This window comes from Lethenteron reissneri, chromosome 69 (genome assembly GCF_015708825.2).
Source record: "Lethenteron reissneri isolate LAM-NWPU_2019-01 chromosome 69, ASM1570882v1, whole genome shotgun sequence".
In the NCBI taxonomy this organism is placed as follows: Eukaryota; Metazoa; Chordata; class Hyperoartia; order Petromyzontiformes; family Petromyzontidae; genus Lethenteron; species Lethenteron reissneri.
The window spans coordinates 2,191,347-2,335,525 of record NC_083847.1 but is presented as its reverse complement, the minus strand read 5'-3'; the positions used below and the strand labels follow the sequence as shown (position 1 = coordinate 2,335,525).

Below are 144,179 nucleotides of genomic sequence, written 5' to 3'. Positions count from 1 at the left end.
TTCCCAGGAATCACGGTATTAGGAGACTCTCATCCAGCAGTTAATTGACAAAGGCCTCTCCTTGATTTTTATTTTAGAAAAATGTTAGTGCGATAACAATGTCATTATTTGACGACTTTTTTTTTTTAAAAATGCAGTGAATTCCATATCTGAAATTCTTTTGTTAAAATAATTTTAGATGACGTTTCTGCTACAGAACCATACAAATTGAACTCGTTGCTTGTCAAAAAAACGCTGCTGATGAATCGTATTTGGAGAATCATTGACTTGTTATTGCAGTGAAACTTTGTCCCTGGCCATGGTCCAAGTCGTGATTGACTTTCTTTTGGTTTTTATGACACGTTTCTCCATACAGGGCATAGTTATGAGCTGGTTTACTGGAAATGGGTCTGTTGCTATGTGACCTTGTTGACCTCATTTAGACATTTCCTCCAAATATGTTTTTTTCACAAAATCCTATTTTGATGTCATCACAACACAAATGAAGTTTCAAGGGCAAATTACCGTGTAGCTTTTTTTTACATAGACTCCGTATCAATAGCAGATTTCGTTTGGAAAAATGACAAAAGGGTGGATCACAACTAAATTTGGTCCATAAATCACTTTTTGATTGACCAAAGAGCTCAAACCACAATGGCTCTAAGAGTTGTGTTTCGGATGTGAATTTACATGTGCTTAAATGTTCTTTGAATATGTTAGTAAATAAGTTGAGTAATGATCTAGTACCAATAATTTCAACATGGTGTTCATGAACTGAGAATTAGGTGATTATACTCTTTGGTTCTTTCAGTAAAGTCACGTAGATATAATATTAATAGATCGTGACGTTTTGATCGCAACAAAATCACCCGTCATTAGGTCAAATAGATACAGCATGAGAACTGCTGACATAGGAGAAAAAGCTGGTGCACAAGAGTTTATATAGGATTATGGTGGGCTCAACCCATGGGTAAGTGGGCGGAGCTAGAGACGGAGTTTGTACGTAAATGTTAATGTGAGAGATTAGTATGTCAATGTGAGACGGTCCCAGCCACCGGAGGTGGCGGGGATCCTCCTGTGGCTGGGACGCCTCAACGACATTTAACCTGGTGATGTGCTCAGAGAGTCGTAAATAACAGTTGACATAGGCAGGAAGGATGGAAACATCACAGTTGGTTAAGACTTTACTTGGTTAATAACGTCCTTCCAATGATTGATGATGTTAAATATCTGTGCAGAAAATCAACCCATATGCTGGTAATGTAAATATTGTTGCATCACAACATCATGAGGGCTGGACACGGATGGAAAGGCCTTCATACAGCAGTAGATACTTCATGGCTAATGATGATGACGAAAACAATTTGGCCATGACTAAATTCAGTGGCGAGTGGTATGTGAAAGAGTCCTGGGCCTCCATCGTAACCCATCTGCACTGACGAGCAGGGTGAAGTGTGATCAAACAATTCCCAGGAATCACGGTATTAGGAGACTCTCATCCAGCAGTTAATTGACAAAGGCCTCTCCTTGATTTTTATTTTAGAAAAATGTTAGTGCGATAACAATGTCATTATTTGACGACTTTTTTTTTAAAAAAATGCAGTGAATTCCATATCTGAAATTCTTTTGTTAAAATAATTTTAGATGACGTTTCTGCTACAGAACCATACAAATTGAACTCGTTGCTTGTCAAAAAAACGCTGCTGATGAATCGTATTTGGAGAATCATTGACTTGTTATTGCAGTGAAACTTTGTCCCTGGCCATGGTCGAAGTCGTGATTGACTTTCTTTTGGTTTTTATGACACGTTTCTCCATACAGGGCATAGTTATGAGCTGGTTTACTGGAAATGGGTCTGTTGCTATGTGACCTTGTTGACCTCATTTAGACATTTCCTCCAAATATGTTTTTTTCACAAAATCCTATTTTGATGTCATCACAACACAAATGAAGTTTCAAGGGCAAATTACCGTGTAGCTTTTTTTTACATAGACTCCGTATCAATAGCAGATTTCGTTTGGAAAAATGACAAAAGGGTGGATCACAACTAAATTTGGTCCATAAATCACTTTTTGATTGACCAAAGAGCTCAAACCACAATGGCTCTAAGAGTTGTGTTTCGGATGTGAATTTACATGTGCTTAAATGTTCTTTGAATATGTTAGTAAATAAGTTGAGTAATGATCTAGTACCAATAATTTCAACATGGTGTTCATGAACTGAGAATTAGGTGATTATACTCTTTGGTTCTTTCAGTAAAGTCACGTAGATATAATATTAATAGATCGTGACGTTTTGATCGCAACAAAATCACCCGTCATTAGGTCAAATAGATACAGCATGAGAACTGCTGACATAGGAGAAAAAGCTGGTGCACAAGAGTTTATATAGGATTATGGTGGGCTCAACCCATGGGTAAGTGGGCGGAGCTAGAGACGGAGTTTGTACGTAAATGTTAATGTGAGAGATTAGTATGTCAATGTGAGACGGTCCCAGCCACCGGAGGTGGCGGGGATCCTCCTGTGGCTGGGACGCCTCAACGACATTTAACCTGGTGATGTGCTCAGAGAGTCGTAAATAACAGTTGACATAGGCAGGAAGGATGGAAACATCACAGTTGGTTAAGACTTTACTTGGTTAATAACGTCCTTCCAATGATTGATGATGTTAAATATCTGTGCAGAAAATCAACCCATATACTGGTAATGGAAATATTGTTGCATCACAACATCATGAGGGCTGGACACGGATGGAAAGGCCTTCATACAGCAGTGGATACTTCATGGCTAATGATGATGACGAAAACAATTTGGCCATGACTAAATTCAGTGGCGAGTGGTATGTGAAAGAGTCCTGGGCCTCCATCGTAACCAACCTGCACTGACGAGCAGGGTGAAGTGTGATCAAACAATTCCCAGGAATCACATCATTGGGAGACTCTCGTCCAGTAGTTAATTGACAAAGGCCTCTCCTTGATTATTATTTTCGAAAAATGTTAGTGCAATAATAGTGTCATTATTTGACTTTTTTTGGCAAAAATGCAGTGAATTCCATATGTGATGTTTTTTTGTTAAAATAATTTCGAGGACGTTTCTGCTACAGAACCATACAAATTGAGCTCGTTGCTTGTCAAAAAAAACGCTGCTGATGAAGCGTATTTGGAAAATCATTGACTTGTTATCGCAGTGAAACTTTGTCACTGGCCACGGTCCAAGGTGTGATTGACGTTATTTTGGTTTTTATTATACGTTTCTCCAAAAAGTGCATAGTTATGAGCTGGTTTACTGGAAATGGGTCTGTTGCTATGTGACCTTGTTGACGTGATTTAGACATTTCCTCCAAATATGCTTTTTTCACAAAATCCACGTTTGATGTCATCACAACACAAATGAAGATTACCTCTATAAATAGCAGATTTCGTTTGGAAAAACGATAAAAGGGTGGATCACTCCCAAATTTGGTCCAGAAATAACTTTTGATTGACCAAAGAGCTCAAATCACAATGGCTCTAAGAGTTGTGTTTCGGATGTGATTTTATATGTGGTTGAGGGTTCATTCAATATATTAGTAAATAAGTTGAGTAATAATTTAGTACCAATAATTTCAACATGGTGTTCATGAACTCAGAATAACGTGATTGTTGTCAGCCTTGATGACTGGTTTTTTTCATTGGGGGGGGGGGGGGGGGGGGGGTGATGCAGTGGTATAGCGCTGGCTACTGGCAGAAAAAGCTAACTGCGGTGTATGGCAGTACTCGCGTCAGCAAGACACGATATTTACGAGAGGGGGACATCTCGGAGAAAGTTCACAGAAGGGGCCCATTGGGAAGCCCCGGGAATCTGCTAGTAGGTTCCAGAAAGGGGGAGTGGCCGAGGTGGAGCAAGACCATGCTGGGAGTATTAGAGGGGGCTCTGAGTGGGAGCCCGTGGCTGTTACCGGAAATGGAATCCCCATCATGGCTTTTCAAGATCGTCGTCTTCACCATCTCGTCATCGTCACCATCTCCTCGTCGTCGTATCCATCTTCACCATCCCGGTGTGTTGTTAGTCAGACAGCCTACCAACTGTTCTAACTAAGTAGTAGCGCTGACAATAGATGGTCTTAATTAAAATAGTGTGCACCCACGTTGGGTGTGTATTATTCTGATGGTTCTTGTTAAATAAAAGAAGTGTCATACAAATGTAATGGGTTCTATTGAGACGCACACTTTTCTGTGGAGGCAACACTTTATTTAACACTTGTTACACTCACTATACATAGGGTGGTGACCACCGACCTACTCTTAATACACTCGGGTATATTAACTAGCGTGGCCCCGCAACGTGAACCTTGGCCCCGATCTCTTCGTCTTCACTTCTTCATGAGGCGTCTTCATCCCAGCGCGAACAGCCCTGCTTTCTCAGCGGCGCCCGCTTATATGCCTCTCCAGCGTGGCCGGCCCCACCCCGGCCACGCCCTCCTTCACGAACCCTCGAGAAGGCTCCGGATCCCGACCATGTAACCCCCAGGGTCACCCCTAGACCCTGACCCCCACCTTCATCCAGTCACGTGTCTGGCCGGGGTCACCCAGAGTGCCACAGCCTGACACGACCTCCGTGGCACACGTCAACAGCCTCCGCACTGCCCGACCTGGCAGTGACGTCATGTGTGTTCAGACCCGACATGGTAGTGACGTCATATGTCAGTACACAAGTATTACTGTCTCCGATCTGCGTCACTACAGTTGCATTGAATGAGAGTGCATATTCACTTAAAATTTCGTCCATCAAAGCTAACTGATTCTTCACACGAGATGGTTATCATCAAATTAGTATTTTTCAAATGTTAATTGAAATCACAACACAAGAACGCCTCATGTTATTTAAATAGCAATGATTTGCAAAAAAATATTGTGATTTTGCTTCAAACTTGATCCCTCTTTGGTTTAATTATTCACATTGTCCCAGGAATCACGTGAGCTACCAATTCTTTTATTTCGCCAGGAAATCCTCGCTGGGCCCCGTAAATATGTTTATTTACATCCTGCATTGAAATGAGTTACGAGTTCTGTTAAGTAGCATTTTGTAAAAGTGGGGAATATTTTTACATTCGAAATTTCATCTATCTCGTTCATAGAAGGGAGTTACAGTTTACTTTGCAATTGTGTTAACATTTATACGTTAATTTGTACACAAGACTTATGACGGGATGTTTTAAAAGTATCGCATTGGAACGAAATAGGAAACGCCAATCTGCCTGAAGAGCGTTTTAATGAGTGTTTGAATCCTGCAATTACAGTTCATGTGTACGGAAGCACGGAGTGGTTTATGCTTGGGGATACCTTTATTTTAGTTATTATTATTACACGCTTTTTTATTTAACTCACTCTGTCTTTTGTTGTCGTTTTCGTCGCCATTGTCGTATCTTCAAATCTTGTAACTCAATTTTAACCCACTTCCCAATGTGGTATCGACTGCAAACTTGGTTTACTTATGTCATACTGATGACAATACCATATTCTATCATAAAAAAATAAAAATATATTTTTTGTAACAATCATTTTTATATGTTATGTTTCGGCTTGGATATAATTGTCCACACTCAACTGACGTTGGCTGTAAATCACCACGGCCCCTTACGTTATGGCAATCATCGGGGCCACTTCCTGGAGTTGTGGAGTTCTGCCATTACTCGTACGGTACATTTCATTTAAGCGTGTTTTTAAAAAAGTATTCTTAAATATTACTTATTGTGTTTTAATGGCATGGCGGAGACGCGGGGCCCGCGGAGCGTGTAAAGTGCGTCGTGCGGAGCTTAGCGTGGCTCGCCGAGGGGCGGGGGTTGTGGACGGAGGGGAGGGGCGATGGGGGAAGGGAGCACGGGGAGGGGCAGCTCGGAGTTGGCCGGAGAGGAGGTGCGGGGAGACGCGGGGATTCATGGGATGACAGCTCGCCAGTGCTGGCTACTGTGCTGGGTGGTGCTGTGTTGGGTGTTGTACTGGTTGGTGTTGTACTGGGTATTGTACTGGGTGGTGCTGTGTTGGGTGTTGTACTGGGTGGTGCTGTGTTGAGTGGTGTACTGGGTGGTGCTGTGCTGGGTGGTGCTGTGTTGGGTGTTGTACTGGGTGGTGCTGTGTTGAGTGTTGTACTGGGTGGTGCTGTGTTGGGTGTTGTACTGGGTGGTGCTGTGTTGGGTGTTGTACTGGATGGTGCTGTGTTGGGTGTTGTACTGGGTGGTGCTGTGTTGGGCGTTATACTGGGTGGTGCTGTGTTGGGTGTTGTACTGGGTGGTGCTGTGTTGGGTGTTGTACTGGGTGGTGCTGTGTTGGGTGTTGTACTGGGTGGTGCTGTGTTGGGCGTTATACTGGGTGGTGCTGTGTTGGGTGTTGTACTGGGTGGTGCTGTGTTGGGTGTTGTACTGGGTGGTGCTGTGTTGGGTGTTGTACTGGGTGGTGCTGTGTTGGGCTTTATACTGGGTGGTGCTGTGTTGGGTGTTGTACTGGGTGGTGCTGTGTTGGGTGTTGTACTGGGTGGTGCTGTGTTGAGTGTTGTACTGGGTGGTGCTGTGTTGGGTGTTGTACTAGGTGGTGCTGTGTTGGGTGTTGTACTGGGTGGTGCTGTGTTGGGTGTTGTACTGGGTGATGCTGTGTTGGGTGTTGGACTGGGTGGTGCTGTGTTGAGTGTTGTACTGGGTGGTGCTGTGTTGGGTGTTGTACTGGGTGGTGCTGTGCTGGGTGCTTTGCTGGGTGGTGCTGAGTGCTATCTTATGTGGTACTGGGTGGTGCTGGGTGATGTTCTGCGTGATGTTGGGTAATGTGCTGGGTGGTGCTAGGTGACTTCCTGAAAAGTGCTATTACCTATTGTATCTAACCCCAAAATTATATTCTTAGGTTTTTTCGGTAAAGTCACGTAGATAAAAAATTTATAAAAGTAAAATAAAAATCACGACGTTTCGGAGGTAACATAAGCTTCGGTCTTCACTTGGAACCGTCACAGCCACGACAGCTGTATCAAGTAAATGAGAGATTATAAGAGCTACCACTCCGTATATATAATGGTTGAAGAGGGGAAGGGCCAAGTACGGCACACTTTTTATTAATATGGTAAGGTGAGGTTTAAGACTAAGAATAGACTGCATAACAAAAGACTGAGCCTTTGTTATGGAGAGGTGCGGTTTGTGACTACGCCTAGCCTACATAACAAAAGTGTGAAAAAAGAAAAAACTAAACCTGGTTAAACAAAACTGGCTGTCTATCAATAACCTGTAATAGTCTGTCAAATAAGATGGTCCAAATAAGTGTAGTTAAATCTTTTTTGCATGGTTAATCACATCTTTCCAATGATTACTCAGTTTGTAACCATAATCACGGTTGACATTATGTCTGTGTTTGTATATTTGTATGGCTTCGTGTACAAACCTTTGATGGTAGCCAGGAGGTTTGCAGAGCACCTTGGTCTCGGAAAAGACAATTTCATGAGAGCCCACAGAGTTGTAGCAATGATCGGCAACGGCCGAAGAATCAGTTCTGCCGTGTTTCAGATCTGACTTGCGCTCGCGGACACGATCAGAAACATGACGTTTCGTTTCTCCAATGTAGAAATCACCACAACTGCAACTCAGTTTGTAGACACCAGGATACTGTAAGTCAGGAACGACATCATTCACAGATGGAATCAGATCACGGATTTTATGCACTGTCCTGAATCGGACTTGGATCTTATGTTTGTTTAGAATTTTGGAGATCTTTTTGGTCACGCCTGCTATGTATGGTAACGTGATAGTTTTGGTCGGAGTTTCTTGTGGCTGTTTCTGTATGGTGGGAGAAACAGCTTGGCGGATGGTGCGGTCAGAGTATTCGTTCATCCTGAGGGCCCGATGTACATGTCTTAATTCACCGGCCAGGTGGTGTTGGTCAGAAATGCCATGGGCTCTGTGGTATAGCGTTTTGATGATAGAATTCTTTTGAGATGGGTGGTGGTGGGAATCCGCTTTCAAGTAGGAATCTGTGTGGGTGGCTTTCCTGTAGACAGAATGTCCCAAGGATCCGTCAGGTCTCCTCTCAAACAGAATATCCAAGAATGGTAGTTTACCATCTTTCTCCACTTCCATGGTGAATCTGATGGATGGGTGTCTGGAATTGATGTGGCCCAAGAAGTGGTTCATTGCTGGGAGGCCATGTGGCCAGATGACGAAAGTGTCATCCACATACCTCTTCCACAGGGAAGGACGCAGGGTGGATGTCTGGATGGCGTCTGATTCAAACTTTTCCATGAACATGTTGGCTATAACTGGTGACAAGGGGGAGCCCATAGGGGTACGCTCATTCTGTTTGTAGAAGGTGCCATTCCAGGTAAAATAGGTGTTGGTGAGGCAATGCCTAACCAGCGCAGGTACATCAGAATTCAATCCATGTTGGACTAAGTCCTCAATTATTGTTAGGGTGTCCGGTACTGGGACTTTGGTAAACAAAGATACTACATCAAAACTGACGAGGATGTCATCAGGAGATAGTACCGTGTCCTTAACCATAGAGACTAATTGGGTTGAGTTGAGTACTGCCGAAGAGGTCTTGCCTGTGAAGGGAGGCAGAGTATCTGATAGAAAACGGGCTAGTTTGTAGGTAGGAGAGTTTATCGTCGACACGATGGGTCATAGCGGGGTGCCTTCTTTACGGATCTTGGGAAGACCATAGAGTCTGGGAGGTCTAGCCGCCGATGGTTTTAGAGAGGGACGTTTGTTTGGTTCGATTAGGGAAGTCGAACTCGTGATGATTCTGTTGGTTTTTGTCGTTAGGCTTTTAGTGGGATCGTTTTTAATTTTGGAGTAACTCCCATCATTAAGAAGGTCCAGGATTTTGTTGTTGTATGAATCTTTATCCATGATGACCGTGGCATTGCCCTTGTCTGCCGAGAGGATGACTATATCATCTCTCTTTTTTAGGTCCGCGAGTTCAGAGCGTTCGTTTTTGCTGATGTTACTAGTGGGTTTCTTAGCATTCTTAAGAATAGTAGCTATTTCAGCTCTTGCTACATCCGCATGGATCTGTCCTATGCCTCTGAGGGCTACATCAATCTGAGAAATCACATCCTCTACTGGTATATATTTAGGGGTGACGGCGAAATTTAGTCCTTTGGCCAGTACCGTTTTTTAGATTGTCAGAAATTGGGATGTTACTCTGATTAATCACGGTCTTGTTAATATCCAGCTTTGTGATGTGTGGATCTGGTTTCTTCTTAGATACGAGGTTGAATTAAGAAATCAGGTTAGCTTTGCATTTGGTTGACATTGAGTCAGCAGAAGCAGAAGTCATGTTATCAATGTGGTTCCAATCTGAAGGTGACATTTTTTGTGTTAACATTAAATGTGTTTGTAAGAGTCTTGTCTAAATTATCGAGTTCAGATCGGAGTAACCTTATTCTCTCCGAGATTAGTGATAGGCTAGCTTTAAATAAGATCTGTTTAGTGTTCGGTGAGGACACAGCAGCGGATGTGAGTGTGAAAGCGATGGGTATTACCTTGTTATCTCGGCATCTCTTGAAGAAAGCTAGCGTCTCGAGAAGCTGTGACTTCTTGTCTCGTCTGTTAAAATCTCTAACAGGTGGAATTCCTCCCCGTAGAGAGCATTAATTCCAGATTTAAAGCTTTCGTGACTGCAAGGATTCATATTCTTAGGTTTTTTCGGTAAAGTCACGTAGAGAAAAAAATATAATAAAAGTAAAATAAAAATCACGACATTTCAGAGGCAACACAAGCTTCCGTCTTCAGGTGGAACCGTCACAGCCACGACAGCTGTATCAAGTAAATGAGAGATTACAAGAGCTACCACTCCATATATATAATGGTTGAAGAGGGGAAGGGCCAAGTACGGCACACTTTTTATTAATATGGTAAGGTGAGGTTTAAGACTAAGAATAGACTGCATAACAAAAGACTGAGCCTTTGTTATGGAGAGGTGCGGTTTGTGACTACGCCTAGCCTACATAACAAAAGTGTGAAAAAAGAAAAAACTAAACCTGGTTAAACAAAACTGGCTGTCTATCAATAACCTGTAATAGTTGTCTGTCAAATAAGATGGTCCAAATAAGTGTAGTTAAATCTTTTTTGCATGGTTAATCACATCTTTCCAATGATTACTCAGTTTGTAACCATCATCACGGTTGACATTATGTCTGTGTTTGTATATTTGTATGGCTTCGTGTACAAACCTTTGATGGTAGCCAGGAGGTTTGCAGAGCACCTTGGTCTCGGAAAAGACAATTTCATGAGAGCCCACAGAGTTGTAGCAATGATCGGCAACGGCCGAAGAATCAGTTCTGCCGTGTTTCAGATCTGACTTGCGCTCGCGGACACGATCAGAAACATGACGTTTCGTTTCTCCAATGTAGAAATCACCACAACTGCAACTCAGTTTGTAGACACCAGGATACTGTAAGTCAGGAACGACATCATTCACAGATGGAATCAGATCACGGATTTTATGCACTGTCCTGAATCGGACTTGGATCTTATGTTTGTTTAGAATTTTGGAGATCTTTTTGGTCACGCCTGCTATGTATGGTAACGTGATAGTTTTGGTCGGAGTTTCTTGTGGCTGTTTCTGTATGGTGGGAGAAACAGCTTGGCGGATGGTGCGGTCAGAGTATTCGTTCATCCTGAGGGCCCGATGTACATGTCTTAATTCACCGGCCAGGTGGTGTTGGTCAGAAATGCCATGGGCTCTGTGGTATAGCGTTTTGATGATAGAATTCTTTTGAGATGGGTGGTGGTGGGAATCCGCTTTCAAGTAGGAATCTGTGTGGGTGGCTTTCCTGTAGACAGAATGTCCCAAGGATCCGTCAGGTCTCCTCTCAAACAGAATATCCAAGAATGGTAGTTTACCATCTTTCTCCACTTCCATGGTGAATCTGATGGATGGGTGTCTGGAATTGATGTGGCCCAAGAAGTGGTTCATTGCTGGGAGGCCATGTGGCCAGATGACGAAAGTGTCATCCACATACCTCTTCCACAGGGAAGGACGCAGGGTGGATGTCTGGATGGCGTCTGATTCAAACTTTTCCATGAACATGTTGGCTATAACTGGTGACAAGGGGGAGCCCATAGGGGTACCCTCATTCTGTTTGTAGAAGGTGCCATTCCAGGTAAAATAGGTGTTGGTGAGGCAATGCCTAACCAGCGCAGGTACATCAGAATTCAATCCATGTTGGACTAAGTCCTCAATTATTGTTAGGGTGTCCGGTACTGGGACTTTGGTAAACAAAGATACTACATCAAAACTGACGAGGATGTCATCAGGAGATAGTACCGTGTCCTTAACCATAGAGACTAATTGGGTTGAGTTGAGTACTGCCGAAGAGGTCTTGCCTGTGAAGGGAGGCAGAGTATCTGATAGAAAACGGGCTAGTTTGTAGGTAGGAGAGTTTATCGTCGACACGATGGGTCATAGCGGGGTGCCTTCTTTACGGATCTTGGGAAGACCATAGAGTCTGGGAGGTCTAGCCGCCGATGGTTTTAGAGAGGGACGTTTGTTTGGTTCGATTAGGGAAGTCGAACTCGTGATGATTCTGTTGGTTTTTGTCGTTAGGCTTTTAGTGGGATCGTTTTTAATTTTGGAGTAACTCCCATCATTAAGAAGGTCCAGGATTTTGTTGTTGTATGAATCTTTATCCATGATGACCGTGGCATTGCCCTTGTCTGCCGAGAGGATGACTATATCATCTCTCTTTTTTAGGTCCGCGAGTTCAGAGCGTTCGTTTTTGCTGATGTTACTAGTGGGTTTCTTAGCATTCTTAAGAATAGTAGCTATTTCAGCTCTTGCTACATCCGCATGGATCTGTCCTATGCCTCTGAGGGCTACATCAATCTGAGAAATCACATCCTCTACTGGTATATATTTAGGGGTGACGGCGAAATTTAGTCCTTTGGCCAGTACCGTTTTTTAGATTGTCAGAAATTGGGATGTTACTCTGATTAATCACGGTCTTGTTAATATCCAGCTTTGTGATGTGTGGATCTGGTTTCTTCTTAGATACGAGGTTGAATTAAGAAATCAGGTTAGCTTTGCATTTGGTTGACATTGAGTCAGCAGAAGCAGAAGTCATGTTATCAATGTGGTTCCAATCTGAAGGTGACATTTTTTGTGTTAACATTAAATGTGTTTGTAAGAGAGTCTTGTCTAAATTATCGAGTTCAGATCGGAGTAACCTTATTCTCTCCGAGATTAGTGATAGGCTAGCTTTAAATAAGATCTGTTTAGTGTTCGGTGAGGACACAGCAGCGGATGTGAGTGTGAAAGCGATGGGTATTACCTTGTTATCTCGGCATCTCTTGAGGAAAGCCAGCGTCTCGAGAAGCTGTGACTTCTTGTCTCGTTGTCTGTTAAAAACTCTAACAGATAGGTGGAATTCCTCCCCGTAGAGGGCATTAATTCTAGATTTGAAGCTTTCGTAACTGCAGGGATTCATATTCTTAGGTTTTTTCGTTAAGTCACGTAGAGAAAAAAATATAATAAAAGTAAAATAAAAATCACGACATTTCGGAGGCAACACAAGCTTCCGTCTTCAGGTGGAACCGTCACAGCCACGACAGCTGTATCAAGTAAATGAGAGATTACAAGAGCTACCACTGTATATATAATGGTTGAAGAGGGGAAGGGCCAAGTACGGCACACTTTTTATTAATATGGTAAGGTGAGGTTTAAGACTAAGAATAGACTGCATAACAAAAGACTGAGCCTTTGTTATGGAGAGGTGCGGTTTGTGACTACGCCTAGCCTACATAACAAAAGTGTGAAAAAAGAAAAAACTAAACCTGGTAAAACAAAACTGGCTGTCTATCAATAACCTGTAATAGTTGTCTGTCAAATAAGATGGTCCAAATAAGTGTAGTTAAATCTTTTTTGCATGGTTAATCACATCTTTCCAATGATTACTCAGTTTGTAACCATCATCACGGTTGAAATTATGTCTGTGTTTGTATATTTGTATGGCTTCGTGTACAAACCTTTGATGGTAGCCAGGAGGTTTGCAGAGCACCTTGGTCTCGGAAAAGACAATTTCATGAGAGCCCACAGAGTTGTAGCAATGATCGGCAACGGCCGAAGAATCAGTTCTGCCGTGTTTCAGATCTGACTTGTGTAAAATTATGTCTCTGATGACCAATATTGAATTATGACGAGGATGGTGCTTCTGTTTCTTTAGTTTTGACGACAGTCGTGGTGGTGTTGAAGGTGGTCATACCGTGCCGGCCTTCATAGGTGCTACTCGCTAACATCACTTGCTCCTACAGTCTGTTAAGGCTATACGGGAGATATTTGTATTTGATGGTGATGATGGCGGTGGTGGGTTTTTGTTGGTTAGCGCGCTGTGCTTCGAACCCGGCGACCCGAGTTCGATTCCTGCTCATGGCCAACACCAATGACGATTATCTGAAGCGGTCCTGGGCTTCCCCTAGGTCGACTCATCCTCAAATGAGTACCTGGTGCTGTGTGTAAACATCGCCACTGGGGAGACACAGGTCGTGGTTCTGGCTACCCACACCCTCGTGTGCATTTTCAGCTTTCATAGATGCTCGCTCACCGCACTTACTCGACAAAAGAAGCCGTGCAACACTGCTGCCCTAGAAGAAATGGGACAAATGAGAAAGTACGACCCCGATCAAGAGAACAATTAGCCTTCATCAAAATTCTTTAAGACTTATAAATGTTTTAACTTTTGTCCATAATTCAACAAATATAATTTGGTAACAATATTTGATGCCACTAAAAAGTACAAAATTAAATTATATTTGTAAAAAGAATTAAACACTCTTTTATGAATGTACTAAAAAGTTTAAAATAAATATTTTCTGTTCAAGTACTTAGCATTATATATGTTTGATATACTCTTGTTGTAACTGACTCTAATTAAAAGCGTGGGGCGCTCATATTAACGCCTTTAAAACTTTCGGTAACAATTACAACATATGAGCGAGCAGTTTATTCCCATTGTCAATCCACACATATTTACTAAACAAACTGCCTTAAAAACTTAATCTTGTAATTAGAAAATATGAACAACATATGCGCAGTTACTTTACATTGCCAATTCAGACATTACATATTTACTAATATATACGGCTTACGAACTTAACGTCTCAATTACAACCTATTAACAACATATGACCAGTAAATTTGCATTGTCAATGCAGACATATTCACACAAATGAACGGCTTTAAAACAAAACATTTTCATTACAACATATTAACAAGATATGACCAGTTACTTTCCATTGCCAATGCAGACGTTCACAAAAATTAACGGTCTAAACACATCACGTCTAAATTGCAACATATTTACTACATATGACCAGTTACTTTCCATTGACAATCCTGACATTAGCAAACCAAAACGCCATACAAACTTACAGTTAGAATTACAACATATTAAGTACATATGGACAGTTACTTTACATTGCCAATTCAGACATATTAACACAAATAAAAACGGCATAAAAACTTCACGATTACATTTGAACATATTAACAACATATGAACAGTTACTTTACATTGTCAATGCAGACATTTTCACAACAATAAACGGCTTAAAAATGATTAGTTTCAATTCTAACATATTTATAACATACTAGCGGTGAATACCCGGCGTTGCCCGGGCGAAAAAGGCAGACACACATGTAGTTACACACACAAATCGACTGACACACACACGTAGAGTTACACACACATATCGACTCACACATACATACATAGACTGAACAACAACAACCGCCATTCGCCAGTAAGTGGCGGTGACATCACCACAACGCTTGTACCAGGCTATGTGCACCTTGAGGCCACGTAAAGTGTCGAACGCCCGCTGGCAGGAAGTCACGGGGCAGACCCAGATGGCACAGGTCGACTGACTGAGACGACTGGCTGATGCACCACCTGTGCCCCCTACTGTGGCAACTTGCTTTGTTTTAGGCACCCGGCGCTCCGCTCGTTGTTGTGAGCGTCGCTCCTCCACCCTCCGTTGTTGTTGGAGGGCGAATGCCTCCAACTGCTCAGTAGCGTCCTTCAGGAGGCTCCTCCACAGAGGCCGATCTTGACACGGCTGGTTCCAGTCATCGGCAAGTCGACTCAGCTCCATGTCCTCCTGTACCACATCACTCCATGTCTTGTCTAGCCGTTTAGCCCCCTCGATCCGGCCGAACAAAAGATGTTTAGGCATGCGGTGTCTGGCCATGCGGGCTACATGACTCAGGCAACGCAGCCTTACCTGGCGGAGGAGCTCACCGTATGGACTTTGTCCACATCTTTCAAAGATTTGTGAGCTCCTCACACAATGCAGCCTGGTTAAATCCAGGATGGATCGTAGTCAGGCCATCCTAAATGTTTCTAACCGGCGAAGATGTTCCATTCGGGGGGCGCAAGCGTAGAGAAGGGAGGGAATGACCGTGGCCGAGAAGACCTGAAGCTTCGTGCGGAGTGATAGACCAGGTAGCATCCACACAGTTTTACGCAACCAATGAAAAGATAATGTGGCTCGACTGATTCGGAGTGAGACCTCTGCTGTTAAACCGGAGCCGGTCATTAGCACACTGGCAAGGTATAGGAAACTCTCCACTGTCTCCACAACTGCCCCATCACCAATTGGGAGTTGTGAGGGTGGAGTGTCCGATGGTAGAAAATAGCCAGGCAGGTGCTTAGTTTTGGTGGGGCTGATGGTAAGGCCCCACCTCTTGGTGGCAAGCTCCAGGTTCAGCAGCAGCACCTCTAACTCCTCCTCCGAGTGAGCAGCAATTAGCAGATCATCGGCATACGTAACGTGGTTGAGCAATAGGGAGCCATCTCTTGACCGCACCCGGGCATCGATCAGCCTCCCATTGTATCTGTACCAGATGGAAATTCTAGCGGTACAGCCATTGAAGGCTTCACGAACTACGTGGTCCAAATATATGTAAAATAATGTGGGAGCCAGAGGACATCCCTGTTGCACCCCAAGGTGTACAGGGAATGGCTCTGGCTCATTGGGTGAATGTGTGTGAGGGGGAGCGGTTTGTGCAGCTGTTAGCGTTCTGCGCTACGAACCTGGCGATCCGATTTCCAACTCACGCCCAAAACCAGTGATGAGTATCTGAACCAGTTCTCAGCTTTCCCTAGGTCGACTCAGCCTCAGATGCATACTTGGCGCGATGTGTAAATATCTCCACTCGGGAGACAAAGGCGGATGGGCGTGGTTCTGACCACCTCCTCACCCCCTCGTGTGTCGTGCCGGCTTTATAGGTGCTCGCTAACAGCACTTGCTCCAACAGTCTGTTTAAGGCTATACGTGGGATTTTTGCTTGGCCGAGCTGCTACCTACTCTGCTGCAGAACCCCCCGAACCAATGCCGCCTCCACACTGCACCCCCCCCCCCCGGTACCCCCTCCCCCTCCTCTTCTTCCATGGCAAGCGGCTGCTTGCCATGGCTGGCGGGGCAGACCATCGAGGCCACTGCAAGGCTGTGCTGGAGATTGTGGTGCGCAGGGCAGGCCTGGCAGGCACCGGTGGTAGAGACACTCAGGGCAGGCCTGGCAGGCACCGATGGTAGAGACACTCAGGGCAGGCCTGGCAGGTACTGATGGTAGAGACGCTTGGGGCAGGCCTGGCAGGCACTCATGGGTGAGACGCTTGGGGCAGGCCTGATCTTATTGATGCCCTCAGTGAAAATCTGTGATGAGGTTTTTTTTTGGTGGAGCCTGAGTCTCTATCCTAGTCTTGTCAGGTCTTGCCTGGCTGATCAAAAACACACTTTAGCATCGATTTATCTTGTTTTTTAAAGCATCGGATCTTTGTTGACGTTATCGTGACCACAACTCGTGATAATGGAATTGCGAGGGGTCGTGTCTGGTTGGCCGAGAGTGTGCATTGCTCTCTTTGGCTGAGCGAATGATGGGTTCGGGTATGTATCCTTGGCCAGCGCTGCTACGTGTTCTCACTCGTAAGCTATTTTTTATTTCGTTATATATTTATCCAGGACAAAGAGCACTATAACCAATCAGCGGTCTACGGGGTCGCGCGAAGCGAGATCTGGTCTGTACCGTCCTGCCGCACTGCAGCATAGGCCTCGGCAAGGTAAGGTAATTTACCCTTTTTACCGGGTAAAAGGGTAAAGGTGTCGACATGCCAAGGAGTAAGGTAAAGGGTAGGGTAAAGGTAGCTCGGAAGAATTACCCGGTAGGGTAAAGGAAGCGCTAAGTATTACCCGGTAAATACAGTACCTTGTTTACCGCTAAAAGCTTGTGGCGCAGTCCGTGGCCTCAATTTAATAAGTAATATTAATACAAACTTTATTAAAAACACGCTTTTATGAAATGTACGAGTAATGGCAGAACTCCACGAGTCCAGGAAGTGGCCCCGAAGCTCGCCACAACCTAAGGGACCGTGGCCAATTACAGCCAACGTCAGTTGAGCGTAGACAATTAGACGAAAGCCGAAACATAACATATACAAATGATTGTTACAAAAAATATATTTTTATTTTTTTAATGATAGAATATAGTATTGTCATCAGTATGACATAAGTATACCAAGTTTGCAGTCGATACCACATTAGGAAGTGGGTAAAATTTGAGTTACAAGATTTGAGAATACAACAACGACGATGACAACAACGACAACAACAATGACAACAACAACAGACAGTTAATAGAAAGCGTGTAAAATTGGAATCGAGAGTATTCTATATGAATAAAGCGCTCTACCTAGCATTTACCGTTATCAACCTTGTTCATGTGTAGTTCCCTAGTAATTACCCTGTAATCTGGTAATTTATATGGGGTAAGGGTAAAAGGTAGGCTCGTTGCTTTTTACCTTTTACCTTACCTGCTAAAGGGTAAAAGGTAGGGTAGAGTGATTGTATTGTGGTAAGGTAAAAGGTAGGGTAAAGGTAGGCTCGTTGTTTTTACCTTTTAACTTTTACCTTACCTTGCCGAGGCCTACTGCAGCAGCAGGTTTAACAGCTCAGGCTCGTGAGAAACTTCAGCCATCGTTGGAGGCCTCCTCCAAGAGAGACCCCCAGCTGTAGCCAGGGCCTGATTAAGGTTATTGTAGGCCCTAGGCAGTTCTGTTTTGAAGGCCTTCAGTGATAATTTTCTGCAGTTGGTACTGATGCCCGATGTCACTTCCGCCGCTGTCATTCGCTTGTTTTACGCGGTGGTTCAGCCACTGGTCGTTATTGATATGTTGATGTGACTTTTGCGTTCACGAGGGTTCTGGTCAACAAGTCAATTAAATTACTCGACACTCTGGTAACGAACAAAGGTTTAGCCAAAGATATCCCAGGACTAGCTGCACACTGTCTAAAGAACACCTACTTCTTGTGGCAAGGTGACTTCTATAAACAAAAGGAAGGAGCAGCAAAAGGGCTCTCCTTTGTCTCCTGTGATTTTGAAGGCGGTGAAACGAAGATGGTTAAACTTACGACAATCACCTTTTTTGTTATGAATGTCTAAATATTCCAAAATATTCTTAACACCTTTTTTGTTTCACCTTTTTGAAGTGTTCTCTATTTACATATGAACCCTAAATTGTTTCAATCGTTTCGACACTCACTGAAAAACCTTAGGAAAACCAAGAAGTTGAGAATTGGAGGCACGTGCAAATGTATCTGTCACGCAGGCAGGCAAGGGTGAGTCTACTTTTGGAGAAGGGGGCCAGGGGGTTGCGTGGAGGTTTCTACGAGTTTCAAGGATAATTCGTGAGACTTTACATGTATGTATACTCCTCCTATGTGAGCACGTGCCACACTTCATGTGACACACAAAATGCACCTCGTTGAGGTGGGTGATCTCTGGTTCATCGACTCAACCCGAGTGTGAACAGCGGAGATGACGTCACATCGCCTCTGCTCTGGACCGTGAAGTTGTGACGCCACCCGGAGAAAATAAATGCGAGGGGGTGACTCTGTTCCTAAGAGAAGGGACAAATGATATCAGTTCACACGTTGCTATACTGCCGTCTGCTGGCGAGCGAGGGTATTGCACCTCGATGCCCACGTGAAGGGAGACGAGGAACGTTTCATCATTTGTGTGATTTACCAACTGTCGCTACCTCCACGTTGTATGTATTGTAAAAAAGATCAACAATATAATTAAATAACAATTGAATGGGAAAATTACTACACATTTTAATGTGATTACAAATAAGACGTGTGTGTAAATGCGATAACAAATTATAATTAATGTTTAACATGTATTCATATGATTAAGACGCGATTATGCATGACGGTTATAACAAATTCGTATTAATGCCTCGTTGTCTAGGGGTATGTTTTATTAATCGTGATATCAATGATTCATGTTTGAACATTTACTGATACTCGCTTATCAATTGTGTAGATATGTCATGTCACAGGATTCATATTTTACCAACGGATACAGTTTTCGCAATTGAGATAAACTAATGCATGAGTTAGGAAAGAAGCACTCGGAATCCTTCTTCATCTAAACAACTTCATTACCATTTACTGTGATATCCAAAAACTTGTCATCAGAATAGCAACAGTACCCATGCAAATATACGTACTCAGCGATCCGTACTGAATGATCATAAAAGCATGGTCAAATCTTACGATCACGTGATTAAAAGAGAACAATAGGCACAAACCTTAAAATGGCAACATTCGTACAGATGCTCAAATGCGTATAAAATGGTTAGAAAGCTTTAAGGATCGGATCTCATGATCACGTGATTAAAGAAAACAGCCGGCTGAAGTCTCATGGTAACGCGACAATACACAATTAGTTTGTTATGGTGTCATGCGTGCAAGCTGAGATTCTTCTTGATCCACAATCCTGTACAAAGTTACACATCTATACAAGGTACAGTTAAAAATGGCGAGGCAGTGTTAAGTGAACGTGCCATCTTCTATCTTCCTAAAAATTACCTCCAGTCCAGGGGCGGTTTCTTCATTAGGGCGATTGGGCGACGCACCACCAATGTCAATGAACCACAGAGTCACGCTAGCCGTCACTGTCAGCCTCTGGATATAGTCCAATCAGCGTCATGTCACGTTCTGTGGAGTACCGGCTCTTTTTGGGCGATTTCACTCCGGCTGAGAATCGCCCCGAGTGGCCCCATAGACTTACATTGAAAGATGTTTTTTTCGAACGGCGGCGCTCCAATGCATTCTCTATGGCTTCCGGGAGGGCAAGCCCTAACGTGCTTACGTCATCATACGTGCTAACGTCATCATACGTAAGCACGTTTCATCCAACAATATAATTTTATCGCCACCTAGTGGAATCTTCTTCTTGGTTCTTTCGGTAAAGTCACGTAGAAGGGAAGTAATAAAATAATAAAAATAAAACATAATAAAATTATTCTCACGACGTTTCGGCCACAACGTTCCACTCACTGGCATGGTGCAGTGTGCAGAGTAATGTATGGTGTCGTAATTGTATAGTAAATATATAGCAGTGTGATACACATTAGGGTGGGTAGAATAATACATAGTGTTATATTAAAATGGATAAGGCAGCAACTGCAGCAGCAGCAGCAACTGCAGCAGCAGCAGCAGCAACTGCAGCAGCAGCAGCAACTGCAGCTCCCTTTGATGCTGTTAATCCTGCATAATGCACATGCATATGCAGTACTAATCACATTCCTGCATTTCCCATAAATATGCTAAATTCATCTTGATATGCAAATTCCTTTGTCAAGGCGCCCAGCTTATATATATGCTCCAAGCTCGTGTGCTGTTTCATTCAGACTCTGTCGCCTCGACGGACCTGGTTTTCACCTGAGGACGGCTGCTTGCGTTGTGGCCGAAACGTCGTGAGAATAATTTTATTATGTTTTATTTTTATTATTTTATTACTTCCCTTCTACGTGACTTTACTGAAATAACCAAGAAGATGAATCCCTGCAGTCACGAAAGTTTTAAATCAAAATCTAGTGGAATCTTTAATAAAATAAACTTGAGTGGTTTGTTTTAATAGTGAGTATAGAAACAAACAAGATGTATTGTAAGAGTCACTTCATTTTTCATTAATATTAAAGAAGTGAAGTTGCCTTTACATGCTTAAGCTGTTAATTTATCCATTGCATGGGTGGACCTTATCCTTATCAATCATCCAGACATTTGCCCCCCCTGAGAGATTTTTCAGGAGCCGCCACTGCTCCAGTCCCACAAGGATGTGCAGAACGGCAGGAGTGGTCCACAGCTGGAGCACGCTCGCGGCCATGCTGCTTTCCGCGTGTTCGCAGGGTTGTTTGTGAATCATGCTCGATACATAGCTGGAGTGTGCTCAGGGGCCGTCCATAAATGACGTCACGCGATTTTGGACGATTTTGGACGATTTTGACCCCCACCCCCTCGTCACACGGCGTCACAAAACGTCAGACCCTCCTTCAAATATGACGTCACAAAGCTCTGCCCCCCCCCCCCAAAAAAATAAAACATGCTTCAAATCGCTATCAACTATTGTCATTGTAGTGTATATTTAATGTGGCGCTGCACTCTTATCTTGCAGGAGAAAACATTTATTTAAAAGCCTATTTAATTAAGTAGACCGTGTTGTCTATATTTATTTAAAGTTGCGCATTTTGATGTGACGTAACATTTCTCAAACCCTCTCCCCCCCCATCGTCACACATCGTCACAAATGTCTGACCCCCCCCTCCCCCGTAAGTGCGTGACATCATTTATGGACGGCCCCTCACGGCTTCCGAGTCAGCACGCTGACCGCCGTTAGATGCAACGCTGCACGCTCACACCCTGTCCGCACGCCAGGCTCGATCTGCAGTTGGAGCATGCTGCGGAGACGCTGGCCCAACACGCTGCCTGTCAGCTGCCTTGGGAGTAGCTTGGTGTGCGAGCACCCCTTGTGGCTCTCTCCTGGAGGCCTCACGCTGGGCAGCAGCCTGCACGTGACCACACTCACTCTCCTGGCCTCTGCACAACTCATACAATATCAGTCACTGGCTCGATAGCTTGGACAATATTTTAAGCACACTATATTGATGCATAACTCAAATCTCCACTTAACTTCTCACACGTCTTGGCTTATCACAGTATCATATAGAAAATTCCTTCGCACAATACATACTGTACCTGTCAACCCTTTATCAGTGTCTATCTTATTACAGACAAATTCAGACGTTATTGGTCACCCTGCACCCTTATCAATTTCAACGTTCATCCTACAGAGTCCTATCACAAAGGAGAAACACAAACAAACAGACAACACATCTTTTTGCCCGTATTGAAACGGCTGTACGCCGTATGGACTTGAAAACTCAATTTCCCTGCACAAGAATATGGGGTAAACCGTGATGGGTTGAAAGGTATGACAATAGCATGAGGAATGCTGTTTAAGGTCCGTTGCCACCAGAAACGTATGAACAATTTTCCTCAACCACATAACGCATCACACCTCATAGCTTAGAAGTAATTGACTCTGCAAGAGACTCAAAATACAGGGTGCTTTTAAAACACACGTTAACACTTATATGGGACTATCGTTTTTAATGGAAAAATAGCGTATAATACACTGTAACATGATAACAAATGTATGTTAATAGCTTCAAAAAGTCAAAGAGTCTCCACTTGTTCGCCATCATTGTCAACACGTGCCTGGAATCTTCTCCAGGTGGTCTCCACAGCCCGGAGGCATATTTTATGCAGTATTGTTGAAAATTCTCAGAAGTGTTAAAAAAAAATTGAACCTCCCTGGATGTATAAATAAAAACGTAAAATAAAACTTGTAGCGATGCTTAGAGTCTGCTAATGCAGGACTCAATTCTTAACTACTCAGAGTCTGTTCCTCTGCAAAGCTCATTCTTAGCTAAATTACGAGTGCTCTCTCCGGTGTCTGCCTTTGCAAGAATAATGCATATGATTTTTATATACTGTTGCATAGGAAGTTCTACTTTATTTAATTCATTCCCTTTGTAACATCAAAATCCTAAAGCTCCTCCCATTTTCACGCTCCTCAAACATTCATCCAATCAGTCTTAGTTCACCTTCTCTTCTGGTTCTGCCATGTCATAGACGCCATCCTCACTTCCTTCGAATGTCATCCCAAGACGTGTGTGGACATAGACCCACTTAATAGCCCCTTGGAATGTCTATCGACTCATAAAAGTGGGGTCCTAAATGTGGTGTGTGTAGACCATCTGTGAAGTGTGAAACGGCCTAGATTGTCCCCCCCCCCCTTAAGTCGACTCAGCCTTAAACGAATACCTGCTGCAGCATGCAATGATAGCCACTGGGGAGACAAGGTGGTCGAGCATGGCTTTTGTTATACCCCTTTAATGTTGGTCACGTAGAATTGACAATTGTAACATATATCTAAAAATACTATATTGTTGTCCTGAATGATCCTGAGGTTCAACACTTCAACACGAGCTTCCATAGTTTAATTATCATTAAGTTTCACATTCTTAACCCAGACCGCATCTCATAACAGTAATTGTTAATAAGGACATGTAAAATAGTCATATTAAGACCTTCCGACCCTAGGTTGTATCATCATGTAACAGTACGTCCTATCACCTAGTTAACGTTTAATAGCAAGGTGTTTACGAATATTAATATGCGGTGGTTGTCACTTTGAACGTTTAAACTTTCCAACAGCCAAGACTTGTACAACGTTAATAGCTCGGATGCTGAGTGTTCTTTTTGCATGGGCACAGTTATAAAAGCAGGGGTCCTCCTTTGGCGTTCCTGGTGGTGCCTTTGTTGTCTCAATGAAGGAGTTTCACAGGTCTGTGTCACTGATTATTATCCCAAGTTAACAAGCCTGTTGTTCAACTTCTCATTCGAATGCTGATTAGTTTTGTCCTCTGGTCTTTTTACGCTCAGGACACACTAAATCCACATATATGTCTACGAGTAGCTATTTGCATTAAAATAGGCAATAGCACACTTAATATTTGTTTTGGAAAAGACACATATCCAACAATGTGCATAGCCGCCATCGCCCGGATGGTGGAGCCGAGAAATTTCCTCAGGGGGAGAGAACTGGTCCAAAGCCAAATGTACAGAGGGGGTAACCGAGCCCCTGTGATAACTAGTCGTCGAGTGAGCCGAGCAGGGGGCCACCTTCCTGTGAGCCGGGATGACCGTGAAGGCCATGACATGATGCTCCATGGAGCACGCTGGTACGGGCAGAAAGGGAGGAGCCATTTGCCCCTCTGCGTGAGGGTGGTAACCGTGGCTTGTAAGATGGCGGCATGGTACCACGCACTGCCCTGACGGGTCAAGGGGCAGGCTTTTTTTAAGCTATAATAGCTTGGCTGTAGTGAGGATACGGGCACGCACAACGTGTAGGTAGTTTGTGAGAATGCCACGCTTTATATTAGGATAACTAAAACTATTAAACATACTCTTTCCTCCTGATGACGATCGCTTGTGTTGTGATCGAAACGTCGTAGTTTTTTTGTTTATTTTATATTTATTATTTGTATTAATTTGTACCTATCTACTTTACCGAAAGACCCAAATAATATACTGAAGTTGTTTGTGTGTGTTAATTGCTGGGGCATTGCATGTTGCGCGTGCTGACTGTTTAACTGCTGTATTTAATATTTGGGTACCGTTTGTATACCGACACGCACGCCGCGTGTGTTAACTTTTAATTACAGTATTTAGATATTGATAGTTGCATCAGGGTGGGTGTGTGTGTAAACCGCATTAGACGAGTAGAGAGGCAGGGTCGACTCGTAAACCGAGCCAACTCTGACCGAGGATCGAGTATTTCCTTCCCTCGGTAACATTAACTTAGAGTGCCATTACATTTGCGACTTTACAATAACAATCAACTTTGTGTAAGGTGTATGAGTGTGGTCGATTAGGATGTGGATGTGCCTGCATCAAACTAATAACTGTATAAAGATTTTTATTTTACCAGGCAAGGCCCACTAAGCTATATAGCTCTTTGTTGCAGGTAACATGACCACAAATGATAGCTCAACGAAGTGGCTTATCACTTGCAAATATCTAGCAACCAAATACTGTACTCTAAATCCAGGGACCCGGAGAAACATCCACGTGACCAGAGGGAAAACATGCAAACTCCAAATATACAGCAGGCGTCAGGGTCGGAATCAAACCCAGAACTTCCTGTAAACAATGCGAGGCAGTTAACGTCTCGTATTAATGAGCCTGGTCGAAGCCTATGATACCATCTATCCAGGGCTCTAGATTGTTATTTGTGCTTTCGTAGTCACCGTCTCTGCTGACAGTCACCAAGGGCCTTCATGATGGAGGGCCAGCCCGAGTAAAGCTGCGTGGCTGGGAGTCACAGCCTTTCTCTGTCCACCGTGAGTGTGACTGGAATGTCATCGGGCTCCTACACTATTTAACAACTTTTTCGACTACGTAGTTTGATAAGTTTTCCATGGCTGTACCTGAGAAATTTCCATCTTGAACAAGATACAACGGGAGGCTGAAACATACCCAGGTGTGATCAAGGCATCGCTATTGGTCAACCAGGTTACGTATAATCTTGGGTTCTTTCGGTAAAGTCACGTAGGTATAAAAAATAATAAAATACGACGTTTCGATTGCAACACAAGCAATCGTCCTCAGCAATTCGCCTCCTGTAATTTTTCACCTGAAGACGATTGCTTGTGTTGCAATCGAAACGTCGTGATTGATTATTTTTATTACATGCTTTTTATTAACTCACTCTCTCAATTTTTACCCACTTTCCAATGTGGTATCGACTGCAAACTTGGTATACTTATGTCATACTGATGACAATACTATATTCTTTCATTAAAAATAAATATATTTTTCAACATTATTCTTTATATGTTATGTTTCGGTTTGGGTCTAATTGTCCACGCTCAACTGACGTTGGCTGTAAATCACCACGGTCCCTTACGTTATGGCAAGCTTCGGCGCCACTTCCTGGAGTAGTGCAGTTCTTCTATTCCTAGTATGGTACATTTCATTAAAGCATGTTTAGAAAAATAAATTTTACCTACGTGACTTGGCCGCTCTATCTTACAGTTACATGCTAATTTCTCACATTAACATCACTAGCCCCGGACACTTCTTTATAACCCTTGAGCTACACCCATTTCAAACCTTTTATAACAGTCTGCCTCAGCAGCAGACCATGCTTTCCCACCTGATGACGGATGCTTGTGTTGCGCCCGAAACGTCGTGATTTATTTTATTTTATACCTACGTGACTTTACCGAAAGAACCAAAGAGTATATGGTAAATATCTTTTTACAAATTGCCTTTCTTTATTATATTATAAAAAATGTAATATGCATGTTATAGAAATAGTTTTAATTGGAGAGTGACCGTACGTAGCCCACAGTGGTAATCGGAGGACCTGGAATTTAAGGTCACGACGTTTTCGGGACCGTGTTCTCAAAACTAAACAGATGCCTACTGTGAGACTTGGGAGATTGTTTTAAATATTGAAACCACAGACATTCAGTCGCACTCTGAGATATTAGTGATTCCATTCTGGATTTATTAGGCACACATGGGATTGCAAGGAATACCACTTGATTACAAACATAATAAACACAGGCATAAGAACTGTGTTATTAAAGACAGATTAAAATCACCTCACCCATAGCACAGCCTAAATGTAGATTATAAAAAACCTTCAAGTTCCAGGCAATGACCTGGAAAAGAACATAGTATAACCAAAATGATGGATTCTTAAAAAAGTAATAATTTTAACATTTTAACCACTTTTTTCTGACTACAGTAGCACAAATGTATGACGAATAGTGTTTGTTACTGGCTTTTCCATATACATAGGCTTCGCCCTTTATATTAGCTAATTACATTTTGTTACATATAATCTATTTACTCGTGGCCATTTCTTTCAGACACTGCTGTAGGCGAATTGTCATGCCCTTAACCCATAACGATAACAGTAATATATTGCGATGATTAAGAATATAACTTGTATTTAGAAGTAAACTAATAACAGCAACCGCACCTCAAAACAACATACGCTAACAAAGACAGGTGTGCTAGAACGATAGAATACTACGGGGCCATGAGGAGTGGGCACAGAGACAACTTGGACAGGCAGGGGCGTGAATGAGGGGTTGTGGGGGGTCGGGGGGCTTGGGGGAGGGGTTTTGGTAATCTAAATGATGATGGGTGATGACTATGATTAACATTTTAATAAGATACTGCTTTCACAATGTTAATGCGAATGTTTTTTTCAAGTCTTCCTTAATCTTATTTTCATCTGTATCGATCTCTTTCCATGCATCAGGAATATCTGCTGGTGAAACATTATGTCTTTCAGCAAATTTTCCATTGTATTTGCAGAACACGATCTTCCAGAAAGTCGTGGCCTCTAGGCTGGTGTCTGGCTGAATGCTCCAGGAGGCAAAGTAATAATTGATAGTGCGGTATTCCTTGTAGGGAACCCATTGGCCATCTGTAGCTGAACTGTTATATGCCCCATTGCCAGCAACACTTGTTGTGCAAACTTCAGCTACCAACTTGTCGTTAGTAATGAGACTAACGCCATTAAGGCCTTGAGAATAATGCAGCTCCGCAGAGTGTGTCACATGACCACCACCTCCCTGGTCACAAGGCACCCCACAGAAAGGACACTGCTTCTCACAGCCCGCCAGGCTCTTGTAGAGCTCTATGTGCGGCTGCACAGGGAGACGACTCAACCACGCCTCGCACTCGGCGTCACTGGTGACACTGAACCCTTGCAACATTTCTTCTTCAGCAGAGTCCAACGAACTCTTGAGTTCTTCCGAAAATTGTTTGACACTTTCTTTGTCTCTGAAGGATAAAGACCCAAGTATGTCGATGAAATCTTTATTGATAATAATGTGCTTGAGTAGACACTCGCCCAAGCTGTCTGCGAATTTCAAAAGTGTGGTCGGGGTGGTTATAGTTTTGGTCACAGAGTCCACAGATTTCTTCACTTTTTCAATCAGATTGCTCAAAATGGTGCTTGAGAGATGGTACATCTGAGAGTGTGACCCATTCTTACTCTGGCAGTGCTTTATGACCTGAGCCATTATCCATTCCTTTGTAAAATCTGCATATTTGTCTATGTATCTGTAGTAATTTTCAAAGTCGTCTTCATCCAACAAATGAAAATGTATGGCCAGCTGAAGGTGTTTTCGGCTCGAAAACGTAGGGCCACCGCTATCGCTCTTCACGTTCGTCGCAATATCCATCCCCAATTTGTTGTCGACAGCCTCCAGTAGAGATGGCTTCAAACACGCGTTACAAAAGGTATTTGCATGTTTCATATTTTCATCACCTTGACGATATAGTTCCTTAAAAATACCAAGATATTTTATCTTAACTTTATTAATCTTAGTAGTTGGATTGTTGTTTTCCAAAAAAATGTCGTGTTCTTTTTGCCAAGTTGCTATGGCATTAAAACAAATGAATACAGTGATGTCAGTTTCAAATTCTTTGCTAAATATTTGATTCTGCTGTTGTTCCAGTTCTTTATGGATGTGTTGCAGAAGATCGTTATTATAGGATGAGCAATAATCATTCATTTTAATTTTTTCCTTAATACACCTATTGCTGCTTTCGATAATCATACGTGAAATGTTGGTCAAATCCTTCTCAGTTGCATCGTTATTCTTTGTGAATATGTTGCAAATCTGTTTAAATTTAGATCCGTTTTTAATTAAGTGATCCGGGATTGTTTGAAATATTTTGTTGCGATTTTTTTCAAAATATGCTGCAGGGCTTCCAAAGTTACACATATTATTACTGGCAGCTCTCTCATGTTCTAATTTACTGTCACGCAGTGATGTCACCATATCACTGTAAACGTCATGTTTTGTCAATTTAATTTTTGGGAGGTGTGTAACCACGTTTGACCACATGTCGTTAAACTCTTTGTTTAGACGTATTTCGTCTAATTTCACTTCATCATTTTTGCAGCGTTGAAGGAGTTTATAGACTCCCAATCCACAGGTCTTTTTACTCTGCGTTTCAAGTTCTTCAATGGAGTGTCCAGATTCTCTCCTACAAACCAACTCCAGGAATTTATTCAAGGCTTCCTCGTGTAACTTCACGCAAAGTTGTTTTGCGCTGATGTTAAAGTCTTCTTTGTATTTCTCAACTAAATGCACATTTTGGCTTTTGTTTTCAAAGTGACGTTTTATTTTGCTCTGTAAGGTGGCTTTTCCTTTTGAAACCTCATTACTTAATTCACGTTCCAACTGTTGAAAATGGTTCTGAAGATTATCATATTTAACACTATTTATGTAATTCTTTTTTTCTTGTGTCCAAGAAATAATGTCATTACGAAATTCCCATTCCCAGCCAGTATACTGAATGCACAGTTGGTTGTAAGCATCGGCAACCAAGCTGTTTTTGAAACTAAAAATGAAGTTCTCTTTCTTCACTGCTTCCCAGATGCTTCCTATCCAAGTGCTGAAATCTTTTAGTGTTGAAGCTCTCTGTGTTTTTGGTCTCTTTTTAAGATAGTCTATCAGGTGCTGCTTGAGGTGAAAAACCTGATCGCTGTATGCAGCACTGACTGAAGCCATTGGAGGGGTTCCATGCCAGAGGCCAGGAATGTACCAGTTGTCCTGACTCACGTCGTGCTCCATGACGTCGGTGAATTTACTGTAAGTGGACTCCTTGTGCTCCATTTTTGCAGCTGCCACCGTCATGGCATTTAGTTGATTAATAAGACATTTCTTGTCTCTCATGTTCTTGTCAGAAGCAGCGACATCGCCTGAATTCTGATGCACAAATAGGCACTTTGTTTTTTTCCCAACTTCTTTCATTCGTAAAAAAGCATGGACAACGATTTGCAGAACGTCTTTCATTTCTTCTACATTTTCCATTGCCAGGTTAATGAGCGTGACATCACTCAAACCAATAACCACCGTGGCCAGCTCATTGTCGTGCTCGTGGCTGTCATGAAGTGTTGCCAGCTCAGGGGCTTTCAGCCCTTCTGTGTCAATCACCAGGATGAAGTCACACTCCAGTTCTTGTTTCAGCTCATGGTCAATGCTGATGAGCTGCATGAAAGCGCCGCGTGTGCAGCGGCCACTGCTCACTGTGAACTGCAGCCCAAACATGGTGTTGAGAAGCGTGGACTTGCCTGTGCTCTGCACCCCCAGCACGGTCAAGACGAACACGCGGGGGTCTCGGCCAAGCGTAGCCCTCACTTCCTCAAGCACGTCGGTCACCCAGTCAATGGGAATACAGCCAACGTCACCATCCATCAGCTCCAAGGGAAACCCCTCCAAGAACAACTTGGCAGCAGCAGCTGGGAGTTTCAGTGCAGGTTCTTTGCTATTGGGCGGTGCACATTTATGAACTGCTTTAGTTGCTTCGTAAAACTGCCCAATTTCCCGTATGAAGTGTTCCAGTCCCAATGAACTGGACGACATTAATTCTTCAATTTCTTCCAATTTCTTAGCATTAATTTTTGAATCCACATCTAGATGAATGTATATTTTTTTGTAATCATCTCTTAACTTGGAAAATGTAACTCTGGATAGATTATTTAGTTTTAATTGCATCCATTGAAGAACAAAAAATTGCATTTCTATTGAATCGTTCAATATTAAATCAACAAACATTTTCATCACATTTGAAAAACCCTTTGTTTTCTGTTCTTTGCGAATGTCGGTTTGTTTGTTTTTATTTGCTTTAATATAGTTATCAAATTGCTGATGTCCGATGTTTTTCACACGACTCTGTTCTTTGTTGGTCTCTGCCCAATTGTGCCACAGATCTCCTTGTAAAGGGAGATATCGTTGTTTACTTTCTTTCACGCGAGATTTTTCTATGATATCCATGATGCTGCTGACTTTATCTTTGCTTTCTGTGCATTTACTTTCACATTCATCGATTCTGATGTTTAAACTTCCAGCAAGGTGAACCATGTCTTCTAATGTCTCGTGGTTTTCAGTAGATTGTAAAAATGTTGTAATATCAGAACGTAGTTTTTTAGTAAATGCTGCGTCATTGTGTCGCCCTTTCTCAATAAATGTTGCCTTTATTTTCAGCTGAGACAAAGTGTCGGTGATTACATTTGCATTGCTGCTTCTGTTATTTTTGTTCTGATATGTTATTATAAACAACCGAGCTTTCGAATCGGAAAGAATAGTAATTTCTTCTGCATCTATCTCTCTGTCAATGACAATGAACATGGCATTTGAGATTGCTTTTAAAAACTCAAGCTGAACTAAGTGATTTCGGGCATCACCACGGAGATTTAAAATGCTGAACTCTGTTTCAAAAACATCCATATTTGATTTCCCACAAGGACAGAACATAGCCATTTCAACTAAACCATCAGAACATTTTCGTGGGATATCACCACATTCCATTTCTCGATGAACAAAAAAATCGTGTTTTTCATTGCTAAGAATTGTATTTAGCACTTTTGATTTTGAGACACTGCACTCTCCGAAACGAATGAATGAAATGAAAGGCATTTGTATGCTGACTAATGACTCCTCCATACTGGATGCATTTTTCTTTAGTTTCCAGTTTTTCACAATTTGTCTCATGGCCCACAACATAAACGTGACGTCACCTTTGCCCGAATCGGGCAGTAAGAGAGGCAAGGCAAATTGACACTGGGACATCTTCTGCATAAGCACCTGCTGTAAGAAGCTGTCAGAGCAGAGAAACACTGCGGTTATAATGTCCAGTGGATTTATTAAATCATCATCACTTGTGTCTGCCTCTTCCATTATACACTTGCCATATTCTGTGTTTCTTGCCTTGGGATTTGCCCTCATTATATTCTTTAGGAAATGTTGAGAAATTTCCTCTAGAGATTTGGGATATTCTTCACAGCCAGTTATGCTCAAAACATGGTTTATTGATATTTTTTGGGGGTAAAACTCGTCCAAAGTGAGTTTCTTCATAATAGTCTGAAATATTACTTTTGAAGAGGTAATTTCGTCACCCTTGTCTTTATTACTATGCGGCTCACGTCCTTCCAATATGCGGCCTCCTCTACTCTGTCCACGAACACTGAAAAATAAACACATTACGTTACAATGTTAAATATCACATTCATTTTTGTTTAATAACGAATGTGGTATTCAGATAATTCTACTAAATTGATCACAGTGGTTATGACTAGAGACGTATATCATTTCATATACTGTATGTAGGTATTGTGCTCTCCTTCACAATACCCAACAGACATGAACGTGTGTAGTTTAACTTTAGAGACACACACCATTGTTTTGATTGGTCATTTGAACTTCGAAGTGGAATACGAATAATTAGGTCATCATGTAATTCGGCTTTGTGTATGTCCAAGGGTTGGGTCGATGTGATATAAAAACATATTAAATGTTTAATCATAGACGAGATGCTGAGAGTGTCTTGGTGATAGTGTTAAGCAGAGTTTTGTAATCACTGGCTACAAGTTAACATCTTCTCAGCAACCCATGACCACCACTCAAACCTGCAGGGCTGAACGGCTCTCCAGACCTCGGGGTGAGAATTGAGATATGATGTAGTTAATGGCAGGTCATATTTTATGCAGGCTCATGTTATAGGTTTACATGGTGGTTGGTAGCTCAGCTAGAGACTGAGTAGCAGTTGACGTAGTGTTTGCGGACTCTCTTGGCCTACTGGAGCTGCTCATGGACTTTATGAATACCAAGAGTCCGAATAAACTGTCACAATTTTAAATCGGATTGAGAAAGCGACAGAGGTGCTAGGGCTGACAGTGATACAGTGGGAAATAGATGAGATGGAAGATGTAATAATTAAAGAAAACAGCTACAGTAATGTGTATGCTACATTTAACAGCTTTGTTATAATATAACAGCAGCAATACAACACATTCAGGCAAGGAGGAATTCCTCTTAAGTACAGGAGAGTCGATTTAGCCCATTTGTAATAAGGGGAGATTGAGGGAGCCTCAATACTTATTGGGATCACTGAAAAATATAAGCAGGTGGGGGAAAGGAGTGTTTTTAAGGTGATAATACCGACGATATGGAGAGAGTGGTAGCAGTTGAAGTCAAACAGAAAGTGTAGTATTGGCACCAATGTGTAGAAAAAAAATGAAAATATTTTTGATTATGTAAGACCTTTATAAATCGGCATCAGTTAGGGATAACGTTCAGGAGGATGTTAAAAGAAGAGGGATATAAATGTGCGTGATCATTCTAAAGCAGGCTGTTAAATTGTTTCAAAGTTAATTTAATCAACTGCATGTCATTACCACAGAGAGTTTCTACGTAACCAAAACTACTTATGTTGCACGTATTTTTGTTGTTGAAATATCGTTGAACATCAATTTGAACCTAAGGAACTGCAATCTATCAACACTTACAAATCTTCAGGTTCACAAGACAATTGAAACCTGTCTGGTAGTCCATTATTTACAAATGTGTAGTGACGACAACACAAGTTGTGACTTATTAAGAGCCTTTATTCAGACAGCACTAACGATGCCAAGGCTTGATTATTGAGGCTTGAGCTCCGTCTTCTCTCCAACGTCCCCTCTTCTTTTGTGGTCTCCTTTTATATCTCCCAAGCCCCCTCTCTGGAAGCTTCTATAATCCCACTCCCTTGGGCCAATCTTGACCTTTCTCAACCAACGGTTCTCAACCGTCTTTTGTGTCCCACCTTTTTACCTTTCAAATATTTCCTCCAATCCCTTTCAATCTTGCCTCCCGACCAATCACTCTGGAGGCCTCTCAGCAACCAATGGGAGGACTTGGCCTACTTCCTGATTGTTTGTCTGACCGTACGCTTGTGTCAGGTAAGTGGTCTGTTATCTTGGTCATTAAATCACCCCCCTCCCCTCCTTAAAAAAAACAAGCCCTCCCGACTAACACAATGGAGGGAAATAGACCAGACCAACAGTCCCCGGGAAGCCAAGGTGAACTCTACTCATCAGAACTTTATGACATCCTAACAATGAACTGTTGTGTCTGACTTATGGCAATAAACAATTACATGTAAAGAACAATGTATGGTATGAATGATTTTGCTGCTCTGATTTTGCACGTTCCACAATTATTAACACAATAACATGATTGTGGGGACAATGGATTGCGACCCTCTCCTAGACCGTCATGAACATGTCATATGTTGCAATGTCCCGCAGTGAGATGTCCACTTTGTGAATTGGTCCTGTGGGTGGTACAGGAGCATGCACAGGTGACTCCATTTCTCTGGGCGGCTGCTGTGGCTCATCGGACACCCCGAACCCCGGCTGAACAGGACATGGAGATGAGGTGCTTTGGTGGTGATGAAAGTAAGGTTTGACGGGTGAACAATCCAATGGCGACATCCCAACTGCACACGTACACATTGTGGTCGATTATCCTCGATGATTTCAACCGGACCCTGCCACAGTATGTGCAGTTTGGGAGAGGTACGCAATGGGACCTGCGGGCAATGTAACCAAGCCTTATCGCCTACCGCCCAGGGAAGAGTGTGAACCTGACAACTTGTATTTCGCTCCTTAGCAGCCTGGGCCTTTATCGTGTTTGCCATCACCACTGTACATGCTTTGAAAAGTCGGTCGAGCATGACCTGCAAAGATGCAGTCGGTCAGGCACACCTGTGGGGGTTTAACCCAACTGGCTTTGAATGGGCGGATTTGGCTCTCTGCCATACATGAGAAAAAGGGGAAAATCCTGTGGAGGCATGTGGGGCCAGCCTATATGTGGCTAAAATCCCGGGATATGGACATTCCAATTGGTCTGTGCCTTATCTACAAAGTGGCAAAGCATGGATGTTATTGTTCTGTTCAGCCATTCCATCCGTTTGAGGGTGGTATGGGAAAGTACTATTTTCTTAATGCTCAGTGCTTCGCACACCTCCCGCAGGAGTTTCGATGAAAAATGTCGCCCTTGGTCAGTGAGGAACTGTTCTGGGTAGCCCTTGTCCATCACGTATTCATGGATGAATGCATCCACAATTGATGTGGCCGTCTGATCAGGCAGTGCCTGTGCCGTTGGCCATCTTGTAAAGTATTCAACTCTCACCAAGAGGAATTTACTTCCTCTTGGTGAGCATGGGAGGAGCCCGAGAGTATCAAGGGCGACTAGCTCGTTCACCATGGAGACTGTAATGGACTGCAAGGGAGGCTGCGACCTGTAAGTTGCCAGTTTTCAATGCGCACACTCCGTACAACCCCTGACAAAATCGTACATGTCGGCAGACATACGCGGCAAGCAACATTTGTGCCTTAAGGTTAACAGTGTTTTTTGTCACCCCAGATCTGTAGTTCGTCTGCTGGTGGCCCTGCATGCTGCACTGGGTTTGCATCAGCCAGCACCCGATGCACATGCACATGGTTCCCCTTGAGTTAACGAAGACAGTGCGTCGTTGTTTGCATGTTTTAGGTTCATGCGGTGTACGATATGGTATGAATATTCTTGCAACTTTTTGAGCCAGTGTACTAACTGGCCCGATGGTTGATCTATTTGTAAGGAGCATTGCAAATTCAGCGTAAAGTTTATCCCATACAGGTAGGGTCAATATAGTTGCACAAAGTATATAATTTCAAGCAACTCTCTATGCGTCACACAGTAATGCTACTCAGACGGCGAACGTTCGCGACTACCATAGGCGATCACAACCTTGACCCTACCCTTCACCTGAGAGAGGATAGCCCCCATTCCCAAATCACTGGCGTCCGTGTCAAGGAGAAGTCAGGCTATTCCAGGGGCCGAGCTTCCATCAGCCAAACACAGAATCTTTACAAAGGCATTTTCCTCCTCACCCCAGTTAACGCATGCAAAGGCTTTGCAATTGTAGTAAATTGCGGAATGAATTGGCGGTAATATGAGGTAAACCCAAAAAAACTCTGCACATCACCCATGGATTTGGGAATCGGCAAATTATGCACGCACGTTGTTTACTCTAGGTCCGTAGTAACACCCAAGGCACTCAACACATGACACAAATATCGCACAGAGGTTTGCATGAAATGAAATTTAGATGGTTTTAGTTTTAAGTTGGCTGCTCATACCCTGGACAATGTTGCGCACAATCACTGCAAATGTTCGTCAAACGTGCGACCGAAAATGATGATGTCATCAAGATATATAAGGCACGAATCCCATTGCAATCCCGGAAATAACAATTACATCAGCCTTTGAAATGTGGCTATCGCTGTTTGAAGGCCCAATGGTAGACAATGAAATTGGTAGAGCCCTTGAAGTGTATGAAATGCTGTTTTGGGTTTGGAAGCCTTGTCCAGGGGCAATTGTCAAAATCCGGAGAGCAAGTCAAGTGTGGAAAAATTATTTGACCCTGATGCATCTAATGAGTCATCAATATGTGGGAGTGGATATGCATCCGCCAATGTCATCTTATTTAGGTGGTGAAAATCGAGACAGAATTGTAGGCTGCCATCCGGTTTTTTAACAAGCACAACAGGAGCCCCCCAAGGGCTAGTGGATGAAGAGATGATCTCAGCCGCTAGCATGTCGTCCACCTCTTGTTGTACATGTGCTTTCTCAACCAGGCTGATACGGTATGAATTTAACCGAATAGGGGGTGAATTTCCCATGTCAATGTGATGTGATGTCAAATATGTCAGACTTATGTCATTCTGCCCACTGCTGAATTAATCGGATAATTGCAGGAGTAATGCTCTTAGTTGGTTCCATTGCATTTCTGACAGTTCCATATTCTCATCACAAAGTTTTTCTAACCAATTTTCCTCAGCTGGTGGAACATCATTAGCGACTCCAGCTACCACTGTTACCATGGGGTCCTCTGCTTCAAGAGACACAGGCATTGCATGGGCTATCACAGTCCCCGCTTGAACAGAAATCAGGCGCTCCCCGATATTTAGAATCTGTAGGAACGGTTTTTGGTTCACTTTCAAAACTTTCTGTGCCCTTGTGAATATTAATCTGCGGGTCGTCACGTTTGATGGAGGGATCACAATCAGGGAGTCAGCCCGCGTTGTGACTAATCGTTTTCGGTACCGTGACGGTATCAACATTTGCGTGCCTGTAGGTAAAGTCATGGACTCGCGGATCAGTGCTTGCACCACCGCCCCTGCATCAGCACATTTTTCCGCTGCTCACAGAACCTGAAAGTTCCCGATGGCATTTTTATCCCCCCCCCCCCCCCCCCCCTTGTCAGTGAGTATCCGGAGAGGCAATTTGTTTAAGAAATCAGTTCCCAGCAGGCATGGAGCTGCCAACGTTCTGGAGACCAATATGGGTGCCGACATGGCGAGTTCCCCAATTTCGACCTGCGTCTCGAATTTCCCTATGATCCCCATGTTACCCCCATTTGCAGCTAGATACGTACTGGTGACCAGTGCCAAGCAGCAGCTACTGGGCGGAAACAGTTCAAATATTAGATTTGAGGTAATAGTGGCCGACACCCTCGTATTGATCAAGATAGGTACCTCTATATGTCCGACCAATTGAGCCCACTACCACGGAAGCTACCTGCAGCTGCCGCTACGACCCCTCCGAGCCAGCTTCCTCCGCTAGTTGCTTGACTCGGGCCACCAGTGGAAAAGCGAGTCTCGGCCTTCCCCTGAGGATGTTGTGACCCCATTATCACCGACGCTCCCTGATATAGATGGTACATGCAAAATGGCGATAGAGACAGTGAGTCCCTTGTATATATAAGTCTTTTTCCAAATTAATATTAATAATAATTCTGCCAAATATTTTTCTTCATATAATCAATCGCGGGGTCACTTGGAGCCCAAACAAAATGGAACCACCCCAGCTGCCTTTCAGAACAAAGAGCCGGAGATGAACCATAAAAGATAATAACCCCCCCCCCCCCCCCCCCGGTACAAAGGAGAGAGGAGGAAGTTGCTAATGAGATTTAAGGTCGCATCAACACTCAAAAAGGCCCCCCCACACAATACAGGCAGTAGGCGCCACGAGACATATATAATTACTTTTCTCTCGTTTCCCTTAATACAACGGTTAAAAGTTCAAAAATTAGCGACAAGGATTAAGTTGATATCTTAGTACGCCAACACACTCACCCAGATTAAGAACCAGGCTACCATCTACATTAGCGACCTTGATTTATTAAATACCTTATTTTACTCCCAGTCACCTCACAGATTGTCTCTTGTCATATCTTACTATCTACATGACCCCCTCTTCTTGGTTCTTTCGGTAAAGTCACGTAGAAGGGAAGTAATAAAATAATAAAAATAAAACATAATAAAATAATTCTCACGACGTTTCAGCCACAACGCAAGCAGCCGTCCTCAGGTGAAAACCAGGCCCGTCGAGGCGACAGAGTCTGAATGAAGCAGCACACGAGCTTGGAGCATATATATAAGCTGGGTGCATTGACAAAGGAATTTGCATATCACGAGGAATTTAGCATATTCATGGGAAATGCAGGAATGTGATTAGTACTGCATATGCATGTGCATTATGCAGGATTAACAGCATCAAAGGGAGCTACAGTTGCTGCTGCTGCAGTTGCTGCTGCTGCTGCAGTTGCTGCTGCTGCTGCAGTTGCTGCTGCTGCAGTTGCTGCTGCTGCAGTTGCTGCTGCTGCAGTTGCTGCTGCTGCTGCAGTTGCTGCTACTGCTGCTGTAGTTGCTGTTGCTGCTGCAGTTACTGCTGCTGCTGCAGTTGCTGCCTTATCCATTTTTAATATAACACTATGTATTATTCTACCCACCTTAATGTGTATCACACTGCTATATATTTACTATACAATTACGACACCATACATTACTCTGCACACTGCACCATGCCAGTGAGTGGAACGCGGTCTGAAAGTCACCGCGTTCCACTCACTGGCATGGTGCAGTGTGCAGAGTAATGTATGGTGTCGTAATTGTATAGTAAATATATAGCAGTGTGATACACATTAAGGTGGGTAGAATAATACATAGTGTTATATTAAAAATGGATAAGGCAGCAACTGCAGCAGCAGCAGTAACTGCAGCAGCAACAGCAACTACAGCAGCAGTAGCAGCAACTGCAGCAGCAGCAGCAACTGCAGCAGCAGCAACTGCAGCAGCAGCAGCAACTGCAGCAGCAGCAGCAACTGCAGCAGCAGCAGCAACTGTAGCTCCCTTTGATGCTGTTAATCCTGCATAATGCACATGCATATGCAGTACTAATCACATTCCTGCATTTCCCATGAATATGCTAAATTCCTCGTGATATGCAAATTCCTTTGTCAATGCACCCAGCTTATATATATGCTCCAAGCTCGTGTGCTGCTTCATTCAGACTCTGTCGCCTCGACGGGCCTGGTTTTCACCTGAGGACGGCTGCTTGCGTTGTGGCTGAAACGTCGTGAGAATTATTTTATTATGTTTTATTTTTATTATTTTATTACTTCCCTTCTACGTGACTTTACCGAAAGAACCAAGAAGATGAATCCCTGCAGTCACGAAAGCTTTAAATCGAAAAATATCTACATGACCTTACCAAAACCACGGAATACGAATGCCAGCAGTCAAGAAAGCTTAAGTGAAAACTCAGTTACATCTAACCTTAAAACATCCAAATATAACTCGAGTAAAACAGCACAATCCCTGAATACAGATGGACCACAAAGGTTAATAAACCCTAGGAATACGTGGTAATAACCATGATAACTCCCAAACCAAATACAAATTATGAAGTATTAGACCAAGGGTAGACCAAGAGAATGAAAGGCGAATTAAGTCAATCATACATAACCAAGATAAAATGTATTCCATAAGAGAAATCCTCCCAGCCACCTTTGTCTCCCAGCAACATGTGGTGGCAATAAAACTTCCAAAGGAAATACGAATGTGACACCCTACCCTCCCACGACGGAAAGAGCCAGCCATAAAATCACAACAACACACGCACACCGGACGAGGAGCGCCGATACAAACGTTTTTTTTTGGTTAATAATTTGTTTTTTAATGTTTCTTCTAACAACGGTAAAAGTTCAAAACGGGCGACCAAAGATTAAGTGAACATTATCGATCCTCACACTCACTCCAATTAAGAGCCAGGCTACAATTTACATCAGTGGATTATTATTTATCATTCATTATTTTAATACTAATGTCATGTATTTTTAGCTTTATCTACGCGACCTAACCAAAACTTCAAAGAAGAGTTCTGGCAGTCAGGGATGTTCTCAAGCCAAAACTAATTCTCTAACCTCGGAATATCAGATACTAATAATAACTCGAGAACAAACAGCACAAACCCAGGATACAGGCGGTGGAACGAAGGTTTGTAAACCCTATGAAAATACATGGTAATAACAATGCTAATTCACAAATCTTGAATAAACACAAACCAAATAATAATTATGAAGTATTAGACCAAGGGTCATCCAGAAGAATAAAGGCAAAATAAGTCAATCATACCTAACCAAGATACTCTTAGGTTTGATGGCAAACTACCATTCTTAGATATTCTGTTTGAGAGGAGACCTGACGGATCCTTGGGACATTCTGTCTACAGGAAAGCCACCCACACAGATTCCTACTTGAAACCTGATTCCCACCACCACCCATCTCAAAATAATTATCTCATCAAAACGCTATACCACAGAGCTCATGGCATTTCTGACCAACACCACCTAGCCAGTGAATTAAGACATGTACATCGGGCCTCAAGATGAACGGATACTCTGACCGCACCATCCGTCAAGCTGTTTCTCCCACCAAACAGAAACAGCCACTTGAAACTCCGATCAAAACTATCACGTTGCCATACATAACAGGCGTGACCAAAAAGATCCCCAAAATTCTAAACAAACATAAGATCCAAGTCCGATTCAGTACAGTACATAAAATCCGTGATCTAATTCCATCTGTGAAAGATGTCATTCCTGACTTACAATACCCTGGAGTCTACAAACTGAGTTGCAGCTGTGGTGATTGTTACATTGGAGAAACGAAACGTCATATCTCTGATCGTGTACGCGAGCACAAGTCAGATCTGAAACACGGCAAAATTGAGTCTTCCGCCGTTGCGGATCATTGCTACAACGCTGTGGGCTCTCATGAGATTGTCTTTTCTGAGACCAAGGTACTCTGCAAACCTCCTGGCTACCATCAAAGGTTTGTACACGACGCCATCCAGATATACAAACACAGACATAATTTCAACCGTGATGATGGGTACAAACTGAGTAATCATTGGAAATATGTTATTAACCATGCAAAAAAGATTTAACTACACATATTTGGACCATCTTATTTGACAGGCACTCTTCTTTAGTTACCATACAGTTTACTGATAGACAGCCAGTTTTGTTTTATCATGTTTAGCTTCTTTTTTCACACATTGGTTTCCTGCTTTAAGTTTTCCCACCCAGCAACATAGCAAGGGGCTGTTTCTTCCTGACCTGCTTTTCTGCTTCTACCATCTACATAACAAAGGCTCAGTCCCATTAGCAGTAGCCGCACCTTAACAACTCTGGCACCTCCCAGCTCAACCAGTCTACATAACAAAGGCTCATTCCTAGCAGCAGCCTCAGCCGCACCAACCTTACCATAATAAAAAATCTCCGATCCTGGGGCCTACCCTGGCTCCTCCCCCCTCAACCAGTATATATACAAGGTCGGGTCTCTTGGAATTTCTCTTTACTTGATACAGCAATCGTGCTGTGACGGTTCCACCTGAAGACGGAAGCTTGTGTTGCCTCCGAAACGTCGTGATTTTTTATTTTACTTTTATTAATTTAATTTTCTTTTTTACCTACGTGACTTTACCGAAAAAACCCAAGAGTATGGATCCTTGCAGTCACGGAAGCTTCAAACCTAACCAAGATGTAATGTATTCCATAGGAAAAGAGCCTCCCAACCGCCTTTGTCTTCCCGGGCACGTGATAGCAAGATGTGCACACACAGGCAAAGAATGTCACAACCACCGCGATGGAAGAAGGGGAGCGGGGAAAGAAAGGGAACCCCCCCCCCCCCTTTCCAGCTTAATTATTGCAGGGGCTGAAAGTACGCACGTGGAGGCAATCTGGGAAAGCCGCTTCCATTGATGAACTTATATTACCTCCATAAAATCAGAACACACACACACGGACACACGTGCAGCTGTTCCACAGGCGGGGAGCGAACACAAAGAAGGGTTCCGGTCCTTTGTAAGAAGGCGTGCCAAGAGGAGAGATTTTTTCAGATATAATCAGAGACTCGGCCCATACATTTCAGAAGCGTGCCAGCAGAAGAAGAATCCAGCAGAAGCTTGCCAGCAGAAGAAGAATACAGAGGAAGAAGACTCCAGCAACCAGGATGGCGAGGCTCGCTGAGTAGCGATGTGTTACCCAGCACGAATTCGGCACTGAGTCATCAGTCTATCGCTCGAAAGCCACTCTGCCCTGAGTACCCGCTCCACCGAGCTGCTGCTGTGCGAGTGGAGCTGACGAGTATTCCAGCCATCGTCCTCGAGAAAGGGCGGAAAGCATCAAACATCGACCAAGCCAGCATCACAGAGAACGCAGAGCCGCGCCGCCAGGGCCACCGAGCACAGCTGTCAGCTTGCCAGCGGACGAGCGACACGAGCGACCGAGCATCTTCAAGGACAAGCATCGTGCCGACGCAACTCATCCCGCAACGGAGAGAGCCGGCAGCTAACAAACAGACATGCCACGTGCGAGAGGGAGCTCCGAAGCCGTTCGTATGATACGCCCGCATTCACACGCCAACACTCACTGTCGGCGTCTGCGCGACGCAAAGAATTGACCCAGGGAATCAAAATCACACATACATACCCGGACTAACACAAGAAATTACCAAAGACAATCCAACACACCCACACAAATGGAACCAACCCTAGCCAATCATAAGAAGACTAATTATAAGAGTGCATGAACCATCAGCTGGCGTGAAGACATTGGTGCTCATTGGGTGATAAGAAGTTATATAATTTTTTAAATAAATTTTTTTATTTTTAATCGCATAAAATTACCAATAGATTCATCGATGCAAACTCAACGCTCACAGGGAGAATATTGTGTTAAACCTTTCTTTTGAACACCGAATCTTGCCCACGAATTAATTGAAGCTTAGCCACCGCCGCACACCATTGTCTCAAGACATTTCGTTAATTAAATAATCTTGCCGATCAATCTATTGACGTATACTTTTGCTTTCGGGATGTAATAATTTGCTTTTTATTGCCTTCCGTATGAATATCGTCACATGCATGTTTTAAGGACTTTCCCTATCGCCGTATATGCTCGCGTTACTCGGAGGAATTAATCAATTGTTCCGTTGCCCAGTGAAACAACGCAATCATTGATGGTTAAATGTACTGCTCAATGAGGGAAATTTCCCCGATACTGTAATGTGAGGTTACACCTGGTTGATAAATGGGTTACACCTGGATTATTAATTGGTTACACCTGGATAATAATGATTGATTCTGTCGGCCTCGGCCCACAACCAATGGGGAATCGAGCCAGGGGCGTGGCCCTGATGTAATGCAAAGGTTACACCTGGAGGAGGATGATTGGCTCTGCTGGCTTCAGCCTGCAACCAATGGGGAGTCGAGTTAGGGGCGTGGCCCTGGGGCCGTAGAGTGGGCTTTGGAAGGTTCCAGGGATGTGGCTGAGGACTGGCTGCGGGTAATCACGTGAGCCAGGGATTAAAAGGGGCGGAGACGGACAGCACGTGGTCAGAGCTTGGAGGAACGAAGGTGGAAGCCATGCTGGTGCCGTGGTCCGGAGCCTGCCACGTGGCGGGCCGCGGCAGTCTCTCTCTCCTTCTCCCCCTCACCCTCTCACGCTGTCTTCCAACAGCTTGAAGGAGTCCTAGCGTAGAGGAACAGATATAGTGTGAGCTGTAAAAGAAACTTAAAGAATACTGAATTCCAGACGTTGTCTCAACGGCCTTATTACAATACTGTGGATAATTCCAAGCATGACAGTTCGCATATTAGAGTTATGTTCTTGTTTAGATTTAAAATTGTTTAACACAGAAGAGGCTGAGTGCTTCCTTCCTGAGTTCATGCTTAATAATCTTATAAGAACTGTATCCTGCGTTGAGATTTTAATTGGAGACCTGACATAAACACACTAAAATATAATCAGTAAATGTTTAAGCATGAATAATTGCATTATCCCGATTTGATAACACGACCCTAGACAACGAAGCTAAGACTAATGATCACTGCCCACATTAGCATAATCGCATACATTTGCATATATCAAGACGGTCATCTCCCTAATTAGCATTACTTATGTAAATACATAAATTAGCATAATTTCCAATACTTTCACATTTTTTCAATCTTCATTTAATTGTATTAGTTAACATTTTTCAAAACCTGACATACAACACCCTAGATGCATGATGTGGACTATCTAGCCGGGTGTCTGGAGTGTCACGACTCACCTGTTTTTGCAGCACCACGGACGCTGATGGAGAGGCAGATGCCGCCAATGCTGGTAGTAGAGGGTCGCAGGTAGTGGTGGGTGTAATACTCCGCAGAGTCGCTGTCCCCTCTCTCGGCTCCCATCTCCGCAGACGCTGTGGGATCATCCTGCTGATTCCCGTCCACTGTTGCCACCACCTCTTACGCGGGACCCCCACCACTTTCAACTGCCGCCGCAATAAACAGACCACACCAGCAGTGCCCCTCACCATGCAGCCCAGGCAGGAGGCACAGGCCGTGGTCCCCTCCACTCGGGCCACCACTCAAGTCTGCTGATTAATTTTCTCGTGCCCACATACACCAGGCCACCCACAAGGAGGTCTGGGTCTCCTCTTCCACATTGGGCAGCATCACGGCCATCTCTTGTGCCAGGACCAGCATCTTTTCCATTCCTATGGAGTCCAGCGCTGCTTCATCCAGCCGAGGATAAGCCGCCTGGCGGAGCGCCATCAGAACACTGCAGTAGGTGAGGGGGGACTCGGTTTCTTCTGGCTTGGGCTATTTAAACTTCCTTCACGTTGGATGGCAGATCAAAAACTTCAGTCATCTCGCAGCAGGCTGCTTGCAGCATAACCCTTTGCTCTGCTCGTATGGGCTTAAAGATGGCGAGGGCTTCGTCATTTAGGGTTGTGGGTAGTGATTTCAACACCTCCTCATCGTCCGTCCCATCTAGAGCTTCGTAGGTGGCCTCAAACCACCTGGTGAAAGCTCCCCAGTTGCCTCCCACTGCCACAAACTTCTTGACCGGCCCCAGTCGGCGAGGCCTGTCGGGTGCTCAAGCGTGCTGCCAGGGCTGACTTCGGGGATGGTGCCCCGGCCACTGCTCCAGGCGTCCCTGGCTCCCTGGCCTCTACAATAGTCTGTTGGGTGGCTCAGGCTGCATTTTTTCCAGCCATCACCTCTGCCACTCCCGGTCTCTCCTCACTTCCGGCGAGCTGCAGCGCTAGCTGGAGACCGCATCCATGAGGCAGTCGATCCGCACCTCCAACTGCTCCTATCCTTGGATCCTGAGCAGTCCTCTGTTAAGTAGATGCTCTGGGTACTGCAGCTGCTCCAGCTCAGTCGTCACCAGCGCTGCCACAGCCTCTCTTGTGTCCACGAGGTTGATCGCTGAGTCCTCGTCGCCCAGGACGTTCTGGATAAAGACCTCTTCATCGTCGAATGTTGTCGGTGGGGTTTTCCGTTGGCTTGGGCGCGACATACTTGAGGAACTTCACTTATGACACCAGATGTAGTGATACTGACACGTGTTGTGACTTATTAAGAAGCTTTATTCACACACAGCACTAACGATGCCCAGGCTTGGTTCTTGAGGCTTGCGCTCCATCTTCTCTCCTTGTGCGGTCTCCTTTAATACCTTCCAAGCCCCCGCTCTGGAAGCTTCTATCATCCCACTCCCTTTGGCCAATCCTGACCCTTAACCACCAACAATTCTCAACCGTCCTTCTAATGTACATATTTACTTCCTGCCTGTATTATTTGGTTATTTTGGTAAAGTCATGTAGGTAAACAAAATAATAGATCACGACGTTTTGATCGCAACACAAGCGACCGTCCTTAGGTGAAGGAGAAAACCGGCTGCGAGACACAGCACTATATAGACCTGGGAGGGGGGGCCGCATCGGCAAGAGGGTGGGGCCTGATAACTGTGAGAGAGATGTGCTCTGAGAAGGTCCTGCACAGCGCCGGGAGGGGGGCCGTCGCACCGGGCATGAGGGTGGGGGTCGGAGACCTGCATAAACGTGCGGAAGAGAGAGAGATGTGCCCTGAGAGAGTACTGCACAGACCTGGGAGGGGGGAGGAGCTGTGGGGCCGCCGCACCGGGCAAGAGAGTGGGGGCCAGAGACCCGCATAAACGCGTGGAAGAGAGAGAGGTGGACCGACCGCAACACAGCGTCATTCAGACGCTGTCTTTCCGACAGACCGTGTCTTTCAGACAGACCTGTTCTTCACCTGAGGACGGCTGCTTGCGTTGTGGCCGAAACATCGTGAGAATTGTATTTTATTGTTTTATTTTTATTCTTTTATTATTTCCCTTTTACGTGACTTTAACGAAAGAACCAAGAAGATAGGTCCTGAATTTTGTTGTTGTATGTGGTTTGTCCATGATGACAGTGGCATTGCCCTTGTCGGCTGAGATGATGTCAATATCATCTCTCTTTTTCAATTGAGCGAGCTCAAAACGCTTGTCCTTGCTGATGTTACTAATGAGTTTCTTAGCGTTTTTGAGGATAGCAGCGATTTTAGATCTGGGAGATTATATCGTCCACTGGGATGTGTTTAGGGGTGACTGCGAAATTCAACCCTTTAGCGAGGACAGATTTTAAACTGTCGTAAATTGAGCTGTTACTCTGATTGATAACAATCTTGTCAACATCTAGCTTTTAATGTGTGGATCTGGCTTTTTTTACAGGATTTTGAATTTGGCAATGAGGTTAACTTTGCATTTGGTTGACATTGTAGCGGCTGAAGAAACAGTCATGTTATCTACATGGTCCCAATCAGATGTGGATATTTTGTCTGTTAATGCTAAGTAAGATTGGAAGAGTCTAGTCTAAATGATCAACTTCAAATCGGAGTAGTCTTATTCCCGCTGATAATACGCTTATTGATGAGCGCCTAACAAACTAAAGTGTATGTGATATGGAGGCTGGATTCTTTGGATTTACCTTTGGAAATGTGTAGCTTTTGCAACCGCAGGTGCTTGTTTAATGTGGCTTAGTGCTTCACAATGCTTGTCCGTCTGGGCACTGTCAAATTCTTGACTTGTAGGAACTCTTGATGGGATTCTGAAATATAATTGGACAATAAAACATTCCAAAAACGTGAGGTAAATATGGCTCTTCTTCCCACATGATTCATCTTGTGTTATCTGTATTATATGTCATACACTGAACTGAGGTATGTTGCAAGATAATTGTTTGTTCCAACACTTCACTCTGCAGACTGAGAAAAAAACCTGGCAAATCTTGTATTAAATATTCTGCACAAGAAACCCTGCAGTTTCCTGTTATAGTATTGTAATGAGAGCCTATGTCCGGCTCACGTGGTGATCAGCTCTGCCGGTCCTGCTCTACAGCCAATGGGGGGAGAGCCTGGGAGCATGGCCCTGGCGTGATCGAGGGATGTCAGCTAGGATGATTGGTTCTGCTGCTCTTGGCCTCAGCCAATGGGAAGACAAGTCAGGGGCATGGTCCCGGGAGTTGATGGGGAATCTGGAACATTCGGCGCAGGCTATTGAGGATTGGCTGGAGCGTACCACGTGACCCAGGCATTAAATAAGGGAAGAGCCGAGGGACACTGGGTCAGACGAGGAACGAAGAGAGAGAGGGGCCACGCGCGAGCGGGGTTCCGAGTGCCACGTGGCGGTGCGTCTCTTGCGATCTGTTGCCCACTTCCCGTTGCCTGCCAGCAACGGGGAGTGTTTGTGAACTGAGATAAGTAAATAAAAGAGCCGTCTCCAAGAGTATTATTACAATATCATCCAAAGTTTCCTGAGTCAACCACTGTTAGGATTGTTTTACAGCCCATTTATGGAGCGTGCAAAATGTGTCAACCATTAACATTCAATTAAGTATTGATTTCATGTTTTTAAATGTCAAAAATGTTGCTTATTACAATTTTGGAAACATTGCAGCTGGTTACGACAGTCCGTTTTGCGATAAGGCCACCATGGATAATTTGCAATACACTTAATGAGTTTATAACGTAGGCTTTCGCGACCAGTATTATTCATAGTAAAGGTTTTTGGGTTAGACACGGGTTAGAAATGGTAAAAAGACAGCATTGTAGGAAGGAATTTTATTGGTTCCACTTGCATACTTAGGTTTGAGCCAGGCACAGGGTCTCTTTCCCTTCATAATTGCTTCTGGCTAGGGTATGGCTGGGCCAGGCTGGAGTTGTGGTGGCTGCTGCTATAACCCAACCTACATTCCACTGCAGACTCATGCTGGCTTCTGGTGAAGGGAGCCACATTCAGGGTTTTCCAGGCAAGAGTATATGGTGGGAGAAGTCATTATGCAATGGTGATTTAAATCTTAAATACGTGTGGCAGTAGATGTTATTTAAATTACTCCATTCGTTTTAAATGTGATCATTGTTTGCACGAGTAAAGACATGATGTACATGAAGGGAATATACTTCATTAGCAGGTGACAGCCCATACACTGCAGTGTTTTCTGAGAACTCGCATGTGGTGAGCTATTATGACTAGATTTTAGATTGCCACAACTTTAATTTCCTTCATGAACCATGCTTACCTGGAAGTGGCTTTTTCTCCAATGACATTTAAATAACTTGGCTGAGTATAATTGGAAATGTGTGGCTTGATAGCTGTGTCGGTAGCTGGTGATTTAGCTTCAGATATTCTAATGATGTCCTTGTACCTGTGAATATTAAACAGTCATAACATTTAAATAAACGTTTCATGCTCCATACACAACATTTTCAGTCATTAGGCCTTTCTTGAATAATCATATTCATGAACTTGTCCACAATGTAATGTTGCTGTTACAATGCCATGTTGCTCAAAATGCCACATGTGCCAGCCCTAACCATGGTGGGAAAGGGAGCAGCCGTTGAGGTACAAACCTATATATTAATGATTCTCAAACCATTGCACAATGTTTTAGTGAACCTACTGGACATCTATGAAAAGAGCTACCTAGCCAAACCAATTTTCTCTAGTCTAAAGATTATGATTCTGCTTTTATAACTGTGCCATTTACAAAATATAGTGTGAGCCAAATCATAAATATTATACAAATGCTACATTTAAATTGTCATTGCAATATCGTTGCACATCATCTTATATATACGGGACTAATCTATCAACACTCCAAAATCGTCAGGCTCACAAAATAGAAACCTGGCTGGCTGGTAGTGCATTATCTACAAATGTATACATTAAAATTGCCACATTTAAATCAACAGATAATTTCACTCGAACAATACCCATGTCCTTCAATTCCAAAAGACTTTACCATACAATGGTTCCAAGAGTAAAGAACCAAACAGGGACACACTCATTCAGACAAAAATGGTAAAATGTGGAGCAATCAAACGGACGCAATAATGTGGCACCAATCTCAATTCATTTAACTCTTTAATTAAACACAGGCGCAACATTGGTAGCTGTCACGGCTAGAGTACAATTCGACATTAAATTGTCGGTTGGTCTGTTTAACAATATATGTTTACGTGTGTATTATTCCGTGTGAAATTCATCATATACATGCAAACTAAGCTATAGAATTAAGTTTTTTTAATTCATCAAGTCGTGTTTTCTATGCATTTACAGTTTACATATTTACACATATGTTACATAGCAACGGACTTTTCAGTACATGATAATCACATGTAAAAAAATTACCGTGTTCTATGTAAAAACGCATTTAGACTGGTATGTCGTGCCGAGTGCAACTCTATGATTTCAGAATCCTGTGTTCCTTTCTTTCCTTGGACACAGTGGTACATTGTATCAGAGCAATACCATGGCCACTCCAAGAGGTTGCAGATATAGTTAACGCCTAATTTGATTCACTCTTGGCAATAGTTTCAGCCCGAAGCGGAGGTGCTGTATTTTAAGCACTTAAAACTTGTACACATTGCAATTTCTTTTTGTGCTTTTTAAACTCAAACTATAACAATTCAGATTTTGTTAGATTTGGAGTCTTCGTTGAAATTTGGAAGCAATTAAGCCCAATCTAGTTTATCATTGCTACACGATGCATTCATAAGCAATACAGGCGTATGTCGCTTGAGCATTATTTCTACGAGAATTGACTGGAACGAGACATTTGAATTTAGATCCATTTATTTACAAAATTAATAAATGTTTGCTTATCGAGCAGAGACGGATTTAGGACCGATCGCTAAATATGCATCCCATGGGGGTGCTTGCACCCCCTGTTTCGTGGTGTGGGAGAGGGGGGGGGGGTGCTTCCTGGTGGCACTAATGGGTAGATTATGTAATCGTTAGCACGCTGCGCTACGAACCCGGCTACCTGAGTTCGATTCCGGATTGGGGCCAAAACCAATGATGAACTGCGATGGGGCCTGCCCTCGGTAGACTACTTCAAATTAGTACCAGGTACACAGTGTATAAACATTGCCATGAGGGAGACAAAGGCGGCGGGGCATGGTGTTGACTACCTCCCAGCCCCCTCGTGTACCGTACCGGCCTTCATAGGTGCTAGCTAATTTTGTTTGCCACAACAGTCTAAGGCTATACGGGATATCTTCAACTATGGTTCTTCATGTATGGTATGTATTACATTTTGACGTTAAAATATTTATTGTTTAAAATTATAATTTGCCTTTCAAAGGTAAAAAAAAGTTGTTCATGAGTCGAAAATTTGGCCTGAAAAGTAGCTCCGCTTTTAACATGGTATTTAATGAGAAAACGATGGTTTAACAAGTGTTCGCTTAAAGAGAAAATGTCGCGAAAACTATATCTGGCTCGTTAAGAGAGATGAATGAAATTCCAAAGGCGATGGATCACGATCGTTTCAACCATCCCCATCTAGCTTGGAATTGTAATCACATGGTTTATATAACATCAGTTTTTGTAATTAATGTCGTTATTTCAATCTAATACGCGCAAATAGGCTTGAACTGTGCAACCCTAGAGTTATGATTTCAATCATGTTCGCTATTAATAGCAATGCTTATTCATGAAGAGTACATTACGAATTTAATTGTGTAATGTGATGTTCTTTGGATTTACCTTTGCAAAGGTGTAGTTTTTGCAACTGCAGGTTCTGGCTTAAAATGGCTTTTTGTTTCACACGGCTTGTCCATCTGGGCATCGTCAAATTCTTGACTTGTAGGAACTCTAGATGGGAATCTGAAATATAATTGGAAAATGAATCATTACCAAACGTCATGTAGACATGGCTCCTCTTCCCACATGTTTCATCTTATAGCATAAACTGTCCTATATGTCATGCTGAACTAAGGTATGTGCCACGAAATTTTGTATCATTCCAACACTTTGCAGACTTCTTGATAATGACCTGCCAAATCTTATATTAAACTAGTGGTAAGTACCCGGCGTTGCCCGGGCAAAAAAGGCAGACACATGCATGCACTTACACACACAGACATCGACTTTAGACACGAACATGTAGTTACACAAACACATCGACTCACACACACTTAGAGTTACACACACGTATGGACTCACACACACACATACATAGACTGAACAACAACAACCGCCATTCACCACTAAGTGGCGGTGACATCACCACAACGCTTGTGCCAGGCTATGTGCACCCTGAGGTCACGTGAAGCGTCGAACGGACGCTGGCAGGAGGTCACAGGGCAGACCCAGATGGCACGGATCGACTGACTGAGACGATTGGCTGATGCACCACCTGTGCCCGCTACTATGGCAACTTGCTGTGCTTTAGCCACCGAGCGCTCCGCACATTGTGTGAGCATCGCTCCTCCGCCCTCCGTTGTTATTGGAGGGCGACTGTCTTTAACTGCCCAGTAGCGTCCATCAGGAGCCTTCTCCACAGATGCCGATCTTGACACGGCTGGTACCAGTCATCGGCAAGTCCACTCAGCTCCACGTCCTCCATCTCCTCTCTAGCCCATGCCATACCCGTTTAGCACCCTCGATCCGGCCGAACAAAAGCTGTTTAGGCATGCGGTGGCTGGGCATGCGGGCTACATGACTCGGGCAACGCAACCTTGCCTGTCGGAGGAGCTCACCGATGGGACTTTGTCCACATCTTTCAAGGATTTGTGAGCTCCTCACACAATGCAACCTGGTTAAACCCAGGATGGATCGTAGGCAGGCCATCATAAATGTTTTTGCCCAGCGAAGATGTTCCATTAGGGGGGTTCAAGTTTCGCAAGCGCAGAGAAGGGAAGGAATGACCGTGGCTGAGAAGACCTGAAGCTTTGTGCGGAGCGATAGACCAGGTAGCTTCCACACAGCATTACACAACCAATTAAAAGACAATGTGACTCGACTGATTCGGAGTGAGAAATCTGCTGTTAAACCAGAGCCGGTCATTAGCACACTGCCAAGGTATGGGAAACTCTGCACTATCTCCACAACTGGCCCATCACCAATTGGGTTGTGAGGGTGGAGTGTCCAAAGGTACAAAATACCCAGGCAGGTGCTTAGTTATGGTGGGGCTTATGGTAAGGCCCCACTAATTGGTGGAAAGCTCCAGGTTCAGCAGCGGCACCTCGAAGTCCTCCTCCGAGTGAGCAGCAATTAGCAGATGATCGGCATACATAACGTGGTTGAGCAATAGGGAGCCATCCCTTGACCGCACCCGGGCACCGATCAGCCTCCAATTGTATCAGTATCAGATGGTAATTCCTCAGAACTACGTGGAAAAATATATGTTAAATAATGTGGGAGCCAGTCCATCCCTGTTGCACCCGAAGGTGTAAAGGGAATGGCTCTGACTCACGGCCACGTAGTTTGATGCAGGACCGCTCACCATCATGAAGGTCCTTAAGGATCGTGAGCAGAGGGTCAGGGACTCCGAAAGCAAGACGAACAACCCAGAGGCCAGGCCTACTGATGGTATCATAGGCACTGACCAGGTCAATAAAGCACACACATGGACTAACACGTACACATGGACCAACAGACGCGCAAAGAAATGGACTTGCACTAACTAACATGGAGCCACGCACACAGTGACTAACACACACGCACATCGACTTACACAACACACATATGGACTCGCACACATAGACATCCACTTGAGATACACACACATAGAGTTACACACACATATCGACTTACACACGTATACAGTGAGGGGAAAAAAGTATTTTATCCCCTGCTGATTTTTTTACGTATTCCCCCTGAAAAAGAAATGATCAGTCTATAATTTTAATGGTAGGTTTATTTGAACAGTGAGAGACAGAATAACAACAACACAATCCAGAAAAACGCATGTCAAAAATGTTATAAATTGATTTGCAATTTAATGAGGAAAATAATTATTTGACCCCCTCTCAATCAGAAAGATTTCTGGCTCCCAGGTGTCTTCTATACAGGTAACGAGCTGAAATTAGGAGCACACTCTAAAAGGGAGTGCTCCTAATCTCAGCTTGTTACCTGTATAAAAGACACATGTTCACAGAAACAATCAATCAATCAGATTCCAAACTCTCCACCATGGCCAAGACCAAAGAGCTCTCCAAGGATGTCAGGGACAAAATTGTAGACCGACACAAAGCTGGAATGGGCTACAAGACCATCGCCAAGCAGCTTGGTGAGAAGGTGACAACAGTTGGTGCGAGTATTCGCAAATGAAAGAAACACAAAACAACTGTCAATCTCGATTTAAAGCTTTCGTGACTGCAGGGATTCATCCTCTTGGTTCTATCGGTAAAGTCACGTAGAAGGGAAGTAATAAAATAATGAAAATAAAACATAATAAAATAATTCTCACGACGTTTCGGCCACAACGCAAGTAGCCGTCCTCAGGTGAAACCAGGTCTGTCGAGGCGACAGCGTCTGAATGAAACAGCACACGTGCTTGGAGCATATATATAAGCTGGGTTGGAAGGGGGGGGGGCGAAATTGAGCGCCTTTACAAAAGAATTTGCATATCAAGAGGAATCCAGCATACCCATGGGAAATGCAGGTATGTGATTAGTACTACTTGTGTAATTGTATTATGCAGGATTAGCAGCATCCAAGGGAGGGGATATGGGAAATGCAGATATGTGATTAGTGCTACTTTGCCCGTGCATGATGCAGGATTAGCAGCATCACAGGCAGGGGATAGGGGTAGCATTAATAAAGGGAAGAAGTGTTAATAGTATATAGCTGCAGTAAATAAAACCACCAAGCAAACAACTAAAGTATAAACTACATAGTATCATCATTATACTAGATATACTCTACAATAAGCTGAGTTACTAACAGTAAGTAATACATTATAATTCTACGTCATAAAATATAATATGCTTCCATATAAACTTTATTCTTTTACATCACACGATTCTACACCATACTATATATTGCCATAGACAAACCCAAACATTAAATTATATACGGTATTGCTATAAACCACCCTATACCGTATCCATTGTAATATTACACTATGTATTATTCTACCCACCCTAATGTATATCACACTGCTGTATATTCACTATACAATTACGATACTATATATTACTTTGTACATTGTATTAAGCATATACATTTTTAAACTATTTGTTATTATACACTGTACCGTTGACCGTCGTGTGAAAGAAACTGAGAGGACGCAACAAAATGTCAATGCAGCGGAGCAAATAATCCATTCCCTGCGGAGAATACAATGCCAGTGAGTGGAACGTGGTCTGAAAGTCACAGTAAACTTGAACACAATCAGTTAAGATCCGAAATGGTTTATTACGTCCTTCCATTGATTGCTAAGCCAGAATCCATCTTCTTGGTTGAAATTGTCTCTGTGTTTGTATATGTGAATAGCCTCATGAACGAATCTCTCATGGTAGCCAGATGGTTTGCAGAGAACCTCTGTCTTGGAGAAGTCAATATCATGCGAGCCCCACTGAATTGTAACAGTGATCTGCCACAGCTGAGGTGTTTGTCCTACCGTGTTTCAAGTCTGCTTTATGTTCACGGATGCGGTCCGAGACATGTCGTTTGGTTTCTCCAATGTAACTGCTACCACAGAGGAAACTTAGTTTGTAGACGCCAGGGTACTGTATGTCTGGAACCACATCTTTAACAGACGGGACCAGATCACTGATTTTATGTACTGTGTTGAATCGGACCTGGATCTTGTGTTTTATCAGGATTTTGGAGATCTTTTTTGTGACCCCAGCAATGTAGGGTAAGGTGATGGTCTTGAAAGGCTCCTCAACGGGATCCTTCTTGATGGTTGGAGTGATGGCTTTGCGGATTGTGTAGTCGGAGTAACCATTAGCCTTAAGAGCTTGGCGTACGTGTTTGAGTTCACTGGCAATGTGTTCCTGGTCGGATATGCATTGGGCTCTATGGTATAGAGTCTTGATGAGGGAATTCTTCTGGGATGGATGGTGGTGGGAATCCGGTTTTAGGTAAGAATCCGTATGGGTGGCTTTCCTGTAGACAGAGTAGCTCATTGATCCATCAGGTCTCCTTTTAATTAGGACATCCAAAAAGGGTAGTTTGCCATCTTTTTCGACTTCCATGGTGAATCTGATGGCTGGGTGTATGGAATTGATGTGGTCGAGAAATTGGTCTAGAGCAGGACGGCCATGTGGCCAAATGACAAAAGTGTCATCTACATACCTCTTCCATAGGGTCGGGCGTAGAGTGGCAGTATGGATGGCGTCAGTCTCAAATTTCTCCATGAAAATCTTGGCTACAACCGGAGATAGGGGGGAGCCATTGGGATGCCCTCAGTTTGCTTGTAGAAAGTTCCATTCCAGGTGAAGTATGTATTGGTTAAGCAGTGTCTTACCAGGGGGGGGGGGGTACCCCAGCATTCAGTCCTTGATGAACCAAGTCTTCAATGATTGCGATGGTGTCAGGTACAGGAACTTTGGTGAATAAGGAAACCAAATCAAAACTGACAAGCAGGTCGTCTGGGGACAGGGAAATCCCCTTGATTGTCGATACCAGGTCGGTAGAGTTTAGTACTGCAGAGGTGGTTTTTCCAGTGAAAGGCCGTAGGATTTCAGACAAAAAACGAGCCAGTTTGTATGTGGGGGAGTTGATAGTAGAGACAATGGGACGAAGAGGTGTATCTTCTTTATGTATCTTTGGTAAGCCGTATAATCTTGGTGGCCTGGCTGCAGAAGGTTTCAACGAGAACTGTTTGGTCTGATCAATTAATGCGGTTGAAGCAGAAATTATGTTTTTGGTTTTAGTGACGAGGCTGTTGGTGGGGTCTCTTTTTATTTTTGTATAGCTGCCATCGTTGAGTAGTTCTTGAATTTTGTTGTTGTATTCTATTTTGTCCATGATGACAGTGGCATTGCCTTTGTCGGCTGAGAGGATAGCAATGTCATTGTTATCCTCTCATTGTGGCTTCAACACACCGGTGGGCTAAAGCAGTGAACTATTTGTCTTTGTCAACGTGACACTTTTTTACTGATTGGCCGTGTCGGGTGGTGGAGGGTTACGACACATTTATAAATAAACGCGATCTAAACCCAAAAACGTTGATTATGAATAACATTGGTCGCGAAAGCCTACGTGTTAAACTGATATAATTTAATGTTTGGGTTTGTCTATGGCAATATATAGTATGGTGTAGAATCGTGTGATGTAAGAGAATAAAGTTTAGATGGAAGCATATTATATTTTATGACGTAGAATTATAATGTATTACTTACTGTTAGTAACTCAGCTTATTGTAGAGTATATCTAGTATAATGATGATACTATGTAGTTTATACTTTAGTTGTTTGCTTAGTGGTTTTAGTTACTGCAGCTATATACTATTAACACTTCCCTTTATTAATGCTACCCCTATCCCCTCCCTGTGATGCTGCTAATCCTGCATCATGCACGGGCAAAGTAGCACTAATCACATATCTGCATTTCCCATATCCCCTCCCTTGGATGCTGCTAATCCTGCATAATGCACTTACACAAGTAGTACTCATCACATACCTGCATTTCCCATGGGTATGCTGGATTCCTCTTGATATGCAAATTCTTTTGTAAAGGCGCTCAATTTCGCCCCCCCCTTCCAACCCAGCTTATATATATGCTTCAAGCACGTGTGCTGTTTCATTCAGACGCTGTCGCCTCGACAGACCTGGTTTCACCTGAGTACGGCTACTTGCGTTGTGGCCGAAACGTCGTGAGAATTATTTTATTATGTTTCATTTTTATTATTTTATTACTTCCCTTCTACGTGACTTTACCGAAAGAACCAAGAGGATGAACTGTCAATCTCCCTCAGCCTGGGGCTCCATGCAAGATCTCACCGCGTGGAGTTGCAATGATCATGAGAACGGTGAGAAATCAGCCCAGAACTATATGGGAGGATCTTGTCAATAATCTCAAGGCAGCTGGGACCATAGTCACCAAGAAAACAGTTGGTAACACACTACGCCGTGAAGGACTGAAATCCTGCAGCGCCTGCAAGGTCCCCCTGCTCTAGAAAGCACGTTATACATGCCCGTCTGAAGTTTGCCAATGAACATCTGAATGATTCAGAGGACAACTGGGTGAACGTGTTGTGGTCAGATGAGACCACAATGGAGCTCTTTGGCATCAACTCAACTCGCCATGTTTGGAGGAGGAGGAATGCTGCCTATGACCCCAAGAACACCATCGACACCGTCAAACATGGAGGTGGAAACATTATGCTTTGGGGGTGTTTTTCTGCTAAGGGGACAGGACAACTTCACGGCTAATCCTGCATAATGCACGGGCATAAGTAGTACTAATCACATACCTGCATTTCCCATAAATATGCTAAATTCCTCTTGATATGCAAATTATTTTGTCAAGGCGCCCTTTCCCCCCCTTCCAACCCAGCTTGTATATATGCTCCAAGCACGTGTGCTGTTTCATTCAGACGTTGTCGCCTCGACAGACCTGGTTTTCACCGGACGGCTGCTTGCGTTGTGGCCGAAACGTCGTGAGAATTATTTTATTATGTTTTATTTTAATTATTTTATTACTTCCCTTCTACGTAACTTTACCGAAAGAACCAAGAATATGAATCCCTGCAGTCACGAAAGCTTTAAATCGAAATGTAGGCTACATACTCTTAGGGTTTTGTCGGTAAAGTCACGTAGGTAAAAAAATAAAATTAAAAATTACTCAAAGTAATAATAGAAATAAAATAAAATAATAAATCACGACGTTTCGGAGGCAACACAAGTCTCTGTCATCAGGTGGGACCGTCACAGCTAGATTTGCTGTATCAAGTGAGGCAAAGATTCCAAGAAACAAGTTCTTAAATCTTTACAAACACAGACATAAATTCCACCGTGATGATGGGTACAAACTGAGTAATCATTGGAAAGATGTTATTAACCATGCAAAAAAGATTTAACTACACATTTTTGGACCATCTTATTTGACAGGCACTTTTACTTTACCGAGTGTTAACATCCCCAGCGTTTAACAGTCTTCTCCTTTTTGTATTTGATTGTCAACCAACACTGGGTTAAACAACATGGGCATTTTTGTTCTCTTCGATAATGTGCACCAACAGGTCCAACAGTTCCACATTAGCTCTCTTTTAGCCCCGCCCCCCCTCCCAATACGTTCCATTCATTGGCTACCACATTGAGATAAGCCCCTCCTTCCCTCCTCCCCCCTTAACTTGTATTTAAGAACTTGTATCTTGGAATCTTTGCCTCACTTGATACAGCAAATCTAGCTGTGACGGTCCCACCTGATGATGGAGACTTGTGTTGCCCCCGAAACGTCGTGATTTATTATTTTATTTCTATTATAACTTTTAGCAATTTTTAATTTAATTTTTTACCTATGTGACTTTACCAAAAAAACCTAAGAGTATGAATCCTTGCAGTCACGAAAGCTTCAAATCTAGAAGCAGGCTACAGTCTAGATTATAGACTGCCAGTACCACCGACTTAATGACATAAGCATTGCTACAGTGATTATAAAAAGCTGGCAATACAGGCAGCAGCTGAAAAAGCAGGATACAGTCGACATGAAAGGCTGGCAGTACAGTGAGCTCGACCGAAAACGCATCACTTGGCAGGGTCCGCCCCTCCACCCAATTGGTGTGAGTTGGTATGGTTGGTGGCACGCAATAAATAAATAAATCGAAATCCCACTAAATCGCTAATTTTAAGGTGATGGACGTGAAAAATGAATAGCCTATTCCCGTGGGGCTTAGGGCATGCTGCCTGGCAATTTTTTTTCTTAGTCAACTCCACCGTTCGAGAGCCAAATCCCTTCGCAAGCGCACGCGTGGAGACTTTTTTGTTATATAAGAAGATGTTTTGTACAATAATTTCTGCAGTTTCCTGTTATAATAACATCGAAGGAGCACATACTGTAATGGAGCGTGAAAGGTTTGTTTGTTTTTCTCTGTTCGGATTTATTTTTTTAAGCCTATTTTTTTAGGCATAACGTTTGACATGTTATTATTAATTTAAATATGGATTTTGTTATTTTTATTGTAAAACGGGACTTATTTAAAAATAGAAAACTGGATGTAATGCACCACACAATATAAGGCCACCATTGGTCGATAAACGACAATTAATTTACGACCCATCTTCCAAAATGACTAAACACATCATGAGGCCTCCTTTGCCAGTAGCAAAACATAGTAATAGGTTTTTGACTCTTATTTCTGGCAACAAAACTGCCACCTATTTACAAGGGATCATGTTTGCATTCACCACAATACCTGCGGTCAAAATGCAAACAAAAAACAGCACTTTGATAATGTATGCATTGTCCTCATGATGTAAATGCTTACCCCAAGTCCTCAATTCTCTGATGGTGCGTTGTCTTTGAGTTGTGCGCCTTTTGGCGTTATCTGGTCGAACACCATATGAGACACGGCTCTAAAAAAAGCTGTCTCTGTTGTGAACCAATCAATTTCAAGGACAATGCATACATTATCAGAGTGTTGTTTTTTGTATTTTGATTGCAGGTATTGTGGTCAATGCAAACATGATCCTTTGTAGAAAGGTGTGAGTTTTGTTGCCAGAAAAAAGGGTAAAAACTATTATTACTTACTGTGTAAAATAATAGGTCAGCAGTTTGTTACTTATATAAAGGTAAAATAATCTTAAGCAAAGGAAGGAGGCAAAGTAAAACATTTGCGTAATGTGAGGATATATCCGGGTGGTTGATGGATCACACCTCCTTACGATGATTGGCTCTACCGGTCCTGGCCCATAGCCAATGGGGAGAAGTCTAGGGGCGTGGCCCTGACATAATGGGAAGGTGACATCTGTAAGTAGAGGATTGGATCTGCTGGCTTTAGCCACAGCCAATGGGGGGACGAGTCGGGGGCACGGTCCTGGGATCGTACGATGGAGTCTAGAAGATTCCATGGAGGTTAACCAGGATTGGTGGAAAGGTACCACGTGACCCGGGTATTAAAAGGGGTGGAGACGGACAACACGTGGTCAGATCTGGAACGAACGGAGGGTGAGGCCACGCTGGAGCGGGGTCCAGGCTGCCACGTGGCCGCGCGTGTCTCTCTCTCTCCCTCTCATGCTGTCTGTCAGCAGCGTGAAGGAGTAAGACAGAAGTGTTGTGAACGAAAGACAAATAAAGACCGGATTCCAGAAGTCGCTTCCACGACCTTTATTACACTACTATGGTCAGTAGTTACTACAGTCACTAAATACTACTACACAGTCAGTAGATACTACTGGCTCAGTAGATACTACGGTACAGTCAGTAGATACTACTACAGAGTCAATAGAATACTACTTCCTCTGTTGTATGTTAGGTGTGTAGGTATATATACCTACGAGGGGTAAAGATATTTTTTAGGGGGGGAGGTCCACAATTTTCTGAAACCTTTTACATCAACAATTTACCCCACACTTTCTACAACTTTTTGTACTTGTGCAAGCCTCTTATTTATTCGTTGGTGGAGAAATGTACAAACGGCCCACCGGGCTTTGACAATACCTTAGTATCTGTGTATATCTATGTGTAAGGTTTTTAAGAAATATATTTTTCACCCGGGCAACGCTGGGTACTTCCGCTAGTCTTACCTATAAACGTCACTTTTTGTCCGTCTGTGTGTCTGTCCGTCTGTCTGTCTGCGTACGCTCGCTTGCGGGGGATTTGGCTCTCGGACCGTGGGGTTCGCCGAGATAAAATTTTGCCGGTGGGAATAGGCATTTCCGATATTTCGTTCCTAAACTTTAAAGCGGTCCGATTATCGATTTAGTGCGATTTCTCTTTATTTATTTATTTACGTTTGCCGACCTGCGCGAGAAGAAGCACGCCGTTGTGCATGCGCGAGGGCGGTTTCCCCTGGCAACGGGCGGTTGCCCCTGGCAACGGTCAGCAACGCCGTCGCTGCGGGGTGGACGCCATTTTTAATTCCCGTAAAAAATATGCACGCAATAACACGCGACGCTGAGGTAAATTCATCTAAGTTTCACGTCCTCTTCACTCCCCCCCCCACCCCAATGTGTGCAATTACTATTATAGGGTCGGTAGATAATAAATTTATAGCGATTAGACAGTATTATTGTAGCGCCGGGGGGGGGGGGGGTGTAGCGGCCCAGCACACAGCCTCGGCCGGGTGGGCAATCTAGGTGAGGACGGAGGCTCTGCACGGTACTAGGCCTCGACACCCCACACTTGTCAGGCGAAGACTTTGTGCTATTAACTCGATATACCCAGCGTTGCCCGGAGGAAAAGTACATTAAAAATCTTCTGAAAACTTTAAAACATAGCATACCAATGAAAATACAACTGTATAATAAAAATTTTAAACCCGACCGCGCCAAGAATCGATTCTCTGAATCGCGCAAAGGAATCGAAGGTTGTAGAGTCATTTAGAATCGGCTTATTCCCGTTTAATATAAGTTGGTTATAGAGTCGATATAAACTGCTACGAATGGAAAATATCCGGCGTTGATCGGGGAAAAAATATAATGAAAAACTCCTGAAACTTTAAAACATAACATACCAATGAAAATTAAACTCTGTAATTAAAAATGTAAACCCCCAGCGCGCCAGGAATCGATTCTTTGAATCGCGCAAAGCAATCATCGAAGGTTGTAGATTACTTTAGAAACGCCCTATTCCGGTTTTGAAAACTGCATGCCGCCAAGTTTGCTTAACATTTCCAACAGACATACACATTCACACATTTAGCTTTTACATTTAACATACAAAACGTCAGCATGTACTGCTTTCATCATAGGCAAACATGTACACCCTCACCACTCTCCATGACCACTCACTATCACTCATCACTCACCCTCATCACTCACCCTCACCACTCACCCTCACCACTCACCCTCAATACTCGCCACCACTACTCACCCTCACCACTCTCTCTCACCACTCTCCCTCACCACTCTCCCTCACCACTCTCTCAACACTCACGCTCACCACTCATCCTCACCCTAACCACCACCACTCACCCTCGCCACCACCACTCACCCTCAACACTCACCCTCACCACCACCACTCACCCTCACCCCTCACCCCTCACGCTCACTGCTCACCACTCACCCTCACCACTCACCACTCCTCCCTTTCCCTCACCACTCACGCTCACTACTCACCCTCACCAATCATCCTCACCACTCACCCTCACCACTCACCCCTCTCCCTCACCACTCCCCCTCTCCCTCACCACTCACCCCTCACCACTCACCCTCACCAATTATCCTCACCCTCACCACCACCACTCACCCTCACCACTTACACTCAACACTCACCCTCACCACCACCACTCATCCTCACCACTCACCTACACCACCACCACTCACTCTCACCCCTCACCCTCACCACTCGCCTCTCACCACTAACCCTTACGACTCACACTTACCACTTGCCCTCACCACTCACCACTCACACTCACGCTCACCACTCACCACTCACGACTCACACTTACCACTCACCCTCACCACCACCAATCACCCTCACCACTCACCTACACCACCACCACTCACTCTCACCCCTCACCCTCACCACTCACCTCTCACCACTAACCCTCACGACTCAAACTTACCACTTGCCCTCACCACTCACGCTCACCACTCACCACTCACGACTCGCACTTACCACTCACCCTCACCGCTCACGCTCACCACTCACCACTCACCCGTCTCCCTCACCACTCCCCTTCTCGCTCACCACTCACCCTCACCACTCACCCCTCTCCCTCACCACTCACCCTCAGCAATCATCCTCACCACTCACTCTCACCACTCACCCCTCTCACCACTCACGCTCACCCCTCTCCCTCACCACTCACCCCTCTCCCTCACCACTCACGCTGACCACTCACCCTCACCACTCACCCTCACCAATTATCCTCACTACTCACCACTAACCCTCACCACTCACCCCTCTCCCTCACCACTCACCCTCACCACTCACCCTCACCACTCTTCCTCACTACTTTTCCTCACTCCTCACCACTCACGCTCACCACTCACCCTCACCACTCACCCTCACCACTCACCCTCACCACTCACCCTCACTAATCACCTTCACCACTCACCCTCACCACTCCCTACTCACCCTCGCCACTGACCCTCACTCCTCACCAATCACACCCTCACCAATCACCACTCACCCTCACCACTCACCCTCACCTTTCACCACTCTTCCTCACCACTCTTCCTGACAACTCACCCTCACCCTCACCACTCTCCCTCACCACTCACCCTCACCACTCACCCTCACCACACACCCTCACCACTCTTCTTCACTACTCACCGTCACCACTCACTCTCACCACTCACTCTCACCCCTCACGCTCACCACTCACCACTCACCCCTCTCCCTCTCCCTCACCACTCACGCTCACTACTCACCCTCACCAATCATCCTCACTACTCACTACTCACCCTCACCACTCACCCTCACCACTCACCACTCTTCTTCAGTACTCACTCTCACCGCTCACCCTCACCGCTAACCCTCACCACTCACCACTCTCCCTCATCACTCACCACTCATCCTCACCACTCAACATCACTGTGGTGGTGGTACCTGCAATGATGACAGTAGTACAAGCTGACGTTTTGTATGTTAAATGTCAAAAGCTAAATTAGTGAATGTGTGTGTCTGTTTGAAATGTTAAGCATACTTGGCGACACGTAAGCAAGTTTTTAAAACGGGAATAGGGTGAGTGGTGGTGATGAGGGTGTGATTGGTGAGGATGAGTGGTGAATGGTGAACAGCGAGGGTGAGTGGTGATTGGAGAGGGTGTGATTGGTGAGGATGAGTGGTGAGTAGTGAGGGTGAGTGGTGAGGGTGAGTGGTTGTGGTGAGGGTGAGTGGTGAGAGAGTGGTGAGTGGTGAGGTTGAGTGGTGAGGGTTAGTGGTGAGTGGTGGGTAGTGATTGGTCACTGGTGATTAGTGAGGGTGAGGTTGAGTGGTGAGGGTGAGGGGTGAGTGGTGGTTGTGATGGTGAGTGGTGAGGGAGAGTGATGAGGGTTAGTGGTGAGGGTGATTGGTGAGTGGTGAGGGTGAGTGGTGAGGCTGAATGGTGAGGCTGAGTGGTGAGGGAGATTGGTGAGTGGTGAGTTGTGAGGGTGAATGGTGAGGGTGAGTGGTGAGTGTGAGGGTGAGGGGTGAGTGGTGAGTACAGTCAACATGCACTGCTGTAATCATAGCAGGTACCACCACCACAGTATGTACTGCTGTCATCATAGCAGGTGCCACCACACTCGGTATGTACTGCTGTCATCATAGCAGGTACCACCACCACAATATGTACTCCTCTCATCATAGCAGATACCACCACGATATGCACTGCTGTAATCATAGGTACCACCACAGCAGTATACACTGCTGTAATCATAGTATGTACCACCACAGCAGTATGCACTGCTGCAATCATAGCATGTACCATCACAGTCAGTATGCACTGCTTTATTCATAGAAGCTACCACCACAGTCAGTATGCACTGCTGTAATCATAGCAGGTATCACCACAGCAGTATGCACTGCTGTAATCATATCGGGTACCACCACAGTCAGTATGCTGCTGTAATCATAGCAGATACCACCACAGCAGTATGCACTGCAGGTACCAACAAAGTATGCACTGTTGTAGGCATAGCAGGTACCACCACAACAGTATGCACTGCTGTAATCATAGCAGCTATCACCACAGCAGTATACACTGCTGTAATCATAGCAGGTACCACCACAGCAGTATGCACTGCAGGTACCAACACAGTATGCACTGCTGTAATCATAGCAGGTACCACGACAATTTGCACTGCTGTAATCATAGCAGGTACCACCACTGTTAGTATGCACTGCTGTGATCATAGCAGGTGCCAACACAGTATGCACTTGTTGTATGTGTTGGGATTATGAAATTTTGATAAAAATAATAAAAATAAATAATTTTCCGAAAAATGCGCAAATCGCATTAATTATGATAGTGTGTGTAGTAACATGCATAAATTATGATAATGTGTGTAATTATATGCATAAATTATGATAATCACGGAGATAATCGTAGTAATTTATGCGGATGCTTGCGATTATGTTAATGTGTGCAGTTGTGATAATTAGGCTTAGCTTCGTTCATCCAGAGTTATATCAATCAGGACAACACGATTATCATCGATTAAACATTTACTGATTATCTTAGTGTGTTTATGTTATTTTAGGTCTCCAGTTTCAGATCTCATCACAGGATACAGTTATCAAGAATAAGATAGTTTTGCATGGACTTGGAAAGAAGCAGTTGGTGTTAAGCAATTTTAATTCTAAACAAGCACATGACACTCTCTTATGCGAAAGCAGGTATACGTCAATAAATTCATGGGCAAGATTATGCAATTAACGAAAATGAATGACTAAAACATTTCTTATTCATGTAACTCGACGGCAGCAACTGCTTTGCACGTTCAGTTGATATTGAACGCACCACCTCGAAATGGCAACCCTTTTTGAAACGCAAAGATATTTTTTTTTAAAGTCTTATTCGTGTGCGTGCTGTGTGTGCGTTGTCCCCTCGTAATATTAATTGTGTCGTTAGCTTGTGTGGTGTAGGAGGATACAAACAGCGGCCAGGTGTTCCTCTCGATTGGGCGTGGCCGCCGCGAGCCCCTGCTGCTCCCTCGCTCGGCGTGTCTCTGCTTGTGCGCTCTCTCTCTCTCCACTGCTGGATGACGAGTTGGCACGACGCTCGGTGACGCCCGGTGACGTCCAAGTCGTGCTGCTCTTGTGCTCTCTCTCCCTCTACTGCTAGATGACGAGTTGGCACGACGCTCGGTGACGCCCGGTGACGTTCGAGTCGTGCTGCTCTTGCGCTCTCTCTCCCTCTACTGCTAGATGACGAGTTGGCACGACGCTCGGTGACGCCCGGTGACGTCCGAGTCGTGCTGCTCTTGCGCTCTCTCTCCCTCTACTGCTAGATGACGAGTTGGCACGACGCTCGGTGACGCCCGGTGACGTCCGAGTCGTTTACACTGGTCGTTGGTAGGTGTGCCCTCAAACACACGGCGCATTCGATGGCGCTGTCCTCTTCCTCACAGCCGTTAGACCAGGCTTTCTCCACTGCTTCGCGCTCTCTGCTTTGCACGCTTGGTCGACGCTTGGCGATCTCCGCCCTTTTACAGGTTGATTGCTTGTCGTCACTCGTCACTCTCTCTGCTCCGTGCTTCCCTTGTTCGTGCAGCTGCCAGCTTCACTCGCACTTAACTTTGTTCTGCGAGAAGCGACACCTGCTATCGGCATCGGTGTTTCGTTTCCTCACGACGCTCCGCCAGCCGGAGCACGGCTGAAACCCAGCCCCGACCCAGGTTGAACTCAGACTTCTGCGACTCGAACGACCCCTCCTCGTTCCATCTCTCCTCGAGGCACGATCTGCCCCCGCTCTCTTGCGAGCCCCGTCGCAACGCTGAGCGCGACTCGGACAGACTGCTCTCAGACTGTCACTTTAACGATGTCTCGTCGTCCCATCTCTCCTCGAGGCACGATCTGCCCCCGCTCTCTTGCGAGCCCCGTCGCAACGCCGCGTCGCAAGCCGAGTTGCGAGACTGAGCATGACTCGACCCAGACTGCTTGTTATGTGCGCCTGTGCCTAACTTAAAAACGTGACTCCCCTCTCTGTGCATTCCTTGCGAGCGGGCGACAAAACACAAACAGAGCGAGAAAAAGCAGACACCCCCGCGACCCCTCCTCGCGACCTTTCCTAACCCTCCAAGCATTCATGGGCCATCTGTTTGTGCTGCGGGGAGACAAAGATGGCCGTGTTTAACTCAAAACGTGAGCACCCTCTCCTCTCTCCGCGTCTCTTGCGAGAGAAAACAAACAGAATAAAAAAAAACAGATATCTTTGGAATGTCAGGCACCGATTCCCCCCTGTGACCTGTGAAAGCAGGTACCATTATGCACTGCTGTAGTGTTAGCAGGTACCTCCTCAGTCGGTATGCACTGCTGTCGTGATAGTAGATACTGCTATCGTGTTGGTAGATACTGCTATATAGAGTTAGTAGATACTAAAACCGTCAGTATATACCACTACAGTCAGTCAATACTGCTACAGTCAGTATATACTACAATACAGTCAGTACATACCGCTACGGTGAGTAGCTACTAGAGTCAGTAGATACTACATTAGAGTGAGCAGATACTACTATACAATTAGTCGTTAAATTTCGTTTTAAAGCTTTCGTGACTGCAGGGATTCATCTTCTTGGTTCTTTCGGTAAAGTCACATAGAAGGGAAGTAATAAAATAATAACACAGAGACACATGGACTTACACACACACATTGACTCACACACACAGACACATCGACTTACACACACACACACATCGCCGCAGACATGCACATGAACCCAAATGCACACATGGACTTAGACGCAGGCATTATTATTCTGAAATGTAAATGTAAAAATAGTAGTTGGCATTGTATTCTCCGCAGGGAATGGATTCTTTGCTCCGCTGCAAGTTTCCCCCCACCACTCACCCATTGACACGACGGTCAATGGTGCAGTGTATAGTGACAGATAGTGTGGCATTTGTATGCTTAGTGCAGTGTGCAGAGTAGTATATGGTGTCGTAATTGTATAGTAAATATATAGCAGTGTGATACACATTAGGGTGGGTGGAATAATACAGTGTTATATTAAAATGTATAAGGCAGCAACTGCAGCAGCAACTGCTGCAGTTGCTGCTGCATATTCACTATACAATTGCGGTGCTGTATATTGGTTTGTACATTGTATTGAGCATGTGGGTGTTGTGCTGTTTGTTATTGTGCACTGTACTATTGACCGTCGTGTGAAAGATACTAAGGTGGTTTATAGCAATACAGTATATAATTTAATGTTGGGTTTGTCTATGGCAGTATATAGTACGGTGTAAACTCGTGTGATGTAAGAGAATAAAGTTTTAGATGGAAGCATATTATATAACTTTTACGACGTAGAATTGTAATGTATTACTTACTGTTAGTAACTCAGCTTATTGTAGAGTATTGTAAGTATACTGATGATACTATGTAGTTTATACTTTAGTTGTTTACGTGTTGATTTTAGTTACTGCAGCTACATACTATTAACACTCCTTCCCTTTATTAATGCTACCCCTATCCCCTCCCTTTGATGCTGAATTAGTACTATTCACATACCTGCATTTCCCATATCCTCTCCCTTTGATGCTGTTAATCCTGCATAATGCACATGCATATGTAGTACTAATCACATTTCTGCATTTTCCATAAATATGCTAAATTCATCTTGATATGCAAATTCCTTTGTCCAGGTGCCCAGCTTATATATATGCTCCAAGCTCGTGTGCTGTTTCATTCAGACTCTGTCGCCTCGACAGACCTGGTTTTCACCTGAGGACGGCTGCTTGCGTTGTGGCCGAAACGTCGTGAGAATTATTTTATTGTGTTTTATTTTCATTATTTTATTACTTCCCTTCTACGTGACTTTACCGAAAGAACCAAGAAGAATTAGTCGTTACTACTATAGAGTCGGTAGATACTACTGTAGGCCCAGTAAATACTACTACGGTCAGTAGTTACTACAGTAAGTAAATCCTACTACACAGTCAGTAGCTACTACTGGCTCAGTAGATACTACTGTACAGTCCGTCGATACAACTAAAGTCAATAGATACTACTTCCGCTGTTGTATGTAGGGTGTGTAGGTATATATACCTACGTGGGGGTAAAGATATTTTTTGAGGGGGGGTCCACAATTTTCGGAAACCTTTTACATCAACTATTTACCCCACCCTTTCTTTAACTTTTTGGACTTTTGCAAGCCTCTTATAATTTTGTTGGTGGAGAAATGGACAAACGGCCCACCGGGCTTTCACAATACCTTGTTATTTGTGTATGTATATGTACGGTTTTTAAGAGAAGTTTTGAAATATATTTTTCACCCGGGCAACGCCGGGTACTTCCCGCTAGTCTAACCTATTAAATCAATTTTTTGTCTGTCTGTCCATCTGTCTGTCTGCGTATGCTCGCTTGCGAAGGATTTGGCTCGCGAACCGTGGAGTTTACGTTAAAAAAAATAGCCGGGTACCACGCAGTAAGCCCCATGCTTGGCATAGGCTATTCCGTTTTCCCATCCGTAAACTTTAAAGTAGATAAATTAGCAATGTATTGCTATATCGCATTATTTAATTATTTCCCGGCGCCGCTCAAGCTGCACGAGGGTTGCCCCTGGCATCGAACGCGCGTCATCGGTGGAGGGTGGGGGGGATTTTTCATTTGCATTCAAAATGCAAAAAAATGTACACGCAACGCTGAGGAAAATTAATCACAGTGTCACGTTCTCTTTTCTCCCCCCCCCCGCCCCAATGTGTGCACTTACTATTATAGGGTCGGTAGATACTAAAATTATAGCGCTTAGACAGTATTATTGTAGCGCGGGGGCGGGTGAGGGTGGGGGGTAGCGGCTCAGCCCACAGCCTCGGCCAGCTGGGCAATCTAGGCGAGGCCGGGAGCTCTGCACGGGACAATGCCTCACCACGGCACTCTGTCAGGTGAGTTCTTTGTACTATTGAGTCCATATATATACTGCTACTAGCGGGAAATACCCGGCGTTGTCCGGGGGAAAAATATATTTAACTTAAAAACATAATATACAAATTAAAAGAAAACACATGAATAAAAAATAATATAAAATACAAGCACACCAAGATTTGATTCTTTAAATCGCGCAAAGTAATCGAAGGTTGTAGATTTATTTAGAATCGGCCTATTCCCGTTTAATATAAGTTGTTTGCATGTCAGCAAGTATGCTAAACATTTGGATCAGACACACATATTCACAAATTTCCCTTTTATATTTAAGATAGACAGAGAGTCAGCATGTACTACTGTAGTGAAAGCAGGTACCACCACACTCAGTATGCACTGCTGTTATCATAGGTACCACCACAGTATGCACTGCTGTAATCATAAGGTATTTAATAACTTAATAATTTTACAGAGGTCCTTTGATGGGAAATTATCAGTCACCTCTTAATCTATAAGTATTCTTAAAACTAAATTGAGGATCAGTTATCTTGCCGCAGGCTTCGCCTAGTACCAGATTAGTAGGTCTAAATGTATAAACTTTCAATTTGTTTACTCATAGAAGGTGCTTAATAACTTAACAATTTTTACCGAAATCCATACATTGCAGATTACAAGTCACCCCTTAATCTATAAGAAATTTAGTTAAATGTAATTTGGGGATTAATTATTCTGCCATGTTATCGTGGTTCTAGCTGTTCATAAATGATGCAGAGGTAAAGGTGCAATCCTGCAACTGCCGGCTCATGCCGCCACGAGAGGAAGCTCTCGAAAGCCTGATGGGATCTTCCTCAAATCACTACTGTGTTGGCGTATAGCACATAATATGCTCTCGGCCTTCATAAGATCTGGCTATTACATGCAGTAGTTTTTTAGAGAGCGTCCTTCATGCGAATAGAAATCTCATAAAGCAGTAAACGTCTGAGCTGCTGCTCCCTGGGTCTGCCTGGGCTGCTGCTTCCGGGGCCTGCCTGAGCTAATGCTCCCTGGGTCGAACTGAGCTGCTGCTCCCTGTGTCTACTTGAGCTGCTGCTTCCCGGGTCTGTCTATGCTGCTTCTCCCTGCAGCTGCATGAGTTACTGCTCCATGTGTCTGCCCGAGCTGCTGCTCCGTGCGTCTGCCTGAGCTGCTGCTCCTTGGGCCTGCTTGAGCTGCTGTTGACTGGGCGTGCCTGAGCAGCTACTCAATATCTTTCCTATGCTGCTGCTCCCTGGGCCTTCCTGAGCTGCTGCTCATTGGATCTGCCTTAACTGCTGCTGCCTGGTTTGCTCAGAAACACTCTTCGTCAGCAAGGAGCCGAAGCTTCTGCAGGAAGCCCTCGACCGTCTTGACCCGCTCCTTGAGGTTTTTACCCGTCACCTGCTTGATCAGGTTATTGCCCTGTTCGCGAATATGCTCCTTGAGATAAATAAAAGAGTAAAGTGTTAGGTCACATGCACACTAGCGTAGAGAAATAGAAACGCACAAAGGTGTGCTTACAAACAGCAAGAACTTGAACGACTAGTCAACTTCGTGACCTGGAGCTGACCGCCACCACAAACTCAAGCACACGGGCGAGAAGCCATACATGTGCGACGAGTGCGGCAAGACATTACTCGCGCTCGGCCTACCTGTACGTTTTCACTTGTGTGTTTAACTGTTGTGGTTCTTTGTTATTTTAAATATGGCAGTTCTGCTGTGTATTCTACTCCTGTCCCTCCCGGCCATATGTAGTGCCAAACACAACTCCACCACTGACAGCCCTCGTTATTTCTCGTCCATACTTGATGCTCCATTTGCCACTACACCTGCTAGTGAAACAGCCTATAGCCACTTCTACACTCCATCATTGTATCCCTTTAAACCCTATATCTGTCCTATTACCTCACCAGCACTCCTTCCTAACTTCATTCTGCTCTTAAAAATGTCGCCATACGTAAGCAGCTTCTATTCGTCCAAGGTTCGTCGCTCTTCATCCTTTCACAGAGAATACTTGTGCAAACTATTAATTATACTTTTCTTATTTCTGGGAGGTATTGAGCTTCACCCTGGCCCAAATGTAAATAACTCATTTAATTCTGTAGATTTTTCTGGCAGAAAAGGTGTTGGTGTTCTACACGTCAACAGCAGAGGGCGTGTGATTAAATTAAAACTAGAATTGGCAAATCTGGACCCGGACATTTTTGCCTTACAGAAACATTTCTCACTCCGGCCGCCAATTACTTGCAGATTACAATTGACAACTACAACCTTTTTTGACTTGACCGAGGGTCTAAAGGAGGTGGAATTGCCATATATGTTCGTAGTACTATTGCATGTCCACCAGCTCATTCCTTGTTAAAGAAATACAGGTAGTCCCCGACTTACGATGGAGATGCGTTACGACGACCACATCGTAAGTCGAAAAAATCGTAAGTCGAAAATGGCCTAGCCTACCCAGGAGTCTTAAAGAATGGTTATAATTTAGCAAAACAGAACAATTTACAGTACCATACTGTATAAACTATATACTGTATGTATTAATTACAATACTGTATTGCACAGTAAATTTTAAAGTAAAAAACAAGGTAAATTCTTAGCCTACCTATATGAACTGCAATTTCATAGAAAGTTTTTTCAGGAAACAATTCTATCTGCTATAAAAACTTTTAACATGCATTGAACACCGAAACAACTTCAACTCCGTCGACCGCTGTTGAGAGTAAGGCATCACACAAGGCGGGAGATGCGTACAGTACATCCCGGAAGCGTCCCAACGTACAGTGTCATACCTCGTACGCTGCTGCGTTTGCCTGCCACGCGAAATGTAAAATATTTTACAATTTTGTCATATTGCTATCACCATCGTAAGTCTGGGCCTACCTGCATTGCTTTGAAGGCTTGGCTCTCAAAATCACTCTCCCTAAAAATCAACAGGTATTGGTAGTGTGCTGCTATAGACCACCTAGTGGTAAGGATGTTGAAGCTGGGAACGCACTGAGGGAGCTTCTTGGGGGCCTCCCTATAGGTGAAATCATTTTAATGGGTGATCTGAATTCGAATTCGCTAAACCAGCCGGCCGTGGCCACACATTTTGCAGATGAATTTAACCTATTTAAATTAATAAATGTCCCCACAAGACCCAACCTAAATAACCCGGGACAGTCATCTCTGCTTGACGTCCTATTAACAAATGCCCCTCACAATTTCGCACTGACTGGTGTTCTGGGTAATAACCTTCGTGATTACTCCTTCATATTTGGGTTGAGATCATCAGCCCGACCCAAAGCCCCCCCTAAATTGGTTGAGAAGCACTCCATGAGACACTTCAGCATTCAGGCACTTATTAATGATGTGCTTCATTCGGATATTGACAAGGTCTGTGATATCCCCAACCTGACTACGGCTTGGGAGACCTTCAGGTACCCGTTTCTCCAAATTCTTAACAAACATGCTCCGTTAGTTAGATTTAAAACTAAAGGCAACCGCCCACAATGGTTTGATCCTTTGATTACTAAGCTCTTGAAAACTAGGGACAAAGCTTGGGCATGTGCTCAGAAACGTTATTTGGTCAATGACTGGCTAAAATACAAGATCTTAAGGAATAGATGCGTCAAAAAAATACGGCATGCAAAAAATGCTTACTTTTCCTCCACTCTCCTGGAATCACATGGAAATGCCAGGATCTTCTGGAAAACAATCAAATGTATCGAAAATGCATCTAACACAGATAATCTGTCCATTGAGCTTAACCGAAATTGGGAATATTTTTCAGAGCCCCAAAAAATTGTTGACAATTTTAACCTTCATTTTTCTGAAGCTGGTGAACTTTTTGATAATGTATTGGGAGTCACCCCTACGCATGCAAATTCCTACACCCCTGTCCAAACATTAAACGAATTTAGTTTCAAGCCAATCCACGAAAGTAATGTTCTGAAAAAACTGTCCTACCTCAAATGGTTCTCCTCTACCGGAGCAGATAGTATTCCTGTCTTTGCTCTGCTAACTGTTGGTCACCTAATATACAAACCAATAGCCCATATTTTCAACCTGTCCATCAACGAAGTATCAGTACCTCGAGAATGGAAACATTCCTATGTTCGTCCACTTCACAAAGGGGGCCCTAAAGATGATCCAAATAACTACCGACCTATCTCAATTTTGTCCCCGTTGATGAAAATTTTTGAAAAATGATTGAACTACCAAATTAGCAGTTTCTTGTCCGACAACAATCTATTACATCGAAAACAATCTGGGTTCCGAAAAAAATACAGCACCACATCTGCTGTATTAGACTCTGAATCACGTTTACAGTAGCATTGATAATAAGCAGTACTGCGCCAGTCTTTTTCTTGCCTTGTCCAAAGCCTTTCGTACAGCGACCACAACACCCTGCTTAGTAAACTAAGTTGCCTCCGTTTCTCCAAACATACAGTAAAATGGTTAAAAATGTACCTCTCTTTTTGCACCCAAACTGTATTCACAGATGGTTGGAGGTCAAATGGTGTTACGATAACAAAAGGGGTTCCACAGGGTTCAATTCTCGGCCCTCTCTTGTTCTCTCTTTATGACAATGAATTGGGCACTGACCTGGATAATTTCAGGGTAAATCTTTTTGCAGATGATACTGCTGGCTGCTCTCCGGATGACGTGATTGCTAAGATCCAGGGTGATTTCAACAAACTACAACATCAGCTAGTTGCTCTTAAACTAGTCCTGAATACCTCCAAAACCAAGGTGATATGCTTCTCACCAGGACTAAAGCAGGAAGTTATTTTCCCCCATTACATTCCATAAATGATTATCCCATAGAGCAAATCAAGATCTATACGTATCTTGGGGTCATCCTGGATTCAAAACTGAAATTTGAGGATCACATTGATTATATTGGGAAAAAGACAAAAATAAAAATTGGTTTTCTGTATCGACACAAGCACTGTTTCCCCCCTATGTTCTGTTTGGAATTGATAAAAGCTACCATTCTGCCTCTACTTGATTACTGTGACATTCTGTATAAATCAGCCCCAAGTACTGTACTGAAAAAGCTTGACTCAATGTATCACTTGGCCTTAAGATTTGCATTGAACTGCCCATATAGGACTCACCACTGTGATCTCTACAATGGGTCAAACTTAACACCTTAATGTTCGACGGCTTGTGCACCAGATCTTATTTATTCATGATGTACTTACAAATATTACTTGCTGGATCTCATCTCTGTTTCAAAGAACAAATTTGACCTAAAGTCTTCGCTCATTTACCAGCTTCACATTCCCTATTGCCGTACAAATACTAGAGGAAGGGCCTTTGCTATTGATGCCCCCAGGGTCTGGAATGCTATTGCCAATAAACTGCAACTTGAATCACTACCTATGAGATTTTCACACAAAACTGCTCTAGAGGAGTTGTACACCCCTAGCTGCCACTGCTATTCAGTGGCCTAAAATACAATGTTTCGCTCCGGATGATCGCTGCAAAGTATGATCTGTGTTTTGATTTAGTGTGCTGATCTTAAAGGTGCATTGAAAAATGTTGATACTCCGACTGATGCTCCTGCTATTGTGAAGTGACTCATACAGCCAGCTATGGCTAAAGGGTTTGGTAGTACATGTCGTTTATTGTGAAAATTCGGTCACAGTTCCTATAATCACTGTTTCATAGCTTTTATGGCTTTATTTTGGTGATTTTCGAAAACGTTTCTTGGTTTGGCCATGTTTGTTTGTTATAGTACGGAGTTAGACTGATGGCCTTATTCTAAGTTATCTTGTGGTTGATGTTGTTTGACTTGGTGTACGGTGCTTTTTCTGCAATATGTTGCTGTCTTTTCTTGGATTTTCTGTTTGCAAATAGTCACGTAGTCACTTTAAGAGCCAAATGACTCACAGGGTTATACCTAATAAATGAACTTGAACCACATCAGTATGCACTGCTGTAATCATAGCAGGTGCCACCACAATATGCACTGCTGTAATCATAACAGGTACCACCACAGTCAGTATGCACTGCTGTAATCATAGCAGGTTCCACCACAGCAGTATGCACTGGTGTAAGCATAGCAGGTGTCCACCACAATATGCACTGCTGTAATCATAGCAGGTACCACCACAGATGGTGTGCACTGCTGTAGTGATAGGCACTACCACAGTATGCACTGCTGTAGTGATAGGCACCACCACCATAATCACTTTGTAATCATAGCAGGTACCACCACAGTCAGTATGCACTGCTGTTATCATAGGAACTACCACAGTATGCACTGCTGTAATCATAGCAGGTACCACAACAGTTAGTCTGCACTGCTGTGATGAAAGCAGGTACCACCACAGTATATGCACTGCTATAATCATAGCAGATGTCACCACAGTCAGTATGCACTGCTGTAGTGAAAACTGGATACCACAGTATGCACTGCTGTAGTAAAAGAAGGATACCACCACAGTCGGTATTCACTGCTGTAGTCATAGGAACAACCACAGTATACACTGCTGTAGTGAAAGCAGCTACCACCACAGTATGCTCTGCTGTAATCATAGCAGGTACCACCACAGTCGGTATGCACTGCTGTAGTGAAAGCAGGATACGACCACGGTCGGTATTCACTGCTGTAATCATATGGACCACCACAGTATGCACTTCTGTAGTGAAAGCAGGATACCATCACAGTATGCACTGATGTAATCATAGCAGTGTCCACCAATTTCGCTATGCACTGCTGTAGTGATAGCAGGCACCCCCACAGTCGGTATGCACTGCTGTAATGAAAGCAGGTACCAAAGTTCGTATGCACTGCGGTAGTTAAATCAGGTACCACCACTGTATGCACTGCTGTAATCATACCAGCTACCACCACAGTATCCACAGCTGTAATCATAGATACCACCACAGTGTGCATTGCTTTAGTGAAAGCAGGTACCACCACACTATGCACTGCTGTAATCATACCAGCTACCACCACAGTCAATATGCACTGCTGTAATCATATCAGGTACCACCACAGTATGCACTGCTGTTATCAAAGCAGGTACCACCACAGTCAGTGTGCACAGCTGTAGTGAAAGCAGGTTTCACCACAGTATGCACTGCTGCAATCATAGCCGGTACCACCACAGTCGGTATGCACTGCTGTAGTGAAAGCAGGTTTCACCACCGTCGGTATGCACTGCTGTAGTGATAGCAGGTACCACCACAGTCAGTATGCATTGCTGAAATCATAGCAGGTAGGACCACAGTCAGTATGCACTGCTGTTATCATAGGAACCACCACAGTATACACTGCTGTAATCATAGCAGGTACCAAACACAGTCAGTATGCACTGCTGTTATCATAGCAGGTACCACCACAGTCAGTAGGCTCTACTGTTCTGAAAGCAGGTACCACCACAGTATGCACTCTGTAATCATTGGTATTACCAGAGTGTGCACTGCTATAAAACAGGTACCACCAGTCAATATGCACTGCTGTAATCATAGCAGGTACCACCACAGTCGGTATGCACTGCTGTAGTGAAAGCAGGATACGACCACGGTCGGTATTCACTGCTGTAATCATATGGACCACCACAGTATGCACTGCTGTAGTGAAAGCAGGATACCATCACAGTATGCACTGATGTAATCATAGCAGTGTCCACCAATTTCGCTATGCACTGCTGTAGTGATAGCAGGCACCCCCACAGTCGGTATGCACTGCTGTAGTGAAAGCAGGTACCACAAAACTATGCACTGCTGTAATCATAGCATGGACCACCACAGTCACCTTGCACTGCTGTAAAGAAAGCAGGTGCCAACGTCCATATAAACTGCAGTAGTTAAAGCAGGAACCACCACTGTAGGCACTGCTGTAATCATACCAGCTACCACCACAGTCAATATGCACTGCTGTAATCATAGCAGGTACCACCACAAGATGCACTGCTGTAATCATAGCATGTACCACCACATTCAGTATGCACTGCTGTAGTGAAAGCACGTACCACCACAGTCAGTATACACTGCTCTGGTGATACCAGGTACCACCACTGTCAGTATGCACTGCCTTTGTGATAGCAGGTTACACCACAGTCACTAGCCACTGCTGTCGTGATACAAGGAACGACCACAGTCGGTTTGCACTGCTGTAGTTAAAGCAGGTACCACCACGGTCCGTGTGCACTGCTGTAGTGAAAGCAGATACCACCACAGTCGGTATGCACTGCTGTAGTGATAGTGTATACCGTCGATGTGTGTGTGCTTAAATCCATGTGTGTGTGTTAGTCAATGTGTGTGCGTGGTGTGCGTGAATAAACAACTACTATTTTTACATTTCACAATAATAATGCCTGCGTCTAAGTCCATGTGTGCATTTGGGTTCATGTGCGTGTCTGCGGCGATGTGTGTGTGTGTAAGTCGATGTGTCTGTGTGTGTGTAAGTCCATGTGTCTCTGTGTTTGTGTCAGTCGGTGTGCATGTGTGTTAGTCGCTGTGTGTTCGTCGATCCATGTGAGTCAGTGTAAGCCCATTTCTTTCTGTGTGTTTTGGTCCATGAATGCGTGTGAGTCTATGCGTGTGTCTGTACGTACATGAGTCCATGTGTGTGTGTGTCTGTACGTACGTGTGTGTGCGTAAGTCCATGTGTGTGTGTCAGTCCATGTGTGTGTGGCTCTATGTGGGTGTGTGAGTCCATGCATGTTTTTGTGGGAATCCATGTGTGTGTGTGCTGGATATGTGTGTGTAAGTAAATATGTATGTGTGTGTGAGTCTATGTACGTGTGTGTAAGTCCCTGTGTGTGTGTCTTAGTCGATATGTGTGTCTTTGTAAGTCCATGTGTGTGTGTGTGTAGGTCAATGTGTGTGTGAGTCTATGTACCATCGCACTCCACCCCCACAACTCCAAATTAGTGATGGGGCAGTTGTGGAGAGAGTGGAGAGTTTCCCATACCTTGGCAGTGTGCTAATGACCAGCTCCGGTTTAACAGCAAAGGTCTCACTCCGAATCAGTCGAGAGCCATTATATTTTCATCGGTTGCGTAACGCTGTGTGCAAGCTACGTGGTCTATCACTCCGCACGAAGCTTCAGGTCTTCTCGGCCACAGTCATTCCCTCCCTTCTCAGCGCTTGCAAAACTTGGACCCCCCTAATGGAACATCTTCGCCGGTTAGAAACATATAGGATGGTCTGCCACGATTCTTCCTGGATTTAACCAGGCTGGATTGCGTGAGGAGCTCACAAATCCTTGAAAGATGTGGACAAAGTATCATCCGTGAGCCCCTCCAGCAGGCAAGGCTACGTTGGCCGGGTCATGTAGCCCGCATGCCCAGACACCGCATGCTTAAACAGCTTTTGTTCGGCCAGATCGAGGAGGCTAAATGGGTGCGGCACGGGCTAGAGAAGAGATGGAGTAATGTGGTACAGGAAGAAGTGGAGCTGAGTTTACTTTCCGATGACTGGTACCAGCGGTGTCAAGATCGGCCTCTGTGGAGGAGGCTCGTGAAGGATGCTACTGGGCAGTTGGAGGCAGTCGTCCTCCAACAACAACGGAGGGCGGAGGAGCGATGCTCACAACAACGAGCGGAGCGCCAGGTGGCTAAAGCACAGCAAGTTGGCACAGTAGGGGGTGCATCAGCCAGTCGTCTCAGTTCGTCGACCTGTGCCATCTTGGTCTGTTCCGTGACCTGCCAGCTGGTGTTCGCCACTTTACGTGACCTCAAGGTGCACATAGCCTTGCACAAGCGTAGTGGTGACGTCAGCGCCACTTAGTGACGAATCGCGGTTGTTGTTGTTGTTGAGTCTATGTATGTACAGTGAGGGAAAAAAGCATTTGATCCCCTGCTGATTTTGTACGTTTGCCCACTGACAAAGAAATGATTATTCTATAATTTTAATGGCAGGTTTATTTTAACAGTGAGAGACAGAATAACAACGAAAAAATCCAGAAAAACGCATGTCAAAAATGTTATAAATTGATTTGCATTTTAATGAGGAAAATAAGTATTTGACCCCTCTGCAAAACATGACTTAGTACTTGTTGGCAAAACCCTTGTTGGCAATCACAGAGGTCAGACGTTTCTTGTAGTTGGCCACCAGGTTTGCACACATCTCAGGAGGGATTTTGTCCCACTCCTCTTTGCAGATCTTCTCCAAGTCATTAAGGTTTCGAGGCTGACGTTTAGCAACTCGAACCTTCAGCTCCCTCCACCGATTTTCTATGGGATTAAGGTCTGGAGACTGGCTAGGCCACTCCAGGGCCTTAATGTGCTTATTCTTGAGCCACTGCTTTGTTGCCTTGGCCGTGTGTTTTGGGTCATTGTCATGCTGGAATACCCATCCACGACCCATTTTCAATGCCCTGGCTGAGGGAAGGAGTTTCTCACCCACGATTTGATGGTACATGGGCCCGTCCATCGTCCCTTTGATGCGGTGAAGTTGTCCTGTTCCCTTAGCAGAAAAACACCCCCAAAGCATAATGTTTCCACCTCAATGTTTGACGGTGAGGATGGTGTTCTTGGGGTCATAGGCAGCATTCCTCCTCCTCCAAACACGGCGAGTTGAGTTGATGCAAAAGAGCTCCATTTTGGTCTCATCTGACCACAACACTTTCACCCAGTTGTCCTCTGAATCATTCAGATGTTCATTGGCAAACTTCAGACGGGCATGTATATGTGCTTTCTTGAGCACGGGGACCTTGCGGGCGCTGCAGGATTTCAGTCCTTCACGGCGTAGTGTGTTACCAACTGTTTTCTTGGTGACTATGGTCCCAGCTGCCTTGAGATCATTGACAAGATCGTCCCGTGTAGTTCTGGGCTGATTTCTCACCGTTCTCATGATCATTGAAACTCCACGAGGTGAGATCTTGCATGGAGCCCCAGGCCGAGGGAGATTGACAGTTCTTTTGTGTTTCTTTCATTTGCGAATAATCACACCAACTGTTGTCACCTTCTCACCAAGCTGCTTAGCGATGGTCTTGTAGCCCATTCCAGCTTTGTGTAGGTCTACAATATTGTCCCTGACATCCTTGGAGAGTTCTTTGGTCTTGGCCATGGTGGAGAGTTTGGAATCTGATTGATTGATTTCTTCTGTGAACAGGTGTCTTTTATACAGGTAACGAGCTGAGATTAGGAGCACACTCTTAAAGGCAGTGCTCCTAATCTCAGCTCGTTACCTGTATAAAAGACATCTGGGAGCCAGAAATCTATCTGATTGAGAGGGGGTCAAATACTTATTTCCCTCATTAAAATGCAAATCAGTTTATAACATTTTTGACATGCGTTTTTCTGGATTTTGTTGTTGTTATTCTGTCTCTCACTGTTCAAATAAACCTACCATTAAAATTATAGACTGATGATTTTGTTGTCAGTGGGCAAACATACAAAATCAGCAGGGGATCAAATACTTTTTAAATCCTTTATATTAAGTTCGCTTGCTTGCTTGCTTGCGTGCTTGCGTGCTTGCTTGCTTGCTTATGACCGTGCAAATCTTTCGGTCGTTTTTTAACCCACTTCCCGTGATCCAATCGAGCTGACATTTTGCACACAGACTCGTTGTGCGAGACAATTAATGTTCGTGGAAAAAAAAATTCCTCAATTTTACACTGTTTAGGGAAAACAAATTAAATATTTAATTACCAATTGCTTAATACTGGCAGACAATCATCTGACCCATAGGTGGCAGCCATCTCAAGCCAGAGGACGAGAGGACTCTAGCCGCCACGCATATAAAGGATTTAGAGTGAAAAACTTTGTTTTAACGGGTTATACTTATTTCCCTCACTGTATGTGTGAGTCGATATGTGTGTGTAAGTCTATGTGTGTGTGTCGATTTGTGTGTCTAACTACATGTGTGTGTCTAAAGTCAATGTCTGTGTGTATGAGTCCATAAGTCGATGTCTTTCTATGTGTGTGTGTCGATGTCTATGTGTAAGTCTACGTGTGTGTCTGTCTTTTTTGCACAGGCCATGCCGGGTACATTCCGCTAGTTTACTATAATAATTATAACCAGCATGTGTATGCAATGAAAGAGATCGTTAAATGAAAGAAGGCAATGCCATTTGATTTAGGCCTCTATCATCCTCAACCGAACTCCAAGTTGAACCATTGGTTTTCTGGAATAAAGTTAAGTAAAATAAAAATAAAAAGTATCTTTCGTCTTAAAGTATGAGGATAAGGACTTGGTCTTTAATTCCAACTTCGCTTTGCCTATACCTGATCCAAACATTGAAGTAAGCTCAAGTACCAAACGTCATCCAGGAAAAAAACGATTTTGATAAAACCAAACTTGAGGCCAATATTGAAAATTGCCCACTCTTAATCCTGAACGAAAATTTACGCATGACCACGTCATGGAATTGATTGCACCAGAACAAGGGAAAGTCTTTGACCTCACTCCAGGTGGAGGTCCGGGAAAAAAGCATACACCGTTTAATCTCATCCTTGACAAAATGCGATACAAAGGAAACATCGCAATTGCTAATGCCATGTCAGGAATAGCAGTCAATCTATTGAAAAATGGACAAACTTGTCATTCTAGATATTGTTCTGTGCACTTGTTTTCAAAACGCAATTGAGTCATCAGAACAACTTCGCATGAGGTAGGAATAGGAGGTTATACGACTAACTCGGTCTTGGTTCACCATGCATACACATCTCACGTGTTATCGTGGACTCTGCTTCTCCCATTTATACATTTATTCTTATGCAATTCTTCCATAGTGCAGTATTGTTTAGGAATACAACTACCGCATTAATAGGATAGACTACCTCTGGATATGAAACCGGAGCCCACTTGCAACTTTACCAGAAAATGTTATGTTTGACTTGATACATAATGCTCATCTCTTAGTAATATATGAAATCAGTGGCCCATCGATGTATCTTTGAATTCCTCGATCGCTCATTGCAAGATGTATCTAAAAATAACCATTTGGTCATAGTCTTTTTGGCTGTAAATTGCAAGCAAATTTTGCCTGTGATTCTTAATGGAGGAAGGCCGTAAATGATCAAAGGAATGTACAAGAATTTTCCTTGGTCACGTTGTGAAATTCAAACTTTAAACCATTCTGCGATTTACCAATGGAAAGATTGAAATGGAAACATTACTTTGCCAAGTCAAAACTTGAATTCCAAATGAATGCCCACTTCCACCTGAGAACCTCTGCGCTCTCTGATTTTGTCTGACTTGAAGGATAACTAGAATGATACTACATGGGTAGAAAACCATGTTATCATTGCTGTGACACAACAGTATTGTTGATTTGATAAATTAAATGGTAAACCATTTTCATGGCGAAGAAAGTCATTGGATTATTAACCATTCTATCCTATTGAATTGATCAACTTGCTCAACCAATATGGATTTCATCATACTTGCTCAATCTGAAGGTTGCATTGTGCTTTAGAATTTATAAACTGCAATGGAACATGCTATATATTTACAATGAACAATCACATCATCGAAGCCATGGTTGCAAGGGAAGACCACTCTTTATCCCTCGACTCCTCTGGCACCAGTTGAAAACATATTTCCATTCTCCATGAGACTTAAACAATTTCCAATTCACCCCACTTATGGAGTCACCGCCAACAAGAGCCAAGGACAAACACTGGAGAAAATTGGAATCTTCCTCTAACATTACATTATATATTTTGCTAGGTTACAATGGAAAGTTGAAGGCCCCCCAAGCCTTCTGCAGGATTTAGGAGATAAGGGCCCGCTTGGCCTAAAATTAACTTGTTTTATAGTCGTGTTGCATGTCATTTTATTGAAATATAAATGAGCATCAATTTGTAATAAACGAACTGTAATGTATCAACACTCCCAAACCTTCAAGATCACAAAACAAAACAAGGCTCGTTTTCAGTCAATGATCTAAAAATGTATACATTGAAATTGGCGCAATTCAAAAATACTGAGGATGTATAGGCCCGAGAGTAAAAAATAAACAAAAACACTCATTCAAACACAAATTCTTGAACGTGGAGTAATCTCCCAGATACTAAAATGTGGCACCGGTCTCAAGTTATTTAACTCTTTGGTTTAAAACATATGCACATACCGACGTGAGCTTGTCGCGTGGACCATTTAATAATATACGTATTCGCATATTTGATTGGGTGTGATTTTCGTCATATAAATTCAATGTATAAGTCAATAATTTAAAATTATTTTATCATGACATGTCTGCTATGCGTCTAAAGTTGAGACCATTTATAATTATGTTCCATCTCAATGGACTTTTCAGCTGAAGTATTTGATCATCACATATGTATTAAAAAGTAACCATGGCACGAGTTAAACACATTTACAGTGGTATTTTGTGTTGAGTGCAACACTTATTCGGAGCAATACCAAGGTTGCAGATGTAGTTAATAAGTATTTTATGGAATGTATAGACTTTTATCGCGCCGTACGTAGCCAACCGTGCAAATCAGAGGTGCTGTGTTTTGAGCATTTAAAACAAATTGCAAAGTGTATACATTTTACGTTTGCTTTTGATTTTCAAGTGATAATTATTCAGATTTGGTTGGCACTGGAGTACAAACCCGTCACCCGAGTTCGAACTCCATTCACGGCCAACGCAATGATTATTACTTAAACTGGACCTGACCTCCCCTAGGTCGACTCTGCTTCAGATTAGTACCTGGTGTAGTGTATAAACATCGCCACGAGGGAGACCAAAAGAGGCGGGGCGTGGTGCTGACCACCTCCCTGCCCCCTTGTGTACCTTACCGACCTTCATAGTTCAAGGTGCTAGCTAAACTTACTTGCCCCAACAGTAAGGCTATACAAGGTATCTGGCACTGGTTCTTAATGTGTGGAACATTTCAAAATGTACAATTTGGATTTCTCAAGTTAAAGTTGTTCAACAGTCGAAAATATAGGGCCTGAAACGGAGCTCCGCTTTTAACATGGGACTCAATGAAAAAACGATCATCGTTTAACAAGTGTTTAGCTTAAAAAGCAATTTTCGCCAAACTTATCTGGCTCATTAAGCGAGACTTGCAATTCGAATATGCCAATCGATCACGATAATTTCTAGCCTCCCATATAGCTTGGATTTGTAGAGACATGGATTTTGCAACATCAGTTTTGTATCAATGTCATGATTTCAATCCAACCTCTAGAAATAGGCTTGAACTGTGCAACCCTAAGTTATGATTTCAATCAAACTCTTTGGTTCTTTTGGTAAAGTCCTCCTGCTGTGTTTGTTTCACATCTGATGACGGTTGCTTGTGTTGCGATCGAAACGTCGTGATCTATTATTTTTATTATTATTACACGCTTTTATTTAACTCACCATGTCTGTTGTCGTATCCTCAAATCTTGTAACTCAATTTTAACCCACTTCCCAATGTCGTATCGACTGCAAACTTGGTATACTTATGTCATACTGATGACAATACTAGATTCTATCATTAAAAACCAAAAAATATATATTTTTAACAATATTTGTATATGTTACTAGCTGTACTACCCGGCTTCGCCCAGGACTTGGATCCACCACGCCCGGCCGCCTTTGTCTCCCCAGTGGCGATGTTCACACACCACACCAGTTACTCGTTTAAGGCTGAGTCGACCTAGGGGAGGCCCAGGACCGGTTCAAATAATCGTCACCGGTGGTGGCCGTGAGCGGGAATCGAACTCGGGTCGCCAGGTTCGTAGCGCAGCGCGCTATCCACTACACTACAATGCGTTCCGCTTCCACATGAGCGGGTCACATGACAGATTTGACGTCACAGCTCACTTGCCGTGCAAAAAAATAGATGCATTATTGAGCTCCCCACCACCAAAAAAAACAAAAGTGTATTTTCATAATTTTTGCATGGTGTACAGTCTGGAAAGTACCCACATGGCAAATTTCCAGTTTGTTGCATTTCGGGAAGTACGCTAAACATTTTGAAAAGACACACATTTTTACAACTTTGCCTTTTATATATGTAGGACTTGAGTTATGGCGCGCCACGCATTCTCTTGTGCTGTTGCTATGCAAGCGAGCAGTGTAATGTGGGGTGTATCTGAGGACACGGTTGTTGTCGTGGCATAAAGGCAGAGGTCGTTAAGAGATGCGACAGGTGTTAGGGGTAGCCGGGGGACACAGGCCAGTGATTGGTTAAGAGGGTAATTGCTTAATGACTGGCGTCGCTCAGGCGGGAATAACAAAGTCACGTGAGGCCGGGGGCCAGGGGGCGAGTGGCAAGCGGGGGGTGAGATAATTGATTGGGACTAATTGGTGCGGGGATATAAGACACAGCGTAATAGAGAGATGGGGAGTCTTGGTTGGAGCTGGAGTGATGGTGCCCGGGGAGGAGCAGAGCAGAGAGAGCGGTAACAACGATAGAGAGAGCAGAGAATACGGTAACAGTGATAGAGCAGAGCAGAGAGTGCGGTAGCAACGATAGAGAGAGCAGAGAATACGGTAACAGGAATAGAGAGAACACAGTGAGCAGGAACAGTGGTAGCCATGCATCTGAGGGGTGCAGAGTAGAGTAGCAGTGGAGTTTACAGACCTTGGGAGAGACGGAGAGAGAGCGGAGCGGAATCGTGGAGCGGAGCGAGAGAACGGAGAGACGCGGAGAGGTGACGATGAGCAGGTGGACCCTAAGTGTGAAATAAACGGAACGGAAAGACAACCCGAGTACGAGTCCTACATATATATGGAGATGTTTCGGCTTGGTCTAATTGTCCACGCTCAACTGACATTGGCGGTAAATCACCACGGTCCCTTACGTTATGGCAAGCCTCGGGGCCAATTCCTGGAGTAGTGGAGTTCTGCCATTGCTCGTACAGTACATTTCATTAAAGCGTGTTTTAAAAAATAAGTATTATTCAATATTACTTATTTCTACCTACGTGACTTTACCGAAAGAACCAAAGATTATGGATTCCTGCAGTCACGAAAGCTTCAAATCAAGATTTCAATCATGTCCGCTATTAATAGCAATGCTTATTCATGAAGAGTACCTTACCAAATGAATTGTGTAATGTAATGTAGAGGCTGCATTATTTGGATTTACCTTTGCAAATGTGGAGGTTTTGCTGCAGGTGCTGGCTTAATATGGCTTTTTGTTTCACAAGGCTTGTCAATCTGGGTATCGTCAAATTCTTGATTTATAGGAACTCTTGATGGGAATCTGAAATATAATTGGACAAATAAACATTACCGTCATGTCGACATGGTTCCTCTTCCCACATGTTTCGTCTTCTAGCATGTCCGATATGTCATGCTGAACTAAGGTATGTGCCACAAAAATTAGTTTTGTTCCAACACATTGCAGACTTCTTGATAATAACGTGCCAGATCTGGTATTAAATGTTCCGTACAAGAAATTCTGCAGTTTCCTGTTGTGGTATCTGCCAAGGATCACATGTAATGGAGCATGTGAGGTTTGTTTGTTTCTCTCTGTTCAGATTTAGTTTTTTTAAAGCCAATTTTTTTCCTGCGTAACATTTGAAATATTATTATTAATTTAAGTATGGATTTTATATTTTTATATTTATTATAAAACGGGAAGTATTTAAAAATAGAAAACGTGAGGCAATGCACCATACAGTATAAGGCCACCATTTAGCGATTTATGGTGATTGTAAAAGTCTTCTAACGTTGTGTTTCCTCATCGCGTGTTTCATTAGTGAAAGATTTACAATTAAAGTTTGGTTAAATTCAAGGACAAGTTTTGAGATTTTTGAATAAGGAAACGCTAAGGTAAATCAATATTGCTGAGCCGAATCAACATAGAGTAAAATGTGAATGTTTGCTTGATAAAGTTTTTGTGACATTCCCTACATAATCCATGCATTCCATACATTTCGTTGCTTATACTCGACCAATATTTGTGACAGCAATGCCCAAAAAAGAAGAGACCCATTTTTTTTTATCAAACTCAAATCAACAAAAAACGTCAAAAGCTGTCACGAGCCAAATAATTGGAAGAGAAAAGATCACATGAACGTGAAGCACACAAAACTCAACAAGCTGTTCGACGAAGCAACGAAACTGCTGAGGAAACAGAGGCGTGACTTGCTGAACAACGATTGCAAACTGCTACAAGACGAAGCAACGAGACTGCTGAAGAGACGAACGAGCGCTGAACGTCCGAACGCCCACGAACTTCAAACTTGAGAGATATTGAAAGCGAGGAGCAGCGACAACAACCAATTCAAAGTGATTTAATTGCTCACCAGAACCGAATTTTGCCTGAAACTGATTAAGCTCATAGAGATCGATTCCAGCAGGAGAGAATTCGATAAGGCGCCTCATGGGCAAGTAACTGGCTATATTTGAATGACGAAGCATTCAATTATGATCCTGAATTGGATTATTCAAACTTTCCTCCGATTGTCATTGGAAGCATGACTTTGAAGTGCACTTGTTGCGATGCGCTCAAGTTTGAAGGCGAAACACCAGCATTGCGCTGTTCCGGTCGAAAGATTTGGTTGCCAGAGCTTCCGGAATTGCAAGAGACATTAAAGAGCCTAATGAATGATGATCATCCAAAGTCGAAATAATATGAAAGCCTGATCCGCAAATACAATTGAAGTTTTCAAATGACTTCGTTTGGAACATCTGTGCCTATGCCTCAGTCAACTGGATTCATGCCAACTTTTAAATTTCAAGGTCAAGTGTTCCACAAGGCTGGCTCTCTCCTATCGCTGCCCAACGAAGAGTCAAAGTTCCTACAAATTTACTTTCTTGGCGACGAAGAAACTGAAATGCAACGTAGTTATGGTTGGCATTAATGGCACCAATAAAAGTTTGATCACTTCCTTGCAAAAGATGCTGCACGAAAACAATCGCTACGTTTAGCAATTCAAAATGGCACTTGATTATAATCCAAGTGAAGACCTAAAGAGCATCATTAAGGCAAACAAGAAACCAGCACAAGGCCATGCACGTGTCTTTAATGCACCGGTAGTCGATGAAGTCGCCATCATCATTGCTGGAAATTATTTTGAATAGCGCGATATTGTTTTGACTATGCGTAACAATAACCTTAAGAGTATTTCCCAGACGCACATTTCGTATGGCACCTTGCAATATCCGCTGATGTTTCCACGTGGCGAATACGGATATGCCATCAACATCAATTAAGTTCAGCTAGAAACGTCAAATAAAGCCAACAAAATGGTGTCGGCAATGTTGTACGTCGCCTATCAATTGATGGTGCGATCGAATGAGAACCGATTGCTAAATTACCGACAGTTACTGCATCAATATTTGGTTGACCATATATGGTAATAGTTAGACTGAAAGATTGCTCTTCACCCGATTGAACCAAAAGAAGCTTCCTGTCGATGATTACATTCACTTGAAAGATGCGATTGTGAACGATAGCAATGCAGAAAATCACGGCAAATTAGTGATTCTGCCATCAACATATACCGGAGGGCCACGAAATATGCATGAATATGAACAAGACGCCATCACTTACGTTCGTCATGGAGGAAAGCCGTCATTATTCATCATATACACGTTAAATCCGAATTGCAAAAAAATGGAAGAGAATTTGATTAATGGACAATCAAAAACGGACCGACATGATTTGGTGCCAAGAATTTTCCAGCAGAAGCTCATCAAATTCTTGAATTTTTTCATTAAAGGCGAAGTTTTTGGCTTGGTTAAGTATTGGCTTTATTCCGTCCAGTGGCAAAAGAGAGGTCTTCCACATGCACCAATTTTGATTTGGCTGACGAGTGGACTCAAAACAAACCAAATCGACATCATCTCTGCTGAAATTCCCGATCCCGACACTGATAAGAAGCATCACGACATCGTCATTAAAAACATTATTAATGGTCCTTGCGGCGCGTTGAGTTGGCAGTCCCCATGCATGAAGGATAAGATGTGAAGCAAGATATTTTCACGTCAATTCATAAAGGAATTGCAAACATTAACAGATGGCCACCCATTGTAACGTCGCTGTAAACCTGAAGACGGTGGACAAATGACAACCATCAAAATGAAGTCAGAGGATGCAGAAATTGATAATCGCTGGATCGTTCCATACAGTCCTTTGCTTCTGAAGATGTTGTAAAATCGATTAAATACATCCTCAAGTATGTCCACAAGTGATCCAATCAAGGAGTTTTTACTACTACACGTAACAATACCGAAATTGATTAAATCTATGAGTACAAAGCAGGCTGGTACATCTGCAGTAATGAAAGCGGCGTGGCGCATTTTCGGATTTCCAATCCACGAACGATACTCAACAGTCGTGTATCTTCATGTTCACCAAGGCAATTTGCAAAATTTTCTGGACAATCCACCAAATACAACATTGACAAGATTTTTCGAGCTATGCAAAACAACCGATTTTGCGAAGTTCCGAAGTATTACACATGGAACAAGTCAAAGAAAGTCTTCAGTCGACGCAAACAAGGTGCAATTGTTGAAGGACATGTTGGCTTTAGATTTGGCGACGCTCTTGGCCGTGTTTACACAGTCCACATGTGAAACTTCGATTGCTACTACTTGAGAATGTTGTTGCACAAAGTCAAAGGCCCAACTTGCTTCAAGGATCTCCGAACAGATTGCCTGTGTTGTATCTATGCCCTGTTTTCCGTTATTAATATTAAGAATAATTAAGAAAGAAAAAAAAACCATTTTATTTTATTATATCTATATATATATTTTTTTTAAATTAAATAATGAAAACAACCCTCTACAAGCACACCAGGAATCTGTGAAACGGCCATTAAACTGGTAAGAAGTCGGTCACAGAGAGGTCAGAGACATCCAGATGGACAAAGATCGATGGCCTGACCTCCCAAGACATCTTGAGATGCACGGAGGGGGTGCAGAGCAGAGAAAAACTACTTTTGCCACTCGCGTTTTCTTAACGTTTTCCTTACCGAAAAGTAGAAACTTAACAAAGAGAATTAACCAACAAACAATAGGTTTTTTTATTATTAGTAATTCCCTTATATTCACCGCATACATATTATTTAGAATTATATGTTTCCTACCTACATGACCTTCCTAAAAACTAAAGAGTACGAATTCCAGAAAGCTTAAGTGGAAACATAGTTACACTTAACCTCAGGACATTAAAATATAACTCAGAATAAAACACCAATCTCTGGAGAACTAAACTTGGCAAAGCCCCAAAATAATGATGTGACGAGTATCATTACGAATATTCATTAAACATAGACGAATGATAACCACGATACTAAGACCGAAGGAACTCATAAAAAAAATATCAAGAATAAATGTAACACACAGGACCACATAAGGATCGCATACATCTCCTCGACCACCTTTGTCTTCCAGCGGGGTCTGACCTCAGAATGACCCACGCGGGGCAAGCAAGAAGGGAGCAGAAAGGTCACAAGGGGGGGAGTTTGTGCTGACATTCGAGAACATCTGTTTTTTTCTGTTTGTTTTCTCTCGCAAGAGACGCGGAGAGAGAAGGTGCTCACGTTTTTGAGTTAAACACGGCCGTCTTTGTCTTCCCGCAGCACAAACAGATGGCCCATGAATGCTTGGAGGGTTAGGAAAGGTCGCGAGGAGGGGTCGCGGGGGTGTCTGCTTCTTCTCGCTCTGTTTGTGTTTTGTTGCCCGCTCGCAAGGAATGCGCAGAGAGGGGAGTCACGTTTTGAGTTAAGCACAAGCGCACATAGCGAATGAGCAGTCTGTCCGAGTTGCGCTCAGCGTTGCGACGGGGCTCGCAATGGAGCTGTGGCAGTCGTGCCTCGAGAAGAGATGGGACGACGAGACATCGTTAAAGGGGCAGCCTGAGAGCAGTCTGTCCGAGGCGTGCTCAGTCTTGCAACTCGGCTCGCGACGCAGCATTGCGACGGGGCTCGCAAGGGAGCTGGGGCACGTCGTGCCTCGAGAAGTGATGGAACGAGGAGGGGTCGTTCAAATCACAGAAGTCTGAGTTCAACCTGGGTCGGGGCTGTGTTTCAGCCGTGCTCCGGCTGGCGGAGCGTCGTGAGGAAACGAAACACCGATGCCGATAGCAGGTGTCGCTTCTCGCAGAACGAAGTTAAGTGCGAGTGAAGCTGGCAGCTGCACGAACAAGGGAAGCACGGAGCAGAGAGAGTGACGAGTGACGACAAGCAATCAACCTGTAAAAGGGCGGAGATCGCCAAGCGTCGACCAAGCGTGCAAAGCAGAGAGCGCGAAGCAGTGGAGAAAGCCTGGTCTAACGGCTGTGAGGAAGAGGACAGCGCCATCGAATGCGCCGTGTGTTTGAGGGCACACCTACCAACGACCAGTGTGAACAGACAAGACGTCCAGAGCGATGGCGAGCATCGTGCCGACTCAACAATCAATCGAGCAGTGGAGAAGCCGGGGGCTGCCACCAAGAGAGAGAAAGTGCCATCGAATGCGCAGTGTGTTTGATACTCAGACCGACCACCACCCAGTGAGCACAGCCGCGTCGTCCAGAGCCACAAGCCAACACAGCCTGAAGCAAGGGCGAGTGTCCGTGTAAAGTTGGCAACAATCAAGGAGAGAGCCACAGCAGCAGCACGACCCGGGCGTCACCGAGCGTCGTGCCAACTCGTCATCTAGCAGTAGAGGGAGAGAGAGCGCAAGAGCAGCACGACTCGGACGTCACCGAGCGTCGTCCCGACTCGTGGAGGAGCTGCGCGCTATCCGGCGACGGAATCATCGCGCACCACGTCACCGAGCGTCGTGCCAACTCGTCGTCCAGCAGTGGAGAGAGAGAGAGCGCACAAGCAGAGACACGTCCGAGCGAGGGAGCAGCAGGGGCTCGCGGCGGCCACGCCCAATCGAGAGGAACTTCTGGCCGCTGTTTGTATCCTCCCACACCACACAAGCTAACGACACAACTCCCGGCTCTAAGAATTAATTAATATTACAAGGGGACAACGCACACACAGCACGCACACGAATAAGACTTTCAAAAAAAATTATCTTTGCGTTTCAAAAAGGGTTGCCATTTCGAGGTGGTGCGTTTACTACCAACTGATCGTGCAAAGCAGTTGCTGCCGTCGAGTTACATGAAAAAGAAATGTTTTAGTCATTCATTTTCGTTAACTGCATAATCTTGCTCATGAATTATTGACGCATGTTTGACCTGCATGCTAGAATGTCACGTGTTTGTTTAGAATAAAATTGTTATCACAGAAGCATATCGAGTGTTCCTTCCAAGTCCATGCAAAACTGTTTTATTCTTGAGAACTGTATCCTGTGATGAGATCTGAAACTGGAGACCTAAAATAACATAAACACACTAAGATAATCAGTAAATGTTTAATCGATGATAATCGTGTTACCCTGATTGATACAACTCTGGATAAACGAAACTAAGCCTAATTATCATAACTTCTCACATTACCATAATCGCAAGCATCCGCATAAATTACTACGATTATCTCCGCGATTATCATAATTTATGCATATAATTACAAACATTATCATAATGTATGCATGTTAATACACACATTAACATAATTGATGCGATTTGCGCATTTTTCTGAAAATTATTAATTTTTATTATTTTTATCAAAATTTCATAACCCAACACATACAACACCTGGCATTGGGACTCCTAGAAAACGACAATCAATGGGACGAGACATTGAAGGAAGTGAAGGAATCAGATTCACCATCAAAAATCAGAACTCTCTTTGCAGTCATCCTGTTGTTTTGTGAACCATCAAATCCTAAAGATCTTTAGGAGAGCCACAAAGTCTGCATGTCTGAAGACTTTTTGAATAGACTTCCATGAGATAATTCTCAAATGACTTTGGAATTCACTGATGACATCTATGAGGCACTTATTATGATTGAAAAAAAAGTTTTGGAGATGATGGGAAAGTCTTTGTCAGAGATCGGCATGGAAAGTCCTTCACGACAGCAAGCAGTGAACATGACTCGAGAAATTCTTCGAGAGTTGCCATATGACTGACACAATGATGGATTATGTCGCGCAGATCGAGCAACTGTTGAATGCAGAGCAACAAACAATTCATCAAGTGGTTCTACGATGACATTACAGCAATGAAGGCGGAGTAATCTTCATCGACGCGCCTGGAGGAACTGGAAATACTTTTTTGATCAATTTGTTGCTGGCCCGCATCAGAGGAGAAAAAGAGATTGGACTTGGTGTTGCATCTTCTGAAATCGCTGCAACGCTGATGACTGGTGGAGGAACATCGCATTCAATGCTTATAATCCCGATTGACTTGGTCCATAGTTAAGCGCCCATTTGCAACATCAACAAAGGAATTGCAAAGGCCAAAGTACTACTGGAAGCTAAAGCGTTATTCTGGGATGAAATCTCGATGATACATAAGCAAGACATTCGTGGCAACAAAAATGTTATGGGCGGTTTGATTGTTGTCCTTGCTGGTGATTTTCGCCAAACGTTACCAGTGATTCCAAGAGGCACGATGGTTGATGAGATCAAAGCCTGACTGAAATCATCACAGCTTTGGAGAGACATTGTCATCGATGAAGAAACAGAGTAAACAGAAACCAAAAATGTTGTGTACGGCCAAGTGTTGAAATAATCACACTATGAATAAATAATTTGTGATGACTGAATTAGTTAAATTTATTTGTTTAGGCTTTTTTCTTTCTTGCAAGCATCAATTTTGTTCAGGATTATTCAGTGAAATATAAGGGAATATGAAATTAATCCACGACAAGAATCCCGGGCAAATCCGGGTAGTAAAGCTAGTATTTAACTAAATCCCACAATTTTAGCATTTGTGAAAATTTGGGTTTCTAGCCGTGTTCATGAATGTATGATTTCATCGAAGGCAAAATAGGAGCCTGAAAAATAGAATTTTATTTAAGATGGTCTCCTCATCGATTCGACAGCAGTGTGAGCTCTACTATCTTTTTTTATTATTTCCATTCTACGTGACTTTACCGAAAGAACCAAGAAGATGAATCCCTGCAGTCACGAAAGCTTTAAATCGAATTTTAATCGCCACTACTGGGTGGGATTCCACAAAACTTTAAGATCTTTCAACAAACTCCGGGATAAGAAGGCTCAGCTAATCGAGTCTCTCACCTTTCTGAAGAGATGCCGCGACTCTAAGGTAATACCAATCGCATTTACACTAAACTCTGCTGCTGTAACTTCTTCTAATGCTAAACGAATTCTGTCTAGAACTAGCTTAGCTCTTATCTCAAAGAAAATCAGACTTACGCGCACCGAACTAGACCAGTTAGACAAGACACTCTACAAATCACACTTATCTTTGACTGCAACAATGTCGATATCGGATTGGGAACATGTAGACAAAATTACTGCCTCTTCAGCTGCTGCTATGTCGACCAAATGTAAGGACAATTTGATTTCCAAATTTAACCGCCTCTCAAACAAGAGACCGGACCTACACACTGAAGATTTTGTCTTCAATGCCAGCTTCTCTTTGCCTATACCTGATCCTAACATTGCAGCAAGCGCAAGAGTACCAAGAGTCATCCTGGACGAAACCGATTTTGATAAAACCAAACTTGAGGCGAATATTGAAAGTTGCCCACACTCTATCCTGATTGAAAATTTGCGCATGACCACGTCATGGAATCGATTGCACCAGACCAAGGCAAAGTCTTTTACCTCAATCCAAGTGGAGGTCCGGGAACAAAACATACACTGTTTAATCTCATCCGGGACAAAATGCGATCCAAAGGAAACATCGCAATTGCTACTACCATGTCAGGAATAGCAGTCAATCTATTGAAAAATGGCCAAACTTGTCATTCTAGATAGTGTTCTGTTACTCTTGTTTTCATAACACAATTTTGAGTCATCAGAACTACGTCACGTGAGGTAGGAATGAGAGGTCTTGGTTCAGCCTGCATACGCATCTTATGTGTTATCGTGGACTCTGCTTCCCCCTATTATACATTTATTCCTACGCAATTCTTCCATAGCGCAGTATTCTTCAGGAACTCAACTACCGTGTTAATAGGAGAATAAACTACCTCTGGATATCAAACCGGAGTCCACTTGCAACTTCACTAGAATATGTTATGGGCCACTTTATACATAATGCTCATGTCTTTGTGATAGATGAAATCAGTGGCCCATCGATATATCTTTGAATTCCTTGATCGCTCATTGCAAGATGTATGTAAAAATAACCATGTTTTAAACCAACATGCGATTTACCAGAGCTGGAGAAACGTCTTCATACAGGTTCGCTAAATACTTACCGGATCTTAGAAATGGAAAGATTATCATGGAAACATTACTTTGCCAAGTCATAACTTGAATACCAAATGAATGCCTACTTCCATCTGAGAGCCACTGCGATCTCTGATTTTTGTCTGACCTGAAGGTTAACTAGAATGATGCTACATGGGTTGCAAACAATGTCATCATTGCTGTGACACAACAGTTACGTTGATTTGATAAATTAAATGATAAAACATTTTAATGGCGAAGAAAGTCTTCAAAAGCTTATACATTTGATTATAAACCATTTTATCCTATTGAATTGATCAACTTGCTCAACCAATATGGATTTCATCATACTTGCTCAATCTGAAAGTTAAATTATGCTTTGGAATTTCTAAACTGCAATGGAACATGCTATATATTTACAATGAACAATCACGTAATTGAAGCCATGGTTGCAAGGGAAGACCACTCTTTATCCATCGACTCCTCTGGCACCAGTTGAAAACATGTTTCTATTCTCGATAAGACTAAAACAATTTCCAATTCACCCCACTTTGGAGTCACCACCAACAAGAGCCAAGGACGAATACTGCAGACATTGGTAATCTTCGTCCCTTATGACAGTATATATTTTGCTATTGAATACCAGTAGCTTTTAGATTAGCCTTCATAGGTTACAATTGAAGGCTGAAGGCTACCCAAGCCCTCCGTAGGAGTTAGGAGCTGAGGGCCCGCTGGACCTAAAATTCACTTGTTTTATACTGTATTTGTATTGCATGTCATTTTATTGAAATATCATTGAAACTTGATTTGAAGCTTTCGTGACCGCAGGAATCCATAATCTTTGGTTCTTTTGGTCGAAACGTCGTGATCTATTATTGTTTCTACTAACGTGACTTTATCGAAAGAACCAAAGAGTATATCATTGAACATCAATTTGTACCAGACGAACTGTAATATATCAACACTCCCAAACCTTCAGGATCACAAAACAAAACAAGACTCGCTTTTAGTCAATTATCTACAAATTTTTACATTGAAATTGACGCACTTAACTTAACAGCTATCCTTTCACTCGAACAATACCTATGTCCTTCAATAAAAAAATACTAAGGATGTATAGGGCCGAGAGTAAAAAAACACTCATTCTACATGGGTAGCAAACCATGTTATCATTGCTGTGACACAACCGTATTGTTGATTTGATAAATTAAATGAGAAACCATTTTCATGGCAAAGAAAGTTTACAAAAGCTCATACTTTGGATTATGAACCATTCTATCCTACTCTTTGGTTCTTTCGGAAAAGTCACGTAGGTAAAAAAAATACTTCACGTTCATTTCGTTTGGCGGCTGTAATGACTGGCATATACAAATATGAGATAGTTAATACATTCACCTGGTCACAATTCAGTTTTGGATCGATATCATCTAGTGTGACAACAAATAGCCTTAGTGATTATTGGCTATTATACTTTTCATATTCTAGATTTGAAGTTTTCGTGACTGCAAGGATTCATACTCTGTGGTTCTTTCGGAAAAGTTACGTAGGTATAAAATAAAATAAATCACGACGTTTCGGGCGCAACACAAGCGTCCGTCATCAGGTGGGAAAGCATTGTCTGCTCCTGAGGCAGACTTTTTTTTAAAGGTTTGAAATGGGTGTAGCTCAAGGGTTATAAAGAAATGGCCGGGGCTAGTGATGTTAATGTGAGAAATTAGCATGTAACTGTAAGATAGAAGAGCGGCCTTCTAAATGAGGGCACGGAAGTGGCTATGTTAATGTGAGGGATTAGCATGTTGTTAAAGTGAGAAATTAGAGGACACGGAAGTGACTATGTTGATGTGAGGGATTAGCATGATGGTAAAGTGAGAAATAAGCATGTAACTGTAGAAAAGAAGCAGAAGAAAAGCAGCCTCCTCGACGAGGGAGTGCAACCCAACGGGTGTAATGCGAAGGGCCTGTGAGTATGAGAGTGTAATCCAAAAGACATGTGAGCATGAGAGTGCAATCCAAAGCCAAGAGAGTGCAATGCAACGGACATGTGAGCATGAGATATCTAAGAGAGAGGCATAGAGAGAGAGACACAGAGTCGAAATATATACAGTGAGGGAAAAAGTATTTGATCCCCTGCTGATTTTGTACGTTTGCCCACTGACAAAGAAATGATCAGCCTATAATTTTAATGGTAGGTTTATTTTGAACAGTGAGAGACAGAATAACAACAACAAAATCCAGAAAAACGCATGTCAAAAATTGTATAAATTGATTTGCATTTTAATGAGGGAAATAAATATTTGACCCCTCTGCAAAACATGATTTAGTACTTGGTGGCAAAACCCTTGTTGGCAATCACAGAGGTCAGACGTTTCTTGTAGTTGGCCACCAGGTTTGCACACATCTCAGGAGGGATTTTGTCCCACTCCTCTTTGCAGATCTTCTCCAAGCCATTAAGGTTTCGAGGCTGACGTTTGGCAACTCGAACCTTCAGCTCCCTCCACAGATTTTCTATGGGATTAAGGTCTGGAGACTGGCTAGGCCACTCCAGGACCTTAATGTGCTTCTTCTTGAGCCACTCCTTTGTTGCCTTGGCCGTGTGTTTTGGGTCATTGTCATGCTGGAATACCCATCCACGACCCATTATCAATGCCTTGACTGAGGGAAGGAGGTTCTCACCAAAGATTTGACGGTACATGGCCCCGTCTATCGTCCCTTTGATGCGGTGAAGTTGTCCTGTCCCCTTAGCAGAAAAACACCTCCAAAGCATAATGTTTCCACCTCCATTTTTGACGGTGGGGATGGTGTTCTTGGGGTCATAGGCAGCATTCCTCCTCCTCCAAACACGGCAAGTTGAGTTGATGCCAAAGAGCTCCATTTTGGTCTCATCTGACCACAACACTTTCACCCAGTTGTCCTCTGAATCATTCAGATGTTCATTGGCAAACTTCAGACGGGCATGTATATGTGCTTTCTTGAGCAGGGGGACCTTGCAGGCCTGCAGGATATCAGTTCTTCACGGCGTAGTGTGTTACCAACTGTTTTCTTGGTGACTATGGTCCCAGCTGCCTTGAGATCATTGACAAGATCCTCCCGTGTAGTTCTGGGCTGATTCCTCACCGTTCTCATGATCATTGAAACTCCACGAGGTGAGATCTTGCATGGAGCCCCAGGCCGAGAGAGATTGACAGTTCTTTTGTGTTTCTTCCATTTGCGAATAATCGCACCAACTGTTGTCACCTTCCCACCAAGCTGCTTGGCGATGGTCTTGTAGCCCATTCCAGCTTTGTGTAGGTCTACAATCTTGTCCCTGACATCCTTGGAGAGCTCTTTGGTCTTGGCCATGGTGGAGAGTTTGGAATCTGATTGATTGATTGCTTCTGTGAATAGGTGTCTTTTATACAGGTAACAAGCTGAGATTAGGAGCACTCCCTTAAAGAGTGTGCTCCTAATCTCAGCTCGTTACCTGTATAAAAGACACCTGGGAGCCAGAAATCTTTCTGATTGAGAGGGGGTCAAATACTTATTTCCCTCATTAAAATGCGAATCAATTTATAACATTTTTGACATGCGTTTTTCTGGAGTTTTTTGTTGTTATTCTGTCTCACTGTTCAAATAAACCTACCATTAAAATTATAGACTGATCATTTGTTTGTCAGTGGGCAAACGTACAAAATCAGCAGGGGGTCAAATACTTTTTTCCCTCACTGTATGCAGGTTGGATGGAAACATCACAGTCCGTTAAGCCTTAACCTGGTTATTGATCAACTGGCTCAACCAATATGGATTTTATCATACCATACTTGCTCAATCTGAAGGTTGCATTATGCTTTGGAATTTCTAAACAGCAATAGAACATGCTATATATTTACAATGAACAATCACATCATCGAAGCCATTGTTGCAAGGGAAGACCACTCTTTATCCCTCGACTCCTCTGGCACCAGTTGAAAACATATTTCCATTCTCGATGAGACTAAAACAATTTCCAATTCACCTCACTTTTGGAGTCACCGCCAATAATAGCCAACGATGAACACTGCAAAAAATTGGAATCTTCCTCCAATATTAGAGTATATATATTTACTAGGTTACAATGGAAAGCTGAAGTCCCCCAAAGCCTTCTGCAGGAGTTAGGAGATAAGGAGTTAGGAGATAAGGGCCCGCTTGGCCTAACCAAAGAGTATATAATTGAACATCAATTTGTACCAAATGAACTGTAATATATCAACACTCCCAAACCTTCAGGATCACAAAACAAAACAAGGCTCGCTTTCAGTCAATTTTTTACAAATGTATACATTGCAATTGCCGCACTTAACTTAACAGCTATCCTTTCACTCGAACAATACCTATTTCCTTCAATTCAAAAATACTAAGGATGTTTGGTCACAAGAGTAAAATAAAAACACTCATTCAAACACAAATTATTTAACGTTGCGCAATCTCCCAGACACTAAAATGTGGCACCGGTCTCAAGTTATTTAACTCTTTGATTGAAAACATATGCACATACCAACATACGCTTGTCGCATGGCCCGTTTAATAATATACGTATTTGCATATTTGATTGGGCGTGATATTCGTCACATAAATTAAATGTTTACGTTAATGATTTTTTTATCATGACATGTCTACTATGCATCTAAAGTGGACACCATGTATAATTAAGTTCCATCTCAATGGACTTTACAGCTGAAGTAATTGATCATCACATTTAAACGCATTTAAATTGGTATTTTGTGTTGAGTGCAACACTCATTCGGAGCAATACCAAGGTTGCAGATGTAGTTAATGCCTATTCTATGGAATGTATGGACTTTTTTCGCACCGTACGTAGCCAACCATGCTAATCAGAGGTGCTGTGTTTTCAGCACTTAAAACACATTGCAAAGTGTATACATTTGTAATGCGAGCGCAAGCGGAGTTCGCTGCTGGCCTTTGGGCCAATCACATGGGCCGGGGTATTGGCGGGCGGAGCCAGTATGGGGGCGTATGTGAAGGTCCCTGCTCACCTCGGGTCCAATCGGAAGCGAGGTGAGGTGGGGGCGGAACCTAGGGGCGGAGCCAGCAGGGCGCGATTGAGGGGCGAGATCTGGAAGGTTCGAAGGCACGTGGTGTGAGGGAGGAGACAGGGTCATGTAGTGAAGGGGATATAGGTGGGAGCCCGAAAGGGCTCCGGGTCAGTTGTTGGAGTGAAGAAGCCGGACCATGTTGGGTGGCCGCCGCGCCATCAGCCACGTGACTGATGGGGCTTCGGTACACCCGACGGCCAGCGGTGTGCGGAGCGTGGGGAGCTGGAGAGACTGACGGAAGAGCGCGTGCAGGGCGCGTCGCGAGGAGCGGCTGGTCCGGTGTCGGGACCAGCGGGGTGCGGGTGTTGACCTAAATAAAGAGTGACGGAGACCAAGCAGTGCGTGGCGAAGTCCTTTATTACACATTTTACGTTTTCTTTTGATTTTCAAGCGATAATTATTCAGATTTGGTTGGCACTGGAGTGGGTGTAACCATTAGCACACAGAGGAACAAACCCATCACCCGAATTCGATCTCCATTCATGGCCAACGCAATGATTATTACTATAACTTGACCTGGCCTCCCCTAGGTCGACTCTGCTTCAAATTAGTACCTGGTGCAGTGTATAAAGAAAAGACGGTGGGCGTGGTGCTGACCACCTCTCTGCCCCCTTCTTGTGTAGTCGCCGCTTCAAGGCTACGTCCGAGCAGGTGCGGTGGACAGAGGCTGAAGCGCTACGGGCACTTCCTACAGTGTTGGATGATACTGCCCTAGGTGCCTTTTACTCCATCCCAGCTGAGCATCGTCGGACGTTAACTCAAGCTCTTCGGCAGATGGCAGGGGTTTTTGATCCACCGTCTAGCATGTGTCACAAGTTTGCGGCCCGGCGACGTGAGGATTCCGAGACGCCTCTTGTTTTCCGCACCGCTCTTATTACGCTTGCGCAGGCAGCTTACCCTAGAATGGACAAGGAGGGGTTGAATGCCTTAGTTTTGGACCGCATGCTAGGGTTGGCCAAGGAGCTCAACATCGCACTTCCAACCACCGATGATGATGATGATTTGACGTCGCTGCGGGTCGCGAGGTCTATTCAGACCCACTCATTCGCAAGCGCAGGGCGAGGTAGTGGCGTGTGCAAGTCCAGCTAAGGAGGAATCGGACGATGAGGGGGAGCCCTCTCAGGCCTTCGCGTCCCTCAACTAGGGTGGCTGGAGGAAGACCCGTCCGGGGGCGGAGGGACGATCGTGATCAACAGACGGGGGCCTCATCCAAGCCTGCGTCGTCCCTCGCCGTGTTTTTCAAGTGCGGCAATCCGGGCCACATCTCCAAGGGGTGCCGTACCGATCCTGGGAGGACATCCCGGGCGCCTGCGTCTTCGGGGCATCCCTCCAACGGGCCGCAGGGCTCACAGGCGAGTCAGGCTGCACCTCACACTCGGCCCTCGCATTCACATCACGCATCTATGATGGATGTTAATCGCCACTCGCAGGGGGGAGGGCCGTCGGCTCGCACAGTGGGGCGCGTATGTCGAGAATCGGCGGCGGACATGTGGCCATTACGACCTGCTCAGTGGTCGGAGTCGGACCAACGTATTGTGGCGGCGGCCGCGGCTTCGTCAGCCGTCATTGGCTCATTGCAAGGGATGGAGGTGCGGATGCTGGTTGACATGGGTGCATCCGCTACCATTATATCCGGAACCATTTTTAAATGCTTGCCCACTAAATCGGCTAACCTCCGTCCAGTTGATGTCCCGTGTTTTGCGGCAAATGGCGGTTCCTTGGTATTGTGGTCCAAGTGTTGGCCACCGTGGCAATTGGCGATATTCAATTAACCGGGCCTGTGCTGGTCTCTAAATCATTGGCCGTTCCCTGCTTGCTCATTACGGATTTCCTGGGTAAAATGCCCCTAAAAATCCTCGTCGACCATGGGTGCCTGGAATTTCCCTCCCCCACTCGACTGGGAAGAGTAAACGTGGTGGATCCGGCGCTCGTGCGGGATACGGTTCGGATTCCCCCTGGAGCGCAAATGCTTTTGTGCCCTTGCGTCTCAAGCGGGACCTCGATAGGAAGGCCACCAAGGGAGGTGTCCTGTTGAGTCCATCCAATAAAGCGCGCCGGGGACTTGCGTTAGTGGGAGCCCAAACCATTGTCAGACATGACCAGCAGCCGTTCATTCAGATTCTAAATACTGGTCTGGAGTCCACTGTCATACAGGCGGGCACAGTACTGGCCCATGCATCGCCCGCAGAAACTGATGTCGGGGGGAACAGAGCCCCCGTGGGGGGTTATCACGGCTGCCAATAGAGGGGGTGATAATGACGGGGCATGGCTGGATGTGCTCTGTGAGGAAAGCCCTGACTTGTCAGCTCTGCAAAGGTCTGCATTGCGGGTGCTTCTTCTAAAGTTTGCGGACGTGTTTAACAAACACAAATACGACATTGGCCGCACGTCATTGGTCCATCACCACATTGACACGGGAAATGCGGCCCCCATTCGCCAAAACCCATACAGGTTAAGCCCTGCTGAGAAGGAGCACATTCGCACCGCGTTCGAGGAAATGCTAGCTGCAAGACATCATCGCTCCTTCTACTAGTCTGTGGGGGGCCCCTATTGTCCTCGTCAAAAAGCAGGATAGGACCTTGAGGTTCTGCGTGGACTTTAGGAAGTTGAACAAAGTCTCGGTTGCTGACGCATACCCGTTACCACGTATGGATGACTTTCTGGATGCCTTGTCGGGGGCTCAATTCTTTTCCACCCTCGACTTACTTTCTGGCTTTTGGCAGTTGCCGTTAGACGATAGTTCCAAGCCAAAAACGGCGTTTCATACCCCCCAGGGCTTGTTTGAGTTCAACTGCCTCCCCATGGGGCTACATTCCAGTCCGGCCACGTTCCAACGGCTAATGGAATTAGTTTTAGCAGGCCTCCAGTGAGATTCGTGTCTCATCTACCTTGATGATGTCATTGTTTTTGCATGAACGTTCGGGGAGCGCCTGCAGCGGCTGCGAGCGGTTTTCCTTAAAATGAGGGCGGCCGACTTGAAGTTCAAGCCACAGAAATGCCATTTCCTGAAAAAGTTGGTGCGATACCTTGGTCAGGTGGTCAGCGAATCGGGAATAGCGACGGACCCCGACAAAACAACGTGCGTGTGTAGGTGGCCGATCCCCAAAACGGTGGGCAACGTGCGCAGTTTTGTGGGGTTCGCCTCCTATTACCGCAGATTTGTGACTGACTTTGCCACTATAGGCAAACCGCTCCAAGTCCTCCTGCCAAGGGCCAAAAATTTTGTTGGGGAGTCGAAGAAGAGGTGGCATTTGTAGCTTTGCGGAAGGGGTTGGTCAAAGCGCCCCCTCTCCACTATCCCGATTTCTCACGACCCTTTCTCCTTGACACGGACGCCAGCGACACCGGGATTGGCGCTGTGCTATCCCAGGTCGTTGATGGTATCGAAAGAGTGGTGGCATATGGGAGTCGTGTGTTTATCACTGGCTGAACAACGATATTGTGTGACGCGCCGGGAATTGCTGGGCATCGTACATTTTGTGCAGGTATACCGTCCGTACCTCTATGGGAGGGCGTTTCAGGTGTGGTCGGATCACCCAGCCCTTCAGTATGCACTACGGGTGGAACAATCGTCCGGGCAACTATCGAGGTGGTTGGAAGTCCTGCAGGACTATACCTTTACGATCTTGTACAGGAAGGGAGTTCGCTATAATAACGCGGACGCTCTTTCAAGGTTACCGCCTCGCGCCTCATGTGCTTGCCTCACGGGTTTCGGGCGGTGTAGGAGTCTGTCAGACTAGTTGGCTCGGGCCGTGGTGGCATCGGCAGACGTTTTGCCGGCTGATACAGTCCAAATGCGGGATTGGACGCTCGGTCTTACTCATGATGAATGGGGGAAACTCCAGATGGAGGACGCCTCCCTACTCAGACTGTGGAGCCGCGTCGGTAAAGTAGAGGGTCGGGGTGCCAGACGAGGAGGTTCACCGGTTGTTCTGGACGAGGGAGTGCTCATGAAATGGGACGCTGACCTTCAACGCTATGCACTGGTATGGTAGTTCCACGCGTCCTATGGGGGGAGGTTATATGGCTGCAGCACGAACAGTTGATGCACCGTGGGGTTCGTAAGACATTGGCTACCCTGAAGTTTCATTTTTTTTGCCTGGGCATGGCCGATAATGTGCATACCATTTTGCAAGGGTGCACCAAATGCGCTCACCGGAAATCTCCCTCGAGGACAGATCGTCCGCCTCTGAAGTCCATTGTTGTGTCACGGGTGAACGAACTCGTCACACTGGATATCCTCGGTCCATTTCCCACCACACCGTGGGGGAACAGATATTTATTGCTTGGTGTAGAATATTTGACCCGTTGGACAATGGCCTGGCCACTACAGAACCAATCGGCGCAGGTCATTACGGACGCGTTCCTTCAGCGTTACGTGCTGGATAAGGGCACTCCTGAACGTCTTTTAACGGACCAGGGCAAACATTTATCCTCCAAACTGCTGAAGGATGTCTGTGGCCAATTGGGTACCCAGAAGGTCCGCACGTCTCCCTATCATCCTCAGATGGATGGCATGGTGGAGAGGTTACATAGGACCCTGACTTCAATGTTATGTCAATGTGTCAACGAATCCCAGTCCGACTGGGAATTGCACATTCCAGGGGTGCTCGCCACGTACATGTCCGTTCCGCACGCCTCTACCGGGTTTTCCCCGTTTTTTTTATGTATGGGCGGGAGCGCGACCCACCAATTGACGTGCAGCTCAGACCGACACAACAATGTGCTAAAATGGCTGACCCCATGCAACTTACCCTGCAACGGTTGGCAGAGGCTCGAGAGGCGGCTAAGGGCAACTCGGCCCTGAGGCAGGCGGCCAACGAACGGCTTTTCAAACCAAGCCTGTCCTCGACAATATGGGCACCGGGAGACAGAGCGTGGCTCCACTGCCCCCAGGTCCCAATGGGCACCTCCCCCAAATTGCACAGGCCATGGCAGGGGCCTGTGGAAGTGGTGTAAGTAAGGAGTCCTCAATGTGTGCGGGTTCAATTGGGTCGTTGCCATTGGTTTGTGTACCCGTCGCGGCTGAAACTTTTTTTTCACCTGATGTAGACTCGTCATCTCCACTTTCTGAGGGCTGGGTGTCGGGTCGGCCTGACGAGCTGGAGCGCGCGTCGGCTGATGTTTCACCTCAGGAAAGTTGTGTGATTCCGCCCACAGGGCCCACGCGCCTAGTGCCCTCGACGACGCAGGGGGTTCCGGTCCACGGAGAACGGGGAAGTCCGAGGACACCATCACCTGACCAGCCGCTTGACACGCTCCCGCCTCGGGAGATGCCAGGGGCTTCGGGTCATCCTCCGGCCGTTCCCGGATCCTCCAGGGGACTTGTGGGACCCTCGCTTGACGGACCAGCTTCGAGGACTCGGGGCAAAGACTGCGCGGTTTAAATGACCATCATTTAGAGTCCAGGAGCACCGGCACTCGTCAGTCATAGGTGCCAACTGCGGCCACATGGGTCAATGGCTGATCCGGGCTCATCGTGTGTTCGGGTGCGGCAACACAAGTGCGGGGAGGGGGGGGGGTGTGTTGCCTGGGTGATGGGTCGGCCTTGTAAATAGTTATAACCTTTGGGGGGCGCAATTGACCCCGGTATGCTCTCTTGTTCGCCGTGTTCTGTATATTGTGTAAATAAGTATTTCGCTTAGTTCTGGTTGTTATTATTGTTATTGTTGTTGCGTTGATGTTGGCGGCCCACATGTAGCGTTGTATATGTAGGTTGGTCAGCCGAGACGGCTGAGTTTCATAAAGGGGGGGGAGGGTGATGTAGGGACGTAAATGGCATCCCTGGGGTGTGACTATTGTGAGGAGACGCGCTCCCTTACCTGCACTTGCCTGCCGATAGGGACTTGAGGGGCCTGTCACGTTGGCTCAGGTGCCATCGGGAGAGTCAGGGGAAGTGACGTGGCAAGAGGCGGGGTGGGACCACGCGGGGAAGGTAAAGGGAAGAGGCGGGGCCTTGGGACAGTGTGGGAGAGTGAGTGTGGGGCTCCGGGGGTGCATGGTCACGCCGGTGGAAGCGGGAGCCGAGAGTGTTGAGGCTCCAGGCATGAAGAATCCTCCCTCTCTCTCGTTGGGGTGTAGAATAGCCTTGTTGTAGCTGTTACTGTTAAGTGAATAAAGTGTGGTGCCTCCTATCCCAGTGTGTGCCACGTCAGACACGCATTACACTTGTGTTGCGATCGAAACGTCGTGATCTATTATATTTTTTCTATCTACGTGATGTTACCGATAGAACCAAAGAGTATGGATTCCTGTAGTGATGAAAGCTTCAAATCAAGATTTCAATCATGTTCGCTATTAATAGCAATGCTTATTCATGAAGAGTACCTTATGAAATGAATTGTGTAATGTAATGTAGAGGCTGCATTATTTGGATTTACCTTCGCAAATGTGGAGGTTTTGCTGCAGGTGCTGGCTTAATATGGCTTTTTGTTTCACAAGGCTTGTCAATCTGGTTATCGTCAAATTCTCGATTTATAGGAACTCTTGATGGGATTCTGAAAAATAATTGGACAATTAAACATTACCAAACGTCATGTAGACAGGCATCCTCTTCCCACATGTTTCGTCTTCTAGCGTCATCTGTCCGATATGTCATGCTGAACTAAAGTATGTGCCACAAATATTAGTTTTGTTCCAAAACTTTGCAGACTTCTTGATAATAACCTGCCAGATCTTGTATTAAATGTTCCGTACAAGAAATTCTGCAGTTTCCTGTAATGGTAACATCCAAGGTGCACATACTGTAATGGAGCGTGTGAGGTTTGTTTGTTTCTGTTCAGATTTTGTTTTTTTAAAGCCTATTTTTACGCGTAACATTTGAAATATTACTATTAATTTAAGTATGTATTTTGTTTTCATATTTATTATAAAACGGGACGTATTTAAAAATAGAAATCGTGATGTAATGCACCATACAGTATAAGGCCACCATTGATCGATTTACGACAATTCATTTACGACCCATCTTCCAAAATGACGAAACACATTTGAACAGTTTCTACTGTGTAACGTAAAATAAAGTCAGCGGTTGGTAATAATTTAAAAGGCCAAATCATCTTAACCAGAGGAAAGAAGGCAAAGTAAAACATTTGTAAAACATTTATAACTAAATTTGTGCCAATTTCAGGAAAAATCTCATGTTTATTACCGCATTTTAAAATTAGCACTGGTGGCCTATCGATTTATAGCACAAGGGGGCTGCTTTTTAAGATGTTATAGCATTAAGAATGGTGAATACTTTATATCCTAATTATACAACAGAACATACCTCTGTTTGTTTGTGTGAAGCAGCAAAAACTCTCGAACGCTGAGCTCTGGCGTCATGAAATTTGCACAGCTTATGCTGTCTGGAATTTCTAAGTCAACGCGACTATTTTCAGCTCGCTACGTCATTTCCTTCCCGAGTTGCCAAAATCGACCGTACGTATAATAGGGTTACGGTTGAATTTCCTTAAGTTCATTCTTAATCATTTTGTTCAGTCAGAGATTATTATGATTGTAAAAGTGTTCTAACGTTCTGTTTCCTCATCGCGTGTTTCATTATTGAAAGATTTACAATTAAAGTTTGTTTAAATTCTAGCAAAAGTTTTGAGATTTTTGAATAAGGACACGCTAAGGTAAATCAATATTGCTGAGTCGAATCAACATAGCGTAAAATTTGAATGTTTGCTTGATAACGTTTTTGTGACATTCCCTACATAATCCATACATTCCATACATTCCGTTGCTTATACTCGACTAATATTTGTGACAGCAATGCCCAAAAAGAAGAGACCAATTTTTTTCCATCAAACTCAAATTAACACAAAACGTCAACCTGTCACGAGCCATATAATCGGAAGATAAAAGATCACAAGAACGTGAAGCAAATAAAATTCAACAAGCTGTTCGACTAAGCTTCGAAACTGCTGAGGAAACAGAGGCGTGACTTGCTGAACAACGATTGCGAACTGCTACAAGACGAAGCAACGAGACTGCTGAAGAGACGAACGAGCGCCGAACGTCCGGGCGCCCACGAACTTCAAACTCGAGAGATATTGAAAGCGAGGAGCAGCGACATCAACCAATTAAAAGTGATTTACTTGCTCACCAGAACCAAATTTTGGCTGAAACTGTTGAAGTTCACAGAGATCGCCTCAAACAGGAGAGAATGAAGCCTAACGGGCATGAAACTGGCTATATTTGAAGGACGAAGCATTTAATTATCATCCTGAATTGGATTATTCAAACTTTCCTCCGATTGTCATTGGTAGCATGCCTTTGGAATGCACTTTTTGCGATGCGCTCAAGTTTGAAGGCGAAACACCAGAATTGTGCTGTTCTGGTCGAAAGATTTGATTGCCAGAGCTTCCGGCATTGCATGAGCCATTGAAGAGCATTATGAATGGTGATCATCCGAAGTTGAAAGAATTTCAAAGCCTGATCCGCAAATACAATTGCAGTTTTCAAATGACTTCGTTTGGAACATCTGTGCCTATGCCTCAGTCAACTGGATTCATACCAACTTTTAAAAATCAATGTCAAGTGTTCCACAAGGCTGGCTATCTCCTATCGGTGCCCAACGAAGAGTCAAAGTTCCTACTAATGTACTTTCTTGGTGACGAAGAAACTGAAGCGCAAAGTCGTTGTGCTGTCATTCATGGCACCAATAAAAGCAAAAGATGCTTCACGAAAACAATCACTACGTTAAGCAATTCAAAATGGCACTTCACGATAATCCAAATGAAGACCTATAGAGTATCTTTAAGGCAAACAAGAAACCAGCACAAGGCCATGCACGTGTTATTAATGCACCGGTAGTTAATGAAGTAGCCATCATCATTGCTGGAAATGATTTTGAAAAACGCGATATTGTTTTGACTATGCGTAACAATGACCTTAAGAGTATTTCCCAGACGCACATTTCGTATGACGCCTTGCAATATCCGCTGATGTTTCCACGTGGCGAGGACGGATATGCCACCAACATCAATCAAGTTCAGCTAGGAAATTCAAATAAAGCCAACAAAATGGTGTCGGCAATGTCGTACTACGCCTTTCGATTGATGGTGCAATCGAATGAGAACCGATTGCTAAATTACCGACAGTTACTGCATCAATATTTGATTGACATGTATGCTATTATTTAGACTGAAAGATTGCTCTTCATCCGATTTAACCAAAATAAGCTTCATGTTGATGAATACATTCACTTGAAAGATGCGATTGTGAATGATAGCAATGCAGAAAATCACAGCAAGTTAGTGATTCTGCCATCAACTAATACCGCAAGGGCCAAGAAACATGCATGAATATGAACAAGATGCCATCACCTACGTTCGTCATGGAGCAAAGCCATCCTTATTCATCACGTACACGTTAAATCCGATTTGTAAAGAGATGGAAGAGAATTTGATTAAGAGCCAATCAAAAACGGACCGACATGATTTGGTGGCAATAATTTTCCAGCAGAAGCTCATCAATTCATGAATTTTCTCATCCAAGGCGAAGTTTTTGGCTTGGTTAAATGTTGGCTTTATTCCGTCGAATGGCAAAAGAGAGGTCTTCCACATGCACACATTTTGAATTGGTTGACGAATGGACTCAAAACAAATCAAATCGATGGCATCATATCTGCTAAAATTCCCAATCCCGACACTGATAAGAAGCATCACGACATCGTCATTGAAAACATGATACATGTTCCTTGCGGGAATTTGAATTGGCAGTCCCCATGCATGAAGGATAAGATGTGCAGCAAGATATTTCTACGTCAATTCATAAAGGAATCGCAAACATTAACAGATGGCTACCCATTGTATCGTCGCTGTAAACCTGAAGACGGTGGACAAATGACAACCATCAAAATTAAGTCAGATGATGTAGAAATTGATAATCGCTGGATCGTTCCATACAGTCCTTTGCTTCTGAAGATGTTCGATGCCCACATCAACGTTGAGTGCTGCAACTCAATAAAATCGATTAAATACATCCTTAAGTATGTCCACAAGGGATCCGATCAAGGAGTTTTTACTACGACACATAACAATGCCGAAATTGATGAAATCTCTGAGTACAAAGCAGGCCGATACATCTCCAGAAGTGTAGCGGCGTGGCGCATTTTTGGATTTTCAATTCAAGAAACGATACCCAACAGTCATGCATCTTCATGCTCACCTCGAAAAAGGTCAGCACATCTATTTTAACCAAGGCAATTTGCTAAATCCTTTGGACAATTCACCAAACACAACATTGATAGGATTCTTAGAGCTATGCAAAACAGACGATTTTGCAAAAACACTGCTCTATTGCGAAGTTCCGAAGTATTACACATGGAACAAGTCAAATAAAGTCTTCAGTCCACGCAAACAAGGTGCAATTGTTGAAGGACATGTTGGCATTAGATTTGGCGATGCTCTTGGCCGTGTTTACACAGTCCACACCCGAAACTTCGATTACTACTACTTGAGAATGTTGTTGCACAAAGTCAAAGGCCCAACTTGCTTCAAGGATCTCCGAACAGATTGCCTGGCATTGGGACTCCTAGAGAACCACAATCAATGGGACGAGACATTAAAGGAAGTGAAGGAATCAGATTCACCATCAAAAATCTGAACTTTCTTCGCAGTCACCCTGTTGTTTTGTGAACCATCAAATCCTAAAGATCTTGGGGAGAACCACAAAGACTGCATGTCTGAAGACATTTTGAATAGACTTCCACGAGATAATCCTCAAATGACTTTGGAATTCACCTACAAACTGGCTCGTTTTTTGTCTGAAATCCTGCGGCCTTTCACTGGAAAAACCACCTCTGCGGTACTAAACTCTATTCACCTGGTATCGACAATCAAGGGAATCTCCCTGTCCCCAGACGACCTGCTTGTCAGTTTTTATGTGGTTTCCTTTTTCACCAAAGTTCCTGTACCTGACACCATCGCAATCATTGAAGACTTGGTTCATCAAGGACTGAATACTGAGATACCCCCCCCTGGTGAGACACTGCTTAACCAATACATACTTCACCTGGAATGGAACTTTCTACAAACAAACTGCGTGCACCCCAATGGGCTCCCTCCTATCTCCGGTTGTAGCCAACATTTTCATGGAGAAATTTGAGACTGACGCCATCCAGACTGCCACTCTACGCCCGACCTTATGGAAGAGGTCCGTAGATGACACTTTTGTCATGTGGCCACATTGCCGGCCTGCTCTAGACCAATTCCTCGACCACATCAATTCCATACATCCAGCCATCAGATTCACCATGGAAGTCGAAAAAGATGGCAAGCTACACTTTTTTGATGTCCTAATTAAAAGGAGACCTGATGGTTCAATGAGCCACTTTGTCTACAGGAAAGCTACCCATACGGATGTTTACCTAAAACCGGATTCCCACCACCATCCATCCCAGAAGAATTCCCTCATCAAGACTCTACACCATAGACCCCAATGCATCTCCGACCAGGAACACATTGCCAGTGAACTCAAGCACGTACGCCAAGCTCTTAAGGCTAATGGTTACTCCGACTACACAATCCGCAAAGCCATCACTCTAACCATCAAGAAGGATCCTGTTGAGGAGCCATTCAAAACCATCACCTTACCCTACATTGCTGGGGTCACAAAAAAGATCTCCAAAATCCTGAATAAACACAAGATCCATTTCCTATTGAACACAGTACATAAAATCCGTGATCTGGTCCCGTCTGTAAAATATGTGGTTGCAGACATACAGTACCCTGGCGTCTACAAACTTAGTTGCCTCTGTGGTAGCAGTTACATTGGAGAAACCAAACGACATGTCTCGGACCGCATCTGTGAACATAAAGCAGACCTGAAACACGGTAGGACAAACACCTCAGCCGTGGCAGATCACTGTTACAATTCAGTGGGCTCACATTACATTGACTTCTCCAAGACAGAGGTTCTCTGCAAGCCATCTGGCTACCATGAGAGATTCGTTCATGAGGCGATCCACATATATAAACACAGAGACAATTTCAACCGAGAAGATGGATTTTGGCTCAGCAATCATTGGAAGGATGTAATAAACCATTTCGGATCTTAACTGATTGTGTTCACATTTACGGTGACTTTCAGACCGCAGTCCACTCACTGGCATTGACTATATATCTTTTGTATTCTCCGCTGGAGAGGCACAGAGAGAAGAACAAAGCTGTGCACGTGTCGTTCCTTGACCTTGAAAAGGCATTTGACAGGGTCCCCAACGACCTCATCTGGCACTCGCTTCGATCCCATGGAGTTCCTGAAACCTACGTGCATTGGGTGCAACTCCTATACAAGAACGTCACCAGTGCAGTCAGGTGTGCAGTGGGCATATCACCGCCATTTCCCATCAGCGTTGGAGTGCACCAAGGATCGGCCCTGTCACCACTCCTGTTTATCCTGTGCATGGACACGATCACTGCCGACCTGCACACGCCCCTTCCATGGTCAATTCTCTACGCGGATGACGTCCTCCTCTCAGATGAAGAGAGAGGAGAAGTGGAAAGACAAACGCGCCTGTGGAAGGAACGTTTAGACGAAAACGGGATGAGGTTCAACATCAAAAAGACGGAGTATATGGAGTGTGGCCCCCAAACCGACGGCACCATCAGCATTGACGGAGAAGATCTGAAGAAAGTGACGGACTTTAAGTACCTGGGCTCCACCATCAGCTCAGATGGTAGCATCACGACTGATGTGAGGTCACGAGTCAATGCGGCGAGGATGAAATGGAGGCAAGTCACCGGAGTCCTCTGTGATCGGAAAATGCCGGATAGGCTGAAGGGAAAAATATACAAGACCATCGTCCGACCGGTGGCACTCTATGGATCCGAGTGCTGGCCAGCCACAACTGTACACGAACAAGCTCTCCACACCATGGAGATGAGGATGCTCAGATGGAGCCTCGGGCTCACTCGATGGGATCGTGTCAGGAACGAAGACGTTCGGAAGCGACTTGGTGTGGCCCCCATTGCGGACAAGATGCTTGAGGCAAGGCTTCGGTGGTACGGCCATGTGATGCGAAGTGAAGAGTCATCAGTGGCCAAGACTGCCGTGCGTATTGAGCCAGAGGGCCGCCGTCCATGCGGACGTCCGAAGAAGCGATGGATGGATCGAATAAAGGAAGACATGAAGACGGTCAACGCATCCCCTGAAGATGCCCTGGACCGAGCCAAATGGAGAAGACAATGCCGAAAAGCGGACCCTGCGCCACAGCGGGAACAACGCTAGGAAGAAGTATTCTCCGCAGGGAATGGAGTCTTTGCTCCGCTGCAAGTCTCCTTCCACCACTCTCCCATTGACATATTTCGTTGCTTCCTCTTAGTACCGTTCACGCGACAGTCAATGGTATAGTGCAGGGGTCGGCAACCAAAATAACAAGAAGAGCCATTTCTTTCCAATTCGGTACAAAATTCAGTATTTCAAGAGCCGCAATGCATCGGAGTACATACGTACTCATCGTCAAGAAGCAGCCCGTAAAGAGCCGCATGCGGCTCCGGAGCCGTAGGTTGCCGACCCCTGGTATAGTGTATAGCAGATTGTATAATAATAAAGAGTATACAAGTGTAATGTTTAATATAATGTATAAGGTAATATATAGTATCGTAATTGTATAGTGAATACACAGCAGTGTGGTATACAGTAGGGTGGGTAGAATAATACATAGTGCAATATTACAATGTATAGGTGGTGTATAGTAATGCAGTATATAATTTAATGTTGGGTTTGTCTATGGCAGTATATAGTACAGGGTAGATCCGTGTGATGTAAGGAAAAAGTTTAGCTGGAGGCATATTATATTATTTGCGACGTAGAATTGTAATGTATGACTTACTGTTAGTAGCTCAGCATATTGGAGAGTATATTTAGTATATTGATGATATTGATGTAGTTTATATTTTAGTTTTTTACGTGGTGGTTTGGCTGCTGCAGCTCCTTAATATTAAAACTCCTTCCCTTTATTACTGCTAACCCTATTTCCTCCCTTTGTTGCTGCTAATCCTACATAATGATCGGGCATAATATGACTTTGAGACCCCCCCCCCCCACCTCCTACGCATTCCACAAGTAGTGACTAATCCCATATCTGCATTTTCCATAAATATGCTAAATTCCTCTGTTGATATGCAAATTTCTTTGTCAAGGCGCCCTTCCTCCTCTAAACCAGCTTAAATATACGCTGCCAAGCTTGGTGGTGTTCATTCAGACGCTGTCTTTCCGACAGACCTGTTCTTCACCTGAGGACGGCTGCTTGCGTTGTGGCCGAAACGTCGTGAGAATTGTATTTTATCATGTTTAATTTTAATTATTTTATTATTTCCCTTCTACGTGACTTTACCGAAAGAACCACGAAGATGATTCCCTGTAGTAATGAAAGCTTTAAATCAACAATATGAGGCATTTATTATGATTGAAGATAAAGTTTTGGAGATGATTGGAAAGTCTTTGTCAGAGATCGGCATGGAAAGTCCTTCACGATAGCAAACAGTGAACATGACTCGAGAAATTCTTCGAGAGTTGCCATATGACTGACAAAATGATGGATTACGTCGCGCAGATCGAGCCACTGTTGAATGCAGAGCTTCAAACAATTCATCACGTGGTTTTATGACGACATTACAGCAATGAAGGCGGAGTAATCGGAGTAATCTTCATCTACGCGCCTGGAGGAACTGGAAATACTTTTTTGATCAATTTGTTGCTGGCCCGCATCAGAGGAGAAAAAAAGATTGCACTTGCTGTTACATCTTCTGACATCGCTGCAACGTTGATGACTGGTGGAGGAACATTGCATTCAACGCTTCAAATCCCGATTGACTCGGTCCATAGTTAAGCGTCCATTTGCAACATCAATAAAGGAACTGCAAAGGCCAAAGTACTGCTGGAAGCTAAAGCGTTATTCTGGGATGGAATCTCGATGATACATAAGCAAGACATTCGTGGCAACAAAAATGTTATGGGCGGTTTGATTGTTGTCCTTGCTGGTGATTTTCGCCAAACGTTACCAGTGATTCCAAGAGGCACGATGGTTGATGAGATCAAAGCCTGACTGAAATCATCACAGCTTTGGAGAGACATTGTAACCGATGAAGAAACAGAATAAACAGAAACCAAACATTTTGTGTACAGCCAAGTGTTGAAATAATCACACTGAATAAATAATTTGTGATGACTGAATTAGTTAAATGTATTAGTTTAGGCTTTTTTCTTTCTTGCAAGCATAATTTTTTTCTGGATTTTGCAGTGAAATATAAGGGAATATTAAATTAATCCACGACAAGAATCCAAGTCCCGGGAAAATCCGGATAGTTAAGCTAGTATTTAACTAAATCTCACAATTTTAGCATTTGTGAAAATTTGGGGTTCTAGCTGTGTTCATGAATGTATGATTTCATCGAAGGCAAAATAGGAGCCTGATAAATAGAATTTTATTTAAGATGGTCTCCTCATCGAGTCGACAGCAGTGTGAGCTCTACTATCTTCGCATGGTTATATATCACAAAAATGAGGAAACATCTTACAAACCGTGAGCACAATTCACGGAGAACAGTGAATTATTTCAACTCGGACCTACAGACTATAATAATTATAACCAGCATATTTACGCAATGAAAGGGATCAATAAATGAAAGAAGTCAATGCCATTGGATTTAGGCCTCAACTACATGGATTCGCCACTATCATCCTCAACTGAACTCCAAGCTGAACCATTGGTTTTCTGGAAAAAATTTAAGTGAAATTTAAAAAAAGATTTTCTTTCGTCTTAAAGTGTAAGGATAAGGACTTTGTCTTCAATGCAAGCTTCTCCGGGACAAAATGCGATCCAAAGGAAACATCGCAATTGCTACTACCATGTCAGGAATAGTAGTCAATCTATTGAAAAATTGCCAAACTTGTTATTCTAGATAGTGTTGTGTTACTCTTGTTTTCATAACACAATTGAGTCATCAGAACTACGTCGCGTGAGGTAGGAATGAGAGGGTTTGGATCAGCCTGCATACGCATCTCACGTGTTATCGTGGACTCTGCTTCACCCTATTATACATTTATTCCTACGCAATTCTTCCATAGCGCAGTATTCTTCAGGAACTCAACTACCGTGTTAATAGGAGAATAGACTACCTCTGGATATCAAACCGTAGTCCACTTGCAACTTCACTAGAATATGTTATGGGCCACTTTATACATAATGCTCATGTCTTTGTGATAGATGAAATCAGTGGCCCATCGATATATCTGAATTCCTCGATCGCTCATTGCAAGATGTATGTAAAAATAAACATTTTTTAAACCAAAATGCGATTTACCAGAGCTGGAGAAAATTCTTAATCCAGGTTCGCTAAATACTTTCCGGATCTTGGAAATGGAAAGATTCTCATGGAAACATTACTTTGCCAATTCAAAACTTGAATTCAAAATGAATGCCTACTTCCATCTGAGAGCCACTGCGATATCTGATTTTGTCTGCAAACCATGTCATCATTGCTGTGACACAACAGTATTGTTGATTTGATAAATTAAATGAGAAACCATTTTCATGGCAAACAAAGGCTACAAAAGCTCATACTTTGGATTATGAACCATTTTTTCCTACTCTTTGGTTCTTTCGGAAAAGTCAAGTACGTATAAAATAAAATTAATCACGACGTTTCGGGCGCAACACAAGCGTCTGTCATCAGGTGGGAAAGCATAGTCTGCTCCTGAGGCAGACTGTTTTAAAAGGTTTGAAATGGGTGTAGCACAAGGGTTATAAAGAAGTGGCCAGGGCTAGTGATGTTAATGTGAAAAATTAGCATGTAACTGTAAGATAGGAGAGCGGCCTCCTAAATGAGGGCACGGAAGTGGCTATGTTAATGTGAGGGATTAGCATGATTTTTTTTCACACACCTGATGATGATTGCTTGTGTTGAAACGTCGTGAGAATTTTTTAAATATATTTTTATTATTTTATTATTTCTCTTCTACGTGACTTTACCGAAAGAACCAAGAATATGATTAGCATGATGTTCATGTCAGAAATTATCATGTAAAAGTAAGCTAGGAGAGTGGCCTCCTAGACGAGGGCACCGAAGTGGCTATGTTAATGTGATGGATTAGCATGATGTTAAAGTGAGAAATTAGAGGGTACATAAGTGGCTATGTTAATGTGAGGGATTAGCATGATGTGGTAAGATGTTAATTAGGTAAGATAGGGGGGAGGAGCAAGGGAGGGGGGTAGGGGGAGGGGAGCGTTGCGTGGAGGCTAGGAGAGGGAGACGTGAAGCTGGACGGGGGGGGGGAAGTGGGCTGGGCTGGGAGTGGGATGCTGAGAGTGCTCGTGGTACACGAAAGAACCAAAGAGTACAGAACAGCATAGCTCAACAGATTTTGTCGGTCTGTGGAATAGCATAATATAGCAGTAAAATTGGATAAATATAGCAATCAAACTTGTCAAAGGGTTTGAACGGATATATAGTGGTGATTTAAAAAGGTTACGAAGTCAAATATGATCGTACTTTTTGGGTATTTCGGTAAAGTCACGTAGATAGAAAAATAATAGAGCACGACATTTCGATTGCAACACAATAGTCTTCAGGTGAGAGAGAGAAAGCTGCTGAGACAAGGTGGGGCTAGAGATGGTCCCCAAGTTTCTGTGGAGGACAATCTCTAGCCCACCCACCTACCCTGAGGCTGCACCCATCTCAGGCCTTTATAAGACCTTGTTAGAAAGACAGTTTTTTTATTCGCGTGTGATAGTTGTATAAGTTAAGCAGGTTATAACATATTCAGCTGGAAAAGTGATGTTTAATGACAATTAGTTTTTTGTTATTATAGATTACTTTATGTATAGAGAATTTAGAATTACTTTCTATAGTATGCTAGAAAAAAATATTTGTCACGTCATAATAAACTTGTTTCCACCACTTGACAGCCATGCCGCACATATTACCTGGGTTGACGACCTGGTCCTGTATCTACAATATTTGTATCACTGGACTTCTTGGATATGTCTTGTTGGGATTTATTCCAGCCACCTGTGAACAGTACAAATTTTGCACATGAGATCGAGATGTGTTATGATTGTCTAACAACGTTTACTTTGAACGTGTTTTAAAGCAAAAACTGTCAACACTTTCTTGACATATCCATATTAAAATACTGTAATCATGCAATAATAGCTATCATTATTAGCCTTTGGCATTTGCCATCTACAACAGTATTTCGTTAATCTTCAACTTCTAATTAATGCCCTAAAACGGGACCTCAACGCTAAAAAAATAAATATATTTTCTCCGGCTGCCCCAAAGCTGTATTGCCACCTATGCACATTGTGTATTAAGCAGGTGGACAACTTTCAATATCGAGGCATTATGCGGATTCAAAACGCTCTTTAAGGCCCACTTTGATCACGTGCCCAAGAAAATCAAAACAAAGTTTGTATTCCTATACAGAAACTAATACTGTATAATAACTGAATGTAGTTAATGCCACCATTCTGGCCATATTTATTTATATCAGCAAATCTGACATTTTTTTTCAGCATTTTATATCTTTGTTTTTTTAAATAAAATTTTGGATAATAATATTTCTACCTTGCCGTGAGTACCTTGGGCTAAAGTGTGCCACCTTATCTGACTCATTTTAAATATGTAAATTGGTACACTCCGTGCAATCTTATGTGTTTCTTCCATCATATGGTGTCCACCAAGCAGCCTAAACAGTCTGCATTTATGCCAGAAGAAGGCATTTGATGCAGTGCATCAGGAGATATTTTAGGAAGTCCTGCGACTCTTTGGGAATTCCACAAAATATTACATGTGGGGGTGTGCCAGCATACAGGAGTATTGCACAGCATGGTGGGTATATCTTTGTCTTTTGCCCAGTGATTTTTGTGTACGTCAGGGGTATGTCCTTGCTCCTATTGCCTTCAATACCTGCATGTACTGGGTGTTCTGTTGTAAAGTGAATAGTAGTCTGCATGGCACATTTTCGGGAGGTGAGGGAAACCAACCTTTACTCTTCTGAGGATTATGTGATTGATGTGGAGTCACTGGATGTCCATACGTTGGCTCTTGAAGTTCTGGTTGTAGAGACAAAGTCGTTAGGAAAGCAGGTCTCCTGGTTTAAAATAAAAACACCCAGGCTTTTCCTTATTCCTTGGATGGTGGTGTACAGTGTTTTCTTGTGCGCTTGTGTTGTGACAGCGTTGTGTCGTTGTAATGCTGAAAACGTACTATAGTGAGGGTTATGATGGGGAGTGCTAATGATGATGATGCAACAGTTGCTTTGAAAACAGGTACGTAGCCAATCCGGGAGATTATACATATGGGACGGCTGTCATACTACACTGGTTGTGCTGTTACATCGACACAGGTTTAAATAGGCCCCACAACTAATCAGAGCAAGGAAGAAAAGTCATAGGAATGAGACTGGTCCAATAACACCCCGTGATTTCAAATCTCATTTGTCTGGCAGACGTTCTGGTCATAGATCAATAAGATGGAGTAATACAATTGTAGAGGAGAGAAATACGTGGTGCACACAGTTAAGTGGGTGCAACTGAGGGCAAACAGGTATGCGCGTTGCAACATGAGGTTTGCACAGACAACCGCCAGTAATTAAGTGGAGAAGCAGGTGCAACCGAGGTCGAACAGGTGGGTACGCTGTGACTGGAGGTTTGCGCCTAGGAGACGGGAGATGGGGGTGATAAGAAGGGATTAATGGAGCAACAGGCATCAAGCAGATGGAAGCTTAAGTGGAAGCACGTGAGGACTCGGAATGAGCAGGGGGCAGAGCTGCTGAGTGTAGGATAAATGAGGTGCAGAATAGATGAGAGTGGGGAAAAGTCAAGTATATAAGGGGGAGTGTGTGTGAGCGAGGGGAGTTGATGCCAGGGAACCAAGAGTGAAGACATCTCGCCGCTGCCGCTCCAGCCGTCAACGCGACCTCAACCCTTACGTCGTCGCCGGGCGGGTGTTGTCTGAACCCCCCGCCCGGGGCAGATGGGTGAGCAGGTATGAGGGAGCATAGGTGAGGGCAGCAGTGGAGATGCAGAGATGCTGAGTGCGAAGCTGCTGTGTGCAGAGTCGCTGAGTGCAAAGTTACTGTGCCGAGTCGCTGAGAGCAGAGCTGCTGAGTGCAGGATAAATGAGGTGCAGAATAGATAATAGCGGGGAAAAGTCAAGTATATGTGACCGTACAGATAGTTATAGGAGTGCCTATAACTGTCGCAAGAACAGGTGAATTAAGTGTAAGCAGGTGACTTGTTACAACATGTCGGTGTGAGTAATTTTTGAAGACAATACACAATTTTGGTCAACTCATGAGGACAGTCAAAAAGAAGGACTTGAGTCTTGTTACCATTTTAGTTGAAGAAAAATCTTCTGCAAACAAGAAGCTATGAGTGATGATAAAAGTATATATGTCACTGATGCAGTCAGGTCTCAGCTGAAATTATATGTCAGTGTCGTCTCTAACAGTGGGAGTAAAACCCCAGAAATCGAAGCATAGCTCCAAGTGGAGCCAAATCGTTCCGAGTGTCGTTTTTTGAGGAACCCCAAATGAAACTGTGGCCAGCAGAGTTCCACAGGTCATTTACCACCCTAAACAAAGCAGCATCCGTGAAATTCCATTATCTGAATCCCGGTTGATAGGGGTCAAGCAGATGCTTGGTTAAATTAACGTAACAATTTAATGCTATGTAATGGCTATTTTTTTCTATTAGGGGAGATTTATATTTCACACTTGAAATGGGTACTTACCGAGATTTTCAATCCAATCCTGAAGCTCCGGATGGTAATTATTTTTCACATCTCTAAGCGATTGCAGAAAATTCTTGCAATTCTCCTCTTGGCTGTCAATGAAGTGGTCGAGCAGGAAGCGAGACTGCTTCTTAGAGTCACTGATTTCCTTAACCTGTTTATAAACGTCTCGGTGAATTAGTTCTTTACTGTCCAGTTCATCCAGCAAGTCGGAGGGCTCTTCGCTGATCCATTCTATCAGTTTTCTTTTGCTTCCGCGGATCACGTCCCGCCAATAAGAATCATCTTCTGCAGTGTCTGTTCAATTACAAAGGGAGCACAACAGTTGAATAAGTTAGGTTTCTGCTTCACTTATTCAATAGAATGAATTGCAAAATACAAAAATTATTCATATGAATCAGCCATTTCTATTTGCTGAACAGAGCATTAACGTTGTGATGCTACAATCTGTCTTTTTTGCATACCAGCTCATCTCATCACTCTATCACCATTATTCTCACAATCTCTGACATTATCCAAGCTCTTGGTGCCAACATTGTCGAATATTTGCTATCGTTCCTTTTAGCGGTGAATCCTGCCCAAGTCCATTTAGTCCACAGAATTGATAACATTTGCATTTTGTTCTCGAATCCATGTGCCTAGTTTTCTGTCTCTAGTTGTAATTTCCAGCGAACATTTCCCCACGGATTTTTTTTATAAAATGCAGTGTTTGTTCTATAAGCGTAATCAGTAAATTGTCAAATCCAAATGGCATAACAAATTGGTTTGTTGATTTTCATTCTAATTTTCTAAAAGGAGTCCCTTTATGGCACAAAAGTGCAAAAAGTGCCATCAAGTGACATTTGTGGTCTTAGTCATTTGTCACATTATGGGCGCAATTTAAATGCAAGTAATTGTTGGACTTCTTAAGACATGTTACATCACGTTTGTTTAACTTTTAAAAATACAAACACGATTACATGTACGATTTTATATCTTTTAAAATTACAACAGTGAGTTAAACCACAATTGTGCTTATAATTCGAAATTTGATACCTAATAACATCTTCTTTCAGGGCTGTTCTAACTTGTAGTACATGTACCACTGGAGGTACGTGTGACCTCTCTTGGGGGTACACAACACCAAAGTACACAATGGGTGTGGTTACATGGCTTAAAGTTACGTGAAGTTTATATATATGTGTATGTATGTTGAACTTCTTTTGCACCATACATTTCCACCTAAAAAAACTATGTTCATCATTGTTGCCATCTAATTCCCAAATATGTCTAGAGCATTTGACAGTGTGAATCACGGTACAATGTTGCAAAGCCTAAAATTCCTATTTTGTTCAAATTCTGCAATAAACTGGTCATAACCCCACCACCACCTGACAGCCGATTAGCAAGGTTTTTCATGTAAACAAAACGTGCCAATTAGTTACAACTTCAGCACACCGTTGTGTTGGAGCATGAACCACAGCATTTGCAACTTGAGTGGCGTTTCCCTGGTGATTATAACCAGCTTCATCAGGCAATTTCCAAGAATTGTGAAGACTTCTTCCTATTTTTGTTCTTAAACAGAGTCACGGTGACATCATCACTGTCGCATTACCTCAATTTCAATAGATTCTATAATTAGTCTTGACCAGTAATAATTCGTTTTACACAACACATCAATATTATCAAAATCATGTTGGCAAGCATGTTTTGCAACTACTTACAGTTGTGTTTGTGAGTATATTATATTTCTTTGGTGTTCTATTCATCTTATGCTAAGCTGTCGTCCCGTCTGTCTAACATAGCATTGGCCACAGGAGCACTGAATCCAGTTCACACCGTCTGTTGATAGCTTCGGTAATTTATCTTCCGTATGAGATATTAGTTTTTGTAATATATGTACTGTGACAAATCTCACTCGGATTTTATTTTTTTCCAAAAATATGTGGCAAGTTTATCAGTTACTTCTGCAATGTACGGTATTTTAATGACTTGATACAGTTCAACATTTGTATTGTTTTATTTAGTTTTGGCATTCAAAAATTATTTTAACCGTTCTGATAGCCATAGGCTCAGTGCTGCTTGGAAGCGTATTAGGTAACTAGCAGGAACCCGCGAGGATTTAATTATGAGAAGAGCGCTACTCATCAGTAAACTCTTACAATTTAACACGCACATACACTCATTTTCACACGCACACACAAAGAAAAAATATTTCCCATAGCTTTAACATACTATCGGGGTAATTGTTGTTAGCGAACAGCACTCATGATGGCCGCACGGCACATATTTTTGGTACTTTGCTGTTCTCAATTATTTTGTCAACCTTGTGCCTAGTCATCTCTGCCTCATTATGTGGAAGGTGTCTTACTGCTAATTCTACCTCAGCAATTATCTCATCTACTGGAATTGTGCGTGGGGTAACGGCAAAGTTAAGCCTTTATAAAGAACGTAAATGTCGCTGGTTAAATCAGTGTTAGTTTAGTTCATTACAGTTTTTGTTTAAAAAACAATGTGGTTATTAGTTGGGAATTGTTGGTTTTGAAGTTTACAGATTGGTGTGTTATAGTATCGATTATATTCCAATAATTTCTGAATACAGTATTGCTGATATGTAAGTGCAAGTGCTTTAGAGATTCAGAAATGTGAGACAATTCACTCCTGTTGTGCTGTATTCTCTTTAGTAATAATAATTCGCTAGCTTTGTGTAGTGTTTGGTTAGCTTTCACAGACTTTATGTGATTTGTTATTTTGACTGTTTGAATCTGTACGTGGAAATCTTTGAAACAAGAGCACTTGCCTCAAATACATTACATTAAAACCATATTTTTGGTTTAGATATGATGACACTTTGGTTGCATGGTCACATGGTAAAGATACAATTAATGATTTGAAGCTTTCGTGACTGCAGGAATCCATACTCTTTGGTTCTTTCGGTAAAGTCACGTAGGTAGAAATAAAATAAAATAAATCACGACGTTTCGAACGCAACACAAGCGCCCGTCTTCAGGTGAAAATCAAGGGAGCAGACATTGTGCTGCTCACAGCAGACATCGCAGCTGAAGACGGGTGGTTGGCGAAAGGCCAGGCCATCGGCCACCGCGAAATATATTTGACGCCCACCAGTAAATACTTATTGCCGCGAGGGGTTGTAGGAAATGGACCAAGGATATCAAGAGCGACCAGCTCATTTATGCTGGAAACTTGAATGGATTGCAAGGATAGATAACAGCGTTTGGACGGGGGTTTCTGCCGTGCGCACCACACACACCCCTTCAAAACATTAGCGACATCTTCTGCCATGCCTGGCCAGAAGAAGTCGAGCTTAAGTGTGGCTAGCATCTTATGCACACCCAGGTGCAACAGTCGTTCGTGCACAGCCCAGATGACTTTACCCCTTAGGGCAGTGGTCACGACAATGTTGTAACGGCGCAACCCTCCGTCCCAATGCATGAGCAACCCACCTCCGAGGATGACAGAGGCTACACCCCGTCGATCCCCACCCCCGTCCATCTCCTTGACCCGGCGTCGTAACATAAACAGGGAAGCATCCTCAACCTGGAGGCGCCCCCACTCCGCATGGTATGGTTCAAGCCAATAACGGCATCACATACCACAGGACAGTCGGCTTCCTCAGAGGTGTCAACCTCGGCCGACACCGCAAAGGGGGGGGGGGGGGGGGTTGGGCGAGTCCTCGACAGGCGCCTTGCAGCACCCCGAGCCCGAGAAACAAGTGCACCCGTCGCTCGTTGGTAATCGTGACAGGGCATCCGCGTTCATGTGTCGGATACATTTGTGATAGGAAACAGTAAAGGAATAATCCTGCAGGACTTCCAACCAACGTGAAAGTTGGCAAGACAGCTGCTCAATATGCGTGCGTGCTGTAGTGCTGCATGGCCAGAGCGCACCTCAAAGCGTCTGCCATAAAGATAAGGGCGATACTGTTGCACAAAAAAACAATAGCCAAAAGTTCCCGGCGTGTGACACAGTACCGTTGTTCGGCCGGAAACAGCAATCTTCTGCCATATGCCACAACACTCTCGACGCCATTAACAACTTGAGACAGAACAGCACCAATTCCGGTGTTGCTAGAGTCCATATCAAGGACGAATGGCAAGGAAAAGTCGGGGTAGCGGAGGGGAGGGGCGTTCACCAAGCAATCCCGGAGAGCAACAAATGCGGCCATCTCCTCCTACCTCTAATGGAACTTCTGACCCTTTGCCGTCAGGGCATGGAGAGGTTTGGTGATAGTTGCTAACCCGGTGACAAAATGGCGGTAATAGGACACAAATCTAATGAAACTCCGCACCTCCCCCACCGACATGGGGGTCGGCCAAGTACGAACATACACGGTTTTGTCTGGGTCCATCGGTACCCCTGATTTACTGACTATGTGGCCAATATACCGAACCGATTTTTGGAGCAGGTGACACTTCTGTGGTTTAAATTTGAGATTCGCCGCATGCATCTTAAGAAGGGCAGCACGTAACCGTTCCAGATGTTCTTTAAACGTAAGGCTGAAAACAATAACATCCTCCAGATATGTTAGACACGAGTCCCACTGGAGGCCCGCTAGAACTAGTTCCATAAAACACTGGAACGAGGCTGGAGCGGAGTGAAGACCCATCGGAAGATAATTAAATTCAAACAAGCCTTGTGGTGTATGAAAGGCTGTCTTGGGCTTAGATGATTAATCGAAGGGCAACTGCCAAAATCCGGATAGGAGATCAAGAGTCGAAAAAAAATGTGCTCCTGCTAGAGCATCCTGGGAATTGTCCATCCGAGGAAGAGGGTACGCGTCAGCCACAGAGATTTTATTAAGCTTACGGAAGTCAACACAGAAGTACAAACTACCATCCTGCTTTTTAACAAGTACAATCGGGGCTCCCCACGGACTGGTGGACAGCAAAATGATATCTGCGGCCAACATTTCGAAAACCGCCAGCCGTACGTGTTCTTTTTACATAGGGCTCAGCCAGTAGGGGTTCTGCCAGATAGGAGCGGCGTCGCCCATATCGATGTGGTGACTCAGAAGCGTACTGCCACCAATGTCAAATTTGCCCTTTCTAAATACATCAGAGAATTCACCCAAAATCGCCTTCAACTCCTCCCTCTGGGACTCGGACAATTCAGAATTTTCGGAACAAAGTGTATCCATCCATTTTTCATCCGAAACCTGTCGCGGCTTCGTATTCTACGCAACCCCCACACCACCAACGATGTTTTCCAACCCTGCATTCAGGACTTGAATGAATGGTTCCTGGTCATTGGATACCAGAGTCTGGGTTTTCACCAACATCAACCTACGAATGGCTTTGTTTGAGGGTCCTAGGAGGATTCCTACCGCAGTCGCCTCCTGATCTAGCGGCTTCCGCAATCGTTAAGGAACCAACATTTGCACGTCAGGTGGAATCTTTACGGTCTTACTCGCAAGCGCTTGTACAGTAGCATTGGCCGTGCACAATCGTGTGGGAGAAGGGAAAACAGCCATTCGACGGCCCAATGGCAACTCAAGGCAACCTTGATCGATCAAAAATTTTCAAGAGCATCTTCCTCAAGAAGTCATTCCTGAGCAAGCAAGGGACAGGAAGGGACGTTAATACCCAAACTGGTCCCGTCAACTTCTTGGTTCTTTCGGTAAAGTCACGTACACACCTCCGCTGTTATTTTCCCAATGATGCCCAATGAGCCGCCATTTGCGGCAAAACCTTGATGGGACATAGGGTACGACATTTAGGGGGCAAAATCAAAAAAATTTACTCGGAAATGATAGTGGCGGACGCACCAGCATTGACGAGCATTCTGATTTCAACTCCCTCTATCATTCCGATAAGAGTGGATGAACCTGCAGTCGTGGCAACCACTCTATGGGCCAACTCTGACCACTGACCCAGTCGGAGTGGCCAATCAGCCCAAGCAAAATGTGAACCCTCATGCACCGACACGACGAGAAGAAAAACCGACCGAACACGATGAGTGAGATGGATTCAGGGGCCGAGTGTGTGATGTGTCGCCTTCAGGTATAGTGGAGTGGAGGATGGTCGGGCGGATGACTGTGGTGGTCCAGGGAGGCATCATCGCGGCACCTGGCAGCCTGATGAGATGCGTCCTGGCAGTCCGCAGTTGTATCACATGACGAGCCGGCTCCCAGAATGAGGAGAGGTCTTTCTCCGTCGAAGTTGTTCATCACGTCGCACCATGCTGTCCCCTCGCCGGCATCTGCCTTGGGTCGACACGCAGGTTTGGACGGGCTCCACATCTTCGGGTGTATCACATGCCTTACGAGGCATTGCAAGCGCAGGTGTACCTGGATGCATCTTGCCACCTTGAAATAAGACATTGTCTTCGTCGATGGCCTGCAGGATGATGTTGGGGTCCTTTGCCAACGTCAACAATCTCTCGAGGACCAGCGAGTCAACTCCATCGTGGTCCATCTTCGGGAAGGCAGCTTTTGCTCGCACCAATAGTGCACTACGGAAGGCGAGGGGTGTCTCGGCCTCGCCCCTCTTACGTGCAGCGAACTTATGGCGCACGTTTGACGGCGGTTCATAGATTGCCGCCATTTGAGCAAAGACTTGTTGTAGCGTGGCCCTCTCTGGCGGCGGGATGGTGAGAATGCCGCTAAGGCATCGTCGTCAAGCATGGCGGCAGTGCTCTCAGCGCCTCCGCCTCCGTCCACCCTGTCAAGTCACAGTTCCTCTGGAACCGGCGCTTGAAGGCCACCCAGTCGCCTTTGGCAGCTGATAATTAGTTAACAAAGGGTAGTCATCACCTGAGAGATGGAATGTCAGCAGGCAAACTCGACACAGTCTCAGATTTGGTGGCCGTTTGCACGGGCTACGGAGATTTCCCGCTGGTGGGAAACGATGACGGGATGCTCGACCCTGTGCAGCTCCGGTGCTCTCTCCTCCACCGCTGGCTCTTCGCGGTCGAGCTCCGCGACAATCGCAGCCACGGCCTTGAGGAGTCCCGCGAGGTGGCAGCGGAATATGCGGCGCTCTCTCCCCCATGGCGGTGAGCTGTCGCTGGAATGGTCGTTGTGATGCTCCACCGACAGCGCCTCACTCCCTTTCTCCAGGGTCGCCATCCCCGGGGCTGTCTGAGGAATAACGCCTTCATCGTCCTCGTCGTCTGACATCCTGGTATGTAGTCTGTGTCGCGTAAGCATAACCTAACTCGGCTATCTTGCTAACAAAATAACGTTTGGCCACTTCCGACACCAGTTGTAGTGAGTTAAACTGAGTCGCAGACGTACAATTTGGAGGCAACACATTTATTTAATTCCAACACACGGGGTAACTTTCGCTTAACATAATAACAACCTATGGTGGTGACCACCAGGCTAACACATGTTGGAGACTCGGAAAACGTAGAACATAGACGAAGGTTTCTTCCAGGATGAACAACAACGCTGGTGCCTCTGGGGGACCCGGCTTATATCCTCTGCAGTGTGGCTGGCTCCACCCTTTGCTACGACCACCTTACAGAATCCTTGAGCAGGATCTGGACCCCGACCACGTGACCACCCCTCGCCCCCACTTGAGGACCTTTTGTAGACTTAACTGGTCACGTGTCCTTTCGGGTCAACCAGAGTCCCATAGCCTTTAGTAACCTCATTCCTATGGCCAGCACTCCCACACCCTGTCCTGTAGGTTTGGCACTGCATGCCAAGTGTTATCAAACAGCACTCACCAGGCCCCTCTAGGGCCGGTACTACACCCACACCATTGTGGTATCCGCGATGTCGTTACACCACACACTGTGCCTCTCTAGAGCAGGCACTGCACAGTGACATCCCGCGATGTCACTACAATAATATTGGTCGCGAAAATCTACGTGTTAAACTGATACACGGTTTAGTTGCATGCTTATTTCGGTTATAGTATGTTAATTAACTGTGACTAACCCAACCGGTAATATGTGCTGAATATTCTCAAATTAACATGATCCATTATAACGTATATGATTACATTAATCTTCCTCTGATCTTCACACCTAATGGTGATGACATCACCTTACTACATTCAAGATTGGAAATAGGAAGAGTTCTTCACTATTCTGGAAGATTGCCTGATGAAACTGGTTGTAATCACCAGCGAAACGTTGTACTCGTATTGTAAATTCTTTGGGTTTACTCTCCAACACACCGAAGAAGTAACTAATTGGCACGTTGTGTTTACATCACAAACCTTACTAATTGGCTGTGTCTGATGGTGGTGTGTTTATTTATATTTATGCGATCTAACCCAAGAAAACCTATATTATGAATAATATTGGTCGCGAAAGCCTACGTGTTAAACGCAATACACTGGATTTGCAACTATTTATCTAACAGAAAAATTGTCTTTGTCCATAATAAATCAAGGGAGTTTGGCACTATCCTGATTTCTCTACATCAAAATTCTAGGCATGTTCAATCTGCACTCTGACATTAACTGATTTTCTGATAACATTGACCTGATGGTCTCCGGAAATGTCATGGAGGAGTTACAACAGTATCTATAAAATGACCTACATTATCTTAACATTCAATTTAATGACTTAAAGCTTTCATGTCTTTTGGTAAGGCCACGTAGATAGAAAAATAATAAAATATCACGACGTTTTGATTCCAACACAAGCAATCATCATCAGGTGAAAAAATAGTGGGAAGGCTGCTGAGGCAGGATGTTATAAAGTTTTGAGATGGGTGTAGCCCAAGTGTCATAAGCGAGGTGTGCGGGGCTAGTGATGCAATTTGCAAGTAAATGTAAGATCGGAGAGAGGTACCTCCACGACGACGAGGCTGCAGAGGTGGCCATTGTATTGTGAGAGATTAGCATGTCAATGTAAGATCGCAAAGCCACCGAGAAAAAATGCGAAATGCTGGCTATGTGAGACATTTAACCTGTTAATGTAAAGACATTTAACCTGTGTAACACCAGTTAGTCCAAAATAACGACTAACATCGGCAAGTAAGATGGAAGCATCACAGCCAGTTATGACTTAAATTGGTTAATAACGTCCTTCCAATGATTGCTCAGTTTGTACCCATCTTCTTGGTTGAAATTGTGTCTGTATTTATATATCTGGATGGCTTCATGAACGAATCTTTGCTGCTAGCCAGTGGGTTTGCAGAGTACCTTTGTCTTGGAAAAATCTATTTCGTGTGTGCCCACAGCACTAAAAAATTATCAGCCACGGCTGAGGTATTGGTCCTACTGTGTTTCAGATCTGCCTTATGTTCAGGCACATGGTCCGAGACATGTCACTTAGTTTCCCCAATGTAACTACTGCCGCAGCCACATCTCAGCTTGTAGACACCAGGGTATTGCATGTCTGGGATCACATCCTTCACAGATGGGATCAGATCACGAATGTTATGTACTGTGTTGAATCGAACCTGGATCTTGTGTTTGTTCTCTTTGGTTCTGTTGATAAAGTCACGTAGGTAGAAATAAAGTAAAATAAACCACTGTGTGTCGAACACAACACAAGCGTCCATCTTCAGGCGAAAAATGGTGAAAACAGCCACAAGCAAGGGGTTATATAGGTTTGAGAAGGATTTGCAAGTCAAAATTAATGAGAATAGTATGTTAAAGTCAATGAGAGATAGCAAATTAAAGCCGTGTCTATGTGTAACAAAAGCAGCATTGTATGATAGACATACAGCCGTATACATGGCTGTTTTTGTTACATATAGCCATGCAACTGCCGACACGGCTGCTTTTGTTATACATAGACACGACTTTAATTTGCTATTTCTCATTGACTTTAACATGCTATTTTCATTAATCGATCTTACATTTACATGCAAATTGCATCACTAGCCCCGCCCACCTTGCTTATGACCCTTGGGCGACACCCATCTCAAACCTTTATAACATCCTGCCTCAGCAGCTCTCCCGCTATTTTTTCACCTGATAACGATTGCTTGTGTTGCGATCGAAACGTCGTGATACTTTATTATTTTTCTAGCTATGTGTCTTTACTGAAAGACCCAAAGAACATTAATATTCAACTTAATGCCCTACAACGGGTCCTCAACACAAAAAAAGATAGTTATGTTATTCTTTAGCTGCCCCAAAGTGTCTCTATACCTATTGTGGCTCAGGAATCTCACGTTTTGAGCAGATTTACAACTGTAAATATCTAGGCTTGAAACTGCCTTTAAGCACCCATATTGACCACATGGCTATAAAGATGAAACCAAAATTGCATTCCGATACAAAAACAAATGCGTTTATCCTCCTCGACTGCACCTGAATATAGTTAAACCCACCATCCTGCCCATATTTAATTATTGTGACACTATCTACTGCATATCTTCTGAATCTACCTCAAAACGTCTCATTCCATTATACCACTTTACTCTGTTTTTCCTTGACACCCATCATTGCATCCAGTATATTAACTTACATATGCCCCTGTAGATATCCGGAGAGACGAACACTGGGTAGTCTTCATCCTCAGCGTCCTCTTAAACAAATCTGCCAACTACCGATACCTAAAAGATAACCCAGTTCCTCTAAATCCTTCCTGTAGCTTCAAAAGTGCCTCCTTATTCCTTTGGAACATTTCCATTGGCTAAAACTTTGCTGTATGCATTGCTGTTCCACGTTTCTGGAATACTCTTGCCACTCATCTATAGCTTGGTTCCCTCCCTTCAACTCCCCATTTTTATTTCCCTATTAGGCAACCAGATAAATATCATATTTGCACCTGTATCTAACTTTATTTATGACGCCTCTTGCTCCCACATGCTTTTTTTCGATGTTCTTGTGTTTGTCACTGTTATACTAAAATAGCGAACTTGCTCGCCTAACTTTCTTCTGGCGCATGTTGCTCTCATTGTTTTAGCATGGTTGGGTATGCCCAGTGCGAAAGAGGTTAAACATATAAACAGATACATATTTGCACTGTTTTTTATTATTATAGGTTTCATTCGCGACCGTTTAATACCTCGCTTGTTAGTTGTGCAGTATTCCTGAATGACCCTGTACTCGTTCCCTTGCTCCAATATCGACTTTTGATCTTTTGTTTTTATTTCTGCTGTACTCACGTAGCATGGATCACCTCCAGCAATCAACTACGCCTCCCCCCCGAGGCTCCTATGGGGAGTTGGCTGAGTCTCCAGGTAGCGAGGGAGATGAAAGGCCTGAGGGTGGCGGGGGGGGGGCTCCCTCTCGTGTGCGGAGGCTAGGCCACCACCCGTCGCGACCTGGCCGTGGAGCTATGGGATTCCGGGCACTCAGGGGAAGGGGTATTCAACGATATGGGAGATGGGAATATGGTGTGCTGAAGTAGTAACTAATTGGCACATTGTTCACGTGACAAAACCTTGATTTGCTGAGTTTACGACACATTTACATTTATGCGATCTAACCAAAACTGCATCATGGATTGACGAGGACTTGGAGGTGCGCCAAGGTCAGCTCCGCCGAGTCAGTGGTCAGTCCCGGCTGCGGGCACAGGGCCACGTCACCCATCCTCAGTGGAGTCGTTAACGGCAACGAGCGACGACAGCGCGTAAGTACCAGCAGGAGATGGGAGCTCTCTCAGGCTGACCCCTGCCGCACCAGCGAGACCTTGGGTTGCATTGACTCATCAATTTCCCCACCGTGCTCATGTATGAAACTATAGTCAATAATCCTGAAACAAAATGTAAGCTTTTTAATTGGCTGATTTTCTAACTTGGTTAGATCATGGTCGTGGGTTAGAATGCACATCCTTGATGGGTAAATGATCAATGCATAACAATTTTTGAGAATGATAAATGGATCTTTGATGAGTGAAGCGCCATTTCCCAAAACATCACATTAGATGTACAGTGAGGGGAAAAAAGTATTTGATCCCCTGCTGATTTTGTACGTTTGCCCACTGACAAAGAAATTATCAGTCTATAATTTTAATGGTAGGTTTATTTGAACAGTGAGAGACAGAATAACAACAAAAATCCAGAAAAACGCATGTCAAAAATGTTATACATTGATTTGCATTTTAATGAGGGAAATAAGTATTTGACCCCTCTGCAAAACATGACTTAGTACTTGGTGGCAAAACCCTTGTTGGCAATCACAGAGGTCAGACGTTTCTTGTAGTTGGCCACCAGCTTTGCACACATCCCAGGAGGGATTTTGTCCCACTTCTCTTTGCAGATCTTCTCCAAGTCATTAAGGTTTCGAGGCTGACGTTTGTCAACTCGAACCTTCAAATCCCTCCACAGATTTTCTATGGGATGAAGGTCTGGAGACTGGCTAGGCCACTCCAGGACCTTTATGTGCTTCTTCTTGAGCCACTCCTTTGTTGCCTTGGCCGTGTGTTTTGGGTCATTGTCATGCTGGAATACTCATCCACGACTCATTTTCAATGCCCTGGTTGAGGGAAGGAGGTTCTCACCCAAGATTTGACGGTACATGGCCCCGTCCATCGTCCCTTTGATGCGGTGAAGTTGTCCTGTCCCCTTAGCAGAAAAATACCCCCAAAGCATAATGCTTCCACCTCCATGTTTTACGGTGGGGATGGTGTTCTTGGGGTCATAGGCAGCATTCCTCCTCCTCCAAAAATGTTGAGTTGATGCCAAAGAGCTCCATTTTGGTCTCATCTGACCACAACACTTTCACCCAGTTGTCCTCTGAATCATTCAGATGTTCATTGGCAAACTTCAGACGGGCATGTATATGTGCTTTCTTGAGCAGGGGGGCAGGATTTCAGTGTGTTACCAACTGTTTTCTTGGTGACGATGGTCCCAGCTGCCTTGAGATCATTGACAAGATCCTCCCGTGTAGTTCTGGGCTGATTCCTCACCGTTCTCATGATCATTGCAACTCCACGAGGTGAGATCTTGCATGGAGCCCCAGGCTGAGGGAGATTGCCAGTTTTGTGTTTCTTTAATTTGCGAATAATCGCACCAACTGTTGTCACCTTCTCACCAAGCTGCTTGGCGATGGTCTTGTAGCCCATTCCAGCCTTGTGTAGGTCTACAATCTTGTCCCTGACATCCTTGGATAGCTCTTTGGTCTTGGCCATGGTGGAGAGTTTGTAATCCGATTAATTGATTGCTTCTGTGTCTTTTACACAGGTAACAAGCTGAGATTAGGAGCACTCCCTTTAATAGTGTGCTCCTAATCTCAGCTCTTTACCTGTATAAAAGACACCTGGGAGCCAGAAATCTTTCTGATTGAGAGGGGGTCAAATACTTATTTCCCTCATTAAAATGCAAATCAATTTTTGACATGCGTTTTTCTGGATTTTTTTGTTGTTATTCTGTCTCACTGTTAAAATAAACCTACCATTACAATTATAGACTGATCATTTCTTTGTCAGTGGGAAAACGTACAAAATCAGCAGGGGATCAAATACTTTTTCCCTCACTGTATACTAGCTGTGGGGCCCCGTTACCTGGACCCAAGGAATGAGGTTGTTTTGAAATATTACACATCACACTATCTACTGTACATAGCTCAGATATAATAAATGTGTGTAATATTCTTAGGTTTTTTCCGTAAAGTCACGTAGGTAAAACATCAAAATTAATAAAAATAAAATAAAATAAATAATTTTGATGTTTTACCTACGTGACTTTACCGAAAAAACCTAAGAATATGAATCCTTGCAGTCACGAAAGCTTCAAATCTAGAATGTGTGTGTAATATTGTTGCATACCCTCACCATGTAAAATAGCTGAGCTGTAGACAGTAAATGGTGAGGGTATTATGAGAAAATAAAAAGTGTTAGTTGTCGAAGTAAAGTCACAAGTGATACATCGTTGAGAAATAAAATACACATTGAGGTTTCAACCATTAATGCTGTGCAACAAAGGCACCTATGTATCAACATTGCACACTCATGCGCCCTTTGCCACAACATGATACAGATACAGTACATGTGTAGTGACATAGAATGGGTCACTACGGCGCATTGTGCTGTTTGCTGACATGGACGGGAATTGTTGGCGTGACAGCCGACCTGCCAGCAGAGCAGGGTGTAGCAGCCGTTCTGCCAGCAGAGCATGCAATGCCACGAAATGGGTCACTAGGGTGCATAGTGCTGGCTGCTGGCAGAAAGGGGCATATGAGGATGTAGCAGCCGGGCCGGCTAACAGGGCACATGATGGGCTGGGGTAAGGGATATGGGGCAAAGGTGACCGAGGGGACACGTGGGGTATAGCCCCACATGTCCAATCCAAAAAGGGGGTGTGGCCGAGGGCGGAGCCAGGCCACGCCAGGGGGCACAAAAGGGAAGACCCGAGTCTGGATCAGGACTGTCTGTCATTGGAATGGAACCCGTCATGCTACGTCGTCGTCTCCGTGGTCAGGCAGCATGCCGGCTGTCCTGACCCAGTTATAGTCATCCTGTGTGTGAACAAGTGTCTAAGGTGTAGAATAAACGTGTGTTGCCTCCTACTATTATTCTCTCAGGTGACTCACTACACATTGTAATGACCGAATAATTAAGCCATATGCAGCCTAAACAGATTTTTAAAAATATACAACGGTCTCCTATTGGGGGAAAAAGTCTTCCACGGTGATTGGTCGGGAGGCAGGCTTTAAAGGGAGTGGAGAATAAGTGTTGAATGGGAAAACAAAAATAATCCGTTAAAGGGAAAGGGCTGGGATTGGCGAGAAGTAAAAACAAGGACAAGAAGCAAATACAGCAAGAAGATGGGAGACACGAACTCAACAATACAGTTAGACACGAAACCTGGTTGACCACGTATTTCCAAAGACTGATACATTTTGTGTCGTCGAGTATAAAACAGGCACTTTCTGGCAATCTCCGATTGTAAACACACGCACAAAACTACTAACTTTTATACATACATGTGTTTGGGAAATGTATTTACTTTCCTTTTACTTGCACTACTATCATGTTTTTGTACTGTTTGTTGTAACGTTTTTACCCGCCCCACTGGAAATCTGTGAATAAGAGCTTTTTTGCTCATCCGATTCCTCCTGCAGTATAAATAATAATTATGATTCTAATATGTCAGTCAAATAATGCCAAATTAACATCTGTAAAAATAAATCGCATTACCGGTATCTGCTTTGATCCACATTACTCACCGTTGCTGTTGCGCTGTTCGGAATGTACCACTCACCGGAAAAATTATACCAACAGTTTCGCATGTACTTATACTTTAAAACATAAAAAACAAGACAGCATTATACAATCACTGCAACTGATATTGTACAATAATTAAAAAAATTACTATGTAAACCAACGGAATAGGGTTAAGTTTTATTTGTAGAATTGCTAAATAATGGGATACAATCACCCCTGTGGTTGATAATGGTTTCTATTTCCGTGGGTTAAAGCTGCAGGAATCGCGGATAAATAATTTAATTCAATTGTCATTCAATATTCATTTGTTTTAATATTTAAAAACGTATTTGTGTTAACATCCATATTTTAAAAAAAATTTGGCCAACCATGAGGCCATAAAGAAAGAGCGTTACATTTTGTATGCGAGTACCTTGTGACACGTGTGAAGGTGCTATTTGGCAAAGATGTGGCGTTCCTATGCAGTTGCCGGTAGTAACGGCTATATACCGATAGGGGGCAATCGAGGGGCTGAGCCCCAGTATGTGAGACTTGGCCATAGGACCCAACGGTTACCCTATGGATTGTTATGTTAAAGGATAGACCCCAGGAGGGGGGCTGGGGGATGACATCACTCCCAGATCCTTCTCGAAGGTTCGGAAGGAAGGCGTGGCTAGGGCGGAGCAAGCCACGGGCCGAGGATAAAAATAGGACCCTGAACTGTCCAAGTCAGTCGTCGTCCGGCTGAAGACAAGAAGCTCCTGAAGATTGAAGAGTCCAAGGGCAGTGCCGTACCCCAGGCAAGGGACGGCTCAGCTTATATACCAGTGAAGATCCAAGCTTCACTCAAGGATAACTTATAGATTAGCCAGTGAGAGACGTATTCGTCTGGAGGGCACACTCTCCATAGTGTATCGGGTGTGAGGGGCCGTACCCCTCTGTGTTTACCGTATTTTCCCGTATATTGCCCGCATGCATATAACCCGCAGACGCATATACCCCGCAAAAATAGCGTTTTGTGTAAAACAAATTTCAGATAGCCCGCACCTCAATATACCCCGCATGCATTCATATCTTTAACGTCGTTACTGCAGCATAATTACATCATATTAATACAAAGTTTACATTTGTAATACATTCCACTATCAATTGTTATCCATTAAAATCATAACGTGCACAAAGAAAACAAACTAACCGGAAACGAGTGAACTTAAAACAGTAAATAAGTAACAAAAGTAAAAATCCAATAAATAAGTAACACATAACTGGTAGGTAAGTAAGCGTACTGTTAGGCTTACCAGCATTCGACCTCATCATATTACAGCTACTGGACCAGTAGTTACCCCTGAACAGTTTTAGCACTGGTAGATTGCGCACTGCGCAGACAATAGCTCTGGTCGTGACTTATAGTGCTCAGCCAAGAGCAGCGGCCTAAGGGACTCAGCAATTATGATTCCACGTCTGGAAGATGCTTGTTAAGGCCCTTTCCATTGTGCAATCCATAGCGTCAGCTGAAACTTTCGCACCCCTCTACAGCACTGAAAGTATTGTGGTAAACAAGGTGTGCCCACTTTAAACATTGTCGTTTCATTGTACAAACAATTCGAATAATTTAAAACGTGATAACACGTGCAATTTTAGAGTGAGTGGTGTATTCATCAGTGCTTTAGTCAAAGGTAAGTGTTGCATAGTGGATAGTCCTACCATTAAAAAATTAAACGAGTTATGACATGTCACACGTATAAAATCTTTTTGGGATAGCCCGCACCTTCATATACCCCAAAGGGTCTTGTTTTGTTTGTAAAAATTGGTATACCCCACGGGTTATATGCGGGAAAATGATTGTTAAAAAACCTGTTGCCTCATATAAGTTTCCTCTCTCATTGACCCACTACACACGCACTAAACTACTAACTTTGATATATATATATTCTTATTTAAAGGCCACAGTGTTATTGACACTGATTGCCCCACAGAAAATCTCACAAGACTTTTACACAAGGAAAGGTAGGAGATTTTTGTGATTTTCTTTATTTTCTTTTTTCAAAGTTATAAAATACATACATTTATATATTTTTTTTACTTTGAAAAGCAATTAAAGACACATTGGCACGTCCTCTAAACTTTTAATCAACATTGTTTATAAATTTAATAATTTTTCAAATACGTGTTTATATATGCTCATACATAGGCAAAAACACCTTTTTTTTCCTCAACTTCCACCTGACTGATGTATATATGTATCAATATTACCTGTTTCACACATACAATACAGGCACCACTGACTGAACTGCATTTAATTTTCACTCACCTGAGTCACCTGTATGCATCACAGTATCTAGTCGTGATTTTTCAATGACTTGCCATGCAGTCTTCAGTGCTCGAAGCACACTGATGCAACCAATATGTTATGGAGGAGTTTATATAGCATTTCACCCAATCATAACCCCTCCCACACACCCTGTGACAGTCAGAGAGGGATGGCTTTCGAGGCAGGGTGTGGAGCTTGGGTAAGGGGAATCAGGTGACAGGTGAAGAACGAGGGGAAGGAGGAGCCAGCAGCATAGTGAGTACGAGTTAAAACATTTGGTTTGCTGTAGTGAGGGCAATTGGGGCCTGGAATAAGCTACATAGTGACAGAGGAACATTTCGGGAGCGGAGCAAAGTGTTGGGTGGAAAAGAAACATAGCGTAGGGTGTCAGATATTAAAACAGCGTCGCGACCGTGGTGTGCCGGCAAGGCTGGATTACGGACCGGGCTCGTGGGGCCAGTGCCCGGGGCCTCGGACTGCCAGGGGGCCTCCAAGCCTCAGGCCGCGTGCGGTGCGTGGCCCAAGACTTCACAAGGAAGTTGAACGGGCCCTCAGTGCGCACAGCGCATGCTGATCACTACGTCCCTGGGTGCTTGTAGCGTGAGCTAACCACTAGGGCCCCCCAGACCCCTCAGTGCTTACAATGTGAGGGCCCCCAGACCCCTTGGTGTTTAAAATGTGAGCTCACCACTACTGCCCTCCAGACCCCTCGGTGCTTACAGTGTGACAGCCCCCAGACCCCTTGGCATTTAAACAGTGAGCTGACCACTAGGGCCCCTAGGCCCCTGGGGCTTAAAGTGTGATCTGACCACTAGGGCCCCTGGGCCCCTCGGCACCTACAGTGTGAGGGTTCCTGGGCCCCTCCAAGCTTAAAGCATGAGCTGACCACTAGAGCCCCCGGACCCCGCAGTTGTAACAATGTGAGGCCCCTCGGTGCTTAAAGCGTGAGCTGACCACTAGGGCCCCCGACGCCCCGCAGCGCTTACAATGTGAGGCCCCTCGGTTCTTAAAGCGTGAGCTGACAACTACGGTCCCCAGGCCCCTGGGTGCTGACAGTGTGAGTTGACCACTAGGGCCCCTGGGTGCTGACAGTGTGAGCTGACCACTAGGGCCCCCAGGCCCCTCGGTGCACACATCCAGCGTAACACCTGGGGGCCCCTTGGTACATACAATGCATGCTTAAAACGAGAGCCTCTCAAAGTACAGCGCTTCTGTACAACTGAGCCACTGGTTGGCACTCAACAATATGCTGTGACATGGTACAAAATTCACCAACAAGTCAGTTCATTCTGCATAACAGGACAGTTTGAAAGGCGTCATATTATGGCAAGCCGTTCGTTATTTGATTTACCATAACTAGCTATTCCTTTATTTTAGCTAGCTGCCCATTATTCCTAGCTAGCTGCCAATATGATTCAGCTTGTTAACAGAAATTAGTTAGCTACTGTAGCTGCCATTTTTTGCCAGCTAGCTGCCCTGACAAACTAATTAGCGACACGCAAAAGCCAGCAAGCGAGACCGAAGGCGCATCGTTCGTTGAGAGCTTAGCCGTTGATAAATCAATTATTAAAAATACACCGAGGTTTTGTGAAATATTAAAGAAATATGACAAAAGCTATATTTTTTCATACACTAACGCATATGAGACCCAATCCATACTTGAAGATTAAGGAAAACCCCATTCCTTTTTTTCCATAGACCGTCTGTTTTTAGATCCACGGAAGTAGATAAGGCTAACGTTGACATGCAAATTGTCGACAGCTCTTACGAGGTATTTTTATCCACCCCCCATCGATGGGATGTGGCTTATGTGCATAGTCTCCGCCTAGTCACTTCACTGACTTATCAGGCACTTTTATTGATTGTTCAGCCAATGAAAAAAAGTTATCTTTAGAATTTTAAGGAACATAATTATCTCTCTGTGTCAGGCAGGTATATAATACATTTCTTGGTAGGAAAAGCCACAGACAGATGCCTGTTTTCTTGTGTAATAAAGGACTCGACCTCGGTATCTGGCTTGGTGTCCTTTATTCGGGTTCGTATACTTTTCCCACACGGCTCTCTCTCAGAGACCCTCCGCTCGGCGGCCGACGCTGCCGTCGCTCCCGTAGCCTTTCTCTGTCCCATAGTAGCTTCGCTGCTGATCTCCTCGTGCAGCCTCTCCGGCTGCCCTCGCTGCAGCCCCACCGCTGCTCTCTCTCCTCCGAAGCAGTCCCGCTGCTGATCTCTTCGTGCAGCCTCCCCGGCTGCCCTCGTTGCAACCTCACCGCTGCTCCCCGCTTCTCCGGGGTCGGTCACCGCTGGCCGACGGTGCCGATCCGCACTCTGTGTGTGTGGCGATCTCGCCACTCCCCCCAGCCTTCGCCCTGCGTGGCCTTACTCTAGCCCAGTCTCCAACAACTCCCCTCCTCTTCCGGTTTCTCCCCTTTAAGACCTGAACCCTTTCCCCCGCGTGACGTAACTCCTCCCCCCCGTGACGTCACATCCGGAAGGTCGTTTACGCCCGCATTACACCACCCTCCCCCGTAGAGAAAAACCAGCCGACCTCGGCTGAACAAGAACTCCGACAAGTAATGCGAGCGAAACCGACCCAGACACACTAAAGGACACGAAGCATGCAATAAATATAACATTAAGAACAATAACACAACATGAACAATCAACGAAACGTAAGAGATTTAGAACGCGTGCGGGTCGCCGGCCCGTCCCGGACGGTCGGCGGCCCTCCCGCAGAGCGGGAACGTGATGGGGTTTTAAGAGCGACAGGCCGCAATCCTCCTGTCGATGTTGGAGGCCCACCAACGTCCCGGTCCCGTGTCCCCGAAGGCTCAGCCTCGGAGGTGTCCCGCGACTGTGCTCGCAGCAAAGTCGGAAGGGCTGCGGGGCTCGGAGTTCCCGCAGTCCTGGCAGGCACCCCCCGAGCAGAACCCCTCGTCACCTGCGGTGTCACGGCCGGTCTGTCTGCAACAGGCATGACAGGCGCTCTTGCAAGATCAACGGACGCAGGCAAGGGTGAGTCGGCAGCAACAGACCCCGGCAAGGCAACATCAGGAGATGACGCATCAGGTAGAGGAGCAACATATGGCTTCAAGCGCGACGTGTGAACGAACCAGCGACGAGATCCGATGCGAACACGTGCCGACTGCGGGTTGGGAACCTCGATGAGGCGGACGGGCCCTTGCCATGGCTTATGCAATTTAGGAGAGGTACCCGGCCGCACCTGCGGGCAATGGAGCCAGGCCAGGTCCCCAACCTTCCAGGGGCACTCCCCCTTGGAGCGTCGAGCATACCGCTCGATCCGGGCCTGAGCCTTGGCCGTAGCCACGCGGGCCCCCTCCTGCGCCTCCGTGACCCGGCGAACGGTGTCCCGAATGTAATCTGGAAGTGGCTTACCAGGTCCCCTCACACCGGTTCCCAACTGCACATCCATCGGCGGCACGTTTTCCCGACCATACATAAGGAAAAACGGCGAATATCCTGTAGCTGCATGCGGCGTCATCCGGTACGCCGAAAGCACCCCAGGGATGTGCAAATCCCAATCTGATTGTTGTTCACTCACCGTGTGGCACAACATGGCGGACAAGGTCCGATTTAGCCGTTCGACCATACCATCCGTTTGCGGATGGTATGGAGATGTCCGTATTTTCTTAGTCCCAAGAGCCGCGCACACTTCCGCCAACAATTTATAAGAAAAATTTCGGCCTTGGTCCGTGAGGAGCCTCTCCGGCGCACCCTTGTCCATAACGTACCCAAATAGAAAGGTGTCTGTAATAGCCGCGGCCGATTGGTCGGGCAATGGCCAGGCCATCGGCCAACGGGAGAGGTACTCCACCCCAACCAGCAAGTATTTGTTACCCCTCGCAGATGGTGGGAAGGGTCCCAAAATGTCCAGTGCCACCAATTCATTAACTCGGGACACCTGAATAGACTGTATCGGCGGCACATAAGGATGTTTAGGTGGCTTTCGCCGGGCACAATCAGGACACGCGCGCACGTGCCCGACGACATCTGTTGCCATGCCGTGCCAAAAGTAATGACGCTGCAACGTCAATAGGGTCTTTTGCACACCCAGATGTACGAGCGTGTCACAATGGAGAGTCCTGATTAACTCGTATCGCAAGGACGCCGGCACAACCAGACGCCAGCGTTCCTGTAATCCTTCCCTCCACATGAGCAGACCATCCCGGAGAGCGGTTTCCGGCACCCCACCCGTACCCGGACCCCCACTCTCCCTCGCAGACCGCTTCCGTAAAGACAACAACGACTCATCCATCATTTGTTCCCGAATCCACACAGACCGTGGAAGATTCAAAACCCCATCAGTCGGACCCGGCTCCATCGGAGCATCCGGCATCTCGACGGCCAACGCAACCGGCTGAGGGGGAGATTGAATCGGCGCACACCTATGCGTCCCCGACGCGCACGCGCAAGGGGAGCGCTGCGGCAATCTTGAAAGTGCGTCCGCATTCGCATGGCGCACCCCCTTCCGATGGTGAATTTGGAAGGAAAATTCTTGCAGCGTGTCCAACCAACGCGCCAACTGGCCGGATGGCTGGTCCATCTTAAGAGCATACTGCAAGGCCGCATGATCCGTGCGCACAATAAACGAACGACCGTACAGGTACGGTCGAAATTGGCGTAGAAAAAAAACAACAGCCAAAAGTTCCCTGCGAGTGACGCAGTAGCGGGTTTCCGCGGGAGACAAAACCCGGCTACCGTATGCCACCACGCGCTCCACACCCCCTTTAGACTGAGACAACACCGCGCCAATGCCTGTGTCACTCGCGTCCGTATCAAGAATGAAGGGGTGATCGAAATCCGGATAATCCAACGTCGGCGCCGTAGCCAATAGATCGCGCAGGCCCTGAAAAGCCGCCTCTTCTGGCGGTCCCCAACCAAATTTTCGTCCTTTACCCGTAAGGAGGTGCAAGGGCCTCGCGATCGTCGCAAAATTCGGAACAAATCTCCGATAATATGAGGCAAATCCCAAAAACCGACGTACATCCCCCACGGTAGCCGGGGTTGGCCAATCCCGGACGCACGCTGTTTTGTCCGGATCCGTGGCCACCCCATCTGCACTCACGATATGCCCCAAGTAACGGACGGACAGTTGCAGTAGGTGACATTTCTTAGG

General features: G+C 44.3%; 1 protein-coding gene across 4 annotated transcripts; it reads right to left on the bottom strand.

Annotated features, from left to right (window-relative positions):
• Window positions 1-26,512: 26,512 nt before the first annotated feature.
• Window positions 26,513-139,118, bottom strand: LOC133360730 (interferon-induced very large GTPase 1-like). 4 transcript variants are annotated; one of them, XM_061579527.1, is made up of 10 exons: window positions 139,046-139,112; window positions 121,735-122,031; window positions 119,985-120,053; window positions 118,923-119,007; window positions 107,386-107,502; window positions 86,832-86,948; window positions 50,967-51,086; window positions 48,499-48,624; window positions 46,909-47,028; window positions 26,513-31,901 (listed from the first exon to the last, which is right to left on the bottom strand). In XM_061579527.1, the coding sequence occupies exons 1-10, from the start codon at window positions 139,062-139,064 to the stop codon at window positions 27,098-27,100; spliced, it is 5,874 nt and encodes a 1,957-aa protein (XP_061435511.1). In that variant the 5' UTR covers window positions 139,065-139,112; the 3' UTR covers window positions 26,513-27,097. The 4 variants fall into 4 exon arrangements, 3 of the variants coding, with proteins under 3 accessions (XP_061435511.1, XP_061435513.1, XP_061435514.1); XM_061579529.1 differs by lacking the exon at window positions 86,832-86,948; XM_061579530.1 differs by lacking the exon at window positions 107,386-107,502.
• Between the last annotated feature and the right edge of the window lie 5,061 nt (window positions 139,119-144,179).

Bases quoted from the DNA above. Each gene is read 5' to 3' on its own strand.
- LOC133360730 (XM_061579527.1), bottom strand. The intron at 107,503-118,922 runs GTAATATGTGCG...ATTATTTTTCAG, and splicing joins GGACCAGGTCGTCAACCCAG to AATCCCATCAAGAGTTCCTA. The intron at 47,029-48,498 runs GTAAGCATGGTT...ATTATATTTCAG, and splicing joins GGAGAAAAAGCCACTTCCAG to AATCCCATCAAGAGTTCCTA.